The sequence below is a fragment of the Grampus griseus genome (genome assembly GCF_964374135.1).
Source record: "Grampus griseus genome assembly, chromosome: 17".
NCBI classification, from domain to species: Eukaryota; Metazoa; Chordata; class Mammalia; order Artiodactyla; family Delphinidae; genus Grampus; species Grampus griseus.
Window position 1 is genome coordinate 80,203,213 of NC_139011.1, and position 144,179 is coordinate 80,347,391.

Sequence of the window (144,179 nt, forward strand, 5' to 3'; positions counted from 1 at the left end):
TAAAGCTCTGGTTCCCTGCTTTTGTTACGGCGCTTTCAGAATTCTCTTCTCTGCTTCCTCCTCTTTTTAAAAAGGCAATCGGCTTAGGAAAAAACCTTCTGTAAAATCATTTTGCTAAATTGATACATAGACACAAATTTTATACATGGTATTTTCCTTCATAACATTTACACAGACACACAGACACCAATGCACACTCACAGTATGTAATAGATAGTTAGATGTGGATAATATTATCTATCACCTATCTATCTACCTATCATCTATCTATCTCACGCTGTGTGTGTGTTTCTGTATGTATATATGTATAGAATATTATCTATCTATCATCATTTACCTATAAAGAAATAAGCCTGTATTGACTCACTACCAATTGAAGAAGTAGAAGTGTACCATCTATCTATGCCTTCTCTACTTCAGGTCTCAATCTTTCCTTCCAAGGTACAGTATCTTGATTTTGTGTTTATCACCTCCTTGCCTTGTTCAAAAATATTTGTCATGTATGTATATATTCCAAAGCATATATTTTTCACTTTAGCTGTATTTGAGCATTAAATAAATAGTGTCATATCTAATGTACCTTTCTGTAGCTTTCGTTTCTGTTTAAATACTGTGATGTTTAAGCTGTATCTGTGGGCTTCCCTGGTGGCGCAGTGGTTGAGAGTCCGCCTGCCGATGCAGAAGACACGGGTTCGTGCCCCAGTCCTGGAGGATCCCCCATGCCACGGAGCGGCTGGGCCCGTGAGCCATGGCCGCTGAGCCTGCGCGTCCGGAGCCTGTGCTCCGCAACGGGAGAGACCACAGCAGTGAGAGGCCCACGTACCGCAAAAAAAAAAAAAAAAAGATTTATCTGTGAGGTTATTCTGTAATTGTACTTTGTTTACTTTTCTGCTCTGCAATGTTTATTTCTCTGTACAATTCTTCTTCTTTTTTTTTTTTTTTTTGCGTTACACAGGCCTCTCAAACTTCTTTAAGTCTTCTCTACTGTTGGACTCTATTCCATTACTTCAAGTTCTGTTCTTTGCAATGGGGATTGTTGCTTCATACACCTGTTACCATTCACCCCAAGTGTAATTAGGTCCCTTCCACCAAGACATCTCCCTCCTTCTCCATCCCTACACCTCTCCCTGGAGGAGAGGTAGAAAAATTAAAAAGATCAATATCTTAAATTTAAATGCTAGGGTCTGTTTAAATTTTTCCTGGTCTATTTAAACAAAGGCACTGTCTACTTCAGGTCTTCTCAAAAATTATTAGTTAAATGTTCATTATTAAAGAGTGCCAAGTAAAGTGAGAGCTGAATTAAAATAAATCAGCCTAATTTCTAAGCTTCCACAAAGCAGAATTTGTTGTAACAATGATATCTTTGCCTGACGGAAGAAAACTTGTTTGTACTTCAGTTCTAATAAAGAAATTTCTCCTGTAATAAAGCAATGAGATTTCAGTTTGACTTATGCCACTAACATTCTAGACAGAAATAGAGAGAAACAGGTAGGCTGGTCGTATCCAATACCGACACCCATGTTGACAAGAAAATACTGTCCTGATGTATTAAGATGACACAGATTTGCTAATTAAGGTACTTTGAGCTGTTGCAGATGCAAATACAATGAATTCTGGGAGAAATTGATGAGGAAAACAACAAATCTAAACACTGAATGATACGGAGTAAAACAGCCTACACAGCAGAGATGAGATTAATTTCTTCTTTACTTGAATTTGTCAAAACTGCTTCTGCTTGAACTGTACACCTAGACTGGCTGAATTTCACTCATATAAACTATATCTCCATTTAAATTAAGGAAAACGAGAAGGCTTTTTTCCTCTCCCTCTTATCTATGGAGTCCAGAGAAAACAGTGCAGCAGGGGACAGCCTCAGTGAGCCCAGCAGTATCCTCACACCAGCCCCTGAACTCAGAGTTGAAAGAATCAGGTTAGAAACCCACGAACACCGCTTGCTTTGTGAAATGCCCATGCTCGTCTGGATTTAATTTGTATTGCAAAATCACATGATTAACTGAATTACCATTTTTCTGTGTAATATAAAACATCTCATATTAAATTATTGAGTATTATTTAAACAATCACAGAGTTAGCTAATCATTAACGCTTACTGGACGTGCTATAGTCAATAAGCACAACTTGAGAAATGTAATTAGAAGTTAATTTTATTTTCTGTCTTTATTTAACCTGCTCCTGGGGGTGGCATAAATTACTTTTCTGCTCGCTTCCAAGTAATAAAAGCCCTATTGCAACTTTAAGGCACTGTCATTGTGTCAATAGACACCCTTCTTCCACCTCGGAGTGTGCAGTCATTCCAGAAGCGAGAGCGTCATCCCTCCTTTCCTTATTCTCACGGTCCCCCATCCCAAATGAGCTGCTCACTTTGGTTGAAGGGTCAGCATACTCCGTCCTGACTGGTCCTGTCATAAGCTGACTCCCTGCTCTCCCCAGTCTGCAGCAGTGTAAAGCTGAGTGTTTCCCTCACGGGTACAAGAATGGTTTTTCTGCTTCTTTTTCCTGAGGCTCCCTTGCTGGATCCCTCCCACCACCCTTCCTCTGAATTGTATCCTCTAGGGCTACATTTCCCTCGGTCCCAGCCCCATCACACTGCTGGGCAGCCCTCCTGGACAAACTAACACGATGTCCCCAGGCTCTGTCGCACATGCCACTTACCCCGTGCATGCCTGGCCGTCGACTTCTGGAGTGCGAACAGATCCCAACTAACCCATCTCTCTCCCCTGAAGCTGGAGAAAATGCCCAGCTCTGATTTCTTGCATCTGTCCTGTGTGGGTCAGACCTCAGTCCAGAGCACCCACAGATGCAGGGCTAAGCCGCTAGTGGTCCTGGATGTAAAGTGAGGCAAACAGAGCCTCTAATCCTTCCCTGTGGTGAGTGTGGAATATTTTTCCCCCCAGAGAAATGCTTTCAGAACAGACCTGCAGTTTGTACTCCTCGCCACTTTAGATCCCCCTTTTGAATTTTATAGCCCTTGAAATGGCTCTTGTCCAACTACTTTGAAATTTCTGTCCGGTGGTCTTAAACCTCCCTTTGAACTTTCACATTCTTTGAATTTTGAACTTGCCGTTGATGTCCTTGCATAACGCATTCTTTTTTTTTTAAAATAAATTTCTGTGTTTATTTCCAAAATCACTGACGGACGTTGGATTTGCTCTCAACTCTGATGCATTAGTCAGTGTTCCTTCTTTGATAAGTAGACATGCGCACTAGCAATCTACCCCAAAGCATCTTCCTGCTCTCAAAATGATGGAATGGGAATCATAATTTTCCCACAATCAAATAATAAATTTATGCTGTGAAATAATTTAACTATCCCTTAAAATTAGTATAAGAAGAGACCTTAAATTTATACCAAAGTTTGTGTGTGTGTGTGTGTGTATTGGTGGTCAAGTTTAAATTTTCAAAGTTATGAAATGATTGGCTCATAAAAATTTGATGGGCAGGGACAGCTGTTCATTCATAAAAGATCTGAGACTGATTAAAGAAAGCTACTGTATTTCTAAAAATGATCTTCTAATAACACAAGAAGTATTTTCCTCTTCAAAGTTAAGCGTTCTTAAGAAACAATTTGAATTCCGGTTCCGTAAGGACAAACAGTGAAACTATTTAAAGTTGGAGACCATGATCTGATACAATGCACGAACTTCAGAGAACTAGTAAGATTTATAGAACATATGATTGCATATAAATGAATCACAATGTAGATAAAAAGAAGCAAAGACATCAGTTCTGGAAGAGATAAATAACATGTCCTAGCTTAAATCGCCATTTCTCGGCCTTGGATTCATTGCTTAGGGTCATTTTTACATATGGTTTTAGAGTGAAATTTATAAGTCACGTCGACAGCCAGGCATATTCAACATTCATGGACTCGTCTGGCCAGTATTTACTGAGCAGGACACCTGGGTGATGGGCATAAAATATGAACAGACATGACCTACGCTGCACTAGCGTTCATTGCAGAGGAATTCAAATACCTCATTAAATGGTGAAATCGTCCTCACACGATAACTATAAAGGATTGGGGAACACACAGTGCAAACGAGGAGGGAGGGAGTTTTAACCACGTTCTCTCAGAAATGCTGGGCGAGGTACTATACTCGGTCACAGTAGGATGAGTTCTATTGGCTGGAAAGGTTAAGGGGAAGACAGCTAAAAGCACAGAGGTATCAGTGACAACTCTTTGCTTTTTTTTTTAAGTTAGCAGTAATTCTGTTTAAGTGAAGCATACAGTTATATGACTGAGAACTTTGAAAAGGAAATTTAGGGCTGGATTGTTGAGGCTTTTTCTACAATGATTAGCTGTTCAATCTACATATTTCAGAAGAGAATTTCTTAAGAATTTAACTGAGGTCATGGCATGAAATCATCTCACATCCCTCTGGGGCGGTCTGGAGGATGCCGTACTCAGGGGTGGAAGCAGGTGGGAGACCAGAGACAGGAAAACAATTCAGGGAGCTGACGTAGACTCCGTGAGTGAGTGCTGCAAACAGTGTGGTAAGAATGGAGCGGGAAAGCCATTTGTGCTGGACATAAACTGACGCACAGAAAATGTCAACAATCGCCACGCAACGCTTTGAACTTAGGGTGCAAATATTTATGTGTGCTTATGCACTTCCTATGTACCACCTCTAGTTTCAAGTTTCCTTACGGGTTGGAAATCACTGACTCACTCTCTACTCTAAACCATAATGGAACAGAATATTAAAAAAAAGAATATATATATATATATGTATGTATAAGTGAATCACTTTGCTGTACAGCAGAAATTAGCACAACATTGTCAATCAACTACACTTCAATTTTAAAAAATGACGGAAAAAATAATAAAATAAATATTTAATTGAGGTTTGGTGTCCAGACAGCTGTGGTGTTCAGATGAGGGGTGGTCTCCAGGCTGCCTGCGGTGGGAGACGTGTTTTCTCAGCTGAAGCACAAGCGGTTCGGCGGGGGGGGGGGGGTTACTACCTGTGACCACACGCGCTGTAACGTGGGTATTCCACACTCACAGAGATGTTTCCTATTCAGCTGTTGAAAGGAATTTACTATTTTTGACTTTCTTAGGTTGTACACAGAACAGAGACATAAACTGAAGGTCAGCCAGTGAGTGTGGGCCCTACAGACGCAAGTGGGGATGATCGCAGGAATGCGGGCGGTAAGGGACTTGATCATTCTGTCTCTCCATCGATGCAAACAGCAGTTTCCATGAAGCCCGACAGCGCTGGTGTCCTGGGGCTGGACCAGACCACGGAGAATCAAGAGCTCACTCGAGAGCTAGCACGCACGATGGGCCCTTGTGGGAGAACCTGCTCCCATTACACATTAAGGTTTTTCATAGGAGACCACTGACCAGCTCGACACTGCCTGAGTTCATCAGCTGCTGCAGCATGAATACAATCATGAAGACACACTGCAACTCCAGACACCCTGTTATCTCTTTCTAAATAACTGGACATTTCTATTAGTCACAAAGACAATTTTAACAGAGAGGAAAATACAGAAACAAATTGTGATTAGTGACTAATGGCAAGACCTCTTATGGTTTGTCTGTTTGTTTCTCCACAGCAAAGTTTTGGTTGGAAACACACTGAAAGAGGTATTGCAAATTTCATATTTCACATGAGCCGTGGGAGAGATCTAGGTTTTGTGGCTTACGCAATCGGGAGGGCCTTCACTAAGGAAAATGAAGCAAAGTTGAGATTACAAAGGTCAATCTAAAAGTGAATAACTATGTAGAATAAAAAGGAAATCGTAACAAATTTTAGAAAGCTAACCAGTAGAAACATGCAAGTCCAGAGAAGTAGAATAAGTGTTTATTCATGAAGGGCCTGATATACCTCTATGTCCTCCTACCACTCTTCACTGCAGACACTCTCACTGTCTTCTCATGAGACCACGACTTTGCACCATGCTTCTGCACATGGTCCAGAGAAGTAGAATAAGTACTTATTCACGAAGGGCCTGATATACCTCTATGTCCTCCTACCACTCTTCACTGCAGACACTCTCACTGTTTTCTCATGAGACCACGGCTTTGCACCATGCTTCTGCACGTGGAGGGAACCGACTGGAACTCAGGTTTTCCTCCAGCGTGGTGGAGTGCGATTTCTCTCATGATTTACACGCGTTGTATGAAACGTGGGCCTTCACGTACTTCACGCTCTAATGGCAGCGTCCACCAAAGGCTATCAGTGGAAGTGACCGAGTCATATAAACATGTCCCAGGAAGCCCAGACTCTGCTCCCGTAGCTCCCCTGGAAGCCGCTGGCCTCTGCAACGCCCAACATGGAGGGAAGCGTGAGAGAGGAGAAAAGAATTGGAACAGACAGCTGTCTGAACCGATCGTAGTTAAAACATCCCCCTTCTGCACAGCGTTGGGAGACTTGACCCTGCGGGCAGGCCTCCAGCCCGTTCAAGGCCGTGGAGGGAGAGGGTCCTCAGGCTGCTGCTCTCGCCTCACGGGAAGGTTTCTCCTCTGTACACTTGCTGAAGGGGAGTCGAGAAGGTTCTAAGGCCAAACCCTGGCCCAGCAAGAAGAGGGCCGTGACCCGTGCCTGCCGGGCACGGGCTGTGATGCAGAAGCTAAGTGCTTATCGTCCTTTCTGAAGAAACACAGCTATTCTTAACCAGACATGAAACATTTGCCAGGGGAAGGTGGCAACATTCATGGAGGGTCTCATCTGCCTTGTCCAGGGTGGCAGCTGCTGCCTGCACCCTGCTTTTGAGCCCCTGACACGTGGCTGATCTGAGCTGAAAAGCGCTGTAAGCAGGAGACACCCTGAATCTCAAGGACGTGAGGGTCTCCTTGTGTATCTGTTGCTGGCCGCTGCTCTAAGGAGTTACTCAAAGTTGGATTTTCACTAAACCAGTATTGTTTAGCCAATAACAATTTTGAATGTTATGCCTTGAACTCTCCATTTATCTGTGGAATGAAAGAATTGAAACAAAGAAGAAACAGGATGATAGATATCAACATTATACAAATACCCGCTGATTAAAAAAGACTTCTGTACTCAGTGTGTGAAAGTTGTCATCAGTGATAAAACGTAAAACTGTGGCAAGTTATTTTTTGATACTTTTATTTTGGAATACGTATAGATTCACAAACATTGCAATCTTATACAGAGACGTTTTGTACACGTTTACCCAGTTTCTCCCGATGGCCGCATCTTACATAATTACGATATCAGAATCAGGAAACTGACATTGGTAGAACGTGCGTGGTAGTTCTGTGCCGTTTTATCACATGTATGGATTTGTGTAACTACCACCCCAAGCAACACACAGAATTATTCCGTCACCACTTACCTCTCCCTCTTGTTGCCCCTTTGTGGTCAGAAGCACCCCTGTCTCATGCACCATATTCCTAACCACCAGCAACTGCTATTCTGGTTCCCGTCTCCTTAACTTTGCGACTTCAGGAATGATGACGTGGCTATTACCTATGTGGATGCGATGAACAGTCACAGATTTTGTGTACACATGAAGGCTTTGTTTGTTCTATGAAAAGTTTTTCAGGCTCCAGTTAAGGTCTTATAGACAGACCACTAATAGGCTTAATTTTATAGAATTATTGTCTGTGCAGAATTACAGGTTATGCATTGACATTGTATTTCATTCTCTGGAAGTTTCATAATTGTAGGACTAATTTCTTAAGACTATTTGTAATATTAGGTTCAGATTCGCTCCCTCGGGTTCAATTTGTTACCTACTTACAAAGTCCCATAGGATTAACCTGCGAGTAGAGAACTGTGCTATGATTTAAGGAAAATCGATACCAACCTCTTTCATGTTGTGTAACTATAAGTACAAAGTAAATACACTGGTGAAGAATGGAAAATTTTAGCCAGATAATTTAATTTTTAATTATCACAAAACTAATACCTATGTAAGGAAAATATATTTGCTCACCATCCCTATTTTTACACTTTCCAGGAATTCATTAACTAGACTTTTTTTGTGTGTTCCTTATAAACGCTTCAGGGTGTAAACCCTCACTTTTTTCATCTCAAGACATTAAAGAAGCAGAATTTGTTATCAGACCTCACTGTCAACGGGCAGTAGGTAATGATATATTAGCAGACTCAGCAAAGCAGTTTTTTCAAAAATTTTTCATGTTTTTCATGAAGATACTTGTGAAGAGTATTGGCAAAATAATTTGAAGAATACCCCTCGATTTGATGTGTCTTATGTTTTTCACAGTTGGACCGGGGTGATAAACTTTGGGACACATACCGCAAAGGTCAAGCGTCCTACATGCGTTCAGGGGTGTGGTGCTAGCATGGGTTATTGCTTGTTACGCTGTGCACACACTTGGCTGACGTGGCATCTCCTGGTTCCTCCGTGGTAAAGTTAGCATTTTTTCCTTCTTTCCTGACATCATTCCTTAGAAGTGAGTCACTATCTCCAGCCACAGCCAAGGTGGATTAAGACCCACCTCCTGGAAAGAGCGACATCAAAGAATCTGTTTACCCATGTTAAAGCCACCCCAATATGCAATACACAATACACGTCTGTGGGAGATGCTTTGACACTACCCAGCTACCCTTCTTCTCCTTAAGGGTTTGCCGGCCACTGTTAGCATTTATTAGTCGATCCTGGCTGCAGCGGTTATGATGATGGGCTCCTAATAGTGATTTTCTATTTCTCTTATTCCTTCCAAAGTTAATATTTACAATTCTCCTGTAAGGAAAACTTGTCCCTTCTCCCTCATTTATTTATTCAATCATTTATTTATATCAGTATGGACTCAAGAATATTTATTTTACCCTTTGGGTTGTAATCTAATGTCATCATTTATTTTGTTGCTCAAATTCGTAGAGCATTGGCCATTGAAGGCTCTTTCATATCGATTCTGTGTCCTTTTGGTGTGGCCCCATCACCTGCTGTTATCTTTCGGCATCTCCTGAATTTCTTGCAGTATAACATGCTCCAGGCACATCTTCTATTTTGTCTTCCCTGGTCTTAGAATCAGCATTTCTCCAAGGATCCCTCTTTGTTCTAACTGAAGAATGGTATTAGAAAACAGTAACTGGGTTCTAGGAGCTTTAATTTTTTCTGTGGTGTCATTTCTTTGGGCTTAAACAGTGACAGAGCTAAAAGTATAGGTATGTATACTAACCCACATATGTCTGTATAGTTTTGTATCTATCAGTCTTTTTACATATTAAGATAAATATGGGTTCATACTGATACATCTGACTCTAATCCAGTTCCACAGGGCTCCTTCTAGCATCTCCTCCCTCTTTGTTCTTTTTTAACTTGTTTCTCTGACACTGGAAAACTGGGATCCCATCCTCTGTACTTTATTGACTTATGTGTTCTTCAGGGTAAAGTAGTATGGGACCCTAGCAAATAGAGTTGAGTGCACAGCCTATGTACACATTTTTTTCTTTTACTTTAGCCTTAAGATATCTAGTCAAGGGACTTCCTTTGTGGTGTAGTGTTTAAGAATCTGCCTGCCAGTGCAGGGGACACGGGTTCGATCCCTGGTCTGGGAAGATCCCACATGCCGCGGAGCAACTAAGCTTGTGCCCCACAACTACTGAGCCTGCGCTCGAAAGCCCATGAGCCACAACTACTGAGCCCACGTGCCACAACTACTGAAGCCCACGTGCCTAGAGCCTGCACACCGCAATGAAGAGTAGCCCCCACTCTCCACAACTAGAGAAAGCCCGCGTGCAACGACGAAGACCCAATGCAGCCAAAAATTAATTAATTAATTTTAAAAAAGATATCTAGTCAAAATCCCAACATTCTGGTTGATTATTTATAAAACTACCTGCAGTAATGTTCTCTGCTTGTGATGTACATCTGCATCATCTGGGTACCACTCAGTGCCATCACCCTCAAAAGTCCGCTGTGTATCTTTGTCATCAAGCACCCCGTCTTCCTGCACTTCCAGCAGTCACTGAAGCGTTTGTACCCCTATTTCTTACTGTTTCCCCTGAAGAAATCCCTTTAAGTCTTCTTATAGAATATGTCTGTTGGCAATCAATGCTCTCATTTTGTTTGCCTGAGGATGTCTTCATTTCTTCACATGGCGTTCTGAAGAGATGTCTCCCGTAATTTGTATCTTCCTTCCTCTGAAAATAATAACCCCAGTGGTAATGCTCACTCCTCCACCAGCTCCCCTTCAAGATTTTCTCTTCGTCTTTCATTTGCAGAAGTTTAAATATAATATGCCTTAGAGAGAGTGCGGTTTGTTTTGTACTTATCCTTTTTGATGTTTTCTGAGCTTCTGGGATTTGGTGTCTGCGACTAATTTTCAATTCCTGAGCCAGTTTTTCCTTATCTATTTCTTCTGTTTTAATCTTTCCCTCTTTTCCAGCTAAGAATCCTATTTGTTAAACTGTTAATATTGTTTCATGGCTCTTGGGTTCTCTCTCTCTCTCTCTCTTTTTTCATTCTTTTCTGTCCTTTGCATTTTAGTTTGTAAAATTGTATTAACCTGCCTTCAAGTTACCTGGTCATTTCCTGAACTGTGTAGTCTCCTGATAAGCTTATTAAAGGCGTTCTTTATTTCTTTTTCTGTGTTTAAAACTTTGCTCCTAACATTTCATTCCTATCATTCCTACTTGACGTTTTCATATGTCAAGCTACCTTTATTTGATCTTGCATACTCTCTACCTTTTCCATTAGCGTCTTTGCATAATAATCACCGCTATTTTAAATTCCCTTTCTGTTTTTCTCACCACCTGGGTTATTTAATGCTGATTTTGAGCTGCTCTGTCTTCAGAGTGTGCTTTTGTCTTCTCTTGGACGTGCCTCATTATTTTGGGTTGAAAGCCATACGTGTGATGTAGGACAGTCGATGCTGAGGGGTGTACTGTTTTCATGCTTGCAGAAGAGGGAGCCGTTCCTCCTGTGAGGACTGCAGCGTGGGGTGTGTGCCAGTGCGCCAGCAGCAGGGCCGAGGCGGGGTCCGTGCACAGGAGCTGCTCAGGCTGCTCTGTTGCTATCTTGTCCATGGAAGAAGCTAATCCCACAGCAGGTTTTCCCAGTGTTTGCTCCTGGTCTGCCTGTGGGTCCCTCCACCGGGCCGTGGGTCTCCCTTTGCACTGCTCCCCAGGGGGACAGCCCAGCCCTCTCAGCTGCTCTTTGTGTCTGTACTGACAAGTGCAGTGGGAGGGGTGAGGGAGGGGCTGTTTGCAATGTTCTGATTAAGTCCGTGTCTTCCCAGATGCTGTGAAATGGGGTGTGGCCCTTGCACACATCCCGGCCCCTTCTCTGGATGTCAGGCGGGACGAGTGACTGTTTCTGCTCTTTTCCCTCCCCCGCTGGGCAGTGCGTCTTCACCCGTGATCCTCAGGCCCTAGCTTTTCTTGTCCATCTCCTATGAATTAAGCCTTTCCCTGCTTGGTGGAGGTAGAGGTCTCAGTGCTGGACGGAGACTCGGCAGTAGCTGCTCTGTTCTCCTCAGCCTGCACCTGGGCGGAGCTGCTTGGGATTCTCTGTGATCCTCCAGGGACCAGCTCCTCCCAGGCTTCCCCGAGGAAGAGCTACCCAGTGTCTACAGCCAGCGGGGTTAACGTACTCACTCGTGTTGAGCGATTTATAAAAAACGTCCAGGCCAGTCTTGCCACTGGCTGACCTGACGCTCCGCAGCACGTCTGCCTGTGTGATGAGCTGCGGTTCCCTCTGCAGGAACCAGCCTCGCTCCACCTTACCTGTTATTTGTTTGCTCTGCAGCCTGGTCTTTGAGTTCGTCGTAAATTGTACATAGTCCAGCTTCTTTCTTATTGTAGGGTGGGAACTATGTTCTTACCTGGTCTAATTCTCTCTGAGCTAAAACTTGAAGTCTGCCGAAACATTCAGTTCTATCATGTCAAATACTGAGCATGTTTTCTTTTGCCCTGAGATGTGTCTCCTCTCACTTTATTGGTCTTCATGGTACAGATATGCACTCAGTCATTTAGCCTGGAAACGTAGAGTTGCATCTGACTGACTCTCTCCACATCTTTCATCCTTACATTCAAAATATTGCTGATTTTTTTCATATATATTTCTGCTTTCTTCCTCTCTGTTTCCAGTTTCTTAAGGTAGACTTGTTTGATCTCATCCCCAGATTTCTGTGCTGTCTTCTTCTCCTTGCAGGGGTCTCTCCATGCAGCAATCCGTCATCCCCCAAGTACTACGGGAGCTTCTCAGAATCAGAACTGGATCACACTGCACTCACACTCAACGTGTCTTCAGCGCTGTCTAGCGAAGGATAACAGTTAATATTTCTGTCGTGGCTTGCAAAGCCATGGTCACCACTAGTTAGAGTGGCTTCTGAATGTCCAAGGACTAAACCCCTGCTCTCTGACCTTGTCCTTCTGACACTTGATGGTCCAAAGAACCGACCAGCCTGAACCAGTAACTGTCTCTCTCTTGAGAACAAGAAACACACAGGATCTGGGAATCAATGATTTAAATACAGAATGACGGGTTTTTTGTTTGTTTTAGAGTCATGTTGAGAGTGAAACGGAGCGCCGTTATGATGTGGGCATGAGCATTACAAACTGAAGAAACTGGGACAGTCCCAGGACAACCCTGCTTGCCTTAATATCAACGCAGGTGAGCCAAGTCCCCAAATCCTGCTACTGACACGGGGCATCTCTTACTCTGCCCTTCTCAATGTTTGCCTATTCAGTCCCCCAGTGATTTGAGTTTTATCTTGTTTATATATTTGCTGTTGTTTTTCTTTCACCTAGTGCAGTTGTTCAGTTTTATTCTATGTTTTGAGATTCTCATTTCCCTAGTTATGACTCATGCCCTGGTCACCTGGTAGGTCTGAAGATAAGCCTTGGAATTACCAGCTCTTCCTCGCAGGCTGGAGATCTCCGTACACCTGCAGCTTGTGGTTGATACCCTGAAACATACGGATTCTTCTCCCACACAAGCTGGGCTCATGACCGCCATCCCTTGCCGAGCTCTGGGAAACTGCTTCTTGCTGGGTTTTGGTCTGATCTGTCCGTCAGAGCCCCCAGCAGGATACAAAAGTCACCCTCAGATGCAATTTAAAGAAGTCTCTATTATAAAAGTGTAAGAAACGTTTAGGGAACCAATAAGGCACCTCTGGACTAACCAAAAGCAATGAATAGAAACAAAAAATAAATAACTAAATAATGGACAAGCAAGATGGAACTAGAAGATAAGGTTTTAAAATAGCTGTAATAAATATTGTTTAAACTTTAAAGGAAACTTTAAAGGAAAATACGAGCATAAGGAGAAGAGAGACTGAAGACGTTAAATAAAACGTCTAGAGGTAAAAAGTACAGTATTTGAAGTAAAGGAAAATGTACTTTAAGGGACAAGAGATTAGATACTGAAAAAGAAAAGCTTAGAGGATTAGTAAATTTAAAAATGAACAGGGACTCAGTGACATGTGGAACTGGAGTCCCAGTAGAGGGCAGGAGGTGCTGAAAACAATGTGCGGATAAAATGATAGAAAATTGTCCAAATTTGATGAAAATGATGAAATCACAGCTCATCGAAATTCGAAAGACAAAAAAAGAAAACATACCAAGACACACTGTAATTAATTTTCTGAAAACCAGTAATAAGGAGAAAAAAACTAAAGACAGCTAGAAGAAAAATACCCATCACATGTAGAAGGACGAATGTAACAATATTTACAAAGTTATTAGCAGAAACAATAGAAGCCTGATGACAAGGAAATGGCAGCGCTAAAGTACCACAAGGAAAGAATCTGTCATTTAGGTCTATGCCATGTGGAAATATCTTTGAAAAATAGAAAAAAGAAAAACATTTTTCAGAAAACAAAGAGGAGGGAATTTGTCACCAAGAGACTGGCACTACAGAAAGGCCTTCAAGCAGAAGAAAATGCTTTTGTATAAAACCTTGAATATACTAAAACAAAACAAAACAAAAACAAAAAACACAAAAAGAATTAAAAGGGCTGAAAATGTTGACTATATAAGTAAATATAAAGAAAAATATTTTCGTATTTTTTAAAGTGATGGTCAAATATTTAAGGCAAAAATAAATGAATGTATTGTGGACTTTGTATTAACTGAAAAGTAAAATGTATGATAATAGTAGCACAAAAAGCAGGGGTGACGATCTGGAGCGGAAGTAGGAGACAGGTGTTGTGATCCTGACAGGCCGCAGCACCAAAAGTTGTACATTAGAAGGTGAAATACTGATTTTCATGACATAGTCAGGGCTGGCACACATCTCTCCAAAACTAATACCTTTAGCAAGAAGAACCAAAGTGAATTATGACTAAAATTGAGTTTCTTGATAATCCTCACAACCAGAAGGTAACCGGTTACGCTACAGAGATTAAAATGGAAATATAAGTAAATAAAACAGAGGATGCATCTATTTTAGAAATCTGCTATTTGATTGTATTTTCAATGAAATAATATTTTTCATGCATAAAGTGTCAGTAGTAGATTCTTCACTATTTTTTGAAGGTCAAACCTAAATGAAATCGTATAGAAAAAACAGTATCAAATTGATTATTTGATTCTTTCAATACTTGAAAATTACATATCTTTTTTCTTTTCAAAAGGACTTCAAGTTCCTTGTGGTTTGACTCTCGTGGGTGTGTACGTACAGGCGTGCGAGTGTAAATGTTACCCACTTACATTTACTACTACATTCGATCTGCATCAGCTGCATAAAGCATTCTTGTCTTATTAACTGAAAACACGATTCACAACGATTTATAGCATACTGGACTACCAAACCACACCAGAATTTACTGTATCACTCCTAAGTCTATCATGCAGTTAAATGGTGTGTGAGGGATTTTAATTTGAAGTAAGGAGGCAGACTTTTTCTCTTGCACAGACGCAATCCACATCTTGGGATAATAATGTCTGTGCTGAAAGAGACCAGGGTCTTCAGTAGCTGTCAGACTCTCAAAATTAACGGTCAATGACAGTACGCAGGCATGTCAGATACAATTATTTTTGTGTGTCTATTAATTGGTGGAAAAGACGATTACAGCTCTACTTAATGTGAGCAGTAACATTCCAGTCCATGTTTGAACTTGGCACATTCAAATCTTTTCATTTAATTTTGTAAAGGGTATAATATTGACTTTAGGAGATTTTTCATCAAAGAAAATAATAGCGCTTTTTCCTCTATCTAACTAGTATATATAAATTACCTGCAGAAAAGTAATGGCTCTGCCGTTGCTAAACCTACAGATATTGTATCTGCCTTTGACTAGTGACATTGGTAAACTGGAGAAAATGAGCATCATGTCCATTTATCTTTATTGTTCACTGTATATGTGATTCTCATTTGCAGAGCTTATGAGTCCAGGCTTGTGGCCCTTGAATCATTAGGCTGAAGGGTAAGTTAAGCAAACTTCTACTTCCTTTTCCCCACACGAGCCCACGAAGCCGGCTCGAGGTTCTTTAAGACACGGGAGCGTGTGACTTGTAACTGGAAGGCCTTTCTGACGAAAGCATCTGCTCTCGTGACGCACAGAGCACTGTTGCCAAGACACAGGGCACTTAGCGTCCTGCTGGGAAAAGCGGTTTTTCCCTTCGGCAGCTTCCTTTTCTATCTTGAGAAGGTTTTCAGGTGCAACCCGACTCTGACCCACCAGCCAGCGTCAGACTGAGCATTCACCCCTCTTACCCTGCAGTTCTTTCTTCTAATTAGCTTTCATAATTTTCCCGAGTTGTTTTTTGAATTTTATTCAAAGCTTACCGTAACTGCACCATTTAGTCCAAAATGCTCCCAGTGCTTTTCCAGACAGCCGAGGTGTGAAGCTCGTTGCTTAAATGCAGGGAGTCATCCATCAGGTCAGTCTGTCAAACGCAAAGGTAAGGGATCAATAAAATAGACTCGAAAAATTCCATGACTTCATAAAGTTACTGAATGAAAAGGGATTCTCGAATGAATGTAACATATAAGAGTATCACCGCGATTTATTTTCGTTACTGATAAGTTTACTTTTTCCCCTGATACTCAGAGATCATGATCTCTACTGGATCCCGGTTTTCTTTACAAAGGTCAGAACCCGGTGCTGCTTTTTCCACTTCCGTGATAGCCGCAGCCAGAAAGCCGGCGTGACCGAGCCCCCGGTGCCAGGACCCTTCTCAGTGCTCTGCTTGTGTTACCTTATTTGCACCTGTGAGCCCACCCTGGACAGAGAGAAAACAGGCTCTTTGGGGGCAAGGGGGAGGAGCTGCTCCATCCCACACCTGGTGCAGGTGGAGCCGGGGCAGGGCCGGGGTGGGGGTGGGGGGCATCTCCCAACCTCATAAATCAAAGAATGAGAGTAAAAGTACTAACACCAGCTCTAGCAATAGTATTGCTTCAAAGAACTATTATCATCACCATTGTTATCATTACTATTTTGCAGTTCTGTTCTTTTCTTAGCACTGATCCCACCAGGATTATGCAGCCAAATACCCTACCCATTCCGGATAAGCTACATTCAAAGTACATGAGTGGTTTAGCAACCCCGTCCGCTGCAGCAGGAACGAGGATATATTCAAAGAAACAGAATCGCCAATAAGTCATTTGGGAACAATTGAATTCCCTATATATAGAACTACATTGAAAAGGGTTGAATATACCATATACAGACACACTAAATATATGAAATTCGCCTACACACAAAAACATGCATTAAATCAACACAGTAACACAAACACTTCAAAATAATCATAAGTCTGTCTTATAGCATTTCAAGTTAATTAGAAGCAATCCAATAAAAAGAAGCTGAGACTGGACAAGCGTTATGAAGAGGCAGTTCACAGAGAACGGCTCTCAAACGGCAGATACAATAGTAAAAAGTTGCTCAATTTCATTATACACAGAATATTAGACATTAAGATGGTAATGAGCCAACATTTTCTCTTGTTGACATAAATGAACCCCTTAAGAATAGTAATTGTTGGTGATAGAGTAAAGGGAAAAAATGGGTATTTTTGCCTGTGGTGTAAATTGGAATATCACTTTGAAGGACAATTTGGAAGAAGGCAGTAGAGCTGAAACTGGACATATCCTAAAACTCGACAGCTATCATCCTAGTATCTACCTTAGAACCACGCTGGGAAGGATGAGTGTGCCCAGGAATCCAGGGCTGTTTGTTGGAGCAATAAGAACAAAAAAGTAAAAAAGTAAGTGATCAGCTAGTAAAGAGTTGGCCACTCTGCAGATACGTAAATACAATGTGGTACATTGATGTGTTGGAGCGTTAGACGTGTAGCAAAGCAAGACAGGCCACACACACGCACACACACACACACACACCTTTTTCTGGGGAAAAATAAGTAGAATAAAAGAGCTGAGGTAACATAGGCATAACTGATTGGTATTTATCTGTTTGGTTTGTTGCACCTTATTTTGCATCCTTCAATTAGGCAAAACGTTATTTTACTGTATATCTTTTAAAATATGATTTAAATATATCGTTTTGGTATTAAAAATATAAATAAAGATAGTGTCTTTCCATTAATTTCATTATCTCTGTTCAAAATAAAGGAACATTTATATAAAGCAATGACAATTCCCTAAAGAATAAAAATTCCTTCTTTGGGTATGTCTTTAAACTCATCCCTGGTCAATGACAAGAATATATCACAGGAAAAGATGACAGATTCGTTGCTATGTAAGTGCAGATATACAGCACTGGCTTAGGGAGGGCTCAGAGGGTAGAAAAGGGGCAGCTACCACAGACTGGAAGCAGCAGGTGTGTCTACGCAGCGTCGAAACACCGGGTAATCTGTTGCTGAAATAACCAGCGCAAGGCCGCCCACCTGCTGTGACGATATTCCTTCTATAAGCCTGGAAATGTGGCTGGAAAGAGTGAGAGTCCTTGTGTGTGTGGCAAACATTGGCCATTTCTAAAAGCACACTGCAAAAGAGAACTGAACTCCAGCAAGGATGGGGCAGATTTCATAAAGCAACGGATAAGACTAAAGAGAGCGCGAAGAATGGGACGGGCCCTGTCCTGGATTCCAGACTGAAAGAAATAAGTCTGTCAAGATCTCTCTCAGTGATAAAAGCCCAGCACCCAGCTAAATAAAGCGACAGTCTTGCAGGGATTATAAGACAAATATGCTTCTGCACTGATGGTGCTTGTATCCTCATGGGAGAGGCAAGCACAGTCAAGTAAACAGGTTGATGCTAAGTATTAGTGACTCATCTTAAATGGGCTACAGCCTGGGCGTCGTTGGACAGCTTCTCTAGACGCCTCTGAGCTAAGAGTAAAAATGAGGACACACATACAACGAGGTTAGAGAAACGTTTCCCTGGAAGAAAGAAAATTAGGTGCGAAGGGAAAAGGGGCCGCAGTGGCCTGAGAGAAGTGAGATGGGACAGGAGGGTCGTGAGTCACACATCGCTCGGGGGCCCTGGCCGCCCAGGAACTTTACTTTGTGATACAGAAAGAGCAGCACATCCTATACGAAGCAGAGGCAGCTCTGAGGTCTCAGAGGAGACACCCAAACACAGCCCTGGGAACCGGTCAGAACAGAATTTGCACTCTCCAAATGTATTAAAAAATATTGACAGCAACATACCCCGTACCTGGAACTTTGTTATGACCATTTCACAGGGACTCAGGGAAGAAGAGATCATTTTATTTTTTTAAATTAAAAAAAATTTATTTTATATTGGAGTATAGTTGATTTACAATGTTGTGTTTTGGGTGTACAGCAAGGTGGTTCAGTTATACATATAGATGCGTCTATTCTTTTTCAAATTCTTTTCCTATGTAGGTTGTTACATAATATTGAGCAGAGTTCCCTGTGCTGTACAGTAGGTCCTTGTTGTCTGTCTATTTTATGTACAGTAGGGTGTGTACGTTCATCCTAACTTCCTAATTTAGCCCTCTCTCATCCCATTTACCCTTTGGTAACCATAAATTTGTTTTCTGTGTCTGTGAGTCTGTTTCTGTTTTGTAAATAAGTTCAACTGTATCATTTTTTAGATCCCACATATAAGTGAAATCGTGTGATATTTCTCTCTCTGTCTGGCTGAGATGTGACATTACTTCCCGTGGATCACGTCTGAGCATGTGTCCCAGCCAGTCCCACGCGGCCTGAGTCATAACGACTTTATGTTCAGACTCATCTGTAGAAATGGGCGAAGGAAACTCAACGCCGAACATTGCTCAAGAGAATCAATAAGACATTTGCTCTGTGAGTAGAACATAACGTTGTTAGACATAAAATTAGGGTGGAGGCATAAACCTGATTGACAGCCTCCTTGGTCCCTTTCCTCTGGTGGCGGAGTCGCGACTTTGATATCCAGTAGATGCTTGGGAAGCAGATTACTTGAACGGGGGGCGGCGAGGAGGGGACAAGCAGAAATAACGCCTTAACACCAGACACTGCTTCCATCAGATGCAGCCCAGGCCCCGCGCCTTCTCTGCCTGTGTCCTTCCCCCTCCCTCCCTGACAACCCTGTCCACAGGTGACCCGGGGCAGATCCCTGGGAAGAAACGTGTGATAATTCTGGTGAACTGAAAACCAGCTTTTTTCCCCTTTGGACCACAAGTTTCACTTTCACCAGGCCCCAAAGTGTCAGACTGCACTAGTATGTTCCTGGGTGTCTGTTTCATTTCCTGCACAGGTGCGTTTTCTGTGTCAGGACCGGGAGGTTTCCCGGCAGGAGGGCGGTGCAGGCGGCCGGGCGAGTTCCCCGCCTGGTGACAGCTTCCTCATCCTCAGATGCCCGCCAGACCTTTCCTCTGTGGAACCACAGGTGATGCCAGGTCATCCTCTGGAGACACACGGCTTCTCTTCCACGGCTGGCACTCTTAATACCACCTCTGCGTTGTGATGTTGACAGGTGATGCCATTTCTTTATCATAATCCACAATTTTAGCTACACGTAATCAATCTTACTCTAAAGATATATTTACAAGCTTTCAAGGAAAAAACACTCAAGTGGCTTAACTTCTGCAGAGATACTTTTAAGCATCTTGAGTCATTAATGGTTGCACTTACCTTCTAGTTGTAATTATCAGAGTGGTGTGCACACAGCTATTATAAATAATAAATGGATGTGGGAAAATGACTACTCTTTTGAAACTGTAAGTGATAGACTTTTGGAGTCATAAGCTTATTTTTATAACAGCTTTTTAGATCAGTGCTATGAATACATGATCCTGGAATATCAAATATTTATCACAGAGTTGCTATCATTGTTTTTTAATGTGACCCAGCACATCCGGGGAAAATGCCAGGCTGATTATGTCCGGACATAAAGTGAGTAATGCATTTTGAATGAGGCAATAGCAATTAGATGTGAAGACACATAGATGCATGACAGTAAGCAATGGTAGAATTAAAAAAAAATCTTATGTTACCTTCTGGCTTGGAAGCGCATTAAAGAGCTTAATTGTTTTATTCATTTTTACAATTTTGCAGAATTGAAGACCTTTGCCTAGTATTTAGGATGTTAATGGAGCCGTTCATCTAACAAAGAGAAATTACGTGTAGACACGAGTATATTTGAAGAAACCAAGCCATGTCAAATTGAGGGGAAAATATTCTTTTCCAAACATCTTCTAAGCCTCTCAAAGTAATCTAAATCCTGAAAAATAGATTAGATTCCTCCTTCGGATTTTTTTGCCTGTGAAGGGAAATTCTTGAATTTGGAGAACACTTTCCCAATGAGAAGAATATACGGTTCTGCCGCTTTACAGCATTTAATTTGTTAAACAAATATTTATTATGCAGCTCTCATTTGGGAAATATTTGTTGTGGGAATTTGGATGAATCACTTGGCGGCTCAGGTGTCAAGCTGTATTTGTGTGTGGAGTTGTCACAGGAAGAGGTCATCATGGCCTTGACCTTCTCCACTTGGCCACCATGGGGCTCCAAGGAGCTAAGTTGCACCCAGCTCCCATAAACTTGAACTCTTTTATGAATCAACACCTTCTTGATGCAGGGTATGAGAAACGATTTTTCCTGTCTTCTCTATAAAAATAAAATATTTACATTAATTTCTTTTTTAAAAAATTTATTGTATTTATTTATTTTTGTCTGCTTTGGGTCATCGTCGTTGCTGCATGTGGGCTTACTCTAGTTGTAGCGAGCAGGGGGCCGCTCTTTGTTGTGGTGCGTGGGCTTCTCATTGTGGTGGCCTCTCTCGTTGCAGAGCATGGGTTTTAGGTGCGTGGGCTTCAGTAGTTGTGGCTCACGGGCTCAGTAGTTGTGGCTCACAGGCTCTAGAGCGCAGGCTCAGTAGCTGTGGCGCATGGGCTTCGTTGCTCCATGGCATGTGGGATCTTCCTGGGCCAGGGCTTGAACCCGTGTCGCCTGCATTGGCAGGTGGATTCTTAACCACTGTGCCACCAGGGAAGCCCTACATTACTTTCTGAGCAATTCAGAATGCTGGATTTAAAAACCCCAACAATGTGTTTTGGGATTTTATTAAGTAGAAAGTGTAAAGGCTGAATAAGGAAATGGTCGCACTGACAGCTGATATTTATTGACAGAATAGTGTGACTAGTTGAAAAGCCAAATGTTCCATTTCAACAGCACTAAAAACACGAAAACTCTAAACACACTAGTCTCCCCCCCAAAAAACTTCATCTGATCTGCTGATAACGTCTTTCTGAAATCAGCACTTGTTCAAAGTGCGAGATAAGCCTCAGGATCCAGAGAATTAGGGTGGAAAAACAGATGATGATGATCCTGGATTTTATACTGATATGGTGGGTGTATCTGGATTATAATGGGAGAGAACACATGGCGGACAATGAAACACTGGAGATCAAAGGAGCAAATCGAGGCATAAACATGGGAAGTTCAGGGGAGGGGAGAGTGGTCACTGGTGGGTCCTGGGACGCGGGCTCCGAGTGAGGAGAGGAAGTCCTATGGGGAACCCGCGTGAGGTCAGAGTGTCAGGGGCAAGGGAAGGGGCAACAGGTGAGAGCCAGCTCTGACCCCATGTTGGATCTGTTTCTTTTACTTTAAGCTTGACGCTCCACTGCTTCTGTTCACTGAAAGGATACTGTCTCTACAGAATGGGCTGCCTCGGGGAGCCCTGGCCCGCTGCCTGAATGTTAAACCAAAGTGCCTTTGTTCAGGGAAACATCCTGACCCTGCCCACCTGTGAATGGCTGCAAGAAAGAAGAAACTAACACATCCCCTCCCCGAGGCTGGCCATTCCAGGGAATATTTGCAAAATTTACGGCCTTTTTACTTTACATCCTCATCTCCTCCCCCTCTCTGTGCTGTCAAAGACACTGGCATCCAAACCCCGAGGAGATGGTATTTTGAGACTTTAGTCTGCCGTCTTCTCGGTCTGCTGGCTTTCCGAATAAGGTCGTGTTCCTTGCCTCAACACATCGTCTCTGGTTTATTGGCCTGTCGTGCAGCGAGCAGAGCAAGCTTGGACTCGGTAATAAAGGGACAGGTGTACGAGAGCCCCAGGTGTGCAGCAGGGGAGCTGTACCAAGAAGACCAAAAAAAGACACCGCCCTGACACGTGTCTTAGTCTAGGCGTACTTCCGTGTGTGGCTCTGGTGACCGTGCACATAGAAGTCATGGATCTCTAGGCATAAGTTCAAAGGGAAACTTGCTGATTGAAGTTAAGATCTCCTGTGTCACGAAAGAACGGAAGTGGAGGATGAATGGGTTTAATATTGTCTGAGATGAATTCAAGGTAGATTGTCATGAAAAGACATGAATACAGAGGGTAGTAAGGGAGCAAACTTGGAGACGTAAACCATCCCCTCGTACACTCAGCCTGCACACAGCTTACTTTGCATTGGTGTGACTGACTTTGCTGTTAGACTGTCTTCAACAGTACTTCTTTCCAGAAACTGTAACTCTAGCAAATGGTTTGACTGCTCATTCCAGGAACTTGGGGCGAGACCCATAAAACGCTTCAAGGGAAGCATCAGTAGGCGATGTGCTCCTTTTAAGACTTTGAATCTCTCATCTCAGGGACCTGGCTTTTCTGTTTCCACCAATCCTGGTCTGGAGTATCATGACCCTTACCAACCCTCATCAGGCGACCCCTGTGAAGGGTGTGCTGTAAATCAGACTTTCAATTCTCAATGAATTCTGCACTGAACCTTCCCTCTCTGAGGCTCTCACCACACTCTGTGGGAAGGTGTTCTCCTTTACGACTCCTGGAAATATAATGATAACCTCAGCTTTGTCTCATCTGCAGGTCATGCTGGTGACACTTAGGGCGGCCAGTTTGACAAGTGTCTGGAGGTCTCACACAAGCCTCAGTAAAAAGACTTTATTGTAGAACAACGTTTATTGAATCTAATTTCACAATACTCATTTTATTGCTTCTTCCTGGAAATAAGACTTCTGTGAAAACAGGAGTTTTATTGGTTTATTTACTTACATTGGTAGAAAAGCATTTGATAAATCTTTTAATAAATCAAAACCTTGTTACAAGAGAACATCAGCCATCTCACATCTTTAAGGACCTGGAAGTGAAAATGTTGGCAGAGTCAAGAGTTACGGAAAATCTGAAATCCTACTTATGGCTACAGTTGCAAAAATGGAGCCTGGCTTTAAAATATTTGTCATTAAAAGAGACTGAGTTATTCAACATGGTACATATGAGAAAACAGTTTCTGCATATATGGTACCAGCTTCTTCCTAGACCACTATATAACTGAAATCTTTAAAACAATAAAATGTTTTTTATAATGGTCCTTGTCATTAGAAACAAGGTAGAGACATGTGTGTGTGCATACTAAGTCACAGGTGGCCTGTCTTAAACACATACCCACCTAAAAATATAGCCTAAAAATATATCAAACACCATCAAAAAGAAATATAGGAAGAAATAGGCCAATAATAGATTCATGGTGATGTTAACTCCCCTTTACAAGAAAGACATCGGTTGGGCAAACAACCATTAGAGCTATTGGAGATTGAGTAATACGAATATTATATTCAAGCTATTAGATTTTGGAGAACACATACTCCTTTTGAGCAGAATGGAATATTTACAAGAATATCTCTATGTCTGTTACAGAACATAGGGACTCTCAACAGATTCCAAAGAATCAGTGTTCAGGGCCATAATGCTTATATGTGAAATCTAAAAAGACTGAACTCAGAAACAGAAAATTAAGTTTTGGTTGTCGAAGGTGGTGGGTGGGGAAATAGTGAATGTAGCCAAGGAAGTGGTGAAAAGATGCGATAGAATTAAACATTAACAACAAAGTAAAACTGAACAAATTCAAGACGTTAGAACCTAGATAGCATTTTATTAAGTCACCTTGAGTTAACAGAATCAAGAAGAATATTTGAATTATAACCACGGAATAATAATGAAAATTCTACAAGTTAAAGTGTAACTTAGAACAAAATTAACACTTTTGAATATAGTTATTAGGAAACTTAAAATGATTGTACTGTCTTTGTGGGTTTAATATGCCACGAAGGAAATCCTGAATGACTTATAGTTGATTTTTTAGTTCTCATGGAATATTTGAAAATATAGGGTTAAAACAAAAAAGAGAAAAATAATTGCAGATGCTGGCATTGAAGAACTCATGCACATCACTGTTTAGTAGAAACGTAATTCTCCTTAGAGCTAAATCACAGGGCAAACAACCTGAGATCCACTTTTATAATTCAGGTTAGTAACGAGGACTACCGCAGATGAATTTGTTATAGTATCTTTCTCTCTTTCTCTCTCCCTCTCTCTCTGTCTCTCTGTCTCTCTGTATATATCTTCTATCTATCATCTATCTATCTATCTATCTATCTATCTATCTATCTATCTATCTATCTATCTATCTATCTATCTATCTTACGTTATCTATCTATCCAGCATCTATCTATGTATCTATCTCTCATCTGTCTGTTTCTAACATCTGTTATCTATCTCTCAAACTACCTATCATCCACCCATCTATCTATCTACATAAAGAATATCTATGTGTTCTTTATTTGTGCAGCTCACGTAACTTATTGGGAAATTCAAAGTGGTTTTATTCGGAGCCTGGTTTGAATTTCAGCTGTTTCACCAATTTGCTGCAGGCGTTTGCACTCATTGCTAATCTGTACAATTCAGATTTCCCACCTTCATTTCAAATGAAGATTTCAGTTTAACTCATTTACTGAGATGCCCGGAGTAGTAACTGAGGCAGGATGCTTCTCTCATTAAAAACAATCTCTATATCAAGGGCACCATAATCCTCAGTATTTACCCTTTTCACCAAAAAAACAAAGCAAAACAAAACAGCCAAAGGTCATTTGTTGTATCTCAATTTTAGAAAGAGCTCTAGTATTTGTGGGGAAAACCATAAAATATGGATAGGTATTTAAGCCACCCCTTGAGGTGTACAACAGCTGCACAAGAACTAGTGAACGGAGAGGAATCCGGTACAACCAGGTGACTGGGAACAGGCACACACGACACTGAAGAGGGGGGCTCGGCTGTGACACTGGAAACCAGTCAATGCCACCCTGGAGAGCTGATACGTGAAAACCTGCCAGAAAGGTCTAAACAAATGTGCGTGCTCCTTTGGTTCCAAGTCTCACCCATTTCGGACAAGACGCGCTCACTTGTGGGGCTGCTGAATCTTCCCAGCAACGTGGCCATCAGCTGCCTTTCTCCTCTCTGGGCAGCTGTCGTCTCTGCGGGTAGGAAACGCTCCCTCCCCACTGCTCCGGCTGAATTTCTTTGTCCCCTGATCTTTGGAGCAAAGACCTTTATCGGTGATGACTCTCTCTGTCAAATGCATGACTGGGTCCATTTTTATTTGTGCCAAGAGAAGACCTCTGAGACCTTCTCAGTTTGGGTTATGTTCTTTGTATGGTGGACTTTGAATTGAATATGAAAACATCTAATTTATATGTAATTAAGTGAATACTCAAATTACAGGATATAAAAGTAGACCAAAGAGAACAAGAAGAAGTACATTTAAGAATCAGCATGAAACTTCTGTACAAAGTTCCTACAGTGCTAGGAAAGATTGGTAGAGATTTTACCAAACGTGTCCTACGTTTCTCTGAATCTGTAGAAGGAGAAAATCACCTTGGAATTCTCCCTCCCTCCCCCCACCTCCTTCACCTCCTTCTTTGCTTCCTTCTCTCTCTCTCTGTCGGTCTCTTTTTGTTTCTTCCTTAATTCCTGTCTTTTCAATTAGCAATAATCGCACCTCGGATAAACCTCACTGGCTACGATCCTGCCACTGCACAAAGCTTGAAGCAGAGTCACCCTCGTGTGTTCACCTTTAATTTTGTGGATTTGAGTTGGGTCGGATGGCACAGGTCTTCCTCCCTGGGTGGAGCCCTTAGGGGGCAGAGCAGGGAAGGTGGTTCTAGGAACATTTTGGGAAAGAAAGAGGTGGGACCCTGACCCTTTCCATTGTGAGGTTCAGTGTTACCGGGACACGTCCTCATTTTGCTGGCGGGAAAGGGTCTTAAGGTGCAACTCATCGTGATACGTGAGGCCTGTGCAGAGCAGAGGTATTTCCGCGACAGTAACTGTATTTGGCAACCACAGGTCTATCCATCTGCACAGTAGTTATGCTTTCAAAACATCACGGGGACAGTGGTTGAACACAGACCCAGGCCCAGGCTTCCAGCGGGCGTGGAGAAGGGCAACGTTTGTCCCCAGGCCCTGCCAGGGACGAGGGGTCAGGTCCCCCAGGCTGCTCCCGTCTGATGCTCCGCCCACGGCAGTGGGCTGCCTTCTCTTTCAGGCCAAAGAAACACCTCCAGTTTTCTGTATGTTTCTCAGTTCACTCCCTTTTCCTCTCTAGTTTCTTGGGGGTTGGTCAGAGCCATGAAAACCCAAGACAGACAAGCTACCAGAACTCCTAGGTATTTATAGCCCAGAAACGCTGAAGCACGCAGAAAAAGCACCTACACAGGATATTCGTAGCTGCATTGCGGTACCGGCAAATTACGTGAAACAACATTAATGCTCATCAATCAGGAACTAATTAAATTATGTTACAATCTATATAATGCCACTTAAAAAGAATGAGGCTGTTCTGTATATGGTAATAAGGAAAGATACACGAGATACATTGACAGGCACACAACCAAAGTGGAGAACAAAATGTGCCGCAAATGACCATTTGTACGGGGAATCAGAGGAGAAAAGAAGCAATGATTAGAGAACAGGGAGTAGGAAAAGGCTTATTTTCAGCACATTGTGCCTCGTGGATATTACATAATACACACAATGTAATACATACACACGCACAAAATATATCCACTTACTTTTTTACTAGTGAATTAAACAACTAAACATCACCAAAAGCAAGTAACTTTATAAAAATAACACCAATGGAATGGCTTGAATCAATGAAGTCTAAATTTCTGTCTAACCACTAAAATAAACTATATCACAAAATAAAATAATAAATCAAGATCATGAAAAGTCTAGTTCTGCAGTCTTAGATGTGCATTAATCATTTTGATTTTCTAGAGCATAAATAAGTATATTCCTTTACCAACATAGTGAATGATACATTTATAACTTATAGGAATTAATAATTTCCAAAGCTGCCTTGTTAGCCAACACAGAGTGTGCTCCAGGCGCTGCGAGAGCTGGTTTAATACTCATTTCCTACTCTTAGGCACACTTTCAGATTCCATTAATGTTGAAAATGTGCACTGAATTTCTGTGTTAAAAGCTTTTTTTTAAATGCAAGGAGTTATTGAGATTTGCTTTAGAATTAGTAAATACCCAAGAAAATTAGCATTTATATGACATTTTATGCCATTGAGGAGATTTGCAATTAACCTCTAAATCTTTTCCAAACATCTTTCTAATCCCAATTGCAGGCAGTATTATTAGTAAGATGAGTTTACAAGAACAGGAAGGTAAACAAGAGTTTGTGTAAAATCGTATATATACACCACTTTACTTAAGCATGGATAATTCTTTCTTTTTTTAACATCTTTATTGGGGTATAATTGCTTTACAATGGTGTGTTAGTTTCTGCTTTATAACAAAGTGGATCAGCTATACATATACATATATCCCCATATCTCTTCCCTCTTGCGTCTCCCTCCCACCCTCCCTATCCCACCCCTCTAGGTGGTCACAAAGCACCGAGCTGATCTCCCTGTGCTATGCGGCTGCTTCCCACTAGCTATCTATTTTACATTTGGTAGTGTATATATGTCCATGCCACTCTCTCACTTCGTCCCAGCTTACCCTTCCCCCGCCCCGTGTCCTCAAATCCATTCTCTAAGTCTGCGTCTTTATTCCTGTCCCACCGCTAAGTTCTTCAGAACAATTTTTTTTCTTTTTTTTTTTTTAGATTCCATATATATGTGTTAGCATACGGTATTTGTTTTTCTCTTTCTGACTTACTTCACTCTGTATGACTGACTCTAGGTCCATCCACCTCACTACAAATAACTTAATTTCATTTCTTTTTGTGGCTGAGTAATATTTCGTTGTATATATGTGCCGCATGTTCTTTAAGCATGGATAATTCTTGAAGGTTATTCATACAAAAGTTGTTTTCTTGTTTAATTTTGCCTTTTTTTGTTTCATACACTATGAGATAGATGAGTTTTATACGTTTATGAATACTTTATTCAGTTACATACTGATTAATATCAGAATGTTTAGTTGTTTGAAAAAGTATAATATCAAACTGAAATACGTTTTCTTTTCCATTGTAGATACTCTTTACAACCATCATTCAGCGGATGAGCAGGATACTAACAACAACAGAAACATTTCTGAAGCATTTTGCATTTCTTTATTAGTGTCCCTGTATTCGTTCTAACTAAAATTCAGTGGTCTCTTCCTTCTTTATTTCCTGCAATAGAAATTAAAGTAGAGATAATCTAGGCAAGAATGAAAGTTTAATGACTTAGTGGGAGGAGATCAAAGATTCCTGCACCCAAAACTGGGACATATATTTCCAAAGAACTTAATGTACTAATTTGTTAACAAAACACACAATTTTATACTACGTATTATTATTACATCCAGGACACATACCCCATTACTATTCTCCCTGCTTTTATCTGTAATTTATTCACAAAACTAAGATGTTGTATTTTGAGATTTTTTAAATATCTGTAAACAGCTTTACTCTGATATTTTGACATGTGATAAACTGGACAATTTCCTAAATTTTGACCTAAGTAAACACCGTGAATTCGTCATCACCATCACGATGACGCACACACTTATCACCCCCCAAATTCTCATTGTCATGACGACTTTCAGTAAGGCTGCTCTGAACAGTCCCATACAAGACCTTCTGTGGCTCTGGACTTCCATTTCTCTTGGGAAAGTACAGAGGAGTGGGTGGCTGGCTCCCGTGGTAGGTGGATCACCTCCTAGGGCAGCTGTAACAAACCCCCAGAGAGCCGGTGCCTTAAAACAACAAAAATGTATTTTCTCAGCATTCTCAGGCTGGAAGTGCAAAGTCGAGGCGTCTCAGAGGCTCTGGGGAGGACCCTTCTGGCCTCTCCCACTCCTGCGGTCCCTCAGCATCCCGTGCCCTGCGTCCACACCCCCAGTCTCTGCCTCCACGGTCCCACTGCTTCCTCCTCCCTGCTTCCGTCTCCTAAGGTTGCTGACATCAGCCGCGACCCTCCTGGGTTACCCAGGACGTGCTCCGCTCCTCAATGTCCTGAGTAACCTTAGTTCCTCAAGGTCCTGAGGATTTTGCCTTGTAAGGTCATATTCACCAGTTCCTGGGATTAGGATGGGGGCATATGTTTTGGGGGGCTGCCATCCAATCCACTACGACAGGTGTATGTTCAGCATTTTATGAAATTACTAAACCGTCTTCCAAAACGACTGTGTTCTCATTTCCCAACAAGAGTGTATGAGAATTTCAGTTGCACCCCGTCATCCTCCTTTGACCTGGTGTGGGCAGTCATGGTAATTTTAACCCATTCTAGATGGTGTGTGGTGATGTCTCAGTGCCGTTTTAATTCATATTTCCCTCATGGCTAATAATATTGAGCATCTCCTCATATGCTTATTTACCATTCAGATATCTTTATCAAGTTCCTTCTCAAAGCTTCTGCCCCTTTTTTAGAAACTGGGTTGTTTGTTTTCTTAGTACTGAGTTTTGAAAGATCTTTATCTATTCTGAATACAATTTCTGTAACAGGTACGTAATTTGAAAACATTTTATCTGTCCATGGCTTGTCTTTAGTTTCTCTTAATAGTGCATTTTGAACAGCAGAAGTTTTTAACTTTGAAAAAGTTTAATTTATCATATTTTCCTCATATGGATTGCGTTTCAATACCAAAACTAAGAAATCTTTGTTCAACTCAAATTCACAAAGATTGTCTTCTGTGTTTTCTCATAGGTTTCACATTTAGGCTATGATTTATTTGAGTTAATTTTTAAGTGTGATGCAATATATGAATTAAAGTTCATAGAGTTTGCACAGGGATAGATGATGATTCCGACACATTTGTAGGGAATGTCCTAGAATTGGAACTGTCTTCACAGCCTTTCTGAAAATTAGTTGAACACATGTGTGTGTTTATTTTTGGACTCTCTATTGTGTTTTGTTGAATTATTAGTCTATCTTCATTCTATACCACACTGTCTTAATTATTGTAGATTTGCATTAACCCTTGAAATCCTCCAATTAGTATAATTTCTCCAGTTTTTTTCTTTCTTATGCCAAGTTGTTATGGCTATTCTAGATCCTCTGAGTTTCCATATAAGTTTTAGAATCAGCTTCTACAAAACATGCCTGGCATTTTGACTGGGGTAGCATTGAATATATATCATTTTGGGGAGAACTGACATCTTAACGGTGTTGGATCTCTTCGTCTGTGTACAAAGGGAATCTCCCATTCGTTTGAATCTCCTTTAGTGTCTCTTGGCATTTTTTTTTTTAATTTGTCAATCGACAGGTCTGGCATATTTGTCAAATTTAGTCTAAATATTTAATATTTTTGAGGCTATTGTAAATAGCGTTATTTAAAATTTTCTATTTCTGTTAGTTTCTTGCTAATATATAGAAAGGAAGGCAGCAGCATCGTGGCAGGTAGCATCACCAATGCAGGCAGCATCTATAAGGCTGCTGTGCACCTCTTTCAGAGGGAACCAGCAGATGGAGGTGGTGGGTCCCATATGTCCAGTCACGGCAACTGGTGCTGGGGCTGCTATTGGCTGTCACCCTCTCCTTCTCCGCTTTCACTCCAAGTCTCCTCAGCTTCATCTACCACCTGGGCAGCCTCAGAAGCTGATCCCTTGATCAGCTTCCTATGAGTCCAAGTTAGGTGGAGATGGCAGTTTCCAGTTAAAATGGGTCAAGAGATGACCAGGAGGTGTCCACACACACTCCTTCCTGCCCTGGGCGGTGAGAGCAGCTCTGTCTCCTTTGATGGGGCAATTAGACTGAAAACACTTGTTTTCTCAGACCACTCCTAGCGCCATCCATTTTCTCCAAAGCCTTTAGTTTCTTCGAGGCAAGAAGTAGAAAGGATTAAACACACGGTTTATGAAGGGAAATGTCAGAGAAAATGATGAAGGAACTGCAAGAGACTGGGAGAGCAATCAGAACAGAGTGAAAAGGGACAGAACGTTGAGGGAAGCACCCGCACCATGTGAGTTCTCAGGCATCCCCGAGTCTCCTAGCAACAAGTATCCCACAGCAACTAGCCGGCTCAGCTGCAGGGTGACTGGTTGGAAGAGCCCATGGGACCAGAGTTGTGCACATCATCAGTGGACCCCATGGTGTGGTACTGGGACCCCGAGTCCACTGCCCCGCCTGCACACAGGGGCCTGGAGAGCACGGTCTCACCAACTCATCCATTCTGACAGGGTTTGTATAAAATTGTTATTTATTTTTCTGAAAATGTTTGATTGCATTCAGTATGTCTGGACCTAGACATTTTTGTGGGAAGCTTTTAAATGAAAAATTCATTTTATTTACTAGATAAAGGGCTATTAATATTTCCCATTTTTAAAGCCATTTGTCAATTTTATTTAAATGATCAAAGGTATTAATATATAACTATTCTAATATTTCCTTATTGTTCTTCTAGTTTCTCCAGGAATTTGGGGGATATCCCTGTTTCATTCTTGATTTTTGGAATATTTGTGTTTGACCTCTTTGTGTTTGCATTATTCTTGCTATGTGTTTATTAATTTGATCAATATTTTCAAATAACAAACTTTTCGTTTTCTCAGTTCAGTTCCTGAGTTTTATTTTATTGATTTCTGCTCTTCTTAATTATTTTATTGCAATATTAGCATGATTCTATATGAAAAGAATATGAACATGGAAACATGTTATATAAACACAGTCCATTTTCAGCAAAGGTGCAAAGGCAATTAGTTGGAGAAATTATATCATTTTCAACAAATAGTATTGAAATAATTGGATTTCCATATGCCAAAAAATGTATTCTTAACACCAGTTAAAAAATTAACTCAGGGACTTCCCTGGTGGTCCAGTGGTTAAGAATCCATCTTCCAATGCAGGGGACGTGGGTTGGATCATTGGTCAGGGAACTAAGATCCCACATGCTATGGGGCAACTAAGCCCAAGAGCTGCAACTACTGAGCAGGCGAGCCACAACTATAGAGGCTGTGTGCCACAACTACAGAGCCCACGCACTCTGGAGCCCGCATGCAGCAACTAAGACCCAATGCAGCCAAAAATAAAAATAAATAAATAAATAAATAAATATTTTAAAAAACACCTCAATGTGGCTTATTGATCTAAAGGCAAAACCTAAAGAGGTAAAATACTTGAAGAAACAGAAAATCTTAGCAAACTTGAGTTAATCAAATGTTTTCTTCATTTAATACCAAAAGCACAATGCATAAAAGGAAATAACTGATGAATTGCACTTAATTAGAATTTTAAATTTCCTGTTGTTTCAAAGATACTTTTAAAAGAATGAAAGACAAGCCACACATAGAATATACTTACAACTCACATATAGGATAGAAGGCTTATTATCAAAACGTAAAAAAAAAAAAAAAGCCCACTCAAACTTAAGCAAGCAAGGAGCCAAGTAAAATATTGGACAAAATGTTTGAACAGAAAATTCACAAAAGAAAATATTTGAATGGCAAATACGTGCATAACAGATGCTCAACATAGGCGGGTACTAAGAAAGTGCCAATGAAAACTGCAGTGGCATTCCATGACTCACCTGATAGAGAGTCTAAGTTTAAAAGGAGACCAGACTACACACTGGCAGGAACGTGAAGCAACTGAGATTCTCACACGTGGAAAGTAAATGGCAAACAGCCTGTCAGTTTCCTAAGATGATAACATGCACATACCCTATGACCCATCACCCCCCCACAATTATTCACCCAAGAGAAATAAAAGTATATGTTTCTATATGTTTTGCAGATAAATGTCCACAGCTCAAAACTAGAAACAACCAAAATACCCTTCAATAGATTAATGGATAAAAAGATTGTGGTACATCCCACAATAGAATAGTACTTGCCAGTAAAAAAGAATGAAGTATTGATACAGGCAACGTCAGTGATGTATAATCAATTCTAGAAGATGTTAACTCATCTGCAGTGGCCAAAGCAAGTCTCTCGGTTGCCTAGACTTAGCTTGAGGGGAACAAGGACAGTTGGGAGAGAAGCATTGCAAGGGCTACAGAGAAACTTTTGAGAAAGATAGTAGTGTTCATTATTTTTATTAGGGGATAATTTTATGGGTATATACATATGTTAAAATATCAAACTGTAAAATTTAAATATGGACAATTTAATGTATGTCAATTATACCTTAATAAGATTGTTGAAAAACTATCAGAAAAAGTATTTCAGAACTTTGAAAGTTACAGAGCTTTAGAGCCAAGCATTTTATTTCTCTTGGTGAATGTTCTACTTCTAGCTAATGTATATATAAAGTTGATGGGTGAAGGGCTTTGTGAATGTAAGTCAGGTCAAGATGATTGATAGCGTTCTTTAACTCTGCCGTAACTTCAAGTTATATTTCAGCCACTTTTCCCAACACTTGCTGATGGAAGTTTGTTAAAATCTTTAATAATGAATAACTGTTTGTTATTATTCCCTTTACTTCAATTTCCACCATCTTTCTTTTTCCTAGAAACCAGATACAATTAACTCGTAAAAGCAGGCCACTTCTCAATACTTTAAATTCCAGGTCCTTTTATTTCAACAAACTACATCGCATCATTTGTAAATGGAAAAATGGGTTTGAGAACAGGCAAACTAAGTTGAAGTAGTTATACCAACACATTCACTCAATGTTGACAGAACTACACAAAATAAAATTCTACGGGCAACACACGGCCATTACCATGATGGAACTTTGGAAAGTCCTCCGATCACAGCTCACATAAGACCATAAGTTACTCTTGCTTTTTTGACCTAAGCCATGTGAGAGACAACCAGTGACAGACAACTCCCCTGGCCTTTCACTCAATATTTAAAGCAATTCTTAGGGGTTATTCCTCTTCTTCACATAGACAGAGGTGAAAACACCTGGATTCCTGCCCTGAACTTTCAGGCTTCAGCAGAGGGCACCTCGAACTAGATCGGGGGCGACTCTTGCACTTAAATCTGTTGTCTAAGCAATTCTCTGGGAAGCTTCAGCGTTGAACACACAGAAGCTACCGCTTCAGCCCCGCGCATCCTGTAGGGAGCATGTGATACGTCACCATGGGAGACATCCACGCCGCTGATTCCCAGCCCTGCAGGCGGTCTGGCTACTGAGTGAGACAGTGCGGGGCTACAGGCTCCGCCCCCCGCGTGGGTGCTTTGCCATCCTTGAACCAAGGCTTAGCGTTGGCACCAGCGTGCTTTCGACAGTACCGTTTTAGACGGAAATGGGCGCAGATGCTACTGTGGCAGTGCTGCCACCATGTTCCTTGATGCGGATTCTGACTTCTGTATAAGTTCCTGTAGCTCTACGACTGTCCAGTGGCTCAATGGAATCCATTTTGCCAACGCCAGCAATTAGACGTTTCCCATCCTCTGTGGAATCCAGAAGGGCCTTCTCGTGGGCCAGCATGGTCCTGGAGAGACTAGCTTCGAATACACCAGCACCAGCAATGACCCTGACACAGCCCAGTCAACATGAACTGTGCCGGTTTGTGATAAAGTCTCTGCGTCTCAAGGCATCAGTGTTGATCGAAAAATACTTTCTGCTCTAAAATGCCCATAGGGAGGTGCTCACACTGAGCTATCAGCTGACCCAGGACTCATGCATCCTCCAAAGAGAACTTTCTCATCTCAGCAGCATCTGTGTTTTGTCAATCCTGCAACATTTGTAGATCACGCAGCGAGCGGTAGGTGCTCTAAAGAGAGACCTGCTGCGAACCACATACATTTTGCCTGATTACAGCCTACCTTGTGTTACCACCTCAAACCCCAAGTTTCATATTTGATACTTCAGTTTCCCGTCCGTTACAATTTTCCAACAATACAATTCCATTCTCCATACTGAATTCTATTTGGCATATCTTCTACGTCTATGTACGTTGTAACTGGCAGCATACAGTGCTGCTGTTTCATGCTTTAAATAGTCAGATATCTTTTAAAAGGGAAAAAAAACGCACATCTTTGACATTTACCACATTTTTAATATCTCCGGTGGTCTTTTGTCTTCCTATAAATCCATTTCTTTCAATCCTAAAAACATATTTTACCATTGAAATGATATCTCAGTTTTTGCTTATCAGAAAATGTCTTTATTTAACGCTCACTATTGAAGTGCACTTTTAATGCGTATAGAATTCAGATTTTTTTTCCTTTAATACTTTAAAGATGTTATTCCATTGCCTGGCATTTATAGCTTCTATTGATTTTTTTTCATCTCCCAAACTCCTTTTATTGGAAAACTACTGGAGAACGTCCTGTACAAAGTCAACTAGAATATGCATCATTTTATCTCTGTATGTAATGTGTCTTTTTTCTCTGACTGATCTTAACATTATTTCTTTATCTTTGTTTTCAGTCACTCAGCCATTATGTTTCTATACTTGACTTTCCTTCCATCCTTTCTTCTTCCCCCCTTTCTCCCTCCTCAGCTTCCTGTCTCCCTCCATCTTTATCATCACTCCCCCCCCCCGCTTCCCTACTTCATCCCTCACATTAACCCTGAGGGGTTCCATGGGGTCAGTTTGAAAATATAGGTTTTAGTTTTCCATTTTTGGTGCTGGAAGCTGAGCAATATGGTTGTACCTTGTTCCACACCAGGTTCAATCTCTGTTCAGAGGAAACAGGTGAGAACTCCGGACTCCAGGGATGACTCCCTTCCCTCCTCCCCAGCAGTTGTTTTGGTGCTAAAGCAGTTTAGAACAGACGTTCGTTTATATGTAAATAAGATTAGACTGTGGGTTAATAAAGCCACAGCAACCACGATTAACCTAACAGCTTCAAAAGAATCTTATGCATTGACTCAAATTGTCTTACTCCTTCAGTAAATAGATATTAAGGTGATAAGAAATGGCTTTTGGGCTTCCCTGGTAGCGCAGTGGTTAAGAATCCTCCTGCCAATGCAGGGGACACGGGTTCGAGCCCTGGTCCGGGAAGATCCCACATGCCACGGAGCAGCTAAGCCCGTGCGCCACAACTACTGAAGCCTGCGTGCCTAGAGCCTGTGCTCCGCAACAAGAGAAGCCACCGCAATGAGAAGCCCACGCACCGCAACAAAGAGTAGCCCCCGCTCGCCACAACTAGAGAAAGCCTGCGTGCAGCAACAAAGATCCAACGCAGCCAAAAATAAATAAATAAATAAATTTATTTAAAAAAAAAAAAAAAAAAAAAAAAAAAAAAAAAAAGAAATGGCTTTTACATTTTCTTTACTATCCGTTAAAAAAATTCAAGCCAACTTCTAGAGAATGTTAATTTGATTAATGATATATGTTAAATCCTAAATTCTGTGTGGACAGAGTATTTTTCTAATAAGACACTTTAGCTGATGTTGAAGCCAGTATTGAAATGCAATTTGCCTTTTTTTCTCAGGATCCAGAATATATGACATCAGTTTTGCCTTAGTTGCTTCTGGGATGGCTGGGGGCGCTGAAAGGAGAAATTCATCCATAAACATTCCAGGAGACTTTCATCCTGGATCATCAAGTCGTCTCCTTGTAAGTCAGAGAAGATAAGAAATAGATAGCTTTTGGGGGGATACCAAAGACATTCATAAAGTATTTTCACTGCTTTTTCCTCTCCCAGCAAAATTCTTTTATCCATCCAATTACAAGAAAACTCACCTACCTGAATCAAAAATCATGCCATGCAAGGGCCACCTAGAGGACCAGTGAGTGCTGGAGACTAGGGAAGGCCAGCTTATTTTTTCCTCTCCCTGTCATTTTAGGGTCAGAAGACAATTCAAGCAGAAATGACTCAGGCTTCATGTGCAGTGACAAACACCTCTGGAGAAGGATGCTGAGAGAGACTGGGGAGGAGAGAGAGAGAAGAGCTACCTCCTGAGGGTATCCTGATGGGAAGGAATCGAGTCCTTCCTTGTAGGAGCAGCTCTGAGATACCTACATGTAGCAAACTCCAGGCAACAGCGGGAAGCCTGATGATTTATGGACTAAGCCCTAAACTCTCAGCACCCCTGCAGCATGAGAGCCTGGGCCTCCACAGTTCTTCTCCTTTTTTTTCACCACCCTAAACACAATAAGGATTTGATTCTTAAACCCGATCCAGCTAGACTTGGAAGCTTGGACCGTTCTTTCCCAGCTGCCACGTGGGGTGATACGGTCTGAACCCTCTGCCCTTTGTCACCGGTGGAATCTGAGGATGATGTCGTCAGGGGTCACCCAGAGCCACGCTAGTGCACCCCGTGCCCAGGCTGGACCCCCTGTGCCATGTGCTGTCACAAGCCGCGCCCCATGCCCCCTCGAACGCGGCGTTTCCCTGGTAGGTGCGAAGAGCTAAGCTCTTTGGATTTCCAAACGTTTACATGAAGTAAATCTTGAAAATTGCAGAAACAATTGGATTTACAGGTGAAAAAAAGTGTTCTAGAGCAATTTTGACCTCCAAATGTGAAAAGCATTCCAGACCGCGCCAGCGTTTACTGTCTCACTAGAACAGGGCCACCCAGCTGTCCTTCCTCTTGGCTTCTGCTTCTATTCTCGTCAGTCATGTAGCGTAAAGGACAACAATCGGTTCTGCAAACTCGTTCTCCTACTAGAACCTAAGTAGTTGATTCCTTTGGGTGATTAAAAAGAAAAATAATTATCGTTTTGTACAGTTTTGTCAATGTCATGCCACTTACACAAATAGTCATGTGATTGTCACAATCTCTGAAATATGTAAGAAAATCAAGGGAATAAATTCAAGATAGAATTCTGCACATCATATTTAATTCCCAGCTAAAAAGTTGTATCTATTGTATCTTACATTATAGCATCCATAACACATAGGTAAGAGGTCATTCTTCTATTTATAGCTCCACTCTGTTCATTGACGGCAATGTATATTTTATTACCTAATTAGGTATAGATCATGACATGTCACCTCAGTACTTCTGACAAAGCAGTTGTCTAAAACACATTCATTAATTGTAATAAAGACTTATGAAAGGAGGAAAGAAAAGAATTCTCTTAAAGCGTTTAAATGAGACTTAGGGAGCTTTTTTTATAACGTACTTGGTCGTATTTCTCTGTCGGCTCTTTTCTGTCCTCGTTGCTATATTTAGACAGAATATCAATAGGACACATTTCCGTAAGACGATTCTGTTCCAAAAATAAAATTGCAGGAGTGAGATCAGTTCTTTTAAAATTCTGAAGGTTTCTGCCAGGAGGTGTTAAAGCACAAAGGAAATTCTATCTGTTTGAGTTTGCAGAACATGGAAAATTACATTATTTTAAGAAACAAATATCAGTGGTATTCTTATAACCTAAAGACAGAAAATGCTAATGAATGAAATATTTCTAATTAGACTTTAAATCTTTCTTAATTTTTCCATAAAGTTGCTCTCCATTGATCACTCATAAAAAGTTTAAGTACTCCAGTATTTCCTCAGATATCTGGAAAATAATAGTTAATTGGATTGTGATCCAAAGTTTAACATTTTTAAAGTATTTAATCACATTAGACGGTGAAACTCCATAGGGTGAACTTACCATATACCACTATCTACCACACTCAAGACAAAAGTATTCCAGAGACAGAGGACAGTACACTGTGAAGGGGAACAGAATCAGTCCCCCCAAAACATAACTGCTGGACACGAGAGTTGTTTTGAGCTGATTAAGAAAGTGCAGACACAGGAGAAACTCTGAAAACAGAGAAGTTCCCCTTTTGCAAGGGAAATCTATAATTGTAAAGGAAATTAAATTAGAAAGCGGTGAGTACCAAGAGGTAAGAGCCACAGAGGTAACTCTTTCACCTGAGGCTTGTCTGCACTCGGGGCACCTTTGTCTCACTAACACCTCCCCTCTCTGCCTCCCCAGGAATTGCTTTCCTGCTTTGAATCCCCAGACCCCATCCCTTTCCATAGATCGGGTGGTACCTAGGCCTCAGTCATCTGGCTACCTTCTGAGTCATATCTTTATGGGACTCTCATACGTACATAATTTTCTTCTCCTCTTAATCTTTTATTACAGGAAGGCTTCAGCCAAGTGCTCATAAGCACAGAGGAAGAATTATTTACATTGCTCATGTCTTAGATCAGTTGTCAGCATGAATGTTTAAATGAACGAGCTTTCCCATTTATCTTCCATGGAGGTAAGTATCTGAGTTGTCATTTCTTATGATAGTAAAAGCATTTCTCCAGCATGTCCTGCTCTGAAAGAAAGACCGTGATACTATTCTGAGAACAGGTAATATAAAAATAACTTTCTATCTTACGGATCAATATAAAATACTTTATAGAAACCAATTATGTTGTATATGTTGTTTGAATTTTACTGTTATGAAAATATTTGTAAATAGACAAAGACCATATTAGACTTCCAACAGCAGAGTGAATAAAAATGTACGGAATATTATTATCAGCAAAGCAGTGCTACGAACCTATAATATCGGAATTTCAATTTCATTTTAGGCTTTTAAAAATGTCCAGGACTGTGTTTCCATTTATAGTTACAAAAGATCTCATTAAAACTTGAAACAATTTTCATTTATCTGGAAGGAGACAACTTTAAATTGAGAGGCACATTTCTAACCACCAGCTCAGCGAGTCTGCAGCGACATCGAACACACAGGGCAAAGTTTCGGGAAACACTGAATCCTACTGGTTCCATGCTGCTGATTAATTTCTTCCCCCACAAGTTCCATGAAGAATTTTAGAGATTTACTCTCCTATCTTTTAATGAGGTCCTCAGAAATTCACTATTTCTACATTTTAATTTCCTGTACCTGTGGTGATAATGTGAAATTTTAGAAAAAAGCATTTAGAAAAGTGCTTCTATTTGCTAAGAAAAGTTGAAAAATGGAGTAGAAAATGAAAAACAGAGTTTTGTATCCGTAGTCCAACTTGTCTTGGGGAAATGAACCTGGTCGATCCATTCAAAGGCCTGATAGACGTGTGAAAGCCAAGTCCCTAGGGCCATGCTTGGGCCACCTTTGGGGGTGGGGGGGACCAGCATTGTCACCTGTCTCTTTTCTCTCCTACACACACGACCTCTCCCTCCACTCTGGCTGGTTCTGATGGAAAAATGCCTTTCCTGAAGATTCTCTTCTTTCGACTTACATATATATATATGTAAGTCGAAAGCATATATATATATATATATATATATATATATATATATATATATATATATATATATATATATACATATTTGCAATTTACACAGAGACCCCAAATCCTTTCTCTCCAGTGTAAACTTCTCTCTAAACTCCATACCAGAATGGTCACATGCTTATTGGAAATATCATATTGCATGTTCTGCAAACATAAAACAGAAGATCTCCAAAATGGACGTGACTTAACATCCCCTTCACCCACCCACAGCTATTCTTGCTACTGTGGTGCGTGTGATCACATGTCACAGTGCATCCGATGCACTGGTCAAGAGCCATCAGACTGTACTGTGAAAAACAACCCCAGAATCTCAGCAACTGAGTGCAACAGTTTATTTCTTGTTTTTGCGACTAGTCCCACATGAGCAATTCAGAAAACCTTCAATATAAGTTTATTGAGTTCAAGTTCTCTTTTCTTTTACTAGCTCTGACCATCACTTGCAGGAAGAGTCACAAGAGTTTGACAGGAGAGGATCCCACAGGGCAAGATTCTGTGACCCTGATAGTTGACATTGAACGATGAGAATTAGTCCTATAACAGCCTGGCCCAGAAAATTCAGGGATCCAACGCTAAGGACAGTCTCTAAGGGTGCAGCCCGAAGGCTTTGCTGGATGTTTTTTGAAACCTGTTATTTTAGAACAGTAGTAGATGTACAGAAAAGTTGTAAAGATGATACACAGAGTTCTCACAGACCCCACACTCAATTCCCTATATTTCTAACATGTAGAGTTGACGTTTGAACAGCACAGGGTTGAACTGTACAGGTCCACTTTTTTTTGTTTTGTTTTTTTTGCGGTACGCGGGCCTCTCGCTGTTGTGGCCTCTCCCGTTGCAGAGCACAGGCTCCAGACGCGCAGGCTCAGCGGCCATGGCTCACGGGCCCAGCTGCTCCGCGGCATGTGGGATCTTCCTGGACCGGGGCACGAACCCGCGTCCCCTGCATCGGCAGGCGGACTCTCCACCGCTGCGCCACCAGGGAAGCCCCAGGTCCACTTTTATGTGGATTTTTTTCATTAAATATATTGGAAAAAATTTTTGAGACTTGTGGGAATTTAAAAAAACTAGCAGACAAAATATATAGCCTAGAAATATCCAAAAAATTAAGGAAAAGTTATGTCATGAATGCATAAAGTACATGTGGAGACTAGTCTATTTTATCATTTGCTACCACAGAATATACACGATTTTATTTTAAAAGTTAAAATTTATCAAAATTTACACACACACACACACACACACACACACACACACTTACAGACCCTGCATGATGACTTGCAGTGGAGAAAGCTGTAAACCAACGTAGAGGTGCAGTTTTAAGTTGTTAACTGCCTACATGTAACTGTAGTTCATACTGTGCTGCTGTCATAATTCTCTAGCCCCTCCTGTTGCTATTGCAGGGAGCTCAGGTGTGCGAGTATCTGCTTAAGCCAGGTGAGCAGTTGTCTCTCCAGTAAATTGCATATCGCAGTAAAAGGTGCTCTCTCTTGATTCTTGCCTATTTTCCATCGTGTTCAGTGCAATACGGTCAACCTTGAATAACACCATGAAAACCACACAAAGTGCCAATAATGATGCTGAGAATGTGCTCCCAGGAAGCAGAAAAAAGTCAGGACACGACAAGTTCAATTGCTTGATAGGCACCGTGGTTTCAGGTCTGCAGCTGCAGGTACTGCCACTTCAAGATAAATGAATCCAGTGTAAGGACGATTGTCCAAAACGAAAAGGGAATTTGGGAAATTGTCACTGCAACTATGCCAGCAGGTTCAAAAACCTTGCACTTTTGTGAAATACCTTTTTATTTCATATTGAACTTGCAGCTTTTATGTGGATGCAGGACTGCTGTAAGAAAGACTTACCTATAGACTCTAACATGATTCCAAAAAAGTGAAGCCATTATATGACAATTTAAAGCAAAAGAAGATGAAGGATCTAAAGCTGGAGAACGTAATGCCAGGACAGGATGGGTTGATGATTTTAGAAAGAGGTTTCGCTTAAAAAATGCCACGATAGGGGGCTTCCCTCGTGGCGCAGTGGTTGAGAGTCCGCCTGCCGATGCAGGGGACACGGGTTCGTGCCCCGGTCCGGGAAGATCCCACATGCCGTGGAGCAGCTGGGCCCGTGAGCCATGGCCGCTGAGCTTGCGCGTCCGGAGCCTGTGCTCCGCAACGGGAGAGGCCACGACAGTGAGAGGCCCGCATACCGCAAAAACAAACAAACAAACAAACAAAACAAAAACAAAAAATGTCACGATAACAGGAGAAGCACCTTCTGTCCACAAGAGACAGCAGACGGGTTCCCAGATGCCATTAAGAAAACCATCAATGAGAAAGGACATCTTCCTGAACAGGATTTTAATGCAGAAGAAAGTGCCCTTTTCTGGGGGGAAAATGTCACAAAGGGCATTTACTAGTAAGGAAGAGAAGTGAGCTCCAGGATTTAAGGCAGGAGGGGACAGGCTAAGTCTACTGTTCTGTGCAAATGCAGTCGGGTTTACGACCAGGACTGCCCTCGTGTATTGAGCTGCTGAACTCTGAGCTTAAAGGGAGAAGATAAACACCAGTTTTTGTTGTTGTTGTATAACAAGAAGGCCTGGACCACGAGAACCCTTTTTCTGGATTGGTTCCATTGATGTTTTGTCCTTGAAATCAGGAAGTATCTTGTCTAATCTGATAAAAATATATAGGTGAGCTTGTTCTAGTTCAGTAATAACAAGTCATTTCAGTGGGAAAGAATGAGTGTAGAATGTCATGGTCTAAGAAAGACCTCATTATAAACTAGATTTTTATTCTATGGCCATTATTTTTTTTCTTTAGGATCTGTTTATTTTTGTTTTATCTTCTTTTTAAAAAATTTTTATTGAAGGATAGTTGATTTACAACGTTGTGTTTAATTTCTGCTGTACAACAAAGTGACTCAGTTATAAATATATATGTATTCTTTTCATATTCTTTTCCATTATGGTTCGTCACAGGATATTGAATATAGTTCCCTGTGCTCTACAGTAGGATCTTGTTTATCCATCCTATATGTAATAGTTTGCAACTGCTAACCCCAAAGTCCTACTCCATCCCTCCCCTTTGGCAACCACAAGTCTGTTCTCTATGTCTGTGAGTCTGTTTTTGTTTTGTAGATAGGTTCATTTGTGCATGACAATTATTTTTAAATGATGGTATGAGATAGAAAAATTAGCAGCTTAATTTTAAGATACTGGCTTCATTTTTGACTCTGACAGAAAACAAATCTCCAAACACAGAGCTAGTAAAGACCCATCTGCTCACCATGAGAAGGAAAACTTAGTAACACCAGTTTAATTTCTGATAATGCCAAGTTTCTATTCTTATGGAAATGTTGTGATAATGGAATGGAAGTGTTTGGAATTGTGGAAGTGTTTGGGGGACAGCAAATTTTGTTTGCATATTATAAAGTTATTTAAAGGTTTCATCATGCACAGGAAATTGTAGAAAAAGAATACTACTTAATCTAATGAGAAGGAGATTGCAATGATTAAAATCTAATATAGAATTACTGAATAAATTGTCTAACATGATGAATATCTACTAACAACAGTCCCCAGTATGTTGCAGTGTCCTTTTACATAAATTCTCCTACTGTTCTCTTCATTCCAAGGTAACCAAAATGTATCGTGTGTAACTGTTTATTTTTGGTGAGGGTTTCTGTGCTCTGATTTTTTCCGTGATTGATTTTGAACACATTTGTTTCCAAAATTATTAATTCATATAGTGATGCAAAAACAATCAGGCATTTAACTTAAACAGCTTTGATTAAATATTGCCCCTACTCTCATATCTATAAGTTGAATATTATCCACTTTATTTTATTTCTTCTCTAATTTCATGTGTAATAAGCCATTGGGTCTCTCCAGAAAAAAAATCAAATTCTATAACTTGTGGGGAATTAGCACCTACAGATCATTGTTTCTGTTAAGTTCATATTTCCTGAATTTTAAATTCAGTGTTAATTAAGTAATTCACACATGATTTGAAATCAAATACTCAATTGATGCTTTTATAATGATCAGAACAAGCATATATCTGTCCCAGAGTTTCTCTTCCCTCTGTATATCATATATTTCTTAGTGGCAAAAATAAGTAACTTTCTAAAGAAAAACTCGCGTAAGCATTCTCTTCCTTGATTTAGAAGTTAGGCTGGAGTCATGATGTATAAATCTTCACGATGCATTGACTAATTTTGAATAGTTTTATAATATTAAAGGAAGCTGTAGAGTTAGGAAGCTGACAAATCTGTTCATTAATAATTCACTCTATTTTAAACGAGTCATTTGATTTTCAGTATTTAATCTTGATACAGAAAGAACATGGGGTATTACTGCATATATTCTTATTCACATATTTGGTTTTATTCTAAAAGAAATTGTAAGCCCACTTGCTGAAATCTGGCAGAAATAAACCAATTACAAGGTTCAGATGGAAAATATAGATATTGCATGTCTCTAAGACTTCTCCCTGTGGTCTTCCGTCGCTGGCATTTAGCAATCTGTCATTTTCCGAGATCATCAATATCCCATCTGCAGCTGACAGTTGCTATCAGAGAAGGGCTAGAAGCAGCTGCTTCCTAATCATGCAGAATATGAGGAGACGGATGCAGGAGTGTCTAAGCTGAGTAGCTGTTGGGGCTGGTACCTGATCGCTCTGACAGAATGCACAGTCAAGGTTCATCCCCTCATGAAGAATCTGCAGGCCCTGTGTGTGTCTGCATATTCTTCTAAATGTCAAGTAGATGTAACCAGGTTATGAAGCTTTAATTCATTTCAGTAGAAATGCATGACCAGGACAAAAGAACAAGAGTGAAAAGATCACACAGAGCTTGTCCTCAAACAGCTCAAAATCCGGTGGAGGATACAGAAATGTAAAACCAAGATGCAATAAGATGAACGTTGCAGGAGGACTAGAGAAATGACTAAGTTGGATCTTCAGTTTGGCATTTGAACTTTATGTCACCCCATAAGTCTGTGCGGGGAGCCATTAGAAACCCTTCTTCACGGTCCTCATTTTGATAGAGCATCGCCTGGTCACACTGTCACATTCTTCATGTTCCCAGACCTCCTGCTTCACTTTATTGTCCTGATGTTTAAGGATCTCATATTGTTCCTGAAGGAGCCCCAGCAGACGGAAACTAAGAGGACAGGCTGTAAAGGCAATGAGGCACTTTCATACATAGATGCTGCAAATCCAGTTCATCTCTGTAATGCAAGTCGTTCAGCCCACAAACATTTTATCTCCAAAACCTTTAGTTTGCAAAGAAATATTTGCATTATGGTTGAACCTGTTTCGTATATTGAGGGAACATGAGGGCCCGGCTCATCTATGTCTCCTATATATTTATGTTATTAATTTGGCAAATATAAATGTTTAATTGATTATCAGGCACTGGATGTTATCTGGAGACATGTGCACAGAGCTAGGCCATTGGAAAAGTGAGAGTATATATATATATATATATATATATATATATATATATATATACACACACACATATATATACTGGTTGATATACGTGCCCAACTAAAAGTACCATCTTAGCAACAGTTCTGCCTAAAACATTACTGAAGGATGAGAAATCATCCCTTCCTTGTTCCCATTCCAGAAATCTATTTTATCAACAACAGTAGCCAATGTTCTAGTCATGTGATCTTTACAAATACACATTAATTGATGCAATTCAAATTGTTAAATATGTTTTTAAGCCCTTATAAACTGTTTCCTGTTTGCTTTGTCTGTTATTTCATAAATTCTATTAATCTGGTATTAACGCCAATTTGGCTATACCTGAAGAAAACTCAGTAGTAATAATAACAACAACAAAAATGTCAACATCAATGACAACAATAATAATAATAATGAAGGTTTTTGAGTGTCAGGGCTATTCATTAGCAAATACTTATTGTTTTTTCCTTTAACCCCTTTATTTATTTTAATTCCTTTAACCACCTTCAGTCGCTACATTGTATGATATTTTAAGCAAAAATAAAAACCTAAAAATATTATTTAAACAGGTCATTATTTAAATAAGTTAAGTCAAACAGACAGGTTTTATATGATAAAGAGTAAAATAAAGCCCTAGCTTCCATGCACCAAGTTGGGAAATCAGTTATAATAGCAAAGATAATGGATAACTATAGACAACTCAACTTTTCTGGTAATAAGTATATAAAATGATGTTAACCCAATTTCGTATTACAAGATGCAACAGGCTCTCAGCCCCTGGGTTTCAGAGCATCAGTGTCAGTGTTGCCTGTTCTTCCGGGCATCTCAGTAACAATACTGAACAACAACTGCTATCTGAGACTCCAAAGCTCTGGCTTTGGTTTCTCTTTGATGGCCGAGGCTGACTTAAGGAATATGAGGGTCTCAGTCTGGGTTTCCCCAAAGCAGATGCAGAGACAGGGCTGTGGAGACCTGACATGTCCCAGGAGGAATTGGAAGGGGGGCTGGGATGGTCGAGATAGTGAGGGCAACGGGTAAAAAGTCAAACTGCACTCACCCCTATTTCTTCTGCTCCCAGGTCTAAGGACTGGGAATTTTTATATCTTGTTTGTAACTACTTCCTTTGGCCAACAGAATCAATGGAGTGAGAGGTGAGTCTTATACTGTGTCTTTGGCTTACCTTTTTTTTTTTTTTTTTTGCGGTACGCGGGCTTCTCACTGTTGTGGCCTCTCCCGTTGCGGAGCACAGGCTCTGGACGCGCAGGCCCAGCGGCCATGGCTCACGGGCCCAGCCGCTCCGCGGCATGTGGAATCTTCCCAGACCGGGGCACGAACCCGTGTCCCCTGCATCGGCAGGTGGACTCCCAACCACTGCGCCACCAGGGAAGCCCTGACTTACTTTTTCACACGCTATTGAGCTGCACTTAGACTAAAAACCAGAAATCACACTTAGTGTGACACTAAGTGTCAGTAGTGTGATCACTGACAGTGCTCACGGAGCCGTTTCTTCTAGTGTTTACATCGTTCAAAAATAAGAGACAAAGTGACATTGGTAGAAAGAGGGAAGTAGGACCTCCAATAATCCTCTCCTCCATAAAGGTAAAGAACACTGGAAAAAATAGTCCAAATCACGTTTATTAGAATTCTTATACCTCAAGGATAAAAGGATAAAATCCAAATAAATTGGAAGATGGGTTTGAATAAACAGTTCTTGGAAGATCTACGAATGGCCAGTGAGCAGATGAAAAGATGCTCAACATCATTAATCATCAGGAAAGTGTATTTCAATACAAAAATGAAATACCACTTTGCACCAGCTAGGAGGGATAAAAGTTTTAAAAAATATACTCAATAACAAGTTCGTGGAATAATTGGAACACACTTACGTGGTGGTGAGATTGTAAGTGACGCAGCCACCTTGGAAAACAGTGTTTTAGTTCCTCAAGATGTTAAACATAGAGTTATGATCCGACCCAGCAATTCTGCTCCCAGTTATACACCCAAGAGAATGAACACACAGGCCCACTTAAACGCTTGTTCATGAATATTCATAGCAGCATTGTTCATGAGAGCCCCACAGTGGAAACAGCCCAAATATTCATGAACTGAAGAACAGATAAATAAAATATATGATATCAATACATACATAGAGGGAGTATGTTTCAGCCATGAAAAGGGATGAAATGCTGACACGTGCCACATCATAGATGAATCTTGAAAACATCATGGCAGCTGAAAGAAGTCAATCACAGAGACCACGTGTTGTGTGATTCCATGTGTAGGAAAAGTCCAGAACAGAGACACTGGAGGTGGATGAGTGGTTGGCTGCTTGGCGTGTTTCCTTTGTTTTAACATGTGGTTTATCAATTCAACCTCCTAATACTACTCCAGATTAACAATACTTACTAATCCTGACACAGCACAGGTGACACCAAGGTCTTTTAGAGTGTGCTAGCTATGGACTCCTTACATCTTCACAGCCACTCGGTGAAGTAAGCACCTTTATCCCAAATTTACAGATGAGGAAACAGTACAGAAATGTTGGGTGATGAGTCCAAGGTCACAGAGGTGGTAAGGAATAAACTGGAGGTGATAACCAGGAAGGCTGAGCCTAGGCTCCTTCCTTCACTTATTTCTTGAGAGTTTAATTTTGTTCTTATTTTATAGACAATTTTTACATAGTGCTAATACTAAACTCTTTCCACTGAGATCTGTAAGGAAATGACAAACACCAGATATCCTGTCCTGAGAAAGTAGGTGGTGTGGATTATTCCCAACAAGAAGACTAGGCGTGAGTCTTCTGTTCTTTGTTTTCCATCCCAAAAGTATCTATATTTTCTCAGTCTTACAGATAACTGTCAAACTTGTCATTTTGTATGTGAGCGTAAAATTATTGTAGTTATTTTTGTACAGTGCACATCAATTATGAAGGCAGTAAATATCATAAAAATGCTTCTGATACAGAAAATCCTGAGCTACCCAGACATTCGACGGGCTGTTTTCTCACTGATGGGCAGATCTCATTAATCAAACTCTTGATTATAAAATCTCTTCTACCCTTCTCTCCATCCACTGTGCAAACATCAGATTCCTCCTCATTTCTTTCTCTGGTACATAGTTTATTTTCTGTTACACTGTCACCTTTTTGGAGGTGTTTAGACCATTCCAGTCATTATTTTATTTCCACCACAGTTTAATCCGAATCCATGGACTGTCGTGTATATTTAGAACTTGTGATGGTTAGTTTTATGTGTTAAACTGGCTAAGCTAGGTTACCCGGGTACTTAATCAAACACTAACCTAGGTGTTGCTGTGGAGGTGTGTTGTCGCCGTGGGTAATAATAACTACAATCAATTGACATTAAATAAAAGATTCTCCTCAGTGAGGAGGCTGGGCCTCGTGCAATCAGTTGAAAGGCCTTGAAGGCAAATACTGAGATTTCCTGGAGAAGAGAACGTCCCATGTCACGACTGCTCTCCTAAGCTTGCGCTTCCAACCCAGCCTGTGAGTTTCAAACTTGCCAGCCCCCGTGACCACGTGAGCCAGTTCCTCAACATAAGTCTCGCGCATGTGTGTGTGTCGATTATATTTTCTGTCGGCCTGTTTCTCCAGAGGGCCCTGACTGATACAGTCATCTTTTTGCTTTGCTTAATTTCTTTCTACACATTTCTGAGATCAGGAGAATATTTTCATTTTTCCAGCTCTCGGTTTTATTTGCCTATAAAACCTATCTGAAGAGTTCCATCCTTTTAATTTACCTTTAAAATAACTCTGCCTTGGAAGCAAGCGTTCACACTTGTAAAATATTCTGGATGACACCTTAGCCAATGGGACTTTCACTACGGCTCTTAAAATACTTTGGTTCCATCTTTATAGTACAATAAACTACCATCAGACACAGCTGCTGTTAGCATGTGGGTGTTTTTGGTTGTCTGGTCTCTAAACCACACATCGCTATCAACTCCAATTCTGTCATTTTAGACCACACTTTCTTGTATAATGATAACAATATTTTAATGTCTACTGTATATTTGGTGTTACTCTTACTTCTTCTCCACTTCAAATGATCACAGCCATCGTTTATCGTAATTAGAAACTTCCAAGAATGGTGTGAATGTTGAGAGCATTTAATATAAACTCAAGGTGCCTCGTGTTAATCTTGGCTCGTCCACTTACTGGCTTTGCAACATTGAGGAAACTTGCGAAATTCTCTGGACCTTGGTTTTCTTAGGCAAAATAGTGAGAAAAATAACTTATCCCATAGGGTTACTGTGAAAAATAAATAGTCAGTGTATGGAAATCATGTAGAATAATACCTTGTCCAGAATAAGTTCTCAGTAAATATTAGTAACGGTCCATATTTTCATTGCTATTTCCTTGAAGTGTCTTCTTCTTCTGTCAGAGATTCTTAACTCCACTGAGCTGGTGAGGGTGATTATCATTAAGAAACACTACACTAAAACTCTAAACCTGGAAACTAAAATGTTGCTGTCAACTCTTAAGTCTATTTAGATTTCTACAAGATCTTTCAATACAACCCAAAATATGTTATTGTAAACCACACTCTTATGACCCTGTAGGTAGTAGTTCTTTTTTCCAGTAGACACAGCCTGTTAACTGATGTTCTCCAAGCGGCTCTGTTAATGCTCCCTGGTCCAGTGATATAATAAAGCAAAAAGCATGAGCCTGGGAGAAGCATAATTAGTAAGAAAAAGTATGAATGCAAGATAACCATCAGCAACTGTATCACTACAACTGTGTCTGATTTAAGCAAATGTTCGTGGGAAATATATTGGGCTTTGAGAGAAATATGCATTTTCAAATAATAAATCAAAATTTTAAATCATGTAAGTTTTTTTATGGATCAAATCATTGAGAAGGCTGGGACAGCAAGTAAGAGAAGCAGTTAAGAAGTTTAAATAACAACTAAATGCAAATCCAGAAGAGTTTGTGTTATTTTTCCCCTAGAAAAATAGAAACTCTCAATGTTATAGGGATTATTAGTCAGTTAAGGGTTCATCCTTTATCTTGACATATCATTTTCACTGTCTTTCTGTTTTAGAGTTTCTCTGTTTGGTCCATGTATCAAAGCCTATGCAATTAGCCCTTATTAACACCACCATTTGGAGTGGGGTCAGGGCCTGAGAAGAGTGATATCACTCAATCTAGACCCAAAATACTTGTTTTTTCAACTAGCCCCCAAATCTGTAAGTTACAAAATGAAATAGTCCTGTATGACTATGGTCATTTCACTAGAGGTATGATGACATATTTAACAAATATTGAACACCTGCAAAGTAGCAACCGCAATTCTATTCAAATTATTACATTGCTTATTGTGGGTATTTTCCCTTCCCATATAAACTTTAGAATCAGTTTGTCAGTATCCCAAAGGCACTTGGTGGGATTTTGATCGGGGTTGCATTGAACCTCTAGATCAAGTTGGGAAGAACTGATACCTTAAAAATATTGAGAAGTCCTGCTTATGACGTGGAATATCTTTCCACTTATGTAAATCATTCTTGATTTCTTTCATCAGAGTTTGCAGCTTTGCACATCTAGATCTTGGACATGTTTTGGTAGATTTACACTTAAGCGTTTCTTGGTGCTCACGTCAATTGTGTGTGCTTTTAATCGGATTCCAACTGTTCACTGCTGGTGTACAGGAAACCAATTGAATTTTCTATATTAACCTTGTATCCTGCAACCCTGCTGTAATTGCTTAATGAGTTCCAAGAGTTTTTTAAGTCTTTGGGATTTTCCACATAGACAGTGACATCATCTGTGAACAGATCCAGTTTCACATCTTCCTTCACAATCTGGGTACCTTCCCTTGTCTTTTTTTTTTTGTCTTACTGAACCATCTAAAAGTTACACTATAACGCTGAACAGGAGTGGTGAGGGGGCATCCTTGCCTTGTTCCTGATCTCGCAGGGAAATTATCTCGGTTTTCATCATTAAGTACCATGTACTTTTCGCCATTAGGTATGCTGTGGAGTTTTGTAGATGTCCTTTTACAAGTAGAAGAAGCTTCCCTCTATTCCTAGTTTGCTGAGGAGAGGAACAAATTTAAAACATGATAAGACAGATTGACAGAAAAAAATCTAACCAGGAAGTTTTTTGGTTTTGGTTTTTCTCTCCCGTCATCCCCAGGACTTGCCTGTGCTGGACCCCAGAGGCTTCCTCCTCCCCAATCACAGGGGTGCCTCATGTCCCTCTTGGCCCAAAACCCACCCCTGCTCCTGAGAAGTGCTTCCCGCCTTCTAGGGGCTGCCTCCCCAGCCAAGGAGGTTTTCATTATTATTACTGTACTCGGGATAGCCTCTCTGAGAAGTAGAATTCGAAACCCAGATGAAATGAGAGACTTTGCTCTGTCAGAGTGAGGAACAAGACGATTCCAGGGAGAAGGAAGCAGAAGTACAGATATCCTCAAGTGTAACGATCTTAACTGAGTATCGGGAAAACTTTCGTTTTGTTTTCATTGATCTCCTTCATTAATTCTGTTTTCTTTGAAATGAGATCTGCCTTGGACTTGGTGTTTGTTTCCTCTTACATGTTGTTCGTTTTCTGCACATATGGCTCTGGGTCAGAGTCTAGACGCCAGATTCAATCTCGACTTTTTAAAGAACGCCTCTGATATCTGGACTTATTTACTACCTCCAAATAAGACATTGTTGTTTTCTTTTAATGCAGGGCCTTGGTGTCCTCTTTAAACTCGTGGTGGAGTAGGAGGGTTGGATTTGCAATAGTAGGATATTATCTTTGGTCCGGGCAACCCAAACATGCCTCGAATAAGCAGAGCTCTAACCTGCTTCTCTGATCAAACCAAACAAACCCAAACCAAAATGCATGGAACTTTCTAGAGTTAGGACTCCAACTTCAACCATGCTTTTGTTGCTCAAGTGCAATGATTGAAAATTCCTCTCTCGCTCCCTTTTTTTTTTTTTGATTTGTGTTAGTTTCTTATTGGTGCTATACAAAATTACTGCATATTTAGTGGTTTAAAACAAGGCAAATTTGTTATCTCTTACTATTTCACAGTTCCGGAGATCAGAAGTCTGAAATGGGTTTCAAGGAGCTAAAATCAAGGTGTTGGCAGAGGGAATTCCTTCTGCGGGCCGAGGCAGAAAGTGTCTTTTACTCTTTCCAGTTTCTGGAGGCCACCAAGTTTAGGGTCACGTGACTCCGCCTTTGTCATCACCTCTCCCCTGACTCTCCTGTCCTTTCTCCCTCCACTGTAAGGACACCCATAATTACATTAGGCCGGTAGGGACAATCCAGGGAAATCTCCCCATCTCTGTCCTGCCACAAGACTGGACGCAATTTTCACTTTGTCCCTTCCCTTGTCCGCTGACCAGTGGTGCATGGCTGCCTTCCCCCCAGGCTCTCACACTCTGCTGCTTCATTTCTTGATACTATTTCCTGACTTTACTAAATGTGAACGTATTTTTATGTCTTTTCTTTCTCACCGGTTTTATTGGGCCCATTAATTCTTCACTGCTCTAGTCTGCTGGTAGCCCTCCTCCTAGTTTTAAAGTGGTGAAATGAATTAAATTTTATTTTTATATGTACTCATTTATTCCAATAAAACATTGAGGGAGAAACATTCTAAAAATGTGTGTATATAAACCATCTTGAGTAGGAGGATAGTATATTTGATATGAAAAAAAAGAGCTTTATTTTAAAAGTTTCTCAATTATTTTGAATACAACTTTGAAAAGATTTCAGACTAGGTAGAAGTGTTCTTTCAGAAAGGATTACTGTTTCAGATTGTAAGTATTTCTGAAAATCAGTCTTCTGCTAGATAATATGTACAACTTTAACTCTTATAATTTAAGCGATGACTTTAAAGGAATAGATGGATTTTCATAAGCACTTGCTGTTTGTGAGTTGGAAATTAACATACAAAGAGCTAGCATCCCTCAGGGATGGATGGCTGCAGTCTCTGATGGGCGAGCACTTCACGTACACTCACACACACTGCAAAGACCTTTCAGCAAAGCTCCATCGTTTATATACGGCTGCACGCGCGATCTTTTACTTTTATTGCCTATAGAGTTCCATATCCCTAAATGAAGTCTATAACTCTACATGGCATGGACTGGCTTCTCTCTATAAAATATCTCGTAAGTCTCTTAATTCGGAAAACAGCCACAGACCGACAAGAGCAATTTTTCAAGAGCACGCTTGACTGCTTCATGTCTTTGTCATTTTGTCTCAAAAGAGTAAAATTACAAAAAGCCACAGGAAGGCACAAGACGGTATCAATACCTTTACACCATTTTTGAATATTACTAATTTGAGAATCTGTATATAGCTTAGTTTATCATAACACTATTTGAAGTGTGATAAATAGAGTAGCTCTCATGTTCATCAATTCATACTATTTTTCTTCTTTGTTTTGATAGAATACATGTTTATTATTGAAAACCATTTCCACTGGGTTTACACGAAAATAGCTTCATGTCCACATTATCTCAGGGATAGACATACTATCCAGTTCTGGCCGACCAGGTGACCATAGTGCTGGACTCAGTACTTGCTTTGATATTCATGAGATAACCTAGGAAGGAAAATTGAGGGAAATGTCGGGGCTTCTGTGCGGTAATAACAGAAATGTGATTGGGAAGGTGATATAAGCCTATAGGATCAATTGCCCTCACTTTTTCTCATAAGCTAGAGCTTTCTGAGAATGAATCCAACATCACATAATGCAAAGGGAAGAGATAAAGAGACCCAGATTCCCGGTTGCTTCATTTGAAACCCTAAATCCACCTACCCTGAAAATTCACAACTTGAACTTCCCAATATAATGATTCAATAAATTCCCCTTTGTGAGCTAGCATGAAGCTGAATTTCTCTCGTTTGCATCTGAAATAGAGTTGCCCAGCAGAATTGACGGGAGTAGTGGTACTGACGGGATTGGCACTAAAAAAATTGAGAATAAACTGGGCTGAAATGTGAGGGGTGGCAGTGAGGGTTCCCTCACCCTGGCTGTGAGTTGGCCCTAATTTTAAGTGATGGCAAAGCAGCCGGTAAACTATTGCCCAGTGGATCTCTGGACTGAGCTTATGAGCATCTGTGATCGATTCTAGATTTAGATTCTAGATTGATTTGAGATTCAAACTAATTCTAGCTTGGGGGAAAAAGCAAAGTAGCCCTCATAATTCGTGAATCAGAAGATATCATCAACATAAAAACAGAGAAGAGCGTGCCTCCAGATGAGGTAGAACACAGCATATTGCTAGGAGACTGGTCCCTCACGTCTGGGTCCATGTCTGTGATGAAACTCAGCCTTTGCCTACCAGATGATTCAACATCAGGATAGCTGTTTCCAATAAGAAACCTCAGAGCTGGGATAAAGCAAAGGACCCAAAAGCAGTCATGTAATACTTAAACTTCAAGCCAGTTCCAAGCCTTAAAGTTCCCTAGTTTAAGTAATTTTCCAATAGTCCGTACAGTGAATATGGAACTTCTGAGCTCTCAATTACTGTTCCATATTTCTCTGGTCTTAATTATAAAATTAATCAAATATAAGGATTGCTGTGAAAATTGCATGAGATATATTCTTAACTTTTAAATAATAAAATATCTCTCCTGCTCAGATAATTAAACTTCCTTTCTCTTCCTTTCCTATTACTTTTTTCCTCCTGTCCCCATTTTGTCCCCTCAATCTTTTGTTCATTGGGCTGAATTTGTTGAATGATTACTCAACAGCTGTTACAGGTCCTGATTTCTTTTTCTTTTTCTTTTTTTTTTGCAGTACGCGGGCCTCTCACCGTTGTGGCCTCTCCCGTTGCGGAGCACAGGCTCTGGACACGCAGGCTCAGCAGCCATGGCTCACGGGCCCAGCCGCTCTGCGGCATGTGGGATCTTCCCGGACCGGGGCACGAACCCGTGTCCCCTGCATCGGCAGGCGGACTCTCAACCACTGCGCCACCAGGGAAGCCCTGGGTCCTGATTTCTTAACTGCCTTCTGTCAAAATGAGTGAACAAGTTAAATTCTGAGTTCTCAAACTTTGGTGGTTTTGGACAAATAAGTATGTGACCCAGATTTGGTCAACGAAATAAGCATATCTCGAGTGTCCTAGGAAGCCTTTTCCTTTTGGATTAAAAGAGTGAGAAAAGTAAAAGGTACCAATCTCTCTTTTTATCTTTTCTATCTTTCTCCTACTTTTGATGACAATATTATAAAGAAATTATGCCTGGAGCTATGATGGCCATCTTGATACAGTAAAGTGGCAAAAAGGAGGATGGAAGAGAGCCTGCCTGGGATGGTGTCACCAGCTGAGCACCTCCCCGTGGGCCCCTCCTCGGCCCCCCGGGTAGTAAATTCCCCTAACACATCACAGCTCTGTCCATGTTGTTTGGAGGGAGAATGACAGCTCTCCCACCGCAGATGATACGTGGCCTGATGGGAACCCCCTGTCACGTCCAAATCCCCACATCCGTCGGGGAGAGAGGTGTCTCTCTTTCAGAGGAGGTGGGTTACCCGATGAGAAAGCATCTCAAGACAGTTCAAGCTCACACTCCATTTTCACTGTGAGTTGGGGGAAATGTCAAAGAATCTACCTATATGGATCAATTGACAGGAGAACTCTTGTTAGCAGAGATGAAAAGTCCAGTGGAGAGACGACTTACCTCCCTGGCCAAGCCTAAGTAGTTTAAGTTTGCGATCCCGCCTCACTCAGGGATGCTCCAGAGGTCTGGTGTCGTGGTGAGGTGTCGCCTCCCACAAAGCAGCTTAGGGGAGCTGGTCTTCTTTCTTCTGCAGGCAAAATACTGTCCTTAGCAGTCATAAAGGACTGTATCTTTCAGTTGCATCACCAACTTTTGTCCCCTCTGAAATCCTACATCTCTGACAGAAGTTCTTTGGGAATAATACAAATTCCAACCTAGATCTATCAATACCAAAAAAAAAAGTGAATAGACATTCTTTTTGTGACATATTTTTTCCTACTGCATATCATTTTATTTTTTCTGGTTAAGAATCACAGTTAAAACTTTCTGTAAAATACAAGCTTTATGCTGCTCTTGAGAGATATTACAAAAGACCGGGAGGCAGCTGTTCCAACGCAAGTTCAGCTCTACCGTTACAGCACATAGAGGAGAGCCTGACAGAAACTCTTCTCTGGGCTGAGGAATCCAGGCCCTAAATCCACGCGTTGGCATCCAGTTGCAAGTAGCTGTGCCTTCAGAATCAAAAGCAGTCGAGCTATTTCCTGGAGAATAAGTGAACATGACGTGAGCCCAGGGGCAGGGACGGCAGAGGGTCTGAATAAGTAATGACGGGGTTAGGATTTTCCCTTGTGAGGTCTCTTTGCATGCTCCCCAAGTCGCAAGTTTAGGAAACAAATGAATCTCTTCCACATCTGAGAAAATTTCTGCCTCTGCAACCAGATCTGGTCTTTATTTTTATCCAAAATGCTCTTTTCCAAGGAGTTATTCTATAAAATGCTCCCAAATTACAAAATTCTTTAAATAATATTAACTTCATGAGACATCAGAAAAGAATTTTCAAACAGACGCCGTATATCTGGAACGTGAAATACAAATTTATCTTGGCATCTCATGGACCTCTTCCCCCTGCCCCTTCTCTTTCTGTCTCTGTCTCTCTCTGTCCCTGTCTCTGTCTGTCGTCTCTGTCTCTCTGTCTCTCTGCTAAATAGAAATAAATTGCAGGAGAAAAGACCTTGAGACAGTAACTTCACACACACAATGGTTTTCGGAGCCTGTGGAGGGTCAAACTTATTCAGTAAATTAAAAATGAAGAGTGCTTGGAAAGGGCTCGCTTGATAGGAAAAAGTCCATTAAGCAGTGGGGACTGACAGCTGGCTTCATCAGGCGATGACATATTTGCGCGAACATAACACTCACTCTGCTAAAGGAGCTTGGTTTGGGCTGGAGCCAGGGACCAGCTCCACGTTTAGGATTCAGTCTTTGTTTCTGGTGTCAGAGCTAGACATTTAAAGAGCAGAAAATTCAAGAAGGGCAAAGGGCCATGAAAAAAATATGCGTTCTTAATTGTGTATGCAAAATATTCATATTTAATATTCCAAGCAACTGCAGTATTTAAAATTGTCCTCATGAATAATGTTTCAATTTTCTATCCTGAGGCAACCTTATCTTTCGTGCCATGAAGTTAGTTTTGCTTTTTATTCTCATTTACTGCACAAGAATCTGATCAAGGATGTTACAACTGTTTATCGGCAGAGCTGAGAGGTGAGAAGCAGTGGCTTGGAGACGTGAATTGTGAGTCATGGAAAGTTTCAGTGAGGAACTTCCTTGCTTCACCCAATCTCAAGCAGCTTCATACTTTTCCAAACTTACTACATATTTGGATGATAAATAAAGGTATCCTTACCTTCTGATGTGCCCTCATAGGGACTTAGGAGGGATTTTTCATTAATTTTCAACAGTAGTGAAAATAATAACTAGAACTTAAAAGATGCATATTTACAAAATTAAATTTAAGTTCATATTCTGAAAAGGCTGTTATTTGGGCTGTAGCTAAAGAGAGGTTTTGGATACGTAAGCTAACAGGAGGTTTACGGGGTAGAATGGAGAAGCAAGAAACCATTTCAACGCGTGGTCTAAGGTCCGTGGACACTCGGACACTGGACTGTCACTGTCATTAACCTACAACTGCTGCTGGTGAATAAGGACTACTAACTGCACTGAAGGTCTGGATTCCAAGGCCCTGGAAACACCCGCGAGGATGGACACGTGAATTCTACCAGGTCCGTCCTTCCTCCTGTGCAGCGGAAGCTTCCAGAGCCCCACGCAGAAGCTAGTCTGGCTAAGAATCATAGAAAAAGAATTCCTGAGCACATTCCAGGCAGCTCACAGATCAGTGTGAAGGCAAAGCGCCAAGCTTAGAAAAATGCCAGGAAGCAGGGCGGCTCTGGGGGGCGTGGTGGCCGAAGACCCCGCTCAGATCTGAGGCTGTCCCCTGCGGAGCGCATGATTTCTAACCGTTTTCTTATTCTTGAATCACTTAGCTCGTGACTGGAGGTTCCGACAGCAGCGTTAAGTGAAGGTCAGTGCCTGGCTGGAGGAGGTGCCGGGCTTTGATTCATAATCCAAGCAGGTCAGCCCGTGATGTGAAAGAAGCCGAGTATGGTCATCAAAGAGAGGATGGATTCCCGGCAGACCGCTGTGTCCTCACCTGCTGGCCTGGCCGCTCTTCCCAGCCTCTCCCCTGCTGGTCCTGGTTCTTGACGTGGTGCAATGACCCCAACATTCCTTCCTGAACCGTCTTGATCTCCAATCACTCTGCCTTTTTTCAGTGGCTGTAGCTCTACATTAACACTGTGATGCATGGAAACACTGAGGGGCCTCCCCGGGGACCCCCAGGGTTCCAGGAGCTTTCTCCCCTGTAGAGTCTCATGACGATGCTGAGGACAGGGCGGTCCTGCAGGGTCTCAGGGCTGCCCTTACGTGCTTCGTCCCGGGACGACACTGAACCCTTTCTGCTCATCCCTCATTGGCCAGAACTAATCACATGGCCCCGCCCAATAGCAGGATGGCGGGGAGTTATGAGGACCCCTGTGCCTAGAACTGGGTGGGATGACGTATCACATCACCATTCAAGGTGCATTCTGGTGGCATTACCAGAAGAGCCAGGAGGCATCTCGTATGATGCTGTGCTCACCGGTGTCCACTGTCCGAGCTCCTTTCCGGTGCAACTGTTTTCTTTCCCCCTGAATCCCGTGTATATTCTGGGGGCACACAGCAGTGCTTCTTATTACAGTTCAGTGTTTTTCCCAATTTTGTTTCACTTATGGCTGGAATGTATGCAATTTTATGAGTATTTTTTCTAAAAACAAAGTGCTTTAAAACAAGTAGCAAATCCAGTCACGCAGGTATACATGAAATTAATGGTGGCAACGAACACATGTGCAATAGTTGTTATTCATAAACTTACAAATAAGAAAGTGATAACTTTCCCCTGGAAGACATAATATATAATAAAACAAGCAGCACAGAAGGGGATCAGGAAACCTGACTGCTTTCATCTCTTGTCTTTGCCACCAGTTGTGTAAAATGAGGCAAGTTATTCTGACCCATTCTGTGTTTTCATTTCCTCGGGAAAATTGCTATTTCGAAGAGTTTGCAGACTTCTTAAAACCCAAATAGGAGCCCTGGACAGGACTACGTGTCTTAGGCCAGCACTTCAGCTGGGACCAGGTTCTGCCGAATGCTAAAAAGCCTGGGCGCCGGGCATAGTCACACAGGACGGTCTTCTTGTTTTTATCTCAGAGAACAGGATCCTGTAGCTGAGAGCACAGAAGCGTCCTCAGGACTCAGCCCTTCAGTGGGAGGTTGCCGCATCCCTCCGCCACCCTAATCTGCAGCTCTTCTCCTTTCTGTTTCTTACTGTTGGAATCTCATCTGCTTTTGAAGCGAGAACAACGTAAGGAAGACGAGGGCACAAGTGAGACACAGACCTGGGGGCCAGTGGAGCCATTTCTTGTCATCAAGCAAACAGCTGCTTCCTGGAAGCCCCGTGGCCTCTACCCAAGGACGGTGGTCTGGGTGATGAGAGGGGATGTAATTTCTACTCGGTTAGGAAGTCAGAGGAGAAGGGTAGGTATTGATCAGGCGACTGGCAGTGTCTGCCAGAGAGAAGCACTTAAGGCTACTTTTTGGAACTCTGTCCCAGAGATTTAATTATTTTTTCTTTTTTCATTGTTTAATGTAAAAGGGCATCAAACTGTAATTGTAATAACTATTTTTGTCCACTTGAAATTAATATAGGCTAAAACAGAAGTAACCTTTCATGATGCAAAAAGTATTTCTTTAGCATCTGATATGGCCCGGACACTATTTTAGGCCCTGAAGGTGTACTGAAAACCAAATCAGAAGTGGCATTCCTTTCATTGAGGACATGTTCTTACTTCGGATACATAGTTAACCAGCTTTCCTCCAGGGGTCTCACAAGAAAGTCCTAAAATCCTGTGATGTAAATTATATCCAGAGAATTAGCTTTTTCCTGTACATCTACATGGTGTTAGTTATGTGCCATTTTTGGAAAAAAATGAGAAATGAGCAACAAATCATTTCCCATGTTTAGATAATTAACTATAACTGTGGAGCATATTGTTAAATGAAGTGATTTTTAAAGCAATCTCAGAGAGTGACACTTGTTAAGGAAAAGATAAAATACTGTGTTTAAAAAGCGACTGGTGAAATGAATAGGAGACCTTGAGTCCTACATCCAGCAAAACTGTTCTTCAAAAGTGAGGACGTTAAGACAATCCCTGATAAACAGACACAGAGCAGATCTGCCTCGCAAGAGTGATAAAGAGCACGTCAGGCTGAAAACATTCCACTAGACAGAAACTCAAATGCAAACGCAGAAATAAAATCGCTGGTAAGGATCAGTACGGGTAAATATAAGACAGTATAAATGCATTCTGTTTTGTGATGCTTTTTTTCTCCTAAATGATTTAAAAGACAACTGCATAAAGCAATAATTACAAAGGTGTGTTGACTGTTTTATATGATTAAAGATATAATTTACATGATAATAATAGCAATAATGAGGGATGAGGAACAAAGCTACATTAGAACAAAATGTTTGTATGTTATTGAAATTAACTTGATATTAATATGAACTAGATTGAGTTGAGCTAAAATGTTAATTTGAATCCTCAAGGCAACCCCCATGATAGCTCAAAAAATAAAGTAAAAGGAAACCAAAGAAATTAAAATGGAGCACAAGGATCTCCGTATTTTACACAAAAAGGCAGTAACCCAGTGGACACTCGGCCTTTTTCCAGCTGAGAACTGTTGAAGGAAGTACCTTCACTCTCCTTGCTGGGGCTTCAACTCCTTAAAGTACCCTCACCCCTTCAGAGGGTGAAGAATAAAAAGTGCATCTGGGGGCTTCCCTGGTGGCGCAGCGGTTGAGAGTCCACCTGCCGATGCAGGGGACACGGGTTCGTGCCCCGGTCCGGGAGGATCCCACATGCCGCGGAGTGGCTGGGCCCGTGAGCCATGGCCGCTGAGCCTGTGCGTCCGGAGCCTGTGCTCCGCAACGGGAGAGGTCACGGCAGTGAGAGGCCCGCGTACAGGAAAAAAACAAAAAAAGTGCATCTGAATCAGGGTGGCAGTTCCTACTGGTAATTCAAAGGTAAGGATTTCTGCCCAAGCTTCAGCAGGATGGTGACAAGTGTAGAAACAAGCACATGAAGGACTCGGATGTGGGAGAGGTACAGATGGATGGGTGGGTACCCAGATACGTGTAGAAAATCTCTATCTATAAATCTCTATCCACACACACGTGCACTCAAGCCTGTGCTCATCATCACCACATGGAGACTGAAAATAACGGGACTGATTCCCCAGGAGCCTGTAGAATAGGCAAATTCAGCCAGAGGTGATTTCTCCTAAGGAATGGTGGTCCGTCGTTTAGACAGGCTTAAGCCAGCAGGGAGCCCACCAAGAGGTAACAGAAGGACAGAGCCACCACTGGTTACCTGAGACGTGAAAGCAGAGGTCTGCGACCTGCAGAGGGTTTGGGGGCGTATTTCTTTTCTAAGAGGGAAAACACACAGTCAGCATGAGATGAGCGTTAAGTCACATGAAGACAGAGGAGAGAGAAATCTCCGGAGACACTGCACCGTTGCTGTTGTAACCCAGCTTCTTACTTCCCAGGTCCTGCGGGTTAGGAGTCTGGCTTTACTGCAGGTGGTCCTCTGCTCAAGGCCTCACAAGGTGGAAATCAAGGTATTAGGTGACTGTGTCTCCATCTAAAGGCTCAAATAGGGAAGGATTACTTCCAAGATCCCTCAGGTCATGGCAGGATTGATTGCCTTGTGCCTGAAGGACCAAGGTCCTGTTGTCTTGGTAGCGACTGGCCGGGGGACCGCCCTCAGCAATCAGGGCCACTTCACACACCCTGTCACATTCCACGGGCCTGACTCACGAAGGGCCCTATTCTGTCAAAGGGCTCACCTGCTTAGGTCACCTGGATGATCTCTTTAGGCTGAAACACAGTCAGCTGATTAGAAACCTAATCTAGGGAGTGGCAGCCAATGTCACAGAGAGTAGACCTCCACGGGCAGGGATCTCGGGCCAACCCCAGAATTCTGCCAACCACAGGACGAGAAGGAGAGCCTTCATGACAAGACGAAGTTCTAGGCATGGAGAAATCTCCCTTCGTACCTTCATGCGAGGAAAGAATACCCGGACACACAGGGAAAAGATGTACCTGAAAGAATATGACATCAGAATAAAAGAATGTGTATACTCCCTTGATTAGTTTCAATGAGTATTATAACCACTGTTCCATCTCAAAGGGATATCTTCTTGCCCGCCTCCAAATGTGGGTTGCTACAATCTGAATGTTTGCATCCACCAAAATTCATGTTAAAATCCTAACCTCCAAAGGTGATAGGACCAGGAAATGGGGGCTTTGGGAGCTGTTTAAGTCATGAGGGTGGAACCCTCCTGAATGGGACGAGTACCTTAGTAAAAGAGGCTCCAGAGAGACCCTCATCCCCCTCCCCCCACGTAGGAACCAGTGAGACGTCTGGACCTGGACCCTCACTGACCCCCCTGGGGCGGCCGGATCTCAGACTCTCAGCCTGCGGAACTGTGAGAAATGAGTGTGTGTTTATAAGCCGCGCGGTCAGAACAGCAGCACAAATCGACTAAAACAGGGATTCTATCTGAGCGTTCCACCACCATCAAGAGCAGCACAGGTGGAGGTCACATTTCCTGTTGACTTCCTTCTTAAAAACATCGTATATTCTATCCTCGAATCTTATCAATAATTTTTAGATGGGTTCCATTTAATCACGAGTAGTTCTACGTTAAGTGGATTACTTCAGAAACTACTTTTGTAGTTTCATTTAAAATTTTGATAACATCGTAATAGGAGTTGAAATTGAATCAATGGTGGGAAGACTTGCTTCCCAAGAGCTATTTTTGCAAGAGCATCTGCAGTTGAGGACGGCACGTCTGGTGGACCATAGAGCAGCTTCAGAATCACGCCCCAACATTCCATACAGAGCGTGGCTTTATTATCTGATCATTTCATTTGGGGAGAAACACACTGAATTGGGGATTGGACAAGTTCAGAGATGACTCCCTGATATCCTGAAAGAAAAATAAAAAGGAGTCATGAACCGGACATACGTGTGTGCGCCATATTGATGGATGAAGCCCACATTTCCCTCCATCAAACACTAAAAACAAAACCAAAGAATAAAAACTGGAAACCAGAGAAGTCTTGTGATGATGCTTCATTTTAATCATTCTCCAAGGAAGATGCCAGAACACAAGACGATTGTGAGTGGTAGCGGCTGACACCCACTCAGAGAAGCCTGCGTGGCACAGTGGTGTTTTTAGATAATTTTGTTAGGAAAATGAAACAAAGGCTCTGGTTCCTTAGACAATTGTCTCAGCAAAGCTGTGACGCACTGTGCCGGAGACAGATGCAGGACCAGATGCGCTGGGCGAGAAGCTCCTAATTAACAGCAGGAATTGTAATTACCTTCTTCTGTTGTGAGGGGAGAAGAATAATTAAAAAGCCAAGTCGAAGCAGATGCTCACAAAGGGCTTCTGATTGTGTGGGAGTCCTGGAGCAGTCGGCACTTGACAATATCAGGGAATTATTCTTCTTCCCAAAGTATTCCATGTTTTGTGAAATAATTGCTTCGGGTCTAAAGCAGTTGTGTCGGTGCATTTCAAACATTAGAGCAACAGACATTTAAGGCATAACTACCAGATACAGGTGCACATGAAGCTTCGATGCTAACACGACCAAGTGCCTGTCCTCATGAAGTTCACAGTCTACTGTGATGTGATTATCCTGGGAACCAGCGCATTTTCCCGTGTTATTTAATATTAGATTTCTCTTTCCACCCTTCAGACTTGGAGGAGTTTGGACCATGGATTTTAGCTACTAGGAAAATAGGTTGTGGTCGTGTAGTGATTTACAGTGACATCTTATCTGGGACCTGAATGAGGTGACCAGTCAGGTGACAATATTGAGGGACAGCGTTTTGGCCACAGGGGGCAGCAGGATCCGCAACGACCGGCCAGAAGCGTGTCGGCCTTTGGAAGAATAAGAATAAGCGGGGGGTGGCTGGAGTGGGTGAGCATCGGCCGTCCGGTGCGCGTCAATTTGACAGACGCCGCAGGTAAGAGGTACGGACGGCAGAGTAAATTGTCTGCAAAAATGGATAAGGTCATTTCCCTCTCTGTACCCAGGCCACTTCTTTCCAGCATCTCTTTTCATCCCTTGAATCTGGTTTGTCTTTGTGACCTTTGGGAAAAGCATAGAGAGGGAGCCTGTTGCACCATCTCAAGTCCAGTTCTAACTCTCCCTCTTCAACCAGTGTCTCCACGTGAACAAGACGGGGCTGTACCGCTGCAGGGCGAGAAGCGAGAAGAAAACAGAGCGGCTTCTGTGATGCCAGCTGCCTCCCAGGTGACCTGGCCGCTGCCCCCAGTGCAGGAGTGAGTTCAGCCTGGAACAGATGAACTCCCTCCCCAGGCCCAGTCCCACTTAAACACCGACTGACAACTCAAAAAATGCAGTCCTCAGCCACTAGGCTCTCAAACCCACTAAGTTGTGGGTTTGCCATGGATCAAAAGCTAGCTGGTGCGGATGGGAATCTACTATACAGAACATTGCAGGACGCGTTAAAGGCACCGGGGTGTTTGAGATCAGTTTTACATTTTAATGAGAGCATCCTGAGTTGAGAATGACCAAGGATGGACGCACTGAGATCATTTAGGAGACAGTTGTGGCGACGAGCAGCAATAATGCTGATTAGAGTGTGCAGTGGAAAACGAGGTAAAGGATAGATTCATTCATATCTTGAACCTGTAACAGGCAGGACCTAATGACTTAGAGTTCATAGGGGCAAAAACAGAATCCAATAAACATTAATGTTGTGCTTCTAAGTTCCTGAGAAGGGTAATGTATTCACTGACTGAAAGCAGAACATGAACCTTATCATCATAGAACTAAACTAGCCTAGATGTAAAGCGAATATTCACAAAAAATAAATGCAAAATTGCTGGTGTTGTAAACTTTTTAGATGCACAGATGCTATGGGAATATCTTTCGCCAGAGTCCATACAGTTCAGCTCTGTGCCACTGCGAATCAGCTTTCAGATTACAGCTTGGCTTCCAAAGACATTAGTTTTCCATTACAACGCTGAATTGTGGCCAAAATTCTTTTAGAAAATAAAATATATAAGAAAAGATAGGGAATTCCCTGGTGGCACAGTGTTAAGCATCTGCCTGCCAATGCAGGGGACACGGGTTCGAGCCCTGGTCCGGGAAGATCCCACAGGTCACAGAGCAACTAAGCCCGTGCGACATAACTACTGAGCCTGTGCTCGAGAGCCCGCGAGCCACAACTACTGAGCCCAAGTGCCACAACTGCTGAAGCCCATGCGCCTAGAGCCTGTGCTCTGCAACAAGAGAAGCCACCGCAATGAGAAGCCCGTGTACTGCAACGAAGAGTAGCCCCCGCTAGCCTCAACTAGAGAAAGCCTGCACACAGAAACAGACCCAACACAGCCAAAAATAAAAAAATAAGTAAGTAAATTAAAAAAAAACGATAGTAAATATAAGAGTATACCTTATAGATTAATACTACTTAGAATTTTATGAAACCATGTTTCAATTTACGGTATCATGCATTGGGAAGTAATGTATTTTATTTATTTATTTACTGTCAATTGCAAAAACAAAAGTGCTGGAAAAACAGTGTTCTACATATAAATAAAGATTATAACCATATTCTATATTGATATGATTTAGGCAAAATACTTATCAAATTCCTGTCAAACAGCCTCTAATAGTTGAGAATAGAGAAAGACATTCTAAGACATGAAAGACATGTCTTTCATGAAAGACATAAAACATCCCATTTTGTTTGCTGAAATAGTCAGATCTTCTTTTGTTTTCTAGCTCAGAGCAAACTGACGTTAAACAACTGCTACTGATACAACTGTTGCTTTAATGACAAAGAGGGTTAACTTCCCTTCCACAGGTCAAGAGGAAACGTTTTCTGTTCCCTTCTTTATTTTTCTCCTTTTGCTATGTTGGTGTCCTGAGTACTAAAAAGAAAATCTGTTTCAACATCATGGAAATGGAATGTGGACATAACATGTGTGGTAGAATGCTATGTGAAGTAGCTTATTCATAAACTGAGCGATAAATAGAGCACTTTGCTTTGGTTCAATGAATACATACCAATAAGGATTAAATCAAGGTAATCAGAGGGCAAATATAATAATTATTCACTAAGTATTCAGTGAATAGACTTTATGTAAATTGCCTCCAATTTCCATATCTACGAACAAAATTTCTTGAATTTTTAAGCTTGAATTATCCTGTGTAGTCTCCCAAACTGCTACCTGAATAATATAAAATTTCCACTCTGCATTGGGGTGCATATGAATATGTATGTTTGGAGAAAATATTTAAAGTAAACGCAAGCCGAAACACCTAAGTATTACCGCATGTGCTAAAGTTATTCTCTAAAAAACTTGCTTGAAATAGTGAGTCAGCAGTCAGGGATTTGAAAATTATTTTCTTGTAGAAAAATATTTTGGTGGTGATATAGTTGGTACCAAGATTTCACCTCTATATGTTGGGCTCATAGATAAGATAAAAAACTGCTATAAAAAGTCTGTTTTTTAAAAGTTATGAACAGTTTATAAACTATATTCTCCTACTTTAATCATATTTCAAGATTTCTACATAATTAAGAAGTCTGCCTAAATTTTGAGCTACAACATATGTTAAAGAGATATAGGCCAGCTCCTTTTATAAGTAAAAAGTCCTATGAAAAGTCCATCTTTATCTCTTTGAATCTTCCTGAAAAAGATAAAATATAAAATTAATGAATTCCAGAGGATTCCTTTGATCTTAGCCTACCTAATCCGATTAATGTGCTGTCAATATACCAGTGTAGAACAAGTTATTCCAGTCCCTGGATAAACACATGCCAAGATATCCTTTCCTAGCTTATCGCTAACTAACAGTGACTTGATTTGTAAAGGTAAATGTATTTATTACATGGTATTTTCCTTTCTTACAGGAGGGTTGCATATTAATCTTTTCAAGAGGAATTGAATCCAGTATTGATTTTCCACTGGGGGTGGCAGGCCCGGGACCGCACCACCTAAAGCTCATTTGGGTTTGCACAGTATCATGGTCTATATGGTTTCCTGTTTTCTTGCCGATTAGTTCTTATGGGAAAGCGTTTTGATTTCCATCCTAGAAGTCCTTAGGTTTACGGGGTCTAGTTTAAAATCCTGTATTTGTATGATTAGACTATACTGTAATTTACATCATTATTTATTATATAAAAAACAAATGTAACTAGATATGAGTGAGTAGTATGCATAAGAAATACTGTACGGTGGTCTAGCGGGTACATCTGTGCTGCCTTGTTACTCTGTTAGGGTTAGTTTTTGAAAAACTGAGAACTTAGGGTTTGGTAATCATGTTATTTCTGAAAAATGGCTGATTGATTCAATTAACTCCTAAGTACAAGAAGTTTTCCTTGTATTTCTACGTGTTCACAACGTGATTGGTTTTCTACAAACTGTGTGGAAGGCAAAGTCCTCATTTTAATGGAGGAAAACTGACCAACTGTCAACCTGTAAGTTACATGTGATCATGTGTGTTTAATTTTAAAGGGCTGAATGTGCCTAGAGTTATTCCTTTGAGTTAAGTGACTACATCTCATCAACTCCTATACTTTACATGCCGTAATCGACTATCTGAATCGTATGTTTAAGGGAATCCATCAAAACCTCTGAGTTTAATTAATTAATTAATTATTATATCCACTCATATATTTTTTTAAATTAACATGAGTTTTAGTAATTTAATTTTATGGGCAAGACGAATCTAAATGTGTCTTCAGCCTTGAAGTACATCATGAAAGAAAAGTGGTTGAGGAAAAGAAAGTGATTTAAAGGATCTCGAGTGGAAGATGAAATGAAGGCTTGAGAAATGGAAATATGGGCTTCCCTGGTGGCGCAGTGGCTGAGAGTCCGCCTGCCGATGCAGGGGACGCGGGTTCGTGCCCCGGTCCGGGAAGATCCCATATGCCGCGGGGCAGCTGGGCCCGTGAGCCATGGCCGCTGAGCCTGAACGTCTGGAGCCTGTGCTCCGCAATGGGAGAGGCCACAACAGTGAGAGGCCCGCGTACCGCAAAAAAAAAAAAAAAAGAAAAGAAATGGAAATATGAGTGTCATGGGATATTCTGCATAGTCCTGGTTTCCTGGCATCTCATCACCTCCTCCGTCCTTTATCTCGTGAGGGGCTGTCTGCTAGCACAGGAGTGATATTTATCTCTTCCTCAAGCTCGAAGCTGCGTCTTTCTCACGGATCTTGCTTCTCCACAGCACTCAGGAGATGCTTATTGACTAAAGCTATTTCTATACGAGTAAATTTTCTAAAGTCATCTTCACACACACACAAAGGAAATGCTTGAAAAATATGAAGAATATTTGAGCAAGATTTTCTTTTAATTTAAATGTGTTTAATTAACCAAAACCTTTTGGATCAGACAGTCCTCAGCTCCGTTATGTTTTGCTCTTGGGAAATAACTTCTCAGTCCCTCCCTTGTACTACCTCTCACTTCAGACAGTGATTAAAGATCTCAACGGAAGTAAGAAATGTAATATGTCAACTAGCAACAGCGTCTTGGACACATGGACACTTATGACAATTACCTTAACTTCTCGTATTTGTTAGTCACATAAACTAAAACAAACTATTGGTTAGAAGTCAGGATATAAAAAGAGGAAGAAAGGAGACCTTCAAAAGCTACAGCATCAACTTGCAAAAATACCTCCCCATAGAGGGGGTAACGCCAGCCTCCAGAAGAGTAAACAGGATCGCACCCCCCAGACCCTGCGGGAAAGGACTTGGGGTGAATTACAATAAACTTGGCCCTTTTCGCAATTTTTCTAGATACGGTGGTCCATTGAAAAGTTAGGAGACACCTTCAAGTTAAGCACCAAGTTGATGTCTTTTCCAGCGCTATAGCTCATACAATTGTGGAGTATTTTTATTTCTAGTTTTTGGTTTCCAATGTTGTCCAAAATGTTTTAAGTGACTATGTATTAAATTTATAATTTGAGGCAATAAGTATTTTCACCACGAAAAATGATGTAACATAAACAGTTAAAATAGAAAAGTAGCTGAAATATTTAAATCAATTCTTTTCATTAAAGATTTGGTACTAGGAGATGTGCAAAGAGGAAAATTAAATAAGCTACAACAGCAAAAACAGATTGGGAAAAAATGACTAAATGACCATCATTTCAGCGTCATTTCGTTGCCAAAGCTGTCTATCTATCATCTATCTATCTATCTATCTATCTATCTATCTATCTATCTATCTATCATCTATCTATCTATCATCTATCTATCTATCATCTATCATCTATCTATCTATCATCTATCTATCTATCATCTATCTATCTATCTATCATCTATCTATCTATCATCTATCTATCTATCTATCTATCTATCATCTATCTATCATCTATCTATCTATCATCTATCTATCTATCATCTATCTATCTATCATCTATCTGTCTATCATCTATCTATCTATCATCTATCTGTCTATCTAGGTATTTGGCACTTCAGTCGCATCTTCAACCGTTTTACTTTTAATTGGATATATATATACCTGAGCTAATTAAACATACTGTGCATTTTAGAAGTACAGAAATGGAAACTAAGTGAAAGAAGAACATTATCTTATGTGGTTGCAACAGTGGTGACTAATGTTTAAGTAGTTAATTATTATTTTTTCATAACAATTTCCTATTTTTGTTTTAGATTTCCACACTTTGCCCTTAGCAACAACCATTAATGCAGACTTCTACCTAACATTCTGGTCTCAGGCATTCTCATTTCTTATTTTTTTGAGGCATAAACAACGGAATCACAGAAATGTTAATGACTTGTTTACAGTCAAACATTCTATGCGTTTTCTATTTCGCCAACCCAATTTGTTTGATCTGACTGGATTTGTAATTTTTGATTCATGGGGGGAAATAAAATGAGAGTGATGAAACACTTTGGAAGAGAAATATTTGACTTATGAAATCGTAACAGATGGAAATAGTACAACATGCAGATATGTTCATAACACCTGCAAGAGTCTGATTTGCAAACATCACAGACAAAACGGAACCTCTCTCCAGCCTGCCCAACAGACTCTTTTTAGTCAATATTGATAGCTAATGGTTGCCTCCTTCTGGTGCCCTGCTAGGTGGTTCAAATGAGCGTTTTCCTAGTTATTTTTCTTGAATGTTTATTTTAGTAGAAAAATCCAGAGTGCCTGCTTGTAGCTATGCTGTGTGACAAGACTGTAAAATAGAGCATTTTGCTTCCAACGTAATGAAGAACTTGTTAGAAAACCTCCATTGTGTGTGTGCCTGTGTTTTTCTTCTCAAGCTGTCCCTAGAATTGCTTTTACTTCTTCACCTAAGGGGAAAACACAATGGCATATAGAAAGGAAAACTTACGTTTGAGGTTTTAGTTACTGGCAATAAGTCTTCCTGTGGCTTTAATACTGTAACGATGGAAATATTAGAAGGAAAGAATCTTTATCAACATTTTTTTAAAAACAAACTATATTAGAGTTATCTGTGTTTACACTGAAAACTTGGGAATCCTTCCATGCTTAGAAACACATGTGTTTAATACTCTGGGAAGCATTTTATCATTCACTGTCGTAGTAACTCTGCATAACAAACCAAATCTCTGTTGTCCCCAAAGCTGTAGTTTATTCTTGCTGCGCGAGGTATATGCTGGGTGTTGGCTGATCAGGGCGGGGCGGGGCTTCATTCATCTTCGGGGGGCAGGGAGCTGCCTGGCGCATGGTCTTCCCAGGCTGAGGGCAAGTGGGAGACGAGCCTTCCCTCCTACCGTGTCTGCTAAAGTCCCCTGGATAAAGACTGACTCAGACGTCAATGGGGCGGGGAGATACACGCCACGTTGTGTGGGAGGAACGGCCGACTCACGTGGACACACAGAGTGACTAAGGCTTTGTAACAGGAATGCATCCGCCACAGCCACGTGGTGTGTGACATAGTTTTGGATAGCACATAATTACCGTACATTCATACATATTCATAGGAAAGATATTTTGGCATCTTTCCCTGCAACCCTGACGCATCACAGTTTTAGGGCATTTAAATAGTTGTCCACGTGGCAAGTTCTCTGGTCCAGGAGTCAGCAGTGGTCCACGTTCGGTGGGTCACCACCCCCTCCGCAAGGTGACAGACACCCACTAACTGCTCTGCTCTATTACTTCCTCTGATGGGGTCTCCTACACGCCTTTCCTCGCATCTGTCCAAACCAAGATCCAGAAGCAAAGTCCTAAATTTTATCAGATTTAATGATTGCACACGGGGGAAAATCTTCCTCTGAACTTGAAGACATTCTTTTTACTCCAGTACCTCAGGCATCCTCCACATCTGCTCCACGTGCTTCCCGTGGGCAGGCAGAACGCATCTGTAACAGCATCTATGTTACAACTTCATACCTGCAGAAAAGCTGCGATTACTAGATATTTATAAGTGACTGACAATTATTTGAAGATTCTGGAAGCATTTTAGATATTTTAATGCTAAATGCATCTAGCCAATTCTTTTCTTAGAGCTAGATCTATTTAAATAGCGCAAATTTAAAACATCTATTCGTTATTTATTATTTATTTTGTCCTTGTAGAATTACTTTCCTTGAAACAAAAATTAAACCATTTCACTTAGTGTTCTCTGAAAATCTGTTGCCCATTGAAGGTGCAAATCTCAAGAGAGAAAACTTCATAAGACGACCTGATGCTAAAAACTGAATACTGTTCTAATGTGATCCATTCTTATAAAATAGATTTATTACTTCTGAAATTGAAACCTCAAAATTTCTATTTTTAAAGATAACTTAAGACAATCAGCCTAGGAAAAAAAAATTGGTTTCCAGAAATTAAGAACTGAAACACACACACACACAGGCACCTATGGAGAGAGATCATAGGAGAGGTGGACATACTTTAATAGCTGATAAAATACAAGGTGCAATTATTCATTAATTACATGGATAATTTTAAAAAGGAATTAAACATTGAATCCATGTCACCTAAGCAAAGCTGAGTATAAAATATAGGTAAAAAACACACCTCTTTAACGTTCAAGAATTTTATCATTGAGGGAGTTCAGGGCTGTGGAAACGAATAGAAGGGTGTATTACATCTTGAAACATACACACACGTGACAATATGGGGGCTTATAACATATTAGTTGGGCCGGGAGTGGAGAGGGAGAAATCGAGAAATAAGCCTGGGATTATTGCTTTATTATAAGACACAATTATGTCAAGTACGGATGTTTATTGGGTTATTCTCCCCGTGGAATAAGCCAGCTGATGCAGACCTGCTAAAACCTGCTTACAACGGCGGATCATCACAGGCCCCGACCACTGCCCAGGGCCTTGGGAATGTTCGATTTGATCCCGTATGTACCCAGTGTCCTGGAGCACGGTCTCATCGCACAGTCTGTGTATAATACGTATTTAGGCATCAGTTTAAACATTGTATTAGTTTTCTAACAAATTCCCACACTTTTAGTGTCTTAAAACAATCCCCATTTATTAGCTCACCTTACTTCCGGTCAGAAGTCCAGCCCAGGGTGGCTGGATTCTCTGCCCAGGGTCTCTCAGGGCTGAAATTGAGGTGTGGGCGGGCATCGCCTTTCCCATCTGAGGCTGGGGTCTTCTTCCAGGCTCCGATGGAGCAGAACTCAGCTTCTTCCCGCACTTACCTTGAGACCCCTCCAGCGTCCAGCCGGTCGTGGTCCTGGGACACTCTCCTGCGCGGGGTCCATCTTCTGTGATCGCACTGGGCCTACCCAAGCTAATCCCGCTAGATCCACACGTTTCAGGGGTTTGTACGTAAGACATATTTGGGGATCAGCCTGCCTTCCACAAATATTCAACACCCTTTCTCTGGGATGAAAATCTGTACGAAGCAAGTTAATGTGCTGCTGGAAGTCTTTAGTTCATTCTAGTTTTCCTTTTTCTTTTTTCTTTCATGGAAGAGGATTCATCGTATGCATTTAGGGAAGTCATACTAGCAGAATGCTTGCTATCCGCTTATGGGTGAGAGGGGAATACGTTTGGTTTAAGGAAGGTGACAAACGGTCACTCAAGAAGGACACAGAAGTTGATTCAATACTGCCTTTTTCCAGGGCTGTGATTTGGGTAATTTAATTTTAATTAATGTTACAAGCCTAAAACATTTACTATGACTGCTTACATCTGCAATCTGACTTGTTGAACAGGGCAGGGAGAGTGGAACAGATGAAGGGGGAGGAGTGAAAAGTTGTGCCCCCTCCATCCCTCACCTCAGGTCTGCGACACAGCACCCAGCCAGCTCTGGGGAAAAGCGATAAGAGTTAAACCACTTTTGAGGTTGGTTTTTGAACTGGATTGGACTTTGAACAATCGAATGTGATGGCTGAAAATGTATGGAACATTCACAGGATGTCATTTAGGGGCAAGAAAGGGAGATCCAATATGAAATTAAAAATTAAAAAAATATTACGGCTATGAGCTCATAAGTGACTGGGTAGATTGGGAAGGTGTGTGGAGTCCAAAGAGATCAATGGTTAGTATCAGCCTCGGGAAAGAAGGAAGCAGAAGACGGGTTAAGGTAGAACGGATGTGGGTAGTCAGGGTGACAGATACATGCCTCTAGTTCTGGTTTCTGAATAGTCACGACGTGTGTGTGTGTGTGTGTGTGTGTGTGTGTGTGTGTGTGTGTGTGTAGAGAAGAAGAAATAGAGAGAGAAAGACTGATTGGCTACCTATACACCTATGTAGGTCAGAAATGGGCCACAGAGAAAGTGTCACCAACACCAAGCCACAGCACAACAGTTAGAACACTGAATTTAACTCATTCCAACAACCAGGTATGGGCTGTGTTCTTTTGTAAGAACCCCTGGTAAAGTTCAGAATTGTTAAGATATCTCTTACCGTCAGTGGCTTAAAACTTGGTATGTTTTTGAACTGCTCTATTATCCCATTGAAGCGCCATAATCAGGCCAGCATGTGTCATTACGGGGATGCTGCCTGAAATGAGGACCGGTGAATGTAGCCCTCAGGTCACATCCCTGCTCTGTGACCTCAGCCAATTTCCACAATGTCTCCGAAGGTCAATTTCCGAAAGTCGTGTGCAGGTAAAGCCAGAATGATGAAGAAAGACACCTAGGACATTGTGACCACTAATGCATGTTATATTCCCTCTTCCTGCATGTGCTATTTTATCAGGACACCAGCACCTGTGGCGGGCAGCGTCTGAGACGCACACACAGTCCTGTCTCCAGGACCCCCGCCCTCTGGCAGTCCCCCTCACCTGAGTGTAAACTAGACCCAGTGACTCACTTCCAAGGACACGATATGGCAGAGGTGCTGCGAGGCCACCTACTGGATTAGGGTATCCAAGGCTGTGGCTTTTGCCCTGGGGTCCTCTCCCCACTTTCACTGCCTCAGATACCTGCCCCAGGGACCATCTGCCCAGGTGTGAGCAGCCTTATGGATGGAGAAACCCAGATCTGCAGCCAGGAAAGATGTGACCCCACCAGCAACTTGTGTCTGAGCTGGAAGCAGATCTGTCAGCTCTGGTGAAGGCTGAGGTACCTGCAGCCCCAGGTGACACCTTGTCTGCGACCTCACAGAGGCTTTGAGTCACAGGCTCCCAGCAAGACCATGCCAAGACTCTCTAGGATAGAAATTGTTAAAGACAAAGATCTGCTGTCTAAGCCATGTTTTGGGGTCACTAGTTACATAGCAACAGGAGATGAATACAATGCCCAACTTTAAAAGGGATTGCGTCCAATAAAACACACATTAAAGATGAGACTATATGGAATGATTTTTGATTATAGACAATGTTATAAACAAAGGTCAGGCTTCCTGGACAGCCTAGAAAGTGGGATTACTGTCATAAAAAGATGACGAAAGTGTTCCCATAAAATATTCTTCCCATCCCCTAATACTGAAGCCAAAGCGTGCTCTCAGTGCAGAGGGAAGTTAGCAGCCACTCGTGTCACCTGCAGAGCCCTGAGGGCTTTGCAGCCTCTCCTCAGCCTCCGGGTTTATTGGTGTATGGGATTTTTCCACCCAATTCTTTTTGTTAAAGTCAGGTGGAAATCCCCCCAGTAAGTTCAAGGTGCTGACTTTTCTGCAGTGCATTTTTCAAAGAAAGCCTATATTCGGAGCCTTCCAAATTTTCTACTTCTCTTCTCCGTATTTATAGTCATAACAAAGGTTAAATGCCTTATTGGGCTGAAAGGTTAAAAACTGTTCAGGTGACCAAATTCTTGCTGACACACAAATATGTTATCTAAGAGTTAGCAAGCAACGCTTCCATACATCTACATCATTTTAATCTCAAATTACTAGTAGTACTTGTGGCCAACAGACTTGAAGGTGAACTTCAAGTCCACATACCCACCTCCTGGATTCATACCCTTGTGTGCATGCAAGGACATCCATACTTTTGTGTAAGGCTGCTCACACCCCTGCCTGTGGACAAAACTGGGACTTGCTTTTAACCAATAAAATATGGTAAAGGTCCTGGGTCGTCACTTCCATGATTGTGCTGTGTTACATAATCTTCTGTCTGAGCAAACAGACTTTCTTTTGTGCCTTGGTTGGAGAGACCTACGCAGAACGGTCGGTGAGTGGCTTCTGGCTGCCTTTCTGCAAAGGCTCCAGCCTGCAGATACAACAGATGCTCTCAGCCACCCCGTGACCTTGGAAGCAGGCTCTTCCGGTCCAGCCTCCGGGGGAGAACGCAGCCCAGCAGCCACCACGTGACGGGGAATCTGAGCCCACGCCCCTGACGCGGCTGCAGAGTCCTGCCTGCTTAGCTTCCAGCGCTTCTCAGCAGGTGTGTCAAAGCCAGTTACTCTGTTCAGATGTCTGGAGACAGTGCCAGTATTCTACATAGTGATCTTCTCTGTACTTTGATCAATTAGCACCTGTACCAGTGAAACATAATGTGGAGATATTACACCTCTCTCTACAGCCAAGAGAAATGATTATTTTAGTTTCAGCAGATCCATTTATAGTATCAACACATGTTTTGACAGTTCAAGTTTTTCACAGATTACCATTGTATGCCAATGGTGTCTTTGAAAGAAACACCAGAGTAGAAGTCGAGAAACTTGTGCTTGAGGCTGATTTTTGTTGGTTGTAATTCTGTGACAATAAACGCCTTTCCTATACTTTCCAAGCTTCTGCTTCCTTATTCCAGTTCTCACCACCTGTAACACTACTGTGAGCTGCTACCTGCTGAATACCTGTTTCATCCCAGCGCTGTACAAAGACTGTACAGTTTTTTTAATCCCTAAAATAACCTCACAAAGAAGGTGCCAATATTTCCAGTTTACGGATGAGGAATTAATTAATTCAATTAATTAATTAATTGAATTAATTATCAGGTGAGTTGTCCGTTTGTTAAATGAAATCATAGGCATTTCAATCTAAGTTTCTCTGTTCCCCAAACTAGAGGTTCCCCTTATGGTTCCGCCAGGTAGTATTTCTGTAATTAATACATATTAACAATGAGTAAATAAGTATTGGCATTTGTCCCCAGTTTTTGCTCATTAATGATAAAAAAGCTATATTTTCTGATGACTCAGGTGATAGCTATTTCAGGACCTAAGCACTAATAAGACCAAAATCCCTACAGATTTATTAGAAATAATCTGCCTACTAACAGATTTCTTGGGATTGACTTTTAAGAAGGATAATAATGACTAGTGTTTCCATGCCTTGAATTTGAACAGTGTTAAATTGCACCATTCAATATCCTTTTTAATGTCTTTCAATTCACATTTCTCACCCTTGGTAATTTTATTCTCAAATTCCCATAGAAAAAGAATAAAGAAGGGCTTTACAAGATCAATCTGTATTTTATTCAGGATTTATTTATTAATTCCAAGGGATCTTAATGTTTTCCATTAGTGAGTAATAAAGGCTAGCAGAGCTTCTCTTTAAAGTTGTTTTCTACTACTTTCATCTACAATATTAATTTAACATAGATTATTTGATGACAAAATAACTGAATTAGCATTTCCTACTTTGTAATCCAGATATAACATATCGACTTAGTAAAGGTTACCATTTCCCCAAGATGCCTACATGTATCTCTATATTTTGTTCCATTGCCATTTAGAAAGCCTGCCATCCCCTGCCCCGGGACAACTAAATTACAGCAAGAGATGGGCTGGAGCAGCTCTAAGACCCTTGAGAAAGCTGGTTGTTCGCTTGCCTCCTCCACTTCTCAGCTCAGTGGTGTCACAGGACAGCGTGGAGTCTGCGTGGTGGGGGAGAATTTACACTCCGAAAATGAAGAGCAAATGGTGCCCATCTGGGCCTTAGTTTTTAGGCAAATCGTTTACGAGCCCGGGACAGATTTCCCTCTAAGGGAAAAATACAATAATACACGCCATTTTTCACTCAAGAAGAAATTTGGAAATTGCTAACTATAAAAAATACTACAGTTGATAAATACATTAAAATCCATATCAATTTAGCATATTTTAAAGAACAAGTCAAGGCTTTCTGAGCCACTGTAATGAGAGGATGACAGGCAACTCGGAGCCTGGATATTAGCCATTTCGTAGAGAATCAGTCATTACGCTTAATACACAGCAGAATCTGTAGGGCAATAAATGTGAGTTTTACTTTACATAAAGTTCTCATGATTTATTTTAAAAGGTTAACTGTTAGCCTGCCAGGCTGTCCCTGTTCCTTTCCTCACCACTTGTGTAAGAGTAGAAAACGGGCCAAACCCAGAGGGAATAGTGCCTCAGCCCCACAGACTCACTACGTGCCGATTTCAAACAGTTAAATCTCAGCCCTGAAAAGTGACTTTATCTATTACGAAGCAGGACCTCTGGTAGAGGAACTGAGAGGCAATAAAGAGTTATTTTTACACAAGACATAAGTGAAACTCTTTTGAATTGTAATTGAGCGTAAGCCCTGGAATAATTTAGTGTGGTTTCTCTACTCAGCTCAGAGAGAAAAATTTTTCATGGTGAAATAGGGCACATTATCCAAGCAGGACTGCTACGGATAGATCCTCAGATGCTACATTTTGGCCCTGAAAAGAATATAGTAGCAAAATAAGCTACAGAGCTGAGCTCAGGGTGGGACTCCTGTATCTAACTGGTCTCATTCTTTAATAGCAACGGGTTTTTTCCAGTCTGACACTGAGGTTTGGCCGGAGTCTCACCTCAACAGCCTCGGACCCTGGACAGGAAGCTGAAAATACACAACACCTTCTGTGTGGTGTTGAACGCAGCTTCGCAGTTTGGCCTCTTGTGTAATATTTTATTACCTTTGGAACATTGCGTTAAACCAGTGGACAACTAATCTTATTTTAATAGCGTGAGACCACAAGGGCATTAGCAGTTTGTTACTATTTATTTTGAATACTAAGCATCTTCAAAGCTATCCGTTACCAGAGGTGACAAACGAACTTACCATGTTAGAATCTCCTTTAGGAGTTAACTTCAAAATAAAATTCCATTAAAACAAGGCAAATTTGCGATTCACTGTTCATGAGTTCATTCACTTTGTTAACTTTACAATGAGTCAGCAAGTATCTGCAGCCCAGACAGACATCGTCATTAAACATTATCCTGCGGTCTCCGACACGCCGCCGAGGCAAACGATTCCAGCGTGAAGGCAGCATCTGAGCAAGGTTAAACCGCATCTGATTCCGGTTATTAGTTTAAACAATAGGTTAAAGCATTTGGGCAAGGTTTATGTAGGACCTGAGCTTGCTTGAAACAGAAGAGCGATAAGTAAGCGTCTGGTCCAAAGAGGAGAAAAATCCAGCAAAGGGCAACAAGCTCTGCATTCACCTTTAACCCGAGGTCACAATGTCACTGTCACACTAGCTCCCCACAACAAAACAAGCTCTCACTCACTCATCCCCACTGAGAACTCTGCAAAAGCATTCTCCCGGGGGCCCTACCTCCTGCCTCAGCCCCCCTTTTCCGCACCTACAACGGGGGGACTCGAGATGTAGAACAGGCAGCTCAGCTCAGTCACACGAAGGGAGGATGCAGCCTGGACCAGCCCCGTGGAGCCCGTGACATTGGAGCTCGGGAGGTGGCGGGTCACTGGGCGCTGGGCTTGGATGGGGGACGAGGTGGCGACTCAGGCCCTGTGGCTGCAGAAGCCGGGGAGGCTGGTCAGCCAGGTGCACGCAGCCCACGGCCAAGCCAGAGGAAAATCAGACTCTGGCGGGTAAGAGCTTTGAGCTCGACGGTGCCAGCAGGACAGACGGCATCGAGGTGAAAGGGACGGATAAGGAGGGAGATCAGGAGAACCCGGGGCGTTCCCGAGTCCAGAACCTTCAGGGCACGTCCCCACCGCTGCATCCCTAGGACCCCGCTTCCGCCTGAGAAGCAGGGGGAGAGAGAAGGGCATCCTTCTCTTGTAAGAGAAACTGAACGTCTTACAAAAGTGCAGTTTTCTTTCTTTGTGACATCCTTGTCTGGTTTTGGTATCAGGGTGATGGTGGCCTCGTAGAATGAGTTTGGGAGTGTTCCTCGCTCTGCTATATTTTGGAAGAGTTTGAGAAGGATAGGTGTTAGCTCTTCTCTAAATGTTTGATAGAATTCGCCTGTGAAGCCATCTGGTCCTGGGCTTTTGTTTGTTGGAAGAGTTTTAATCACAGTTTCAATTTCAGAGCTTGTGATTGGTCTGGTCATATTTTCTATTTCTTCCTGATTCAGTCTTGGCAGGTTGTGCTTTTCTAAGAATTTGTCCATTTCTTCCAGGTTGTCCATTTTATTGGCATAGAGTTGCTTGTAGTAATTTCTCATGATCTTTTGTATTTCTGCAGTGTCAGTTGTTACTTCTCCTTTTTCGTTTCTAATTCTATTGATTTGAGTCTTCTCCCTTTTTTTCTTGATGAGTCTGGCTAATGGTTTATCAATTTTGTTTATCTTCTCAAAGAACCAGCTTTTAGTTTTATTGCTCTTTGCTATCGTTTCCTTCATTTCTTTTTCATTTATTTCTGCTCTGATCTTTATGATTTCTTTCCTTTTGCTAACTTTGGGGTTTTTTGTTCTTCTTTCTCTAATTGCTTTAGGTGCAAGGTTAGGTTGTTTATTCGAGATGTTTCCTGTTTCTTAAGGTAGGATTGTGGAGGGTGGGAGGGAGGGAGATGCAAGAGGGAAGAGATATGGGAACATATGTATATGTGTAACTGATTCACTTTGTTATAAAGCAGAAACTAACACACCATTGCAAAGCAATTATACTCCAATTAAAAAAAAAAAAAAGTGCAGATTGCTTTGCTCACCAGGCTTGCTGAGTGGAGCCCCTGAGGTGTCCTCCGTCACCTGTTCCCCCTCCCCCGCTACGTGACACTCAGCACGGTGTCTCCGAGGGGCCTACACTGGCTCTGCACACCTGAGCTGTAACAGCAGCTGAATTTCCTGCGAGGCCGCTATGTAACTTCAAATACTGTGGACCGAGTATTAACTCTTAAAGGAATTTTTAAACATCTAAAGTGAACCACTTAATGGAAGGCGTAGAATTCTTAAAACTTCACCATGAAAATGAGGCCACGAATGAGCAGAAACAGGGTGTCTTGTAGTCAGAGGCCCGTCCGAACCCCAGCCCTGTCATAAGCAGCTACCAGGAAGTCCCCTGATTCCCCTGAATCCTGGAACATTAGTGCCCAAATCACCAATGTTAGTGCCTAATCCTGACACACGGGAAGAGCCCAGTAAATGGAAGACATTATTTTAAGATTTAGATATTATTTTTAAAAGTTAGAGATGACAAACAGAGAAGGAAGACACAAATCTCAAAAATATAAAGTTACATACACTCAGGAAATGGGTCTATTGTAATCTGCATTTCTCAAAACTACTTGCTGCCTAAAACCTAATTATTCTATTTTCTTGTCTCTTTAATATGTCAATTATTGTATTCACGTCTTAATCCCGCCAATACATTGTCAGCATAACTTTGAAGGTACGAAACACGACAAAAACCACAGTAAATATCCTTCCTTCCCCGTGAAGCGTGCTGCGGGACTTGGTCATAACAGTGAAGGGATGAAAGGACTCTGAAGAATTAAATGTCATTTTCGTAACAGTTTTACTTTTTTGAAAAGTTGTCAGCTTTACTAAAATCCTCTAAATTTCCAAAAAAAGACTTTTAAAATAAGGTAACTTGTAAAAGAAGGTATCATTACTATCACTTCAAAGGAAGAACGCTATCTTACATTTTAATAGCAATGATGTTCTCATTTTCCAATCTGACTGGGCTACTGTGAGCCCACTGATGATATAGTTAAATGCAACCCAGTTCACTTCAGGGAAAATATACTCTATTGTAATAAACTAACATCTGTTTTGGGGGCTTTAAATAAAATGGAAAAAAAAATTATAATGTTTGTGTTTCTTACCTTGTAGAACTGAGCAGTTTTCTTTCAAACTTCGTGAATAATTCATTCTGTGGATGTAATGATATTCTTATTACATTTGCAGAGCAAAAAAAGAAAAAGTACTGCTAATCACCATACTAAACAACTACAAACCACACAATGAAATCATGGAGCAGCTCTTTTTTTGTCTCTCACTGTTTATTTAAATATATTCTCTGGAACTAGTGTTTCCCTTGCCCCTGGATGAAATTTAGGGCAAGTTTCATCGTTCCTGATTTCTTACCGGTAATACAGTTTTCTCCAGGCGGTAATAACTATAGCTAATCAAAGGTGATAACAGCTCAAAACTTTATTCAAAGTCACAGCTCTGCCCATATCCTGTGGAAGGAAAGTCCCTAAAAGCATAAGAAAGATGTGATTGGGGAAGAAACGTATCTCACCTCTTTCTCACTCTGTGTTCTTGATGAAACAGGATAACCACCTAGATACTGAATTTCCCAGCAGACACCGGGCTCACCACCCGCGGCAGGAGAGCTCTGGTCCTCACGTCTGGAGCAGGGGAAGTATGATGCTGAAACACAGGGTCCTCAGCGACCAGCCTGGGAGCCAGACCGCTATCTCTTCGGGGCCCAGCAGATGCCATGACCGGAGGGCTATCCTTCATCTTCCATAACCTTAACTTTGTTTCACTGAAAACTCAGAGGGAGAAAGGGATTTGGAGAATGAGGCCTCTGTTAGGTCAAACAGGAGTATCAGACAGGAAAGTGGAAAAGTGAACGAAGGGCCTTTGGATTTGGAATTCCAGGAACCATGGGAGAGGCTGGGGTAAAGTGACCGTTTGATGGTGGTCTTTGCCCTTCAGGCCTGGAATAGAGGAAACAGTATAAAGAACTATATTTACATATATTCCCTAACATACAAACAATCTGAGAACAAAACTATAGAAAGGACTCAAAAGAATATTTCCCACATGACTTGAGTTACTGAGATTTCCCCTAGAGCGCCCAGTGATTTCTAGTTCCCTTTTCTGTTTATCTCTTGGAGATATAACTCCAAGTGTTTATAAGAGTAGCAAAGCAGCTGAAGAGAACTAAAAATTGAAATCATGAGAATTGTCTTTCATGTTGCACAAAATTCCTTCGAACTCTGATGCCACAGAACAGCTGGCAGCCGTGTTCTTGGCAAGAATGAGAACCCCTGTTCTCATCCATCACCTGAACAGTGGTAAGTGGGCTGGGAACGCAGACTGTCTGCCAATGATGCCTTGTCAATGCTCAGAGCACAGCGAGAGGCCTCAGCTGCCAGGCTCCGTTCCCCCAGATGATCTGTAACCAGAGAATGCAAGCTCTCCTGGCTCGCCAGGGGGACACGCCTGTCTTGAGCCCTGGCGCTGCTCCCTCATCCTTCCTGTTTATCTCTTCTAGCATGTTAACTTCGGCTACTTCAGAGTTGCAGAGGTGACGGTCCAAAGGCTGGGTGATGTCTATTCAAAAGAATGTTATTGCCAGGGAAAGGGAAATGGAAGATTGTGACATATTTTCTAAAACAGTCTCTTTCTATAGCATCTTTTCTGATTCATGATCACAATGTTAAAAAAAACTGGACTTCTAAAGCATACTCATCCTTCTGAAAATATTTCTTTTTCACAAACGAGGGACATTTTCTTTATTAGGCAGGTGACAGAACAGCACATGCGGGATCCCCAGGAAATGAGCGCTTTGCCTGGGCTCTGCTGCTGTGCTCTGCTAAAGGGTTGTTATGAGCCTGGAAAGTAAGTTCTTTCAGTGGTTACCTGATCCTTTCCCCAGAAACACTGAAATTTAAATTGTCGATGCATGTCGAATAAATAATGGTAAGCATCATAAACCCATGTTTCAAAACAGTCCAAGCGTTTCAACCAGATAATGGACCCAGAACACTCTTTATGTCGTGTCAACGGTGGAACCATCAGGAAGGTTTCACTCATTTACAGTCGTCATGATAGAATGAAGCCTGAATATTTCTGTGCTTGTCAGGTTCTCAGCATCCATTTCCTTGCACTTTCTCTGACTCTTTTGACTGCACTAAATGTGGATGAAAATACAGGAAATGATACATGAATATTTCCCCGTGGGGAAATATGCAATATTCTTAGCTCTTCCCATCTCAGATACCTACACACAGACACACACACAAATATATGCACCCACAGTCACATCAGGAAAAGGTCTGAGATTCTCCAGGATAAACTCTTTCTGTTGCATTTGTCAAAAACGAAGACGGAAAGAGTAACTGAATTTTCTGTTATCACCAAGTCACTGAGCACAGCACCTTATGAGACAGAACCTTGAAGAGTATCTGAGTTGGTGCTAGATATTAACAGTGTTAAAACCTGTGCCATAGACTTCAGTTAAATAAGCATGATGAAATAAGAACATGTCATTTAAAGTAATGCTGATAAGGGTAATAGTTTAACTAGTAACCTAACCTTACTGCAAGAAGAATAACGAGCATTGGGTTTGGTCTCTCCCGAATCCTGAGAACATTGCTCATCACTTGACCTCTGGAGGAAAGGAAATAAACACAGCAGCAAAGTAAATCCCTGACTGTCAAGTTATCCAATGAGTAAGAATGGATTTGAGATTCAGCCAATAAAAGTCATTTCGGAATTTACAGTGTGACCCAATATTTTGTGGACAGCTTCGCTTCAGAATAGTACATTTCAAAACTTCTTGCTAATCACCAATGACCTACCTGAACTTAAATTGACTGAACATTTTTCAAATCTCATCTTCTTTCACCTGAGCCCCACTATCCTCTCAGGTATTTCGGGATGACTGATTGCATCCTACCTCTCGGCCCTGTGTGCCTCAGGTGCGAACCTCAGCGGCCATTCATTGTCATCTACTTCCTCACCTTCACTCTAAACAATAAATATATGAAAATAAAGACTGTGTCTGAGCCCAGCAGTTGGCCTTCCCCCAAGAAGAACACGCACCCTTGAACACACACTGTGGAAAAGTACGTAGTTATAGTGACTCCTTCTATTTTAAATTCACGGTAAAGTGCATCAAACAGGCATTTAACGCTGGAAATCCTCCCACATACCTCTCTGATAACTTTCTTTCTGTCCTTCTTTCCTTCTTTCTTTCTACAACTGTTTTATCGACATACACAGCCATCCTCCCTTATCTGCAGTTTCCCTTTCTGTGGTTTCAGTTACCCATGGTCAACTGCCATCTGAAAATATTAAATAAAAAATTCCAGGAATAAACAATTTCTAAGTTTTAAATTGCACGGTGTTCTGAGTAGCTGATGAAATCTCGGGAAATCAGCTCCACCCACCTGGGATGAGAATCATCCCTTTGTCCTGCGTGTCCCTTCCGTTGGTCACTTAGAAGCCAACTGACTGTCCATTATCACAATGCTTGTGATCAAGGGGCCTTTATTTTACTTAATAATGTCCTCCAAATGCAAGAACAGTGATGCTGCAATTCAGATATGCCAAAGAGAGGAAGTAAAGTGCTTCCTTTCAGTAAAAAGGTGAGAGTTCTCGACTTAATAAAGAAAAAAAAAAGCATACACTGAGGTGGCTAAGCTCCGCAGTAAGAACAAGGCTTCTCTCTGTGAAACTGTAAAGAAGAAAAAAGGAGTTTGTGTGCGTTTTGCTGTCACATCTCGAACTACAAAAGTTACAACCACAGTGTGCTTAGTTAAGATGGAAACGGCTTTTACATTTGTACAGTAAGAATTTGAGAGAGAAAGACGGAGGCCGCATTCTCGTAACTTGTATTCACTGTATCTGATTGTCCTATTTTATTATGTTACTGTTACTCTCTCGTGCATAAGTGGGAACAGAACATGTGAGGACACGGAGCTTGCTTTCTTACCAAGATTTGGTGACTTTCTTGAGTAAATGCTACTTGCAGTGTTTCCTGCCTTTTGTTAATCTCAAGATTTCTGGAAAAGTTAAATCTGCCAGTGTTCTCAGTGCTTTTCTGTAGGGGTGAACTCTTGGGGGTCTTTGCCATTCTGCAAGCGTTTCCTGCGGTGACTGTTTCTTGCTCTGAAAGAAGCTCTTTGTCCCCTTCCCTCCCCGCTCGCCCCTCCAGCCCTCCCACCTCCCCACCTGGCTCTCCACTAAGCATGACTGCCTATCCCTTGATCAGACGGGAGGACAGCCTCCTTTCTTTTCTCAGAGATGACTACAAATCAACCTGTACCGGGACCCGACTTCTTTATCCTCCTGTTGTAAGAGGAAACGATTTGGTCTTCCCTGGTGGCACAGTGGTTGGGAGTCCGTCTGCCGATGCAGGGGACACGGGTTCGTGCCCCGGTTCGGGAAGATCCCACATGCCGCGGAGCGGCTGGGCCCGTGAGCCATGGCCGCTGAGCCTACGCGTCCGGAGCCTGTGCTCTGCAACGGCAGAGACCACAACAGTGAGAGGCCCGCGTACCGCCAAAAAAAAAAAAAAAAAAAAGAGGAGAGGATTTATCCTTCTCTTGTTCCACACAAGTTCCTTCTCTTGTGCTTAAATCTTCTTCTGGCATTTTCCAGGTTTTATTTTTTTGGATATTACCTTTATCTCTGCATCAGCTCTCTCTCATTCCTCAGTCTCGCCCTCTCTCTCCTTTTCCTTCTCATTTCCTGTTCTTCCCTCCCTCACTCTCTACCAGATCATTCCGACCAGCACCAAACTTGGGTGAATCACCAGGAGGATGAAAGGACATTGTCATTACTGGCCTGAACAGATCATTCTTTACCTCCACAGGAAGACATTTTTCCATCAAAAAAAAATTGGTTCCTTTTTTTAAATTATTATTCTCACTGCCCCCAGCTGACAAACACACAACACATAAAATTCTGCTGCCTATAAAATGAGACTCAAAATTTTATCAGAGTCTGGTCTTCAGAAGACCTCTCATTGCAGAGCTGTCCCTCACAACCTCACCTCCAGCCGGTCTCCCGTGTGATCTGAGCATGGTGAGTTTGTCCCGTGCACACGGAGCCCTATTTCTGTTTGAGGTTCCCTCTGCTCACCACATCTGAACTAGACACCTCAGAATTTCAAAATAATTTTGTCATATCATTTCACCCATAATCAATTCTATGATATAAATGTGTGCATTTTCTCAATTATTTCATCTACCTTAGGAATGAATGCACACACGTAAGTATTTGTGTAGAGTCTATGGACTCTTATGGAAATTAAGTTGAAGACCTTACAGAAAAGTATGGAGGAAAAGCAAGGTTTTAGTCAGATTTATCACTTATTTATTGGGTGATATGAGATGAATTGCTTTCCCTCCCTAAACCTCAGTTTATTAATCTATAAAATTAGAATAATAATGATGCTTCCTGGTTAAGGCTGTTGTGAAGATTAAATGAGATAATAAACATATACTTCTTACATGAAAGCCTGACATATTGTAACCAGTCAATAAATGTTAGCTTTTATTTTTCTGATCACTACTTTAAAATTAAAATGATCATAATATAAAAAGGAACATTGATGTTATCACCTTAAGAAACTATGTCAAGAGCATTCATCATCATATAACTATTTCTTATTAAGAGTAGAATTAAAATTCTAAAATATAAGTGTGCAGACAGATGTTATACAAATGGTTCAAAAACTAAATAAGTTTTCAGTAAAATTGAAGCTGAATTTGTTTAACAGTTGAAGTTGAGCTCCTGGAGATATACAGCCTTACGCAGAATCCCAAACTGTCCTAAAAACAACTGAATATTGCATGAAAATGCAGCTCCTTTTTCTTCCTTTCATTTTTCCTTGATTATTTAAAGTGGAGGAGGAACAAAATGTCCCTGGTAACTGTCACGTGCAATAGACCAGACACACTGGATTTCATTCCCTCTCGTGAGGATCATACTAAAAAGCCTTCTTGTTCCCATTTTACAGAAAAGGAAACTGCAAGTTGGAACATTTAAGAAATTTACAAAAATCACACTGTAATTGAGAGGAATTAAAACCTACTGCTTTTGCCTAATTCTTCTGGTCTGTCCAGCTTTACCACGTTGTCATATATTATTAACAAATCATCAGTGGATTTTGTAAATAAAGTTGTTACAGTTGTTCTTACAATGTTTAAAAATATTTCTCACCATTTCTGTGATACACTCAGTTCTGAAATTATCGATATTTTAGTTAGCCTTTAGTTTTTCACATCTAAGCTGCATTTTGGTTCAAACAATTCAAAACTCACAAACTCCAAATTTTTTAATGGCCTTTGGTCATACCAGTTTATATTTATTCATAAGAGAAGTTCATCTCTAACTCACTCCAAAATGGACGTGCTGGATTGACAAATCCTCCTTTCACAACTTGATTCAGAGACTAGGTCCTATCTACTTTGGGACTTGATCATCCTCCACAGATGGCTTCTGAGATAGTATATTTGTCTGCTGGAGTCAACAGAAGAGGGAAGTATTTACATGCCAGGTGTGACTGTGATGCACAACTTGTGTCGTGGGTAACACAGTTCAACGGTCACTTAGAAAAGTAAATTTGCCATGTGGACACTTAACCAGTTTCAGACACAGGATGTGACATCATTATTAAAATTCATATGATTTGAAAAAAAGGGCAAAAGAAAAATCTATATGTCATTTAAGGTTTATGCTAATGTTTCTCAAGTTTTGCTCTAACTTTTCAGGGATATAATCATAGTAAAGTTCTACTTAATTTTTATTTCTATTTCTCTTGTAATCATATTATTCTCCTATAGTCTGGTGACAAACTGAATGAGTTAAGTGGTATCATCTTATTTTCTTATTGTCTTCACAGCAAAAATTTTGATTTAGGAGATAGACAATAATCTATCTATACCCACAATTAATCTCACTTTAAAGAGCCAGATAAATTTTAATTCTGAACGTTTTCATTCAAATATGGGAAAAAGATACTATCAATCTCTCTAGTGATTCCCTTTCTCTGATTGGCCATAGGCAAGAATATATAGAAAATTACAATCCTGCTTACCCTCTTGAGAAAAGGCCATCATGACTCACCAAACGACGGTTCAAATCCTCTTAAATCCCAACAGGTAGAGCATGCTGCATTTGCTCAGTGCCCGTAACAGACATCTACAATTAAAGCTCACTCTTTAATCAACTAAGAATATAATTCGTCTACTAGAACCGTCCCCAGAGGGATTTTCTTGCAATTTTCACATGAAATGCCAATAAAGTTCTTTAAATTACAGTGCTAACTTGAAGACTTTCAATACAACACTTAACACTTAGTTTCCATTTGAGTCTTGTAACAGGATATAAACTTCAGTGTCTAAGAGATTAGAATGTTTCCAACTTCCCTGAGATAAACATTAAAGAGTAGGAACTAGCTCACCACATCGAAAATGTTTACAATCTAGCAAAAAAAGAAAACACTATGAATCCAAATGTGTGTGTTTGAATTTAAGTTAAAAGAACCCACACACAGGATTTAGGAAGATTATTTTTAAAATCCTGATTAACCAATAGTCTGAACAGATTGTCAGGTTATGTCTATACATAAAAAATGTTTTGTTTTGTTTTTTAAAAAAACAGTTTGTATTGAGGATATAATCCAACTCAGTTCAATAATGCTAACTAGGGACTTCCCTGGTTATGCAGTGGTTAAGAATCTGCCTGCCAATGCAGGGGACACAGGTTCGAGCCCTGGTCCGGGAAGATCCCACATGCCGCGGAGCAACTAAGCCTGTGCGCCACAACTACTGAGCCTGCGCTCTAAAGCCCACAAGCTACAACTACTGAGCCCTTGCACCACAACTACCTAAGCCCGCGTGCCTAAAGCCAGTGCTCCGCAACAAGAGAAGGCACCGCAATGAGAAGCCCATGTACCGCAACGAAGAGTAGCCCCGCTTGCCACAACTAGAGAAAGCCCGCTTGCAGCAACGAAGACCCAACGCAGCCAAAAATGCATAAATAAATAATAAAATTTAGTTTTAAAAAAAGCTAACTAAGCTTGTCATGTACATCGTTTGATCTCAAGGGCTTTTTAAAATTCACACCAAATGTTGCATTCTTTACACAGAGACTTTAATTGAGTACACTTAAAATACACAGCTGACCCTTGAACAATGGGGGTTTAACCTGAGTATAATTTATAGTCGGTCCTTCAAATCCTGGGTTCCTCCACATCTGGGGAGCCAACCAACCATGGACCCTGTCATACTTAGTATTTACTGCTGAATACTGGTTGCCTATAAGTGGACTTGTGCAGTTCAAACCTACTGTTCAAGTGTCGACTGTATATTTTTTTTCATTTTAAACCATATTGGTAATTCAACTCATAATATATTCAGATCTGACCAAAATGAGGGCAACTCTTATTGTTGATGGGGGCGGGGATTTTCCAATCAGGACCTTGAGATGTTGTTCCCATCTGGCCTATCTCTTATAAACTATTTTTATTTTTTATTGCTTCTGCAAAGGACTACATTTTTCTACTCTTTTCACTCTGCAAAATGATCTCTATTCTTTTCAGGAGTCGCAACATTGGAAATTGTTATGGATACAAAAGGTCACTCATGTTTTGGGGCAGGTACCACTTTCGCGGATGTCCTTAGCAGTGAGTGGTGTTACCAAGGAAATGACCTAAAATTTCTCTCTAATAAAAAGTAGAAGAAACTCAGTTGTATTTGCTCAATTTTATTATTTAGGTTAAAATACGTCCCCTTTTTTTAGTCAATTTCTACCAAGATTTGAATACACATACACAGTATGAAAAGAATGTGCATATAAATTTCATTAATTGGTAAAACAGAACCAAGCAGCAAAGAAAGAAAAATCTCACCATTTTGCTCAATTTTTAACAAAGCAAAAATGAAACACACTATGGATTAATTTCCAGTGATAAAGTACAACTACCCCAAACTACCATTGTTTCTTTGCTTCCACAATGTTTATTTTCTGTTTGAAAGACACAACCTTCTTTGCTGCAAATGTTTTTCAAGCTCTTGAAATTATATTTTCTCTTTCAAGGGTCAACACCAAACAACAAAATCGAAAGCATTTCATTTTTGTCCCTAAATACATTTTATGGGATTTTTTTCCTAATAAAAAGCCAACGCTGATTTGATAATTATTTAGTTTTCTTCCCTTCATGAAAGTATCAGGTAGTAAGTATAGCAGAGTCAAACAATTACATCAAGTTTAGAATAAATAAATATGAAATATTTAACCATTTATACAAACCTAAACATACTTTGGAATAAATCTATGCGTCAAAAGAGAAATAATGCTGGATTGTGTTGGTGAGAATTCTTTCTAGTTTAAGTTAACTATAAGTCATACATTTTAGATCACTCTTCTAGCATCTTGAAAACTACCTCTAGGTTAACATGGTCCAGAGAGGTGTCCATCTGGGCCGTGAGGCAGAGAATTTTAAAACTCTCACTGTGGTTTTCTATTTTTCAGAACCGCATATTTGAGCAGACTTCTTCTCTCGCTGCCCGTGTGGCTGTGCTGTAGGTAGGGTCTGAGCCCCACACCCAGAATCAGTTACAGACAGACAGACAGACAGCTCTGGTGATCCTTACTGTCTATGTTCACATCCTAGGGCTTGAACCAGGCAGAACCTGCCCAAGGCTTACTTCCAACCAGTGGAACCTGGTAAAAGGGATGAGACCCCACTCAAGATTATGTTACATTATATAATATTCTTGTTATCAAATAATATCTTGCTAATCATTCATGCTAGAGACATTTTTGCTGGCTTGATGAAATAAGCAACTCTGCTGGGGAAGCATGTATAACAAGGAACTGTAGGTACCTCTAGGAATGGAGAACAGCTTCTGGACGTGGAGGACGGACTCTGGGATTTTTTATCCACATACCTGGCCACATCCTTACGATAGTTTCACAAGGTCCAAAAGTCTGGTTGCTTTAAAGCCCTTGATACATTATGAAGTTATTTCCCATCAAGGCCAAGCCAATGTGAAATTCAGTAAATGTTAAACATCATTTTTAAAGCCCTTTGCTAATTTGATAAGAAAAGGTTGCAGCTTCTGTTGCTGTGTGACCAGCCACCTCCCACTTAGTGGGAGCTCACTTTGTGCTCACAGGTTCCTTGGTCCAGGAGTTCAGGTGGCCCAGCTGCGGTCCTTTGGCTCCTCCTGGTGTGAACTGACCCCTCACAGTGGCACTCAGATGGCAGGAGGGCTGGGCTGGAGGCACGAGATGACTCAGTCACATGGCTGATGACTTCATGGGACCAACTGCGACCATGAGCCAGCACTTCCGCGTGGAGGCTGGCATGGCCTGGGGCTATCTCACGAGGAGTCGCACAGACCATGCCCACCTACCATCCCCGTGGCCTGAAGCAGAAACCAGCCCCCACTCAAGGGCATGGGAAGGTGATAGGGCCACATTGTAGAAGAGCGTGTGGCCTGGGGACACTGTTGCTGTGATTTTAGGAAATACATCCGCCACACAAAAGAATGGGACCATCCTACACATCTCAGAACAGCTTTTAAACTTCATTTTCTTATTTATTTGTTTGTTTTATTTATTTTGGCTGCGTTGGGTCTTTGTTGCTGCACGCGGGCTTTCTCTGGTTGCGGTGAGCGGGGCTACTCTTCATTGCAGTGCATGGGCTTCTCATTGCAGTGGCTTCTCTTGTAGAGCATGGGCTCTTGGCGCATGGGCTTCAGTAGTTATGGCACACGGGCTCAGTAGTTGTGGCTCGCAGGCTCTAGAGCACAGGCTCAGTAGTTGTGGCGCATGGGCTTAGTTGCTCTGCGGCATGAGGGATCTTCCCAGACCAGGGCTCGAACCCGTGTCCCCTGCGTTGGCAGGCGGATTCTTAACCACTGCGCCACCAGGGAAACCCTAAACTTCATTTTCCGATTAAGAAAATAAGCAGTTTTGAAAGTTCTGAAAGTATCTCTGGAAAACATTGTTATTACAAATATTGGAAAATAGAGAAAGACCAATCTCTTTCATGATGACATCCTTAGTACAAAATACATAATAATTAAAACTGAGCTAATACTCATCACCGTAAAGATGACATAAGGTCTTGTGAGAAGAAACAATACAAAGAGAGAGAAGGACGTACTAAGGAATCAAATGCAAAACCACCAGCCTTCAGGGCTGACACTGGCTTGAGCAAAGAATGCTTTGAACAAATGTCCAGGGAAGCAAGAGAAAGGCCTTATGCTGAAACGCTTGCCCTCCATCTGAGGCCCCCTCCAGCCGCCCCGTGGAGAACGTAGTGAGATCTACACGTTGAATGACCTACAGCACATTTGGGGAAATCCGTGTCTTCCTAAAATGGTACCTCAGCCACAAATCTGCCCAGTGGCCTCTATAAGACGTGACATTTAATGGCCTCCTCCTTAAACATCTTACCCTCCCTCAGGCTTTCTAAAAATTTGATTTTTGCTTCAGTCTGGCCTGTGTTACAGAGAGCAGGAAGGCGTCAGGAATAACTAGGAGACTGAATATTTTATAAAGGAAGAAGAAAACACGTATAGCATGTTAAGGGCAATGATTCTTCACGGCACTTCTGTAACAGACTCTGTGTAAAACCAAGATAGTGTTTTCGCACTATTTGGTCACCTGTCTGTGATCTACGTATGTTTCTTTGAAAGGTGATTTCACATCTTGTGTCAGCTTCTCTAACCACAAAATATCACAACAATCACCAAATAACCTTATTCATGATAAGTTGCTAAATTATAGTCCAGGAATGTCAACATGGATTAACAAGTTCACCACCTCTTGTTCGAGTCTGGATAATGGTTGAATTCTGCTGGATCTAGAACGTGGTCAACTCGGGGCTGGGGTTAGCCAGCAGGGTGACCTCTGACACCACCTTCCTTCAAGCCTCAGGTGGGTAATTTAAAATTACAGTCATTAGAAATAACTAGGTCATTGAAACAAAGTCAAATAGCAACAGAGAAGGTGATTTAACTCTTGAGTAAGGGTGGGTGTCTTGAAGGTCCATGGGCGGTGAGACCCCTCATGGTTGTGTGAAGCTGGGAGATCCCTTGGCCTCCCCACTCCTCGTCCACGTGGGTGAACAGATTGAAGGGAAGGACAGGAGTTAGATGTCTGGGCCTGAGGCCCGAGTCTGAGCGAGAGTCCTGACTCAGCCACGCACAAGCTCATGGCCCTGAGTACGTTTCCTGAACGCTTGGTTCCCCGCTGCCTGATCTGAATTCATAGTAGCTTCATAAAAGTTGCTAAATGAGGTGAAATCAGTTCACACAGTCGTCTCGTGTTGTGGGAGGATTTGTTCCAGGGCCCCTGAGACCCTGAAACCTGCGGATGCTCGAGTTCCTTATATAACGTGACAGTCCAGCTCCCGAGGTCCCTGCAGTCGCGGATCTCGGGTGCTGGGAGCAGACGGTGTACTTTCCTCACTTATAGAGTGTAAAATACTTACTTCATGAAGGTGTGGTGGGAAGAAGTGTGTCATGAAATACAAACCCTTAAAACAACAGTATGTGGTGTTAGCGGCTCGTGTGTTAGATGTGACCATTCTCAGAGCCTTGCCAAATTCATGACATCCGATAGCCCCTCCGTGGATGGAGCATCTGTGAAAGTAACAGGTCAGAGGAACAAGCCCTGAGCTCTGTGTCAGGGCACCTCCACTGCCCTGCTCCCCAGACACACGGCTGGGGGACGCAGCTGCGGGACGAGAGTTCTCTCCGTAGGTAGTCGTTGCAAGGAGAGTTCACATCCCGAGGCACCGGGCCGCCTGGGGAAGGAAGGGGTGTTAGGAGGGCTTGTTACGGGGGCTGGACTTGGCGTCCGATGACTGCAGGGCAGATTCCAGACGGGCCGTGAGTCGGGCGTTTCTATGGGGATGCGGATGCGCTTTTATCTGGGAGGCGGGGCCAGGCAGGGGCAGCGCCTGGAGAGGAAGCCGCCGCTCGGGGTGGCGTCTCATTTCCACCTGCTCGCCCAGGCCCTCGGCGCGCGTCTCTGTTTGCCTTCCCCCTGGACAGTCAGAGACGACCCTTGTCCCATGTGCTGTCCTGTGAAATCACCTGTGTCCACGACAGAGCTCCGTGGTGGCGGCTGCCGGCTTTCAGCTCACCCCGGCTCGGCAGCTGCCCTCGTTTTGACTGCAATCTGTTGCCAATAGAAGCATGAAACTAGTGACTCTCCGGCACCCAGACTGAAGGGGAGCACAGCTCTCTGCCTGCGCGCTCCTCACTGCAATTCCACATCACTACGGGTGGATGACTGGTCCAGCCCTCCCGATCCCAGCGCCCACCTACGTGCCCTTAAATGTATTCCGTATGCACTGCAGAACCCCTGGCCCCAGGCCCAGGCCCCGGAGGCACACCCCTGCTGATGGATGCCCTACCGACCCCGAGCCCTTGCTCACTCCCTGCTCTTCGTGTGGAGAACAACTACTCTCAGAAACATTCTTCTGTTTGGTTGACTTTCAAGTTAATTCCATCCTAGGCCATTACTCTAAGCAACTTAACTTTAATTCCCTGGGGCTACTATACATTGGTTCATGTATGTGACAAATATGGGGCGTCTCGCCAGCTTGGGGTGAATAATAGGGCTGCAGTTCATTTAATATTCTGACTTATTTCTCCTTTCCCAGAGCCTGTCTGTGACATTATAAAAATATTAGACATACGCACACTACTATACACAAAATATCGATAGATGACCAACAAGGACTTACTGTACAGCTCAGGGAAATATACTCAATATTTGTAATAACCTATAAGGGAAGAGGATCTGAAGCAGAATATTTAAACACATAGTATATGTATATGTATAACTCAATCACTGTGCTATACACCCGAAACTAACACAATCTTGTAAATCAACTATTCTTCAATAAAAAAACAGAGAATAAAGTAAAAGAGAAACTTCAATAATTAAAAATATATACGTTAGAAAACCACTCAAGCCAGGGCTAGTGCAGGTGCCCTGTACCTTGTCCTTGGAGCCAGAACTCAGGCCAGCCCCGCCCACCCTGGAGGCTAAAAAGTGCCCCATCGGGCCTGGCCCTAAGCCTCCGGGACCTCCTGCCTCAGTGTTTGCCCAGAAACACTGGAGGCGGGTTTGGGGCAAATGAGCCCTGGAAAATCCCCGTGGGACCCCTCACAGTTCTAGATGCTATCGGGCAGAACCGACCTGATTTATCATAACGCTGCTCCGTTAGGATTCAGCTCTTTCTCTCTCATAAACACCCCCCAACACACAGACAGAGCTGCTTCCTCCCCGACATCCGTCAGGGGCTCCTAGGGCAGCGACACAGAACACCCCGGGAGCAAAAAGAGAAGAAAACAATTGCAGTGAGTTTCTCTTTAAGGTGAAGTGTCACTCCGGTGCCCGGTGACCTCGGTCAGGCTGCACGAAGCCATGGATTCCTTCAAACACGGCTGGACTCGGCAGCTGGAATCAGTCAAAGCCTTGATTCCGCTTCTCACTCGAGGGGGTCTCAGCTCCTGTGAGAACGTTCTCACCACTTTCCGCAAACATTTAGAGCCAGAGTCTTGGAGAAACGTGGCCTTTGTCAATAACAGCAACTGTTTTGTTGCCCTAGGAACAACTTTGCTAACTTTTAAAAGAAAACACTTTATTCTAAAAATGTACTTAAAATTCAACCTTTCAGGCTCCCTGCCACACGGATCCTACCGATTCCCCTCTCACTGACCATTTTGTTATTTGATTTTGTAGCTGTTGTCAAATTCCTGGTTTGGGTGTTTGTACGGGGTGTGTTAGGACAGTGGCCCCTCATAAGATAACGTGATACCCAGTCCAGAGTTTGTCGAAGATGTTTAGTCAGTTTGTTCCGCACTGATTTCTAATTGAATGCTGTTGATGGAGTTTGAAGCACCTCAAACGATCATTTTAGATTGTAAAGAAATGCATTATGTGAATTCACTGAGTTCCTTCTTAATTGACATACAGTTCAACACTTGGACTTTGATAAAGCTATTTTATAGGCCTTTTAATTAAATTAACTAGAGAATGGATTAGTCATAAAATAGGAAAGAGCACGTTTGTAGTCAAAGGAAAACCTTTTCTTCAATAAAATCACTTTCATCAATGGGCCAATTAATGGGAACACCCAGGCTATAATGCTATATTGATACAATAAATCTCTTCTTAATAAACTGAGGAATTTTTAAAGTTAAAAAATTGGGTTAGAAATACATCTTTCCCTTTAAGAGTATTTTAGCAAATACCCTCTGAAACATTTTATCTCCTGGCTAAACTCAAAACAAGGAAATTATTAGAAGATGTTGGATTTTCACCCACATTGGCGTACATTTGCAGTATAGTCAACTGCAAAAATGCAATGCACTGCTAATGTCATGAAATGAATTTGATTATTTTACTTTTTCTTCTCTCTCATAAGGATGGGTGTAGTAACCCCTTTTAAAAAGTGGGCAGTTGTGTAGGATGCTCTAGAGCGCTAAGGCAGGCGTTGGGCAGGAATTTATCAGGTTAACCTCCAAGAATGTCATCCGCAGGCTTTCCCGGCTGCTTCCAGGCTCCCCGCTTCTTTACATGCATTTAATTTATATAAGTTGGTTCTCTCTAGGAGGCAATTTGTAACCCATCTTTGGTTAAATTCCTACAGGAACTCACACACCATAATCTGGCTTTAGGATACATTGTTAATGGAAAGATACTGAAAGCTCACCCTGATCTCCTAAGTTCTGCGTCCAGGGGACAAGTTTTACGCTCTGGACTCCTCCAGCGAACCCGGCCGTGTGCAAGGTGTCCAGACGTTCTGCAAACCTGGAAACCTTGGCAAACATCCCAGGAACCCTAAAATGTGGGTTAACAGCAGCCTCTGGAGCTGGGTGGATTCTAGTGTTTCTGGAACAAGTCCGTCCAGGTCTGGGCTTGGGGGGCAAGTTCTGTGTCCTGCTGGAGCCATGAGGCTGCAGGTGACGGTGTGCTGGCCCCCAACTGGGAAAATCCCAGCTCGACTGCTTCCACATGATTCTAACCAAGACAAGTCTCGCCAGAGCAGAGACGCCTGCAGCCTCCGTAGTGAGCGCCTGAGATGCTGTGAAATCTGTACTATGGATGGAATGACATTTATTCCTTTTCAGGAAAGTGTTCCCGTTCCAGGACCAGGCCTCACGCCACTCGCTGTGACCTTTCACCTCCTGGGCCCCATTCTATTCTCAGGTGTGCGGATGTCGGTTCCCAGCTCTGTAGATAATCCGAGTTTACGTTCTTTTTTCCTTTTTTCCCCTCTTTTCCCTGAGAGAAGCCTATGCTTAGCTTCCTCTCTCCATTGTCTTGTAACTCAGTGAGTAATTACGGGCAAAGAGAAGAGAAATACAGCCAGTGACCTAAATTCTAAAAATACTCCCACCACTAAAACTCCGCCATTTCAGCCAATTTATTGAAATTCTCTGGGCTTTGATTGACACCGTGGTAATAAAAAGCACTTCTACAACCTGACGCATTAAACACTGCCCTTGGAGCTTTCATTTCTACTTTAATTTCCGTAGTAATCCCACTTTGAAAGGACACTGACCCTCGGTTTGTGATTTACCAAGTGCAGGGCCATTAAATGTTGGTAAAGCCAGAATAATTTATACCCTCTCAGAATAATATTTATTTGAAAGACACAATGCAATAGTATGATGCAAGAGTGATAAATAATGTCTAAAACAGGATGTCTGACTACCAACAACTTTTCATGTTCCCTGTCGTTCCTGATTTTCAGTGCCATGGACGACAGCATCCATGAAAATGTAACATCAACACCACCTTGTTAATAATTAGGTTAAAATATTAGTGGACTAGAGATTCCAGTTACAGAACAATTGTTGACTCCAGGGAGAATCTCACCATTTAAGTAACCATTTGAGTTGGAGGTGCTCTCATGACAGGGTTAGAACTTGTACATTAGAAAAACATCCATTTCTGAGCCAGTCATTCTCTCAGTCCACACCCAGCTCAGGACCTTCTCCCCTGAGGAGTCTGCTATGTGCCTGCAGCATAGCACATGCCCTCTTAGCATCCTAACAGAAAACCCTCCCCACCCCTGCCTTCTAGAAGAATCCCCAAATGAACTTGCCTACAGAGACTGAGGTACAAAAGAAAGCAATTGCTGTCTGTGGGAAATTTTGACTGTGTTTCTAGATTAAATTTTTTAAAATAAATGACTAATACACGTAATGGGGGCATCATTGTATGTTTTCCTTCTCAATTAATGGCAAAATGTAAATGGTCATGCTTTCAAGCTTTTCCAACTTTTCATGCTGCGGGGAGCTGGTAAGTTCTGATGTTTTTGGAGGGCCCACAGTAGGCGTGCAATTCAGTTTACTAAGACTTGCAGCTGCCAAAGAAGGTCCAGTCACCTCTTGGTTCTTCATTCAGTTTCACTTCATCCTTATTCAATAACAAATACAGGAGACAATCAAGGACTTGAAGAGTGTAGCCGTCAGAATGCTGCCGAAAGTCACCAAGGGGGAGAGACTTAAACGGTCCTGATTGTTATCCTGTTATAACAGCCCATTCAAATTTAATACAATCGCTTGTTCAAGAATTTTATCTCAGTGGTGCTAAAATTAACTAATTAATCATGTTTCTGTTTATATTTAGTTCGTCTGGGGATGCACAGAATTGAATTTCTTTCAATAAGATTTCATTTCAAGTCACTGTTTCCCCACTGGAAAACTCAATGAGAAATTTGTACAGGAATAGACCTCATAGAGTCCCTGAGAAGGACGTTTTCTAACTTTGCTGAGACCAAGTAAATGGTGTTTTCCATCTCGCAGTAACATCACTTACACTCTAACTTCAGGCTTTTTTCTAGCGCTTCTTCCATGAGAACTCCTTCTCTAACAGCAGTATTAAGAAGTCTGCTAGCTCAGAGGCCCTTTCAATTTCTTCCAATTACTGGTTTTGGTGGTTGTAAATTACCACCGTCAATGTTTTACAAGAAAGAAAAACAAGGAAACATCAAAAACCAGCCCATGCACTTCTGAACATACATTATGCAATGAAATTTACATTTAGATTTTCAAAAGACAGTAATAGCAATCTTCATTTTTATTTAAACTCATGCATATATGAGTACATTATACTTACATATGCATGAATACCCACATATAAAACTCAAAATGTTCATTTAAAGCAAAACAATACATGCTTTAGAAATGTGTCTCTAGCATTAAAAGCTTTAGGAAAATGGATATGCTTTTAAAACAGCAGTGTTAATCCAAGCTACACGTTTAAAAATAAAACAGAGTCACCTAAGCTAGCAAATGTCTTTTGTATAGACCTTCCTATTTAAATATTTACAGAAGCAACAGTAATTAATACATGTGATTTGCTTTTTATTTACATGCACATTATCAGAAAGCACCTGCAAAGGAAAAATAGAGTACATTCTATTTGGAGGGAGAACGTTACATCCTTTCTGTTGTACACAGTGATATTTCTATATGACCTTGATAATATACTTTTTTGGAATGATAATAGAAATTTCAATCTGGATTGCAAGTAGTGAACCTATTCAATAACCTTACATGTATGAAGGGCCAATTAAGTATTTTATCACACACAGGTTATCTTGTCTTGAGACGTGTCCCGAAGGTTTATCCTCAAAAGGAAAAGCAATTAGATGGGTTATGAAAGCCAAAAGATATTTAGTAAATTCAAGAATCTATATGATCTTAGAAAAGCCCTATAGGGGTATCTTAGCTAGTATTGAAACAGAATCAAATGTGCAACAACAATGCTATTCCATTTTGGAGATCTCCAAAAGAGATTGTGGAAGCAGGAAGCAATCTGGACAGCTCGGAACTGCATTATTTTGTGCAGACCCTTCCTCTTCCTATGTGAACAAAGCACAGACTAGCCAGCTCAAGAGTTACCTTGAAAAGGACCTCAGGGTGCAGCAGAAAATAGTAAGATGGCCAGCTGTCCTGAAGGGAAATTTATGAGTATTGCAATGACGGATGTACGTCATATACATATGGCAGGTACCATACAAGAGGGGCAGACAAATGCCATAAAGGAATCTCATTATCTGAAAAGCATTCACTAACTAATATGTAGAAAGCCGCAAACGGCATCCATGAGACATGACCCCGAAGGTGGAGATTTCACAGATGGACCCTCTTTTGTTCATCTTCTAAAACTCAGTTTGTAATCAGCTCCACACAGAGGAAGTTCCTGACCCCCTCACCCCAGGGTGGGTGCAGCGCCTCACCTCCGTCCCCATAATAATGTGATCTGGACTCATGCTCGAGCGTCCACTTTTTCATGGCACTGTGTGCTTTTAGACAGATGCTGTCTTATTTGTGTGGGCGCCATATTAAACATGGTTCGCTGAAGCTCAATAAACCTTGAACTAATAAAAGGATGGAGAAGGGGTGAAGGATGGATGGAGGTATTCTAAAAAATAGAATGTCAGAGAATAAGAATGTGGATGAAAATATTAAGCCCCTAAAAGAAATTAAAGGTGGAAAATACGTAATAAAGCGGAAGGTTGACCAAACCACAAGTCCATTTATTCAACTGAACACTTATGGACCACAGACTAAGCTCAGGCAGTAACAGCAGCACAAGCAAGGTCTGTCTCACTAAACACGTTACAGTGTAGACACCGGGGGGCTTCCCTGGTGGCTCAGTGGTTGGGAGCCCGCCTGCCGATGCAGGGGACGCGGGTTCGTGCCCAGGTCCAGGAGGATCCCACATGCCGCGGAGCGGCTGCGCCCGTGAGCCATGGCTGCTGAGCCTGCGCATCCAGAGCCTGTGCTCCGCAACGGGAGAGGCCACAACAGTGAAAGGCCCGCGTACCGCAAAAACAAAAACAAAATAGTGTAGACGCCGGGTCGGAACATCAACCACATTTTCACTGTCTGGCAAAAGCACACAGTAGATGCAAAATAAGTGTTTGATTGACTCAGGAAAATAATAACTGTGAAGTTAACATTTCAACAAGCCAGTAGATCCCATTACAATTAGAGTTAACGTCCTACCCAATAGCCTTCTCTATTTGTGTTAACCTTTCTCTGGCCCCCAAGAGTGGAACTAATTCCAGTGACACTTAACAAGGAAACGTCATCCATTTAAATAAACATTCTGTTTTAAACATCCATTTTCCAGATTAGAAGAAGAATCTTATGCCAGAAAACATTACCCATCCTTTGAATTTCCTGATCCCATATCTTTCTATAGTCACATTTTGTGGGTTTATATTTCACATTAAACTTGTAGCTGCAGATTACTTGCTTATTCCTTCAAACCCACAGACACTGATTTTTTACAATTAATTTTTATTGGAGTATAATTGCTTTACAATGTTGTGTTACTTTCTGCTGTTCAGAAAAGTGAATCAGCTATACGTAAACATACATCCCCTCTTTTTTGGATTTCCTTCCCATTTAGGTCACCACAGAGCATTGAGTTACGTGGTAGGTTCTCATTTAGTTATCTATTTTATACATAGTAGTGTATGTCTGTCATAGACATTGGTGTTTTAAATATTTAAGTAAAAATACTTATTTGGAAAGGAAGTCATGAACTCAAACCAGAAGACCTAACTTTGACTAGGTTCTATCGTCTAGCTGTTTGAAACCCTACCATGATTTTTATCAACTTTACAAGGTGTAGCTTCCTTTTTTCCAACATCCACTTGTCCTCAATTTTCCCAGCCACGATAACAATGATAAACATATGAACAGAAGAACAGTACAAGTAATTTAGCCAAACCCTACAAGGGATTTTTGTAGCCAGAGTTACAGGAACAGTGTGTGCGCTTTTCCAGAAGAAACGCAGTTCCTCCGCACTCCTTTGCTTCGCGTGTGCTTTCAGCTGCCGCGTCTAATCCACTGACTAGATTCACATTATTGTGCTTCTGTGGCTTTTCATGAATTACACTGGCGCTTCCTATTATAAGCTTCTATTTTTAGGGTTTTATAGTAATTTCACTGGAAAATGTAATTTGATACAGAACTATACAAAATTGAAGCTAGAGGACATCTAGCTTAAATTAAAAAAGAATGAAAGCCATTCTGGCAGCTTTAATTTATACAAGTTCAAAGATAGAATAGAAAATGTGCTGGATCTATGCCTCTGTTTCAGGATGCTGTCTGTTACAGCGGAAGCAGTTTGCAGATCATCAAAGCGCCGAGGAAGCATATGACTAACCGGAACCCAGGTCCTCCATCAGACCCGGGTGAGGCTCCTGTCTTACATGCTTATTTGGAATAAAAGTTGTCCAAAGAAAGTCTCTTTGGTAATGCACTTGGCACGCATTCTTTTGACTAAAAATGCCTTTTCAACAAAGCAGGCTAATCCTGAGGTCTGGAACTTCCCTGATACAAAGGCCTGAGAACCTTTTGTCCATGTAATTAACATCGGCTTTCATGTTCCTCCTCAAGACCTAGATATTCCCACCGAGGGTGGAGAGAAGAAAGTTTAGCTTAGAAGGTCAGCCAGCACCAGAACCACCATCACGGTCACCATCGTGGAATGGGTAGCACACCCGGCCTCCCGACCCTCAGGATGGTCACGCCTCACACGTCTGTAGAAAGTCCCAGGGCCTGTCCACGCACTGCCCGCACAAAGCACACGCATGTGGACGCCAGCAAGGCCCGCGCCTCAGCCCCGTCATCCGGTCGTTCCCACATCAGGCGTGCTCTCCTCCAAAACCAGCATCTCCACACAAACAGCTCTGCCTACAACGCAGAACGGAGAATATGAGCAAAAATATGAAGGCGTTTGCTGAAATGTTTACGACGAAGAGGGAAGCAATAGATCCAGAAGAACCGAAGGAGATAGGAAAGGACCGAAAAGGCAACGAATCATAACGAAAAAGAATTTTGTACGGCGACCATATAAATAACACTGTTAGAACATGATCAAAATATTTTTTCTATGTGAAATTAAGTATAAAATTTAAAAACTGACAAGAAAAGGAATAATATAGATCACGTATAACACATATGTCACATATACCTATACAGGTACATATACAGTAAAGGATACCTATACATACATGTATAGTAAATGTTGACAAATAATTAGTCTACGAAGGTCTTCTTTGCTCTCTAGGCCTTTTTGGATTGAATTGATTGGAGCAAATATTGACGATGCCTGAAGGAAGAAGTTGCGCATGTGAATCACACAGTGCAGAACAAGCGAGCGGTGAGGACGCCTACCTGACAGCGCCGATGGAAGCGCAGGTGTGCGGGGAAAGGCCTGCGTGTATTAATGCCTTCGTACTGGATAAATCTTGGAAACTGGGAAATAGACCTACTCTTAGTTTTCACTGAGAGACATTTTTTCTTTAATTTTCACCGTGTTATTTCAGAAGGATGGTCCCTAGCCTGAAATGACCTTAGGACATATAGGTGCTAATACGTATCTTTGAAAAGATAGTGTTTTATACAAACACCTTCTTTCTCTGTCGGAACGCGTATACTCAGGCTCAGCGGAGGGAACCATGTCTCTCCAGGCACCGTCACTTTGGGCTCTACTTAACGTCTTCCGTTTTCGCTCTCTCCTTTCTTCCTGTGCCCTGATAGGTGCTGCTCTGTGCCCTTGGAGAGGAGCGGGGAGAAGCTCTGGTGCTCGCAACCTGTTGAGAGCCTCACCCCCCTGCCCCGGCCTCTCTCTTTGTGGGGTGGGTTGGGGGGAGCAGTACATTTAGCCCAGGATCTCCCAGGAGGATGCGTGACTAAAGGAAGCGCTGGGCTGGGAGTCAGGGGTGAGGGCCAGGGTCCGACCCTCAGACTGAGTTGTGTGACCTTGCGTGAATCACTCATTGTACAGACTTTACTGTCTTCATGGTGAAGTTGAGATGCTAGTGAATAACTGGCTTAGTGATGTTACAGAGTTGCTGGGAGAACGAAATAAAAAAAGGAAATATAAGGCAGTCTATCAAAAAGAATATTATATGATCCAAATTTCACTATAAGTATACAATCTCTGTATAACACACACAGTCAGGGAAACTCAGTCTCAAAGTTATACTCAATCCAGCACAAAAGCCCTCAGAGAAGAAACAGGCTGGAGAGAACAGAGCCTGCATCAGGTAACAGCCAAGAGGAATTCCTAGGCTCTACCCAACCACTCCACTTTCTTACATCCCCACAGTGACTACAGCAGCTCAGGACATGCAGGTTTTACACCAAGCCCTTTGGGCACAAACTGTGGGCTTCCAAATGTAAAATTAGAAAGCAAGCAACTCTGATCATCAACCTCCATTATCTTTCCCAATTTATAAGAAAGTGAAAAACACCAGTGGTTTCTGAAATGGATAAACAACATGGGGTGAATACGTACAAGGGAATAATATACATCCGTGGAAAGGAAAGCCATTGTGACATAGTCTACATGTGCAGACCTTGAAAATATCACGCTAAGGGAAACAAGCTAGAGACAGAAGGGCCAATGCTGTATTATTGCACTTAAATGGAACACCTAGAAGAGGTCAGTTCACAGAGAGAGAAAGTAGAATAGGGTTTCTGGAGGCTGGGGGAGGGGGAGCAGGTGTTACTGTCTAGTGGGCACAGGGTTACGTTGTGGATCCTGAAGTTTAGGGTATAGATAGTAGTAATGGTTACAGAACACTGTGAATGCATTTAATGCCACTGAATCGTACAGTTTCAAACAGTTTAAATGATAAATATTATATTTTGCCGATATTATCACAATAAAAACCCTGTTAGTAGCGTCAGCTTCATCGTTCATCTAACATAATGCCCGTTTCCTGTTTATAAATGAACCGTGATCACCTCCTCCCCAAAGCACCAGGGTCTCTGTGCCCTTTCTTGGGTGGTGTTTATTACTTTTCTAGTTAACTCCATATTAATGTCCTGTCACTTAAGAACTAAACTTTACATGAATCACTACCTACAGACCTTGTCTAGAATAATGGCAAAAAGAGAAAAGGAATGAAAGGAGTTGACATTAGTAAATCTGGACCTGACACACCAAGAAGACCCAGGGACGGCTAATGCCTCTTTGCCTCCCATGGCCACACGATGTTTCTAACCCTTCCTTTCTCCCCCCTCGAGTCCTTGTGTCCTTTGCCCTCATCCAGGAAGTAAGCCAGCATCATTTTTTCACAAGTGAGCTACTAAGCCCTCATTCTTTTAAAAAGATTTTTTGATGTGGACAGTTTTTAAAGTCTTTATTGAATTTGTTACAATATTGCTTCTGTTTTATGTTTTGGTTTTTTGACCACGAGGTATGGGATCTGAGTTCCCTGACCAGGGATCAAACCCTCACCCCCTGCATTGGAAGGTGAAGTCTTAACCACTGGACCACCAGGGAAGTCCCTAAGCCCTCATTTTTAAGGGGTCTGACTTTCCTTAACAGGGTTGCTCTCATTTCCCATTACCTTTTACTACCAAAGAGTCAGCGTTCAGGGGAAGCCCAGAGGATTCCCCCATAACTGCATTCTGTACCTATGATCGTATCTTCCTTGATGTTACAAATCCAGCACTCAGATAACAGAGGAATGCACTTTTTTATTTGTTGGTCAGGTATTAGAATTCCTTTTCAATGGAAGCATGACAGTTTTCCCTGAAGGAAGCATTCTGTTCTTAGATGTTACAATCTCTAAACAAATAGAACCTAAGTTCAAAGATATACGAAGAAAAATGTTTGGTTGCAGGTCATTCAGTATAATAGTGGCCATGTCACCTCCAGCTTTCTGATCCAGAACTGTGGTCCTCTGACCATAAGAGAAACCACAGGATATTTTAGAGAAACATGTGGGATGGAACCCTCATCTCAGAAGGCACTACCTCCCAGCTGGTACAACGACTGAGTCCTGAATATCCCACTCCATCTCTCTCCAAGGCCCCCGTACGTAAAACCTTGTACGTGATGGCTCTGGACCCACAGCCTCACTCCTTCTGTAACGTATCCTCAGGACAGAGGTGAGGATGTGGGCACCCCGTGGAGACGAACACCTGTTCCGGGACCTCTGTGGACACACCCAGGAAGGCAAATCTGTGCCCAGAAAGCATGCGTCTCAGTGCAGGAGGACTCCTGCACTCTTCAGGACATAAAGGGCTCCGTTTAATAGTAGTGATGCCCATTGATGGGCACCTCTGACCATTCCACTCGGCAGGAAAGAGGCTCAGCTGTTCTGGTAGAATGATTAAGTCGAACTTTTCTTTTTGAAAGCTTCTTGATTTGGAGATAAATTATATTTTTAACTTTCAGGCTGGGGTCTCAGCATTGGTCTCATCTCTTGGCAATTTGAACAACAGCAGTTGCATCAGCCAGATCATCCTGGGGTCCAGGAAGTCAGTGATGTTGAGCCTTGATGTAACCTGCGGCCAGGGTACCATGGGCGTGGGTTCATGGTCATGTCTTAAAACAAACAAACAAACAAAAAACCACTTTAGAGTTACGTCCAGATTTTTACATTTTATTTCGATTCCAGTAGCTTATTGTTCTCTTAAAATCTTATCTTCAGTAGCAGACTTATCCTGGAGAAACCATCGCAATATTCTGAGTTAAATTTTTCACTGTGTCATGACCTGATGAATAACTCCGATTATTCAATAGTCTATAAATCCTCACTACCTTCCCCCATTTCTATTGGGTCACCACCTCAGATTTCCCTCGTTCAAGGAATTGGCTATTAGCCACGTTTGGTAGCAAGGACTTTATAAATCAAAGTCTTGTGCTAGAAACGAAATTCATTCTGGGTATTTCAAGTAGAACATAATGTATCACATTTGTTCTTGCAAATTCCTGAGAAGAAACATACGACCAGGCTCCAGGCTGGGCAAGAAAGTCTCCCCAGCCTGACCCATCAGGAGAGTTACTTCCTGTGACACTGTGGTGAAGCCTAGGGCTCTGGAGACCACAGCTGGGGCAGCCGACGTCCAGAGCAAAGACCGAACTGACCCCCAAGGACGAGATGGCAGAGTCAGGGAGCCTCCCCGGCTGCAAACACAAGTTCCTCCGGTGCTGGTGAAACTGGCCACCAGCAGCGGAAATCTGAGTGTGGCCCCTTCGCCCGTGATGCTCAGCAGTGAGACCTGTGACCCTTCCCACATCTGCCAGGGAGGCGAAGCACGGTCTTCTCTTCGTCCTCACCTCTCAGATCCCACAGAGCACATCCAACTGTCGAGACCTCGTTTTCACTGGGAGCTTGCGCTGCAGAAAAATATAGAGAGTGTCTGTGTTTGAACATCCTCAGCTGACAAACACCTTGGAGAAGACATGAGGTGGATGAGAAGGCAGAGAGATCGTCGACACCACACGCTCCGGGCTGAAAACAAGGGTCCTTGTCCGTCACCCATGCTCGTGTATGTGGACATCACAGTGGCAGCGTCCACAAATGTAGCAAAATGCTCGTCATCTAGAGGACACTCAAGAAATATTTCTTTCATTGAATTGATAGATTGGGTGAAAATAATTACAGCTGAGGGAATATACATATTCTTAAAAAGAATGTTTTCATAACAGGAAAGTGGAAATGTGGTGAGGAAAGTTTAAACCAAGCCATATGTAGCACAGATGAAGAAATCAGGAAGGTTTTGCCAAGAGGAGATTTCATTCAGTGAAATGATGACATAATAGCTTTTATATGCACGAATAATTTCCATGTGGAAAAGAGACTATATATATTTAGGAGGTGTAAACAAAAGTTGAAGCATGAGATGAATAGTCATTTTAAGAAGCAGAATTTCAGCTCAATTTGAAAAACAAATTTCAAACTTTGGAGAATTCAGGACACACTGCCTTGTGTTGGAAAGTGTTCCCTCTCTTGGGTGACGTGCTGAGAACCAGGACGGATGCCTCTTCGTTCTATTGTTCTTAGGAGACAGAGTCACAATGAAACTTTCCAAAAATATTCCATCAAAATCATGTCCTTGGGGCTTCCCTGGTGGCGCAGTGGTTGGGAGTCCGCCTGCCGATGCAGGGACGCGGGTTCGTGCCCCGGTCCGGGAGGATCCCACATGCCGCAGAGCGGCTGGGCCCGTGAGCCATGGCCGCTGAGCCTGCGCGTCCGGAGCCTGTGCTCCGCAACGGGAGAGGCCACGACAGGGAGAGGCCCACGTACCGAAAAAAAAAAAAAAAAAAAAAAAAACCATTTCCTTGGAATGCTTCTAAGAATTGTTTAGGATAAAAAAAAAGCTTCAAGGTCAAATAAGTTTATGAAACCCTGGGGCACCGTCCATCCTCAGTGCAGGCTTCTCAGAGATCTGAGCTTGCTCATGAGAACCATGAAGATCCAGGGGCCGGGCACTTGAGACCCGCCTCCCCTGTTGGCCCCTGTTTGGTTTCACAGCAGAGCAGCCCACAGAGGAAATTCTCTAGGTGCCTCAGGAGAGGCGTGCCTCCATAGACGCTTCCGGGGATGCTTCCGAGAGATGCTGCCGTGGACGGAGAGGCAAGATCGGACAGTCGGTACCTTGCTTGGCTTTGTTTCCCCACCTCTTACTACGATGCCTGTACTGTGGTGTAAACACGTGTCAGATGGACCAGGTGGGAAATTAGAGACAGGAAGGAAAAGGAGAAGGAGGAAACGAGGGAGGGAGGAAGCAAAGGGAAGAGAGAAGGCAGGAAAGACCAGGAGGAAAAATTGAAGGTAAAAAAGGAGAAAAGGAGGAGAAACGGGAGGGAGAAGGTGGATTCAACCACACGATTGTGACTAGAACACATTGATTCTTTTGTCCAAACTTTAATTGTGCGATATAATGTATATCCTAGAAACATGCAAAAGAAAACAGAGATGCACAGCTCTGAGAAGTTCGAGGCCCCTCTGAGCCTTTCTGAGCTGGTCTCTGCGTGTTATAACCCGCCTGAGACCACTGGAGATGTTCCCACACAATCACGCCATTACGTCCACTGGAGCACTGGATGTGACATGGTCCCCCGTCCACCGATGGCCTCGGGGCTCCCCTTTCTCAGCCAGGTCTCGAGCAGAGAAGACCATTGTCCTGAAGGAATGATTTGGTCTCATATTCACTGCCTGGGGGGTTTGAAAGCAAGGTGCTTCTCAGGGCGATTCAGGAAAATAGCACTTCAATGATGCACTTAAGAAGAGGCTGTATTGCAATACGATACTTCATGGTTACTTAAGGAAAAAAAATCAATCTTGAAGAAAAGCATGCTTGGTTAGGCATTTATTTTTTCAGCAACCAGTATAATGAACACAAAAGGCTAGAAGTACTGACACCCTAAAACCATTAGATTTGTACACAGATGAGGGATTTGCATAAATCCCATTTGGGACTAAATAAGCAAGAGAGGGTTGACGCTGCTCCCCGAGCACAGAAAGGTCGCAGATAAATTGCTTCACTCAGGCGAAACCACCAAGGGACCCGCTTGCGGTTAAATACAACTTTGAAAAATGGGCAGAATCAACATTCATGAGTAACAGGAGTCTGTAAGCATCCCAGACCTTCACTGGGTGACTTAGCTTTCATTAGCAAATGAGTCAAGTCAGAAGTGGTTCTGACGGTGGATTTATGCACACACTGCCTTGGGGACTTGGGCAAATACACTGCTTCAAAGGAAAAGATCAATTACACATTTATTTCCCAGCTGGTGCTCCACAGGGAGAGATGCACATTGGGTGGCCCCTTCCACAGGCGGAGGGGAAAGGTGGACATCAGCACCTGTGTCCCTGCCTCCCTCTTTCTAACAAACAGGTTACCTTATCTGGGGTCACCAGAGGCTCGCACATTATTACTTTATTACCCAGGCTTTCTCACTGGACCACAGGTGAGCATTTGCAACTTCTGCATATTAACAGTTTATTTGAAATGTAATCTCTACACTGGCTAACATTTTGGGTCACAGGATTGCGGAGAAAGAAGGAAGGAAGCTGGGAAGCTTTCCCACGTTACTTCTAGTATTTGGGGTTGATAGTGAATTCAGGAAAGGCTGCTTCCATAAATTATAAAGGAAATAAATGGAAATAGATCACTTCCATATTTGATATAGGGCAGACTTGTAAAATTATTTCTTCTTTTAAAACAAATGCACTGAAGTCTATATTTCAATCTCAGAGATGCTGGGAGCAGTGCATCGGTGTAAATACGGCAAATATCCAGAAAATTACTGTGCAGAATTCCATTCCTCAACTGCACTATAGCGTTTGAAGCGCCCACAATTTTATTAAAGCCCAGGAAGCTGAAGCCTGTAGAGTTAAACACGGTTCTCAAGGTCACTTAGATAATAAGGGGATTTGTCCCGCTTGCCACCTTTGGCTATTGTCAGAGGTCTAAACGAGAGACCTCTCTAAGAATCACAAAAAATGAAGGCTGCAGGACGAAGCTAAGGTCAGCGTGGAGGCAGCCTGATGCCAGGCAGAGTCCAACAAAGAGACACAGACTGGAAGGAGGGAAGAGTTTCCAGGAAACTTAGGAAAAGATCCCCCAGAGACAGGCGCTGACGGGACGTGGAAGCGTGAGAACGTGTGTTTCCGCTTCTTGCCTGTGTACCTGGGAGTGGAGTTTCTGGGTCATATAGTAACTGTATGTTTAATCATTGGAGAAATCGCCAGGCTGCTTTCCAAGGATGACACATCATTTTAAATTCCCACTATGGTGTGTGAATGTCCAGAGACAACGTGTGAAGCCTGAACTTTATTCTGTAGGTCCTTAGTGTCAGCAATAAGCTTTCTTTTCATGCTATACCAGCAGACAGCACAACCTTGACTATAAGGTCATGCTAAAACATATATGAATACATTCAATTACCGAGTTCAGGGATATTACATATAAAACATAGAGGACTAAGACATAAAAGACCTAGAGAAATAGCAGCAAAATGGAAGACATAAAGGTGCTAAATAAGAGAGAACTTTTATTTATAACAAGAGACAAAGTTTTTTTATTTTACTACACATGAGATTTTTCTGAGAAATAAATCAATAGGAAATGCTCTAAGATAAATATTTTGAGAAGATTTTTGAGGGCCCAATACCTAACCAAACCTGACAGGGTATGTGATTTTCCATTTGCAGTTTCAGGAGACATCACTTTCCCTCTGGCAGCGTGATGGGAAGAGGTGAAAGCATCTCTTTTCTCATTTTTTCTCATTTGGGATGCTCTTTGAGTGAAATAGTAACTGTATCAATTTACATTCCCACCAACAGTGCAAGAGGCTTCCCTTTTCTCCGCACCCATTACAGCATTTATTGTTTGTAGATTTTTGATGATGGCCATTCTGACTGGTGTGAGGTGATTCCTCATTGTAGTTTTGATTTGCATTTCTCTAATGATTAGTGATGTTGAGCATTCTTCATGTGTTTGCTGGCAGTCTGTATATCTTCTTTGGAGAAATGTCTATTTAGGTCTTCTGCCCATTTGTGGATTGGGTTGTTTGTTTTCTTGATATTGAGCTGCATGAGCTGCTTGTATATTTTGGAGATTAATCCTTTGTCAGTTGCTTCGTCTGCAAATATTTTCTCCCATTCTGAGGTCTGTCTTTTCATCTTGTTGATGGTTTCCTTTGCTGTGCAAAAGCTTTTAAGTTTCATTAGATCTCATTTGTTTATTTTTGGTTTTATTTCCATTTCTCTAGGAGGTGGGTCGTAAAGGATCTTGCTGTGATTTATGTCATAGACTGTTCTGCCTATGTTTTCCTCTAAGAGTTTTATACTGTCTGGCCTAACATTTAGGTCTTTAATCCATTTTGAGTTTATTTTTTTGTATGGTGTTAAGGAGTGTTCTAATTTCATTCTTTTACCTGTAGCTGTCCAGTTTTCCCAGCACCACTTACTGAAGAGACTGTCCTTTCTCCACTGTGTATTCCTGCCCCCTTTATCAAAGATAAGGTGACCATATGTGTGTGGGTTTATCTCTGGGCTTTCTATCCTGTTCCATTGATCTATATTTCTATTTTTGTGCCAGTACCATACTGTCTTGGTTACTGTAGCTTTGTAGTATAGTCTGAAGTCAGGAAGCCTGATTCCTCCAGCTCCATTTTTCTTTCTCAAGATTGCATTGGCTATTCAGCGCCTTTTGTGTTTCCATACAAATTGTGAAATTATTTGTTCTTGTTCTGTGAAAAATGCCATTGGTAGTTTGATAGGGATTGCATTGAATCTGTAGATTGCTTTTGGTAGTATTGTCATTTTCACAATGTTAATTCTTCCAGTCCAAGAACATGGTATATCTCTCCATCTGTTTGTATCATCTTTAATTTCTTTCATCAGTGTCTTATAGTTTTCCGTATACAGGTCTTTTTTCTCCTTAGGTAGGTTTATTCCTAGGTATTTTATTCTTTTTGTTGCAATGGTAAATGGGAGTCTTTCCTTAATTTCTCTTTCAGATTTTTCATCATTAGTGTATAGGAATGCAAGAGATTTGTGTGCATTAATTTTGTATCCTGCAACTTTACCAAGTTCATTGATTAGCTCTAGTAGTTTTCCAGTAGCATCTTTAGGATTCTCTATGTATAGTATCATGTCATCTGCAAACAGTGACAATTTTACTTCTTCTTTTCCAATTTGGATTCCTTATATTTCTTTTTCTTCTCTGATTGCTGTGGCTAAAACTTCCAAAACTATGTTGAATAAGAGTGGTGAGAGTGGGCAACCTTGTCTTGTTCCTGATCTTAGTGGAAATGCTTTCAGTTTTTCACCATTGAGGATGATGCTGGTTGTGGGTTTGTCATATATGGCCTTTATTATGTTGATGTAAGTTCCCTCTATGCCTACTTTCTGGAGGGTTTTTATCAAAAATGGGTATTGAATTTTGTTGAAATCTTTTTCTGCATCTATTGAGATGATCATATGGTTTTTCTCCTTCAATTTGTTAATATGGTGTATCATGTTGATTGATTTGCATATATTGAAGAATCCTTGCATTGCTGGGATAAACCCCAGTTGATCATGGTGTATGATCACTTTAATGTGCTGTTGGATTCTGTTTGCTAGTATTTTGTTGAGGATTTTTGCATCTATGTTCATCAGTGATACTGGCCTGTAGTTTTCTTTCTTTGTGACGTCTTTGTCTGATTTTGGTATCAGCGTGATGGTGGCCTCGTAGAATGAGTTTGGGAGTGTTCTTCCCTCTGCTATAATTTGGAAGAGTTTGAGAGGGATAAGTGTTAGCTCTTCTCTAAATGTTTGATAGAATTCTCCTGTGAAGCCATCTGGTCCTGAGCTTTTGTTTGTTGGAAGATTTTTAATCACAGGCTCAATTTCAGTGCTTGTGATTGGTCTGTTCATATTTTCTATTTCTTCCTGGTTCAGCCACAGAAGGTTGTGCTTTTCTAAGAATTTGTCTATTTCTTCGAGGTTGTCCATTTTATTGGCATATAGTGGCTTGTAGTAATCTCTCATGATCCTTTGTATTTCTGCAGTGTCAGTTGTTACCTCTCCTTTTTCATTTCTAATTCTATTGATTTGAGTCTTCTCCCTTTTTTTCTTGATGAGTCTGGCTAATGGTTTATCAATTTTGTTTATCTTCTCAAAGAACCAGCTTTTATTGATCTTTGCTATCATTTCCTTCATTTCTTTTTCATTTATTTCTGACCTGATCTTCATGATTACTTTCTTCTGCTAACTTTGGTGTTTTTTGTTCTTCTTTCTCTAATTGCTTTAGGTGTACGTTTAGGTTGTTTATTTGAGATGTTTCTTGTTTCTGGAGGTAGGATTGTATTGCTATAAATTTCCCTCTTACAACTGCTTTTGCCTCATCCCATAGATTTTGGGTCATCGTGTTTTCATTGTTATTTGTTTCTAGGTATTTTTTGATTTCCTCTTTGATTTCTTCAGTGATCTCTTGGTTATTTAGTAGTGTATTGTTTAGCCTCCATGTGTTTGTTTTTTTTACAGAATTTTTCCTGTAATTGATATCTAGTCTCACAGCGTTGTGGTCAGAAAAGATACTTGATATGATTTCAATTTTCTTAAATTTACCAAGGCTTGATTTGTGACCCAAGATGTGATCTATCCTGGAGAATGTTCCATGAGCACTTGAGAAGAAAGTGCATTCTGCTGTTTTTCGATGGAATATCCTATAAATATCAGTTAAGCCCATCTTGTTTAATGTATCATTTAAAGCTGTGTTTATTTATTCTCATTTTGGATGATCAGTCCATCGGTGAAAGTGGGGTGTTAAAGTCCCCTACTATGAATGTGTTACTGTTGATATCCCCTTTTATGGTTGTTAGCATTTGCCTTATGTATTGAGGTGCTCCTATGTTGGGTGTATAAATATTTACAATTGTTATATCTTCTTCTTAGATTGATCCCTTGATCATTATGTAGTGTCCTTCCTTGTCTCTTATAACATTCTTTATTTAAGTCTATTTTGTCTGATATGAGTATTGCTATGCCAGCTTTCTTTCAATTTCCATTTGCATGGAATGTCTTTTTCCATCCCCTCACTTTCAGTCTGTAAGTGTCCCTAGGTCTGAAGTGGGTCTCTTGTAAACAGCATATATATGGATATTTTTTTGTATCCATTCAGCCAGTCTATGCCCTTTGGTTGGAGCATTTAATCTATTTACATTTAAGGTAGTTATTGATATGTATCTTCCTATTATCATATTCTTAATTGTTTTGGGTTTGTTATTGTAAGTCTTTTCCTTTTCTTGTGTCTCCTGCTTAGAGAAGTTCCTTTAGCATTTGTTGTAAAGCTGGTTTGGTGGTGCTGAATTCTCTTAGTTTTTGCTTATCTGTAAAGGTTTTAATTTCTCCAACGAATCTGAATGAGATCCTTGCCAGGTAGAGTAATCTTGGTTCTAGGTTTTTCCCTTTTATCACTTTAAATATGTCCTGCCTTTCCCTTCTGGCTTGCAGAGTTTCTGCTGAAAAATCAGCTGTTAACCTTATGGGGGTCTCCTTGTATGTTATTTGTTGCTTTTCCCTTGCTGCTATTAATATTTTTTCTTTGTATTTAATTTTTGATAGTTTGATTAATATGTGTCTTGGTGTGTTTCTCCTTGGATTTATCCTGTATGGGACTCTGTGCTTCCTGGACTTGATTGACTCTTGCTTTTCCCATATTAAGGAAGTTTTCAACTATAATTTCTTCAAATATTTTCTCACTCCCTTTCTTTTTCTGTTCTTCTTCTGGGACCCCTATAATTTGAATGTTGGTGCATTTAATATGGTCCTGGAGGTCTCTGAGGCTGTCCCCAATTCTTTTCATTCTTTTTCCTTTATTCTTCTCTGCGGTAGTTATTTCCTCTATTTTATCTTCCAGGTCACTTAACCATTCTTCTGCCTCAGTTATTCTGCTATTGATTCCTTCTAGAGAATTTTTAATTTCATTTATTGTGTTGTTCACCATTGTTTGTTTGCTCTTTAGTTCTTCTAGGCCCTTGTTAAACTCTTTTTGTATTTTCTCCATTCTATTTCCAAGATTTTGGATCATCTTTACTATCATTTCTGAATTCTTTTTCAGGTAGACTGCCTATTTCCTCTTCTTTTGTTTGGTCTTGTGGGTTTTTACCTTACTCCTTCATTTGCTGTGTGTTTCTCTGTCTTCTCATTTTGTTTAACTTACTGTGTTTGGGGTCTCCTTTTCACAGGCTGCAGGTTTGCAGCTCCCTTTGTTTTTGGTGTCTGCCCCCAGTGGGTAAGGTTGGTTCAGTGGGTTGTGTAGGCTTCTTGGTGGAGGGGACTAGTGCCTGTGTTCTGGTGGATGAGGCTGAATCTTGTCTTTCTGGTGGGCAGGACCACGTCCAGTGGTGTGTTTGGGACGTCTATGAACTTATTATGATTTTAGGCAGGCTCTCTGCTAATGGGTGGTGTTGTGTTCCTGTCTTGCTAGTTGTTTGGCATGGGGTGTCCAGCACTGTAGCTTGCCGGCCATTGATTGGAGCTGGGTCTTAGCATTGAGATGGAGATCTCTGGGAGAACTCTCACTGTTTGATATTACATGGAGCCTGGATGTCTCTGGTGGTCCAATGTCCTGAACTCGGCTTTCCCACCTCAGTGGCTCTGGCCTGACACCCAGCTGGAGCACCAAGACCCTGTCAGCCACTCAGCTAACTGGGCTCTCGGCACCAGAATCCCTGTCTCACCCCGTGGACAAGTGGCTGAGGGATGCTTAGTCTTCTTAGCTCAGTGTCATTTACCGAGCTATGTCTCAACCCTAACCTTTCCTGAAATGTCTGCTGCAGGTTGTGAAAAACTCACAGTGTAGCAGGTAAGGGCAGCCTGAGAAGAGCATCTGCTAACTCACAAGGTGTAATTAGGGGATGAGGGGACCCGGCCAAGGTCACACCCTCAGGAAACTCTGATGCTGGCTAGACTGCCTGACCTGGACCCTCCTAGTCGTGATGCTACTGCCTCTCTGGTGATCCATATCTTGTTTTCAAATGTAGTGAAAAGATTACAATTGCTCATTCAAAAAATATATCTTGTTCTAAACCCTTCATATGATTCTGGCTTTGTACGTATGTCTCCCCATCTCCTGATCCCACAGGAGAGGTATCTGTACCAGTGTGGTTCGACAGTGAGTTATTCACAGCATGGGGGACACCTGGACAGGAAAGGTCCTTCTGAACCCCCGTCTACTTTCCTCAGCTCCTTTGGGTGGACTTTGCTTTCCTTACAATGGTGACCACTAAGGATGATGCTCATGGCAGTGAGGTGCAGCTTTTATAGCTTAGACCAGTTCACAAACTGGACATTCCTTAAACAAATATTTCTTGAGTATTGAGCACCTCTTACACCCCAGCATTGTAACGGGTGCTGTGGATACTGAAGGACATGAAAAATGAGATGTCTCATCTTCCATAACAATGAATAAAGAGGACACAGGATACCCACAAACATAAATAAACAGGTGAAAAGAAAATTGTATCACTGGCGGTGCTATGCGGAGAACTTGAATAGCATGTGACAGGCAGCTACTCCGGACTGTGATTGCAGAAGTTGGCTGGGAACATTGGTGCCCCAGCTGAGACTGAATGTGTCATTTCTAGCAGAGGGGACATCAGTGCTTCTATTAACCGGCATCTCTGGACGAGTTTTAACCTCTCTACGCTTGAGTCTCCTCATCTGTAAAAGTGAGGTAATAATAGCATTAACTCATGGGGCTGTTGTGAGGAGAAAAGTTGTTACAAAATGCATATGACACAGCAGTATCCATAACCAGAAGCATCACTGAAATTAGCCATTGCTGTTTTGCAGTGATTATTATTATGACCTTTCTTTTCCAGTTCACGTTCGCTTCCAAGAAGTAAGACGTCAAGAAGAAAAGCTAGTAGGTGTGGGTTCACAAACACATAGTTAATTCACGTAGATTATAACCACAGGAGTGGGAAAGATAGAGTATCTCCTTTAATCAGAAAATCCTAGCACTCAGCGATTCAAAGCAACCTGTGTAATTAATACACATGTCCATTCCTTATAGTGTCATAATTACCCACTGCATAAAACCTTCCCTCACTTCTCCTAAGACCATTTTCTCCTACTTATTACTATATTGGTACATGCATTTTTCATTATATGGTCACTAAAATCAGAAGGCAGCCCCCAAACTGTCACAAATTGGACTTAACCTAAATTCACTGACTTAGTAGATTATACCTTGATCATAGAGAATATTTACAACCTTCCCCAAATCATCTAATTACACTCCCTAAAGCCTTGAACAGAATACAATTTATATACTTTTTTTTGTTAAAACATCTTCTCGGATGCAATAAATTTCTATTATCTTCAGTCTTATGCAATACTCTCCATCCTGGTGCTTCTTATTCTGATTTTCTTAATTCCTTAAAAATAAAAAAACCACCCTCTTCAGTTTCTCACTTTCACCCTCCTTATCAGCACTTCCCCAACAAGTCTTGTTTAAACAGAATTTCTTCGTATAAATACTCTTAAGTTTGAGAGTTCTATAACACCACTGTTGCTTGGGATTTCCCTAGTTCAGACACCTAAATAAAAGCACCCTTTGAGATAATCTTTTTTAACCTAAAGATTAAAAAAAAGTTATCAATAATTTAATCCACACTTTATAAAAATTATATTAAAATAATTAAACACATACTTAGAGAGTACAGACAATGACACTCTCCTTACTAGAAAACTGGTAAAGGCATCTAGCTAACTACCTGCCAAACTCAAGTTTAAGTTGCCTGACTGCACATTGTTAAGTGAACAGCAGTGATGATACAGTGCAAACAGAATATTCATAGCGTAAACGTAGACCTGCATGTCCTCATGAAGATAGAACAGTTGACAGGAAACCAGCACTCTTGGGAGAAACAAGTCAGACAGAAAACATCTATTCAAACTCGAGAGAGAGCTGCTGAGACAGGGGAGCAGGCAGAGGGGAGGACTGAGGGATGTGGCCCACCCGGGGAACCACACCTTCCCTGAGGGCTTGAGGGTCCGTCCGGGGCACAAAGGGGAGCACCTGGGGAGAGGTGGGGCTCCAGCTAAAACTCCAGATCAAACCCGGGTTTGATCCCACCATTGATGTAAGCTACCAAGGACTTTAAAAGGCTACGATGAACACTTAAAAAATAGAAGAAAATCTGTACTCAGTATATGAAAAGATACAGATTTTCATCAGTTAATTAGAATTTATCTTTTTTAAATAGAAATTCTAAAATCTGAAAACATAGTATATGTGAAGTTATGAAATCCCTAAATCCCTAAATAGTTTGCACAGCAGCTTTGACAGAACAGAAAGCAGGATTTCAGCTCTGGAAGACAGCTCATTAGAAATGAAAACACTGAGACACAGAGAAAATAACTACAGAGCAAAGGAAGGGATTTCAGAAATCAATAAAGAGGAGTTGAATGGAGAAGTATGTGATAATTTTAGAGGAAAATTAACTGAATATGGCATAGAACAATAATAGCAATATTGGGGAGACTTAAGATGATGTAAAATTTCAATGCATAATGTCAATTACGTTGAAGTCAGGAGAAGAATAGTGGTGTCAGCAGGTTCTAAAGTCCTAGGATTATTTGGGGATCTAACTACGCTACGTATGTGACATAGAACACAGTTTGAAAATTAAATCATTACAAATATAATAAAAGTACTTAAAAGGGCTTATGTCACTATACTGATAATAAAAATATATTTTAAGGTTAGAAAATTTTCTAGAAATAAATAGAGATCTTTCTAAACAATGAATAGTTCAATTCAACAAAAAGCTATATTGCTCTTAATCTGTATAATAAATTTCAGAAAAATAAATATAATAATTCTAAATCCGACTAATATAGTTTTAAAATAAATAAAGCAAAAAATGAGAGAATTCAAAGAAGGGAAAAGTTCACGGGAGATTTAACATGTCTCAGAATAATTGAGAAAATAAGTGGACGGAAAAACCAGTCTTCACTGATAAAAAAACCTGAGGGCTTCCCTGGTGGCACAGTGGTTGAGAATCTGCCTGCCAATGCAGGGGACACGGGTTCGAGCCCTGGTCTGGGAAGATCCCACATGCCGCGGAGCAACTGGGCCCGTGAGCCACAGCTACTGAACCTGCGCATCTGGAGCCTGTGCTCCGCAACGAGAGGCCACGACAGTGAGAGGCCCGCGCACTGCGATGAAGAGTGGCCCCCGCTCGCCGCAACTAGAGACAGCCCTCGCACAGAAACAAAGACCCAACACAGCCAAAATAAATAAATAAATTTATTTAAAAAACAAAAAAAACCCAGAAAAAACCTGAGTAACATAATTAAGAAATTGAATAACACATTAAGAAATTGTGTAACATAACTATGAATATGTGATTAAGAGACATGATCTAATTTGTATACATAGAACACAGCCCATAGCAGAATTAATAGTCTTTTGAAGCACATATTGAATATTAACAACAATGACCACGTGCTGGGCCATAAATAGAGCCTCCATGAATTTCAAAGGGTTGATTTCATTCAGAGTGTGTTCTCGGACTAGAGGGGAATTAAGCTAAAAATTATTTTAAAAAAGGAAAACTAATGAAGATCCCAAACTTCTTAAATAGTTTTTCAAAGTCTTTATTGAATTTGTTACAATATTGCTTCTGAGTTACGTTTTGTTTTTTTGGCCCTGAGGCATGTGGGATCTTAGCTCCCCAACCAGGGATTGAACCCGCACCCCCTGCATTGGAAGGCGAAGTCTTAACCACTGGACCACCAGGGAAGTCCCCCAAACTCCTTGAATATTAATCAACCCATTTCTAAATAATTTACAAATTACAACAATAATCTATAGAAATCTAATTTCTAAAAAAGAAATATTTTGAACTACATTCTAATCAAAGCACAACATATCAAGACTTGTTGGACAAAGCGAAAGCAATGTTTTAGTGTGATATTTGTAGAGTTAAATGCATATATTGAGGAAAACAAGAAAGGCTGAAAATCAATAATAAAAGCCTCCATATCATAGAAGAAGAGCAGAAATGTGAAAAGGGGAGAATGTGACGGGTCCTCCCAACGCCAGAGCTGTCCTCTCCTCCCCCCTCAGCACCCCTGTACTCCCCAAACACTACACTGTCTCACAGCCAGCTTCCTGGGGAGCCCAGCAGCAACTGCCCAGCTCCACTGTACACACGTGTAGTTCTTTTCTTCTATAATAACCAAAACACCAAACATCACACATCTTGTAGGGTAAGGGTTTACTGTTCCTTTGAATTACTTTCTTAGAGTACACAGCCAAGAGTGGAATAGGTGTGTGTGTGTATACAGCATGTTACATATATTATATGTTTGCAAACATACATTTTTCCCAATTTTAATATACAATCCTATAAGTTTGTTACACATCCAATCTACTCATTTAGCTGGTTTCCTAGTCCCTCACAATAATCAGGTATTATGATTTTTATTTAAAATTTAAGAGACAAAATGGAATCTCATCCTTCCTTTAGTTTGAAACTTCATTCACTAGTAATACTACATTAAAAAAAATTTATATTACTTTCCTTATAAAATCCTTAGCAAAGTATATGAGATAAACCCCAATGTTACATAAATGTTACATCTAATTGTTTTTACTAATTTTTAAAGAGCTCACAAATACTTAGCTTATTTTGTTTTGTTTTGTTTTTATGCTAAAGATAGTCCTCTAAAGGCTGTGGAGGAAACTAGTTATATGTGTTTGTAAGACTTTGCAACAAGTAGGAGCTAATGGTATGAATGAAAGAACCATGGGGCTGTAGGTCCCAGCCACCCACAGCCCAAGATGCCAAATAAACACAAGAGAACAGCAAGAAACACGAGTGTGGACCTGGCTCAGGGGCCTTCCTGGTAACAAGGCAGCCCCTGAGTGCAGGTAGGTGTCCTGTCGTCATGGCACTCGGTTATAAGTTATTGGAGGAAAAGCGTAACTGCGTGATTTACTTTTCTAGTCCAAGAGTAGCTGCAGGGAATTGATTCATTCTTCAGCATTCGGGCTCATAATGTCATGTCAAGGAGAGTATTTAAAAGTGAGTAATAATCCAAATGCAACCATTTGAAAAATATTTGTTGAATGCCTACTCTGTGACTAGAAACCACTTAGAAAGTGGGAACACAAAACCAAATTCATTATGTCCATGCCCTCAAAGAGTTCAAGTAATCAATCTACCTTGGAAAAGCTGGTAAAAATTTGGGTAACATTATATTGAGGTAACATTATATTAAACTCAATAAATATTCATTGAGGAGCTACGGGCACACAGCAATGAACTGGAGAGGAACAATCCTCACGTGGATATGGGCTTTAGAATAAGAGACAGGAGAGCATCTCGCAGCCTGGGCAGATCCCAGTAACAACAAGAGAAGGAACATACAGGAAGAAGGAGAAGTTGTAACTTGGGGAGCACAGGGACAATGGGGGAGGGGTGGAAGGACCAGCCTGAACGTGGAGAGAGCTGTCTTCCACGGGGACTCGTGGATAAGAGCAGAGGTGCCCACGGAAACTTGGAGTCAGAAGTGGGTTATCCTGGGTGTGTCTGTTCCCCACGGTCTGAACTATGGGCTTAGAACAAAATAGATGTTCAGTAGACATCTGTTGGATAAATAAAAGAATGCATTTTAAAACAAAATGTCTACATAAAATGCTCTTATAACACCGACACTATGAAAGCACATGAAAGATTAGGAAATCACTAATAATGTAAGATGCATGGACACCTAAGTTAGTCTGTGATGATGATTTATAATTAAAGGATAGTCTATGGAAAATACGAGGTAAGCACAGGATGAAATTTAAATTAGCTTCTTATTCATAAAACTCCCAGACCTTTTTTTTTTTTTTGCGGTACGCGGGCCTCTCACTGTTGTGGCCTCTCCCACTGTGGAGCACAGGCTCAGGATGCGCAGGCTCAGCGGCCATGGCTCACGGGCCCAGCCGCTCCGCGGCATGTGGGATCTTCCCAGACCGGGGCATGAACCTGTGTCCCCTGCATCGGCAGGCGGACTCTCAACCCCTGCACCACCAGGGAAGCCCCTGTAAAACTCCCAGAACTTTTATGTCATTATTATCGATCCCAAATGATCCAGAAAATGCAGGAGCGTTAAGTACTCCAGCCGTTCTAAGCTGCGGAGGGCACCTCTACTTTGGTCACAGGAAGTCACCCACCTGAACTGTGGCAGCTGGGTTGGAAGATGTGACCACCTGAGGCACATCCAGGGGACTTGTAAGGAACAGGGACACGTGTTCTGAAGTATCCTATCCTTCCTAACACCTGTGGACAGTCAAGGCGCATCAATGTGACCAAGGCTGCCTTGATGGTCAACTCAATTCTACTGCTGGACCTGGAGCAGACGGTGCTGTGGTCCCTGGGCAATGGGGTAGAGAAAGGCTCCTGGGCTCTCAGGTCTGTCCACAAAGATGAAAGGAGATTGGCCCTGTGCAATTCCGAAGTCACTCTGCACTTGGAGACACACAGGTGATGGAGACCTGGGTGTGGTTGGACTCCCAGCTCCGACCGGACACCAGCAGAATGGAATTGCGCGTCAGGCTTGTTCATCTGCTGAGACGGGCAAATCATTAAGCCTTAACAAGCCTCCACTTCCTTTTTGTAAAATAAAGATTAATGGAGCCACTCGCAAGACTGATGGAAGTGTTGGAAATAATATACTTAAAGTACTTACACCCAGCATGGAACATTTTGTAAGTTTTGTAAATCACAGGTACCATTAGAAGCAGGAACATTAATAACCTAATTCTTTTCAACCCATGATGAACCTGATATCAAGATTCATTCCTAGCAATTTGAGCTGTACTTTCCTAAGGAAGATTCTTGCTCAGTTACCAACATAAATCCTATGATCAGGTCTCATTTTGAAATCTGACATTTTTTATATTTAAAAAATATATTTTTTTTATATTTTAAAGTTACAAACTATGAAATGTGTCACCATGGCTTCCCTGTATGCCACATGCCTATGTGTGAACACCACACACACTACAGGCTCTAGGACAGCAGTATGATTACTTTGCATAGTTTTTAGAAGAGGATTTACTTATCTACCATGTGATGGATACAAATTACTGCGGCTTAATAATTCACTCCCTGCCTAAGTAGCCTATTCATATTTAGGAATGGATTGATAAAGCGAATATTGGCATGGGACATAGGGAGGAAGGATCCCATCTTCAACAAGCATCCACATGCTCCCCTAGTATCACACTTTTAAATAATGATCCAGAACATGGAGGAGAGAATATCAGTCATGCTTTATTTCAGGTAAAACTTTATAATACAAAAAAAACTGAAGCTCTCAAAAGTGCTTTAATTACCTCAAGTCACCTTCAAAATTAAACAAGATCAGCTATTTTTCTCTGTATTGTATATACATCTTTGAAATACATCTACACGTTTAAATACGTAAAAGTTACTCATCATGGTATAGGTGAAAGAGCAAACAGATAGACCAAATGAAACAGAGCAGAGAGTCCAGAAAAATATCCCTCCATATAAATATAGTCAACTGGGCATCCACATATAAAAAAAGAATACAGACACAGACCTTGTGCCCCTTACAAACATTAATCCAAAATGGATCATAGACTTAAATGTGAAACACAAAACTATAAAATTCCCGGAAGATAACATAGGAGAAAATCTAGATGACCTTGGATATGGTGATACCATTTTAGATATAATATCAAAGACAAGACCCATGAAAGAAAGAATTAATAAGCTGGACTTTATCAAAACTAAAAACTTCTGCTCTGTGAAAGACAATATCAAGAGACTTAAAAGGCAAGCCACAGATGAGAAAAAATATTTGCAAAAGATATCTGACAAAGGACTGCTTTCTACAATATACAAAGAACACTTGAAATTCAACAATAAGAAAACCAACAATCAGATTTGAAAATGAGCCAAAGACCTTCACAGACATCTCACCAGAGAAGATATACTGATGGCAAATAGGCATCGTATGTCATCAGGGAAATGCAAATTAAAACAATGAGATACCACAACACATCTATGAGAATGACCAAAACTGACAACACCAAATGCTGGTGAAGAATTCCACTGCTGATGGGAACGCAGTATATGGTGTGGCCACTTCGGGAGACAGTTTGGTGGTTTCTCAGGAAAGTAAGCATACTCTCACCATATGACCCAGTAATCATGCTCCTTGGTATTTATCCAAATGAACTGAAAAGTTATGTCCACACAAAAACCTGCACATGGATGTTTCTGGTGGCTTTATTGATAATACCAAAACTTGGAAGCAACCAAGATGCCCTTCAGTAGGTGAATGGATACACTGTGATTCATCCAGACAACGGATCATTATTCAACACTGAAAAGAAATGAGTCATCAAACCATGAAAAGACATAGAGGAAACTTAAATGCATGTTACTGAGTGAAATAGCCAGTCTGAAAAGGGTACAGACTGTGCGATTCCAACTAGATGAGCTTCTGGAAAAGGCAAAACTGTGCTGGCAGTAATGAGATCAGAGGTTGCCACTGCAGTGAGAACTACAGCAGTGACAAGCACCAAACCATCAAGTCCTCTTACTATCAGTATCGCCATTCTAGAAACCAGAAGAAACCTTAGTCTAAATCAGCGTTTTGAGGTTTAGAAGAGAAAGAAAAGAAGACCTCTCCACTGAAGAACCTGGGGCAGCCTTTCAGTCCTTGTGCCTACAGTAACTACCATCCCCAAAGAAATGTGTGTCTGCACTGTGACCTATACCCATGGTAACAGCTGATTGGACTTGACCCAAATTATAGTCCTTTCCTTGGGAGCTGAAATTAGAACTAAGAGACTTCAGACACAGTGTGAACTGATCTCTTGACAGAGATGCAACAACAGGAGCGATGATGTGACCAACTGCTGCCTTGTCACCGTGCTGTGGACAGAGCAGTAGCCATGGGACGTGGACAGGGGACCCTGGACAGCACAGAGGTTACAGCCATTGTCCTGTAAGGACTTGCAATGGACCATAATCTGTAGAAATGCTGAGTCACTGTGCCATACACATGAAACTAATAAAATATTGTAAATCAACTATACTTCAAAAAATATATAAAACTGACATTTTATTGCTGAAAATTCTAGCCAAGGAAAAAGAAGTGGACAGGAGAAATGGAGAGAGCACACCTGTGTCCCTGACTCATAATTTCAGATTTCTGACTCTTTTCTAAGATCTGGCTGCATTTTCTCAGACGTCCACTATTTCTCTAATAAAGTCCCTGGTTTTGATTGTGTTCCAATCAGTTTCTGTGACATATTTTGAGAGCGCTTGAATCAAGACATTAGCCAGACTAAGGTTAATTCCGCTAAAAAGAATGGTCTAGGATTTAGAACTGGACGACACTTTGCACGTGTGATTGGAGATTATAAACTGAGATGGAGAGCAAATATTCGCAGGGTGAGGACAGAGGGTATAAAAGGCAGAGAAGGGAGAAACTGGGTGTTTGGGGAGCAGTGGCCACTCTGAGATCAAAGGTATAGAATGAGAGAAAAGTCAGACAAGGAGAGTTGAGGTCAAGTAACGAAAGATCTTAAATGCGTTAGTACAATGTTAAACTTTTACTCCGTTATCCATGGGGCTGGGGGGGGGACCCCCAAGTTTTGTGATCATGGCTAGGAAAAGAAGCTCCCTTCCAAAATTCTGCACAAACTATTTACTTTCACGTTTCCCCTTCTTTTCCCCATACATTTGTCTCCTTTGATTCCATCTCCATCTTGGCTCCTGGCAACTTGAATATAATCGAGAAATACTTTGGAAATGCAATCGGGACACGGAGTTTACAATCGTGATTCCACCTTTATTTTTCACTGTGACGACAAGGTATCCATTTAACAATGACTGGGTTCTTTATTTTTTCTTCATTTACCTATTTTATTTACTTTATTTACCTATTTTATGTCACTATTTTATAGTGACAAACGGCATCGCAGAATAGGAGAGTGATTATCCACGACCTCCCAGCAGGAACGTTTAAAGCCTGGAGACAAAGTCGGGCTCGCCCTCGTCAGCAGTTGTGGAAAAGGCTCCTTGGATGAGCAAGGACTTGATTCAGGCCCAAAGGAAACAGATGATTAGAGGCTTTGAGAGGAGGCAGGGTGGGGCTGGGGCGGGCAGACCTGGGTCTCACTGTCCTGCTGACACCAGTGGGCGGATCTGTGTGAGCCTGGGACCCTCACTGGACCCTCTTCAGTGGACCCTCTCCTCCACTGACCTGGTAGAGCACTTGAAGGGGTAAAGGACACAATGAAAGAAAAGAATTCAGTGGCCCAGATCTTCACGGCAGGTTAACCCGAACAAATCCACTGGGCAGTAGAACCTGCTCACTGTGGAGAAGCGTGGGCCAGTCCCTGGGACGTGAGAATCAGGGGAGGCTGACCCAGGGAGGGTCTCCAGTGCCTGCAAGGGCTCCGGGCGCCCAGCCCGCAGGCCGCTCCCTGCCCTGAACCTCCACTTACCCTTTACATGGTGACAAAGGCTTGGCCCATAACTGTTCTCCAGTGATGTCATTTGTGCTTTTTAAACCCTCTCCTGAGTCAGATGGTTATGAGCACTTAGATCCTGCTTTAGTGTGTTCAACACCCTCCTGATTAGGATACAGATAAGTAAGCCTGAGCACAGTTCCGGGGCCCGCGGGGTGTGAATAGGTGTAGGACTGGAGATCAGTGGGCACTCGGCTCGTGGAACCTCAGTCCTGGCGTCACCACCATCCGCATTCATTCGTTGAGCAGCCTGGCTAAGTATTCTGCGAAGACTAAAGGAACCAGGGCACTCATTTGGGTCAGGAAGTAATCAGTTCCCAAGTGGCTTCTGAGCACATTCTGCAAGGTCGCCGGGCGCCCTGCAGTCTAATTATGCAGGGCTGTGTGTGTTTTGCAAAGAAGTAGGTCAGAACGCCCAGTATGATTAGCTTGGCTGGAAATTTCCTATGTGTCTTCTACTTAAAAAGAAAAAACATCACCCTGAAACTCATATTTCTTTAGTTTACTCTTAACGTTCTGGAAATAGCTTTGATTCTTCCCCAACTCCATGTGCTCTCCAATGCAAAGGTTTGTACAGAAGCTGTAAGGGGTCACAGAGACTAGAATCCTTGAGCATAGCATCATTTATCCTTTCCTACAAGGCACCTCCCGGGGCTGGGAAAGGCTGGAAAAGAACCGTTCATCCTGGTTCCTCACTTTCCCCGGCTTCTCGCCTCCACAAACATTGAAGGGAGAGGACCAGCCACAATCCAGCCAGGAGGAAAACCACTTCCCCCGGGATGGGAGCAGGGCCATCAGCCTCCACCTGGAGACACCTGCTAACCTACTCGCCCATCTGACACCACAGCTCAGACCACAGTTTTCCAGACGAGCTCAGTCTCAAATGCCTGAGCCCACAGGTGAACTGACTACATAGACATGCATCTCTACCCATATGCTATAGGCAGTGAGGTGGTCAGTCTTGCCCCATCCTATTCAGGACCTGTTGAAACTCTTAGAGAGAAGAGTTTGTCAAACAGCCCCTATGTTCCGCAGCTGTTGCATTAACGTGGTCACAACTTTGACTCTAGCCTTATTTTAATTGCAGCGAATTCTCAGTTTTTCTGTCTGCAAATGTTCTAGGTATAAATTTATAGACAGAATCTCCATCATCTGTTTTTGCTTGTTGGTTTGTGTGTTACTAGAACTCCCGCTACTGGGCCACCTCCTTAGCTATTAACAGGTGCTCTCCAGGGCTGCTGGGAGAAAAGCCATTGGTACCTGCCAAACACGTGGAGATGGCTTCTCTCTGTCGATGCCCTACGGGGTGTCGGTGGAAAGTTGGTCAGAGATCCCCGGGAAAAGACGCAAGCCCCCTGACATGGAGCCGTGCTCAACACTTACTGTCCCCAACTCCCACGTCTTCCCAAATGTTTTACTCACCTGTTACCGTACATCTGTCCTTAGAATTTCCTTCCTTCCTGGAGCCCACATCTCCATCCTTTAAAACTTCCATTGATGATTCCCAGACCTGACCCCTGAGAGCATAGGACCTTCCTGTTCACTGAGTTGCTTTCAAAAGCCAGTTGTGTCTGGATTCCTGTGCTATGTCTTTGGAGCAATTGCATATCAAGTTCTCATCCATGTGACAACCCTCCAAGCAGGGGAAATCAGCAGTTAGGTTTTTAATCCAAGTCTAAGGTATTCTCCCAAATTTCTCTATTTACCATTCGCTCCAAAGTGATTTTATCCCCACTCTGTCCTCATAAACTCGATAATTTGGTGTTAACATTTTTCACTGTAGCTAGTTTCTCTAGGAAGCAATAATTTAAAAATATTAACAGGAGCTGGGGAAAAAATGAAGAGCTTTTTGAGTGTTGGGACCTTCCTCGTGCCTAGGCCATGGATGGAGTAGTCCATTATTTGGGGAGGCTGGGTGGTCACCTGCAGCTCCCAAAGGGCAGACACCTGAGCCATTGGGCGAGTTGGCCCATTAGAAATGCAGTTAGAAATCTGGAAGTAAGGAAAAGATTATGAAAAGTAAACATTCAGACCACAAAGTCCACATACTTTATTGAAAAATTGCTACCAGAGTTTGGTCTGGTTCTGTGTGGATTTGTTTTGATAGTTACTTCTAATAATACTTGGAGTATTAATGTGTTTAAGCTCAAAACATAATAATTTACATTTCTTATGAGGACAAAATTTTAAAAGCTTTCTGTGACATGAGGAGTCAGAGAACTATGAAATAATTTTAGAAAACTTTTTCTAAATATGGTTGTGTTACTTGATTTTTTACTTATTTTGTTTTCAGAGCTTAAAGGGGAAAATCCCTGTTCATTCTGAAAGGGGGCTCTTTAGGCAGTATTATTCCCAGACAATATCAGATAGCGTTCATTACGTATGTATGCATATATATATTTATTACCATAAATGATTCTCAGCTAGTGGGAAATTATTTATAAAACAGATGAAATGTCATAACTTTTCCACTATCATACAAAGTGAATTAAATGTACCATAGAGCTTGATACTATGAAACATCAACATCTGCCTGTACTAAGATAACCCCTGTATTTGAGACATTTCATTTGAAATCCATTCAGAGGCAGTGATGCTAGAATGTGCTCTAAAAGAATCTATCTTAATTGTTTTCAGCCTTTATCAACCAGGAAGCAAGGCTTGGATCTTAGGATTTGAAGCAATAACAAAAGAAAACTAAAAAATTCAAGGCCTCACCATGTCTTTTTTATTTTTTAAGTGATTTTTGTCACATTTGAACCTGGAAGTTCTAAGTATCCAATAATCATCATGTGTGATTTTTTTTCTTTTCTGAGTGCTGTGGGAACTTAGTAGAACCTTAAAATACTCTCAGACAAAAGTACATACGTGAAAATTGGGAACACTAACATCTCACTTTAATTAATTTACATATTTATATCAAATAGGAACATTCTATCTATATTTCAGATGAACGAATTGCTCTTAAAACCCCTGAGGAGTAAATAGCTTCCCTTCAGCCGTAAGCATCTTCCTCGTGTGTCTACAAAATGAATGTCCTCCTAATGCTTACATCACTCCCTCCCCCGCACAAGGGCGTCTAGGTGGACACAGTTTGCACTTGTTTTGTTCAATTTACTCTTAAGTATCTTATTATTTTTGAGGCTATTGTAAACGAAAACATTTCCTTAATTAAAATTTCATATTGCTAGTGTATAAAAGTACAACTGAGTTTTGTATATTGACTGAGTATCGTACACCCTTATTGACTCTCGTAGATGTTTTTGTTTGTGTGTGGCGGCCTTGGAGTTTTACATGTACAAGATCATAGCAGCTGCAGATGGAGATAGTTTTACTGCTGTCTTTCCAATCAGGGTAACTTTCATGTGTTTTTATTTCTTTTTATAAAATAAACTGCCTGGTTCCACCTAGGTTTTGTAGCATCAATACGTGCAATATATATTTCTATAGTAATATCTATAAACACTCAATTACACTACTTTTCTGCTCATCTTAGCAATTCAAATTGTGTGACACATCGTAGACAATAAGTATTCATTATACAGCTGAATTACTGAAGCTATAATGTTCCACTGTTGTATGACATTAAAAATATCTTATATCCTGTATTTTACACTCTATGGTACTTCACAGATATTACATTCCTTACAAAGCAAAGGTGTGTGGCAACCTTGTACTGTCAAGTAATGGTTTGCATTTTTTAGCAGTAAAGTATTTTTAATTAAGGCATGTACATTTTTTAGACATAATGCTATTGTACACTTAATAGACTACAGTATAGTGTGAGTGTAACTTTTACGTGCACTGGGAAACCAAAAAATTCACGTGACTCTCTTTATCGCCATATTCACTTCATGGTGGTGGTCTGGAACCAAACCCTCAGTGTCTCCAAAATATGCCTGTAGGATAAAGAACTTGTATTCAAAATATATTTTAAAACTCTCAAAACTCAATACGAAGAAACAACCAACATAATTTTTTAAATGAAGAAAATATTTGAATAGGTCCTTCATGAGAAAAGACATATAGATTGCAAGAAACACATGAAAGTACGTTGAACATGCACAGTGAGATACCGCTAACCCCATGAGGACGCCTAAAGCCTCAGTCACCGCAAGAAATGCTGTCAGGGGTATGAGGCACGCACACTCTGCTGGTGGGACCACGGAGGGTATGACCGCTTCCAAAAAAGTGACATTGTCTTAAAATATTCAACACACTCCCACAGCATAACCCATGCCCTTAGGTGTTCACCCAAGAAAAATTAAATTGTGTAGACATACAAAGACCTGTAGACAAAGGTCCAAAGCCATTTAATTTATAATCACCAAAAACTGGAAACTACCCAAATGCCCCTCAACATGTGAATGGAGAAATAAATTGCTGTATATTCATGCAGTGGAATACTACTCAGCAGTAAGAAGGAAAAATTCATTGAACAAGCGACTTCAGAGATCAATCTTAAAATAATTGTTTAGTTAAAGAAGATAAACAAACAAACAAAAAGAATACATATTGTACTCTCTACATCAAATTCTGGAAAATGCCAACTTATCTAAAGTGGTGGACATGGGGAGGGGGCCCAAGGAGAGACAAGAAGAGGAGACCACCAAAGGCCAGGAGGACTCCTGGCGATGATGGCTGTGCCATTTGTTATCTTGAATACGATGATGCTTTCACAGTTCCACATGTGTCAAAACCTATCAAATGGTACATTTTAAACACGTGACATTTATCATATGCCAGACATCCTAAATAAAGTTGTTTAAAAATTAAGTCTAAAAGAGATTTTGGCCCAAATTACTTGTTCATGGTCATGGCCGAAAACCAGCCCAGTGGCAGGTTGATCACCTGTGATCGCCGCGTCATCGTGAGCCCACCTCCTGCTAAGGAGAGACAGCGGGCAAAGTAGCACTAGTAAACCGGAACATCTCATCTTCCTATTAACTAGTCTTTTGCTTTGGTACAAAACTCGATGCAGCTTCATGTCAGTTTCTTCATCTGGAAGATACAGGCATCAACTCTAAAATCCTGTGACTTGTCGTTTGTAGGCTGTCGGTCAGTTAACACTTTAATTCATCTAAGGTTCCGTTTCTAACACAAGTAATACCTGTGCAATTGTCCTCACGGGTTCTTATCAGGATCAACGTTTGCATTATTTCCTCTGTTAAATATTCTCTGGAATTGAAATAGCAGCTGCTGTCTGTGCTGAACCGTCTGATCGCGGTACACGCTGTTTCACTGCTGTTAAACTTTATCTCCTCAATGGCATTGATGTAAATGCTCTCTGGCCCTCCTACGAGCTACATGAACCCCTGGAAGGAGCAGAGCACAGGACGAACTCTCAGAGCGAGACTGTAACGTTCTCCGCAAAGATATAAAGAGCACGAGCATTTTTCCAGCAGGGAATGTGTTGTCAAGAAGCCCCACCAAAGTGACTTGATGCTTTAGCACAGATTTTAATAAGCATTTTAAGCAATTAAATTTTGCTGTCATAGTCTATGAAATATACAAGGCATGATACATGGGTAATCTCTAAAATATGTAAAATCAGCCTGAGTGATATTATCTTTCAGTTTCATTTTGTCCCTTTTATTTCATTTACTGCTTGGTTAAGATATTAGGCTGGTATACCTTCATATCTCACCATGAATGCTTAATGAACTGTTTAGCATTTTCTCATCAGAAAACACAGCAAATCATGAGATAGTTTCTACTAGAGACGGAAGAGGGCAGGTGACAGTAAATCATCACCGTCCACTGCTGCTCAGACGCTGGATGGCATAGGTTTTCCACAGTAGATTGGCAGAGGCGACCAAAGGCCATTTGGTGAGGCGCTGATTTCATGCCTCTCTTTCCACGCTGAGAGCGCCAGCCACTCACAGCCATTTGCAAGAAGGCAGAGGAGTTGTGCACCCTGGCATCTCTGGTCCTCCCGGGCCCTGTTTTGACTGGACAAGTGCAGCAACCCCAGCCAGCAAGTGCATGTTCATCAGAGGCTCTGACCCTCCAGGATGAGGCTCCGGCTCCGACGGAAGAAGAGAAACCTGGGGAGAAGGCAGGGGAGGCCCTGGCCTCTGTGTCCTGAAATCCTGGGCGGGCTCCCCCTGGAGAGAGTGAACCTAATGTGAGGAGCAGGTGGTCCCGAGAGGCTGGAGGAGGGGACCGCGACAGAGGCTGCTGGAATCCGTCCAGATCCTTCCTGGGCCCGCGTGGCCGGGCTGCTGCAGATCCGGACACAGCCCTCCTTGGAGAGTCGCCACTGCTGAGGGGAGCCCACCCACCCCCAAAACCTGGGTGCGTACGTCAGAGGCCCCCTCACGCCCCGGGGCTCCACAGCTGGTGATGCTGTGGTTCTAAGTGTGACCCACTTTGCTCAAGGTGGGATCTTCGTATTATTGACATCACATTACATTATATTATGCGCCCAACCCGCTCTGACCTGGTCCACCCGCCTCGGGACGAGGCAGACTCTGCTGGAGACACGTCTGTGCTGGGGCCACTGTTCTTTCCCATCCTGCTTCTCTACTCCTTCCAGCCCCTCCCACACATCCTGCGTCTAGCAAACTCGACGTCAATATTGGCTTCAAGGAAATTTAGCTTGATTATTTTTACTCCTACAGGAATACCCCATAGGATGTATTTATGTGTCACAGAGGGTGTTTTCAGGCCTGTGGGTCCAGTTTGGGGCGGTGGACGAGTCTAGATCATATGCCCAATAAATTCACTGGAGGCAGAATCTATGATGACTGGAATAGGCTTCAGCGTTGAATGGGATAATGTGAGACGTGTGAGTACAGAGGTTAATTTCTGGCAATTACCTGGTCTTTTAAAGTTGATTTTTATAGAGAATATTTTAGCTCAGCAATAACAGATATATTTATCCTTTATACTTTTTCCTTTTTTTTTTTATAACTTTTTTTCTGACCTCTCCCTCATGACAAGACCCAGCTGGAAGGCTGTCCTTCCCACAAAACCATGAGTGAAACTTCAAATGGGACTCTTTTCTCTCTGTGCTGTGAGCTATTTCGGCACTTTATAGGCAACTAGCTTCAACTCCATCCACTTCTCTTATGTAATTTTTGCTATTGAAATAAATTACCCTCCTTCAGCTATCAGGTGATTTGCCATCAGACAGCAAGACCCTGGCCTGCAGTTTTCTTGGAATTCCTCCCAGAGTCTAACCAAAGTGCCTTCAGTCATAAGTGATTGGGGTTGGCTTAGGGCAGGTAGAATTCACATACTGACAATGTGTTATCAGAAGATGAAGGCACCTTGAAAAACTACATGAAGGCCCAGAATATCTTGTGAATCTATTTGATTACAAGTGGCCAGATGTGATTGCCTGTGAGCACAATAGGTGGGAAGACAGGAGAAACAGGAAAAGATAAAAGCAACTACCCAGACCCTGGCCATACATCCAGCTTACACGGACTGAGCATTAAATCCTCACAACACTTAATAGACAAGAATTATTTATTCCATTCCACAGAGTTGGAAATTTAATTCAGAACTACAAAGTAATTCGGCTGTGGTTACCTAGTAGCGGAGCCAGAATTCAAGAGAAGGAGATTTAAAACATCTGCTCTTTCCATTAAAACTTTGTCTCTGTTGAGACCCAAGTAACCTGAAATTCTATCATTTTACCACCATTTAATGTAACTTTTACTTGTGAAGATAAGCTTCCTCAATAAAAATACTGTTTATGCACGTATATAAACACCGAATGCTTATAATGCCCAGGATTCTGGGAAAGACGCTGCGAAACATATAAACAGTGTATCTTAAATGGAAATTCCCCTCCTCAAATTTCAGTGTCTTCAGCACTAAAAGAGGGAAAACCTTTGCCTGGGGAATGTACAGACGGCATGGCAGTCCTCCCTCAGCATCCACGGGCGATCAATTCCAGGACCCCCAGGGACGCCAAAATCCACACACGCTCAAGTCCCTTGCATAAAACGGTGGAGTCCAGCGAATACAGCCGGCCCTCGGTACCCTCGAGCTCCACATCCGCGGATTCAGCTAACCGCGGATAGAAACTCCATAAGGAGGGCTGACTGTGCTATTACCCCACCACTCGATACTCACTTCATACACACAAAAATACGTTATTTCCAAGTTCAGCAGACTTCTACGTACCACAGTGTTTCCATTTATAAGATTTCAAATTCGAAAGCCATGAGTTAAATCCTGGATTGACCAGTGACAACTACCTGTGACGTCTTGCCAATTTTACCTCTTAAAATCTCAGTTTATTCACCAGCAAAATAGGCACTTTCTTTAGTTTGTTATGTACCTTAAGTAAGATACAAGTAAAATAAAATACTTAAGGAAACCACTGGCACGTGTGTTCAGTAAGTAATCATGTGACTGGTATCTAGTATCTCAATACAAGACTAATCCCTCCTGACATAGAAATATCAGAAAGAATTGAAAAATGAATATTGTGACATTTTTTTCCCTTAAATATATGTTAGCATACGGTATTTGTCTTTCTCTTTCTGACTTACTTCATTCTGTATGACAGACTCTAGGTCTATCCACCTCATTAGAAATAGCTCAATTTCGTTTCCTTTTATGGCTGAGTAATATTGCATTGTATATAAGGTAGATAGCTAGTGGGAAGCAGCCGCATAGCACAGGGAGATCAGCTCGGTGCTTTGTGACTGCCTGGAGGGGTGGGACAGGGAGGGTGGGAAGGAGGTGCAAGAGGGAAGGGATATGGGAACATACCTATAGGTATAGCTGATTCACTTTGTTATAAAGCAGAAACTAACACACCATTGTAAAGCAATTATACTCCAATAAAGATGTAAAAAAAAAAAAAGAATGTTGTGTCTTTCCATGGGCCTTTTCCTCCCCTCCCCAACCCCAGGGTGAGGAGAGATTTCAATATAACAGGCTTGAGATGTGAATTTCTGGAACTTCCTTTCCATAACCCCCTTCAGAGTGAAGAACTCTTGTTTTCAGAAAGAACTGAATTGTCCTAAAAGTAAGAAGTTTAGAATTAGTGGGAGAAGAGGGGGGAGGGGCACGTAGCTGCCTGAGGCAGTTTCTCCCAGGATTGGGAAGGTGACGGAGGCTAATGTTTTTCATCACAGAGTCCACCCACCACACAACTTCAGGATGCAGGAGAGGCAAGAGCCTTAAAAGTGAATTTCTGTGGATTAATTTAAAACCCCCAGCCCAAGAAGCTGGGAAAGGCCCTTCTCCCCAAAGCTGACCCCAGAGCAGGCGGCCACCTTCTCCAAGAGTGTACCACCCATGACGACCATGCTTGGACCAAAGTTCCCGAATGTTATAGAGCAGGTAGGGTCCCCTTCAGGTGGCCACGGGGAACTGAGCAGGAAGAAGAAGGCGTCCAAAGTAAATTATGACACAGAACCCCTATCCGATCAGCAGGGTAGGGGAGCTCAGAGCACATCGCATTAGACAGAAAAATTAAAGGCGACAGACTCTCTCTGTCACAACAGGAAATAAAGCTCACGTCAGCTAGAGCAGTTCTTTCTCTTGCTTCCCATCCTCACCTTCAAGCCCCCAGTGAACTCATGCAATCTCAATTAAAAGAACAAATTCATTCCCATTAAGTGGTACACGCTCTTTAAAGAAACCATTCTAGGTTCTGTTTCAGATTGTGTTTTAGTGTATTTTAAAATGAAGAAATAGAAACAAACTGGCCCTTTTTAGGCTCCTGCAAATTTGAGGTCTAAAATTGGCAGATTCCTGCAGTTTTTAGCCATGAAGCCAAGTCTTTGAAAATAAATTAGACGTTCTGAGGTGGAACAGGGAAGTTAGAGGACCGCATAAAGATGGGTTGCCAGGGAAACTCCTAGTCAGAGGAAGGGGATGGGGAAGAATCCCACGCGTGCCGCCCCTGCGCTCAGGGGAGGTGCTGACTGCTTTCTCAGCACTGAGGACAGACGTTGGGGCCAGCACCAGGTATGGGGGGTGTGCCCTGTGGTCAGCACTCATGCAAGGCCATGGGCCCCCAAAGGAAACAAAGCACAATCGCCCTCTTTAAGGAGCTAATATCAACTGGAGTAGACACAAAGAGAACATAGTGATCTCCAAAAGAGATGTGCAGGCAAAGGCAGCGCATAAAAAGCATCCCTGGGGTCCATCCTAGAGAAGACGCCTGCGGGTTTAAGGATGACTCGGTATTACCTAAGTGTGTGTGTGTGTGTGTGTGTGTGTGGATGGGGGTGGGGGCATGGTGGGGGGGCAGGTTGCAGGTGGATCAAGATGTGTGCAGGGATGGCATCTCCTAGAACCTGGGGTGGGAGCAAGCCTTGCAGGAGAGGCTGACATTGTAACAATCCTTTGTGACTGTGACAGACGACATTTGCAGAGCGCTTGCCGTTTGCCTGGTGCAGCCCTGAGTCCTTTACTTTAACTATCAGTGCTTAGAGTGACAGCACCACGTACCATCCATTTGAGAGGGGAAGGGGATGCCGTTTAATAATTATGCTGAAACAACACGTACCAGCCATGACTTTCAAGGAAAACTAGAGTAAACGGTCTCTGTTTTTTATAGATTTTTAAAAATGAGATACAGAAAGATGATCACTTGTCCAAGGTTGGAGATTTTAGGAGGACAGAACGAGGGCAAGGCATCTGGGGGAGAGGGGCAGGGCCTGGACAGGAAAGGTTGAGAACAGGCGGTGGGAGGCTTAGAAGTAAAGCCGGGGAGATGTGACTGGCTGAGGGTTGGAGGTGAAGAAGTCCCTTGAATTCCGGCCTCGGCAGACGGCAGATGGGGACCCGCTGACCGGGACAGAGCCTCAGACAAAGAACAGCTCCAGTGTGAAATGCTGACTTCCATCCAGCTGTGGGTCAGATGACACGTCTGCAGTGAGTAAAAGCAAAGCATGGTTGGCAGGAGTGGGATGTATACACTTTAAATTCAGTGGAGAAATTAAGAACAAAAAGAGATAGAAATATATATATATAAGCTTATATTGCTGCTGGTTGAAACAAGTGAAAACGCTGATAGCCATAGTGTTTAAGGACCAGGAAAAGAGAAACAACATAGTTCATCTTGCTCGTCACCCACGTGAATTGCCAAGCTCCACAGCGTTCAGTCTCTGCATAAATTTGCATTTGAAGAAGCCCAGTCCATTGACATATACACACTACTATATATAAAATAGATAACCAGCAAGGACCTACTGCTGTGCAGCACAGGGAGCTCTACACAATATTCTCTAATAACCTAAACGCGAAAAGAATTTGAAAAAGAACAGATACATGTATATGTATAACTGGACCACTTTGCTGTATACCTGAAACTAACACAACATTGTAAATCAACTATACTCCAATCTAAAATAAAAATTAAAAAAAATAAGAATAACAAAAATCATTCTCCTCTCTCTGTGCGATGCCCAGTAGCCCCGTATGAATGTTCATTCCTCACTCTGTGCATTGCTCACCAGTCTCTCCGCTCAGACTCGTGTACCCAGACACCTGCCCTGGGCGCGCACCAAGCTCCAGCCTCCTCCCTGTGCCCTCACCCACCACGCAGGCCCCAGCCCCTCTCTTCCCTCCTCACGCCACACGGGTCCCCTCCTCCAGGGAGGTGTGCCAGACTCCTGCTCTGGCCCAGGCAGTGACCCGGCTGCCCCAGGAGGACGGGAGGGTCCAGAGCTCCCTGGGCTCCAGACCCTCGTTCCCTCTGGGGACTGTCACCTCCCAGAGTAAAGTACTAAGGGCTCTGGAGATACCTCGGGATTGTTGTTTAGTTTTGCTTTTAATCTACAGTTACTTTCCTAGCAGCAAAACATGGGGGATTGACCACCGTTATTACACAAAGATGATGAAAACGTGGCAATAAGTCAGGCCAAGCCCTTTCCCAACGTGAACTGAACAATATTAACTGAGCAGATAAAGGCCACCGTCCATGGCAATTGGCTTTGGATCCAGTAGAAAAGTTACAAGTGGAGTGTGACAAACACAAGTTTAAGCCTGGGTGACCTTGTTCAGCTCAAAATGTTTAACATATTTATATTTTCTATTTGAAAAAGATAACTTTAACATTTTTACACATCCCAGGTACTCACTGCAAAAAGCATAGCTATTGTTAGAGCAGGAAGTTATTTCTATATTAGTTTTAGTACATTTATCCTCTCCCCTCCAAAAAAAAAAAATCAAAAATATTTTTCCATGTGTAATAGGTTTGAATAGACATGTCATCATAGAAGATATACAAATGGACAAGAAGTACATGAAAAAATATTCAACATCATTAGTCATAAGGGAAATACAAATTAAAACCACAGTGAGATTCAATTAAATACTTATTACAATGACTAAAAAAACCCTGATAATACCAAGTGTTGGCAAAAATGTGGGGCAACAGGAATTCTAGTATATTGTTTGTGAGAATTCCAGAGGGTTCAGCAACTTGAGAAAGCAGTTTGGTAGGTGGTGGTAGTGGTTCATCTTGTGTTGCTGTGTTTTTATAAAGTTAGATCTACACTTTCCACGTGACTCAGTATTCACGCTCCTAGCCACTCACCCGAGAGATATAAAAACATGCCCACGTAATGACTTGTACCCAAATGTTTATTCAAATGAGAGAAAGCTAGAAAAAACACCAGTGTGTCATAGACTGATGAATGGGTAAGTCAATGTCAGCACACAAACCCACAGGAATAAAAAGAATGAACTACTGACACAGTCAACGACACGCATACGTCTCAAAAGGATCACAGTAACTTACAGACGCCACACCCAAAAACTACTAACTGTGTATGATTGTATATCTGTGAAATCTAGAAAAAAACAAAGCAATGGTGACATAAAGCAGATCAGACCTGGCCAGGACCTTGTGGGCACAGAGTAAAGGAGCAACAGGAAATTGGGGGGTGGAAATGTTGCATAACCTGTCGATGGTAGCGATTTAGACTGTGTACATTTGTTAAAGTTGATGAGCTATATTTAAAATAGAACATATTCTTGCTTTACATTTTACCTCAGTAAAGTTGATTTTAAGACAGCAAAGTCACAAGCCTTCTGTTACTGTGCTTTACGTTGCATTTCCCCCTGGCTTCTGGCTCTTCTCTGCTGGGCCCCCTGGAAGCGCCTCTGCGCCTCTGAGCAAGTTCAAGCTTCATGCCGTACGCGGTCTCTCACTGCTAATACTTGCTCTTTGAATGTTAACTGTTTTCCCAGCGTTGGACGGGGAGCTGCAGTTTTCTTCGCCCAGAGGCCTGAGCTCTGGGAGCAGCCTTACACCAAAAAGCCAGAAACTCACAGCTCTGGCTCCTTCCATGTGCACTTCTGAGAATAAACACTGCTTTGGCTTTCTTTGTTTCTTTCTTTTTTTCTCTTGGATGCTCTCCAGCATCTTTAAATGTTTTTTTAAATCCACTTTTATAATTGCTTTTTCTGGAGGCTTCATAGGAGCACCTCACTGTCAACATGCCTGGAGCTCAAGGGCCTCCAGCTCGATTAGTTCAAAGACCTTATCAAACCAGTGTTTGATTAGGGCCCAGGACTGCATGATGTGACTTCCTTAGGCTCTATCTCTCTCTGTTTCTGTCTCTCTCTGGGAGTCACATCCTGCTTCCTGACCATCAACAGCTGGGGCTCCAAGGGCCTCTCTGCACTTTGCACCTTCCCTGTGCTTTTAAGTTCAAGGCAGTGGAGTTGCCATCAGAACAATTCTCTTAGAAATTGTGTGAATTTTCTATGAATTGCATTGGGGTTTATGCCAATAGAACAAAGGTCCAAGGACAAATGGCTTTGAGATGTGCCTTCTCTACTTTGAGCTCCTGTAGGGCTCCACCTAACACGCTTACAAGTGTATTTCTAAACAGAACGTCACGAGGCACACACGTGAGTCCTTCAGAGGCCTTTGTCTTTCCGAAAGCTTTGATCAGGTGCCGCCTTAAATCTCCCCGAGGTTTAAAAAGGGGTCATACAGGACTTCCCTGGTGGCGCAGTGGTTGAGAGTCCGCCTGCCAATGCAGGGGACACGGGTTTGTGCCCCGGTCCGGGAGGATCCCGCATGCCGCGGAGCGGCTGGGCCCGTGAGCCATGGCCGCTGAGCCTGCGCGTCCGGAGCCTGTGCTCCGCAGCGGGAGAGGCCACAACAGTGAGAAGCCCGCGTACCTCAAAAAAAAAAGAAAAAAAAAGCAAAATCGTACGGACTTCATGGTAGTGGTCTTGGCAGTGGTCCAGGACCAGGCCCATAAATGGCACAACATCCTTGAGCATCTGAAAGAGACACAAATACGGGCAGGGATTTGTCAGACGATGAAGGTATACTGTAAATATCTATGGTTTATTAAATAAACTGTTATATTTATAATTATATTAAATATAAATTTAACATATTAAGTTATGTTAAATATAAACATGCTCTGCAAATAAATTGAAGAAAATAACTAGGCTTTTTCCCCTTAAAGGGGGAGAAAATATTCCAAACTAATCAAAGATTGCAATGTAACAACTTGAAGACACAAAGATAATAAAATACAAAGTTTTCTTGACTATTTCTAATACGAGGGGAAGAGTGGCCCATTAAAATATAAACTCAGAATCACAACGAAGAAGCTCCATGTAGAACACCTAAATGTTAGCCTTCTGCCAACTATAAAGGTAGCTAGACGAAGAAGAAAACACTAGAGAAAAATCATTTTACAGAACATAGATGCTACGTTTTGATTTCCTTAATAATAAAAAAAACTTGTTACAAATTAATTATTGAAAATACTAAGATGCCATTTAAAAGGGGCCCATAAACCAAAATAAAAAGCTGTTCAGCTTCGCTTATCTGTAAAGAAATGCAAAGTAAAGCAATGACCAACATGACAAAGCATCAGAGTCCGTTGACCGATATGTAGCACTCACGCTGGCAGCCACAGTTTTGGAAAGGAGGTGGCAATCCTTCTTTCCTTGAAATAGTTTACTCTTTATTTGAGGTAGGTAATTTATTTATGTATATCATTTATTTATATTTATCGTTTATTTATTTATATCATTCATGAGACATGGGACATTCTGCCTACCTTCTGAAGCCACATTGATTGTAAAGCTCCTATATGGCATGAAAATATTATATCCTGTTAGAATAACCTTGGCCAGAATAGGTTTGTTTAAAAATTAAAACCAGCAGGCATATTTAGTGTTTTACATGAATCACCAAGAACTCATGACCAGGGTAACGTGTGTCAAAGGGACGTGAGCCACGGCTTCACGTGCTGTTTAATTGCTGCAAAGGACAGTGCCCATCAGGCTCAGCGGCTCCAGGTTTCCAAGACGCCGTGAAGGAGGAAGTAGACAGGAACATCCTGAGTTTCAAGGGCACCCTGTCTTTTCATGGGCTGCTTTGGTAGCTGAAAGTGGTTTCCGTTGAGGTCAGATCACCCGGGCTTAGGATTCGTGCTGGGGACCAGTAACTGGACCAAAATCAGCCGTGACTTAGCGTTGGTGTCAGTAGGGTGACAGTTTCCCGTGCTTCCTTGCGATAGCCCCATTTTACACATACTGTTCTGGAATCATGACCAGCCTCGCACTTCCTGGATGATAATATTTATAATATTATTAATAATGATTATATTCAAGGCTAGGCTAGTTTCATATATTACCTCCATTTTGTATTTTCATTCGCTGAGTCTCATGTAGGAGTATATGAACTGCAGGTACAGTGATCAGAGATCTCGTTTCAATATGTGGTTAATTCTGAAATACAAACAATGATCGTTCACCCTCTTTTGCTAACTCTTCCCATCTGGCCCATTTGCTGATTAAATGATAAGCAGTTGGAAGTAGTTTGTAGAGACGGTTAGCCTTTGTGGCAGGCAGGAGACAAGTGAGATGCTGATGACACTGCCTGTTCCCTTCC